The sequence below is a fragment of the Rattus rattus genome, chromosome 3 (assembly GCF_011064425.1).
Source record: "Rattus rattus isolate New Zealand chromosome 3, Rrattus_CSIRO_v1, whole genome shotgun sequence".
Lineage (NCBI taxonomy): Eukaryota > Metazoa > Chordata > Mammalia > Rodentia > Muridae > Rattus > Rattus rattus.
The window spans coordinates 174885874-175030052 of NC_046156.1; the positions used below are offsets into that span (position 1 = coordinate 174885874).

At 41.4% G+C, this 144179-nt stretch overlaps 2 protein-coding genes across 2 annotated transcripts in view; both read left to right on the forward strand.

Moving 5' to 3' along the window:
* Positions 1–42751: 42751 nt before the first annotated feature.
* On the forward strand, positions 42752–95698 carry Dab2 (DAB adaptor protein 2). Its single transcript, XM_032898817.1, has 15 exons — positions 42752–42917; positions 72734–72922; positions 73859–73998; positions 75277–75375; positions 77537–77668; positions 78177–78257; positions 79015–79041; positions 79287–79340; positions 79733–79795; positions 84320–84973; positions 85976–86135; positions 90247–90882; positions 91373–91479; positions 91969–92040; positions 93765–95698. Exons 2-14 carry the CDS (start codon positions 72832–72834, stop codon positions 92029–92031), a joined length of 2307 nt encoding a protein of 768 aa, XP_032754708.1. The 5' UTR covers positions 42752–42917; positions 72734–72831; the 3' UTR covers positions 92032–92040; positions 93765–95698.
* Positions 95699–101482: 5784 nt separating this feature from the next.
* C9 (complement C9) overlaps positions 101483–144179 on the forward strand; it is a 48029-nt gene continuing 5332 nt past the window's right edge. The window contains exons 1-9 of the mRNA XM_032896839.1: positions 101483–101610; positions 112465–112558; positions 113221–113365; positions 113643–113790; positions 121225–121363; positions 134036–134299; positions 137908–138148; positions 141292–141438; positions 142759–142937. Coding sequence (XP_032752730.1) covers positions 101489–101610; positions 112465–112558; positions 113221–113365; positions 113643–113790; positions 121225–121363; positions 134036–134299; positions 137908–138148; positions 141292–141438; positions 142759–142937 — 1479 coding nt within the window. The 5' untranslated portion in view covers positions 101483–101488. The remainder of the gene's footprint in view (positions 101611–112464; positions 112559–113220; positions 113366–113642; positions 113791–121224; positions 121364–134035; positions 134300–137907; positions 138149–141291; positions 141439–142758; positions 142938–144179) is intronic.

The window sequence follows — 144179 nt, forward strand, 5'->3', positions numbered from 1 at the left end:
GGTACAGAAAGACTTAGACTTGATGGGTCTTCATTAGTGGACACTTGAATGAATTGGTGGTAAAGGCAATACAGTTGTAGGGGATGGAAATCTCTATCTTTGAAAGTCTCTTAAGGCAAAGCACTTCAGTCCTAGAAATAGTTTTAATGTACAGATTTTGGGTTACTAAGCTGAAGCCTTAAGTAGGTCAGACTACCTGGGTTCCAGGGCGATTTCATCTTTATTGAAAATATGACTTTGACCTTGCTGGATGCAAAACAACTCAAGGTTTGATTTCTAAATGGGTTTCCCTGGCTAAATTTACAAAACAGTGAGCCTACTTTGATAAAGATATGCCTTTGATGAGACTTTGGAATTCATTGCTGGACATACTCTGTGAGTGCCTGCACCATGTCAACCTGAAGGAAAAGAGCAAAGACACTGTGCTATTTGGGGATGGGAGATGTGTATGTTTCAGACAGGGTTCTATTATGTAGCATAGGCTAGCCTCAAACTCAGGAGCCTCCTATCTCAGCCTCCTGGTTGCTATGATTATAACATGTACTGTTGTCAAGCTTAAATGATTAGACTTTCAAACTGAACTGGATTGCAAGTAAAATTCTTAAACTATACCATTATCTATTACCCCACTCTTCCCTCTCTACAGACCAATGTGTCTCAAGTTTTTCATTTGAGTCCATTAGATCACCTTTCTCCTTATGGGAGGTCCAATTCACACAGCCCATTCCGGAGTAGAGCTTGACTTCCTAATTTCCAACGGTATCTGTTTCCACTGACCAGCAGTATTTTATTCTTTGTGGTTTTGGAGGCCTCTCGATCCATCCTTCCTCTATAATAGAAAAAGTAGAAACATTCCCTCTCTGCATTTTTCTTCTCCAGTCTTTCTGAGACGAAACCCACTTCCTGTTCAGACAGGGTCTCCTCTACTGGAAGGTAATACAACTTCCCACCTGCCCCTAACTTCTGTCAGGCTGGTGGAGTTTGAACTCTGCAACTTGGGTGTAGATCTGTTGCTGCCTTGCTTCGTTCTAAGGTTACCTCAGAATGGAAATTTTGAGAGTTCCTTAGTATTTCTAAAGTCAACACTACCAGATATGCCTGTCCCAGGGCAGAGGAGATAAAGGTGTTTTTCAAATTGCACTTCAATAAATACCTTAACGTGTCCTTGGACTTATCCATCAGTCAAGATGGACCTTTGAATCAACAGTTGCTAGTCACTGGGCATGGCAACACACACCGGCTGTTCTAGCATTTGGGAGACTAAAACTGGAGGATGGTACTCCACAAAAGGAAAAAGGGAAAGAAAAAGGTTTTTTTTCCTCTTAACTCAGTGGATCATATGTTTCATCTATCCCAGCTAAATATTCAGCTTTTCTAGTGTGATCAAATCTGCATCCATCAACCAAAACTACCTAAAGCGACACTGCTCTGAAGGTCGATCAAACGCTGAGCAAGGTTGCAACTGGAAAAGAAGTGGTAGCAATTGAAATGCTTCTGAGAAAATGTTGGTCAGAACCAAATACATGTCAAAGAGAAAAAGACGGACACTGAAACTTTGTCAGTCTCCTGGAAGCTGAGTTTGTACTCCAGAGAGCAGTGGGTGAAAGCTGGGAGGAGGTTGGGGGAGGTTGGCCCTGCGTCTAAACGCACGCATTCTAAAGCACCCGGAAAAAAAAAGGACTGAAATGGAGAACAATTTCACGGAGGGACACAAAAGGACTTAAAAGTGGTACCTTAATCTGTCTCAGTTTAGTATAGTTTTTAGTTTTTATAATCAAAATTCATACTGTGCACATAACTGTGTACAATTCCTATGTAGAGGAGGATTCGTGTATGAGTTGGTGCTAGTGCTACTGTCTAACATGTCCTGGGCCCTGGGTTTGATTACAGCACTGTCAGAAACAACAATAAGCATTAGATAAATGGTTTAAAATGCAGTCTTCGGGGCTGGGGATTTAGCGCAGTGGTAGAGCGCTTGCCTAGGAAGCACAAGGCCCTGGGTTCGGTCCTCAGCTCCAAAAAAAAAAACCAAAAAAAAAAAAATGAATAAATAAATAAATAAATAAAATGCAGTCTTCCAGGAAGATAGGACAATGTTAAAATAAAAATACAGTGTGCTACTTGGTTAGATTCTAGGAAATTGGAGCTGAAAATAAGAATCAAAATAGTTCAGAAGTCCTTTTTGGTAAGTCTTTGTCAGCAGACCAAATTTCAGCTGATTCGTCCTTCAGACTTGCAGAAGATTTTTAACTTGAGTAATGATTTATAAATGAAGCATCACTAAGTGAGTGTGGCTATCCTCAGAATCTCACACTTGCTCGAGATAAGCAACAGAACAGATGCAGTGTATTCCTCTGTAGCTGTTTAGAATTATCTCCTACAACAGCCATCGCTGAGCCTAACTCTCTCGGACCTAGGCAAATCAAAGGCAAATCAATGCTCATCCAGTCGGCCAAGCGAGGCTTGCAATCTATGTGACTCTGTGCATCAAGTCACTCAACAAAACCAGTCTGTGACATCATATTAACCATAGTCACCCAGGCAGGCTGCAAACTAGATTCCAAACTATACAAGCAATTGAGTCTGCTTTCTGAAGAAAATTTAGTAGTGAGGCTATTCAGCAGGATGTATTTCCGATTATATAAATTATTTGAGAGAGAGAGAGAGAGAGAGAGAGAGAGAGAGAGAGAGAGAGAGAGATTTTGAAGGTTTATTTACCCCTGCTTTGTTTCTGTAATGTCTGACATAATTTTAGAAATGCACATTTTTTTCTTCAAAGGTATTTCCTATAATGTAGTGATTACAAGACTTGTTTGAGTTGATGTTTAGTCAAGGGTGATAACTGAATTGTTCCCGCCTACTTTTCGTGAGGATCCTACACTATAGAAACAAGGATCTGCATAGTAAAAAGAACTGAGCCTTTAGAACTAAAACGTTTGTATCCTTGGTCTCTCACCAGGAGCTGAGTTCCTTCCTTAAGTCTGAGAGTAAGCACAACACATAACACGTACTAAGAAGCCATATTGTCTGACCGATTCCCAATAAATAGGACTATTCACTTAGACATCATCATTTAATACTTACGTGTTTAATCATTTTTGATCTGAACTCTGGACAAGTAAGTCATTAACTCTGACCAGACGTCAGCTGCCCTGGCTAAGTGAAATCTTAGGACACCCTGTATACATCTTTTCAGTTCTAAGAAGCCCATGAAGAAAATCACATCTGCCACCAATTTTTTTTTTTTTAAAAAGAGCACAAGTTATGAATTCTGCTGAGCAGCAGTACTACTTCTGCATTTCACAACTTTCTTCAGGAACACAGAGAGTGAATCGCTCTCATTCTCCAAAACATGCTGTCCAAGATGGGTGCTGGCTAAAAACCCAGCCGGTGGAAGACAAAGAATCGTGCGTGTTTTTGAAATAACAAAAGAGCCCAAATGATTTGTATAAGGCTAATTTTCACTTCTGCATAAGAACATTTATGTTATTTTTAGTGAATTTCTCAAACACTGCATGTTGGTTGGGATGATTTAGCTAGTGAGTGGGGACAAATCTGGGGAGGAAGGAGCCTGGCTTGGATTTGTAGCTCCCCAACCCACGTGTGTGATCCAGGAACCCTCTTTTCTGCTTTGGGGAGGTGCAATGTGCGAGTATTGCAGAAGTCTTACAGCACAATAAGGACTTCCTTCCAAATGTCTCTCCACCACAGCTCATACATTGTAATCTTGGTGGACAGGGTGACTGAACTAAATGACCACAGAACACACATAGAATAACAATTTGCTGAACTGAATTGGACCCAGCTTGGTTCAGGTGTCAGCTGAGCCCCAGAGAAAACTGTAGCTATTCATTCTTTAAGAAGAACTTAAATAAGGACCTACAGGCTTTTTATCCTATGCCTAGAATACGGATGATTAATTTAAAAAGAGTACTGCCCCAAGTGTTTGGGCATGGACCATTGGGTAAAATAGTCCCACTTTCAAATGCGTTTGAAATAGCTAGTATTCTGAGGGTGTATATGTCCCTCCACACTTGAAGATTCACAGTGTGAGACAGCTGCTTGACGGCGGTTAAATCTGTGCTGCATTCAGGCGAGCATATTTTCTGTATTCAAGGGGAAATTGACCATAGAACCTTTGAACACAGATTGAGAGATGCTGTTGTTTGAAGAGACAAGAGAAGGTAGCAGCCAGCGTGATCAGGTCTGTGTTTGAAGTTAGAGCTAAGAGAGAGAAAGACATGATGGCTGCATTGGAAAAAAATGGGAAGCCAGACTGTGGTACAGAAAGAGGTTTTGCATTGGAGCAGCCACAGGAGGAGTGGATGGACATATGAGACTGCTAGGAGAGGGGAGAAGACATGGGACGACCCAGGGAAAGCTCAAATAGATCCAGAGTGCACCGCTTCTACAACTGGACAGATGGTGTCCTAGCCATGGAGCTAAAGAACAGGAGGCCTGGATGGTTTAGGAGCCCCCGTTTCTAGTTGCACATGTAGAAGGTAAGGTGAGAAAGGCCAATTAGTACTTAACAAAGAGCATCAGAAGCATCCCTTTGGCTTTCTTTCTTTCCATTTCAGACATGATTACTGAGCACTTATTTTGGCCAAGGTGTAATCATGGCTCCCTGGGGACACTAAGCACAGTGTATTCCTGAATGAAGGGGGAAGGGAAGCCAACACAATATTAGGCATGTAAAAACATAGTGTTAGTATTGCCAGACCATTCCTGTATCTATATGCAGACCATAATAGTGTTCTAGCACAACTTCTTAGGAAGACAACTGAAGCATTTTTTGTTGTCGTTGATGCTCAAGCACTTCTAAAGTTTCCATTAAACAAACAAACAAACAAACAAACAAACAAAAACCCTGAAAACCAAGGGAAGATCCAGAAAACCAGCAAAAATATATTTATAAATTCAATTATGATTTATAGTTTGCAGAAGTAAAATCAGAAAGAAATAAGAAGAGAAAGAGTCTAATACAATGCCACCCACACACAGTTCCAACTATTCAAGAGGCTAAGGCAAGTAACCACTTGAGTGGAGGGGTTAAAATCAGCATACAGAAACACACACAGTACCACACACGCACGCATGCATGCATGCAGCAGCAGCAGCAGCAGCAGCAGCAGCAGCAGCAGCAGCAGCAGCAGCTCCACCACCACTAACAGTCCTCCTCCAAAAATATATTAAATAAACAAACTAACTAATAAGAGTGGTGTACACTTGGCACCAACTGTTGATCTTAGAATATCTTCCTTGTATTTAAAAAAAAGAAAAAGGACCGAAATCAAACAATGCAGGCCAGGCAGGAGAAGAAGAATGGCACTGTGCTCTTGATGGTTTAGAGTGGTGCTTCCCAAACTCTGTTATTCATGGGAAATGTCAGGTATAGATTAGAGTCCAGCCAGTTCAGGCAAGGATCCAGTTCTGTATCCCCCAAGAAGCCCTGAGTAGTGCTGGTGCTGTGTAAGGTATCTAAGAACTAGATAATCCTGCCTTCACGAGTCTGAAGAGCATTGAATTCAAATGAGAACTATTAATTGAATAAGATGAATCAAGAGACACTCTATCAATTCCCTTACCTCCGCTTCTTTAGGGGGTTGTTATGAGTATTCGCTGAGAAGATTATGGTCAAGAACAGTGAAAACATAGTGTATAAACAAATAATCTTCTGCATGGTTATTAGAAATGAGTTTAAAACACTCTCGACATAACAAAATTTTATTTTGTTTAAAACAGAAAGTACTATTTCGTTTTCGTCTTTTGAGCAGGGCTTTTCTGTGTAGCCCTGGCTGTCCTGGAACTCTCTCTGTAGACCAGGCTAGCTTTAAAAGTACCTTTAAACACCAATCGCTCCTCTTATTAGTGTCGCTGAAATCCTCATTCCAAGATGTGCAAATCGAAAGCCCTAAGTTGAAGGTTTAGGAAAATTCACCCTGAGGAATCACGAAAAACAAGGTGAATCAATGATTAGGCCCGGGGCCTATCAAGAGCACTGCACAGCTATTGGATTTAACTAGTTAAGTCTTCTCAATGGCTGCCTGCTCAAACTCTGAACACAGAGCATGTGAACTCACATAACCATCAACTTCATGTGAGGCGGCCAGAAGATGTTTAAACTGTGGCTGTGTGCCACTTCTACAATAAAGGGTCTTTTCTTTCCCAACTCTTCCTAGGAAGCGGCTGGTCTCCTGGAATTAGAGATGCCTAAGTGACTTAGATTAAACAGCACCTAGAGATGAGAGGAAGTGTTGAAATGAAGTGAATTTGAGAGTAGCCATCGCTCGGGTATAATATGTATTGTGCAGGTCCATCCGGAATGCAGGAGGGGAAATGTCCCTTAATAATAATGTAGTTATTGACGTCAGCCGGTCTGAAGTGAAACAATTCCGGGCTTTCACTTCACCCTTTTGCAGACAACTGTGCATTGAGAGCTGGCTTTATGTCAGACATCATTCTAGAAGTTGAACAAGGGCAAAAAGTTTAAGAGTCGGTTACCAGACTTATGCATGACCCACGTCAACATGCAGGGTAGCATGGGCATGACAGCAAAGCGGTGTGAGCATGACCTTCGAGAGGGGACTGGGATGGGTGGGAAAAGGACATCGTGTCAGGGAACTGTGCTGGACGCCAGCCTTGAAAGGGAGCTTATTGAATTTGAACTCATTTGGTTAAGTGAGGAGGTCATTTCTGGCATCATCCACAGTAACAAGTGTGGGTTTGGTTTTGTATCTAAAAAATAATAGACAAATGGAAAGCAATACGCACCCACGGTGGCGGGACCAGATGACGTCACGGGAAGAGTTAGGCAATCATACGAGGAGGCTAGAGGTGAGGAGAGCAGTGTTCAGGAAAAGTAGGCATGTAAACGTATGCATATATCTATACTCGCTAAAATATATTTATTGGTGATCTGAGAAAAGTACCAATACTTCCATTATTAATATGAGACCAGATGTTGATATCAGCACATGTGCATATAAATTGTAGAAACACTGGAGAGGTCTAGGGTCACACTTTATATTTGTCTAGCTCTTCCACCTAAGAATTTGTGTTTAGCCATATAGGAGATTTTTCACTGGGAACTTTCCGATTGTGGAAATATCTACTAAAACTGACTACACCAGTACACTCAAGACTTAGCCTGCGGAAGTTCAGGCTATAGGAACAGGTTGGATCCCTTCTGATGCTCTTCCATGCAGATGCAGGGGTCTAATTACTGTAATGCCTGGTCTGGGGTGGACGGTCTTGCTCCTGTGTCCTTACCGTGGGTTCACATTGCTGCACAAGGCAGTGCCAACTCGAGTCATCCTCTCTCTAAAGTGACTTCCCAAAGTTCCGCAGGACGCTCAAATGCTGATGACGGCTTTCCTGCGTCTTCTCTTGAGCAGCTGTGCTTCCTTTGGGAAAGAGTGGTTTTCTGTCTGCTGTGGCAAGCAGTAGTCACTTCTTCTCGTAGTGAGAACTGAAACCTTAGCCACCATGTGCCATTTCCTGAGCACTTCCTATTCAATAGTAAAGTTCCCTTCTGTTCCCCACCAAAGCTAGATTTAGAAGCCCAGGTTCGCAGACTGAGAATCAAGATGGCAGCTCACCAACTAAGGACTCTGGGATTAAAGTGGATCTCAGCGTTCCAGCTTTCCTTTGCTTTCTAAATGTGAAAGTTTTAGCGCCAACCCCACAGGATGGCTGTAGAATTGCATTATTACATATAAATAGCCTTACAGAGGTGATTGGTGCCCACCATTAACTTAAAGCCCAGCAGCTATCACCATTAAGAGCATTACATGTTAATGTCTTTAAAGTCATGTAAATTTCATGTGCATTTCATCCGCCAAATAATTGTTTTCCCGCCCAAAATAGATTCAAATATTGCGTCTGCATTATTATCACATGACCATGTGTTGGGGATGTCTTGTGCTCTTGCAAGAATGGCAGCATGCAATGTAAGAGATGAGTACACTAATATTTAGTTATAATTTTTTTTTTGAGAAAAAAAAAAAAACTCTGAGAACCAAGGAACCATAGAATTCCTTCATTGTTTTAGGCAAAACTTCACTGCCTACCACTGAAAACAGGAAAAAAAAAAAAATATATATATATATATATATATATATATATATATATATATATATATATACAAGGATAAAATCAGGCCCTTTTTGGTGTCATAGGAAAAAGTTTCCTTTTTGTATTTGTTTAATAATAATTCACTGGACATGTTCAACATGCCAAGAACAGAATTTGATGATATCCGGCATGCCTTGGTAGATAGTTCATATATATGCACACATGTTTGTGTACGTATACATGAGAGGGGTACGCACTTGAATTCTAGTACTCTGAAGACAGAATCAGGAGGATTATGAGTTGGAGGCCAGCCTGGGCTACACGGCTAGACCTCGCTTTTGTTATTATATTGCAGAACTTCTACACTTATGAAATGGGTCTATTATCATTGAGGAAATTCTGGATGTATAAACAAAAGAGAATGGGAATTTTACAAAGCAATATGGTTCTCTCAGCATATCATAAAAACAGAATGTTGCCTATGAAAAAGTAAAGGATAAAACAAACCGAGAAGGTGGACGTCGGGAAGAAATGAGATCCATGAGTTTAAATTGTGCAGTGAAGGGGATGACACCCATACTAGGAAACATTTACAAACAGGAAATGCTACTAAAATGGATCTCTTCAAAATCTTCCCCATCAAACCGGGTGCGACTGCCCACCTAAGTTGGAGGCTAAAGCAAAATGGTCACAATGGTCACAAGTCCAAAGACATGCTGAACCACAGGATGAGTTCGAGCTAAATCAAGACAACTTCTAAGTACTAGAAGGCTAGTAAAATTCATGAGAAAGTGGAAAAGGTGTCTAGCTTGTGTGAGGAAGATTCAGTCTCCAATATGGAGGAAACACACCTAGAATACTTGGTTAGAACTCTTTTTGGTCTTTGATGCTACAATTATTAGAGGAACTTTTTGCTCTCCATAAATTCCATATATGTGAACTGAAATTCCATATATATGAACTGAAAGTAGATGAAGAACCCCAAGCTAAACTTTAATATTCTCTTACTATCTTGCTACTAGGACTATAAACAGCATAGTCTTGATAGGGATAATCTAAAAAGCTGTATTACTTGGGATCTTAATTAATTTTGTGCTTAAATTGCATAAACATTACAAATGTGCAGGAAGAAATGTTTCTCAGTCCACGAGCATGTGTGAGACCCTGGATTATAAAACACTCACATTGAAAAAAATCATAAATACTTTCAGTATGAATGCTCAGATATTTAAGTCTTTCCTAACTTTTCTAGATTTCAGAAACATCTACTCATCATTAAAACCACTCCATAAGGGGTTGGGGATTTAGCTCAGTGGTAGAGCGCTTGCCTAGGAAGCGCAAGGCCCTGGGTTTGGTCCCCAGCTCCGAAAAAAAAAAAAAAAAAAACCACTCCATAATATATTTTGATGTATTTGGGGGGCTGACTTTAAGACAAAGTCTCACTGTGTAGCCCGGGCTGACCTTTACTCTTCCCTTTCTGCCTCCAGAGTACCAAGATTTCAATTCACCATCATACCTGCCAGAAACATTCCATATATTTTTAAAACATGTGGCACTGTCTCAGTGAGGTTATTATTAAAGAAGAATAATGTTGGATATAAAAAACGCAGCTATAAGTGTGAATCAACAGGTATTCATCTACAAGTATCACAACTGCCTCTGTAGAAAACAGTGTGGCAGAAGACACATCCCCACCCCCAACACACACACCCATGACTCAGCCTTGTTTTTAAAGTGAAGAAAGTTTCCCAGTTGCTGATTCACGAAGAGCTCAGCTTTTATTTCTAGCTACAATGTGCACATATTGGAAACTTGTTAAAGGAATAACTTATGTATCTTTCATACTGAAATCTTACAGAAAAAGATTTCCTCCTCATACTCTTTCAATAATAATTTATTGGGCTTTCAAAGCTATCCAGGTATTGGACTGGACAAGATCTAGCATGCATAGATAGGCAGTTATATATGTGTACATTCACACACATACACTTACACAACACAACACACACACACAAACACACATTTGCACACTGGAATCCTAGTACTCAGAAGAATGACACAGGAGTGTTGTGAATTGAAGGGCATCCTAGGCTATATATGAAGAGCTTGAATCAACAGTTAATAGAATAAACCAAACTAAGACACATAATAAATCGCATGATGTTACTGCTGCAATGAGAACTGAATGACGAGACGAGGTGTATCTGGCCAAGGCTACTGTCTTAGATTGGATGTGATGGGCCCATGCTTGGCCAGAGGCTGTTCAAATTAACATCATTGCTTGAGAAGCAGTGCTTGTAAAAGTCCAAAGTCTAAGGGAGAAGCTTGGCCTGCTGATATCAATTTAAGAGTCACTAGTATGTAAATGGATATTTAAACTATGGGTTTGAGTAACTTTGCCTATAAGAATGAAGCTGGAAATGTTTCATGACAAGCTGTCAGTGGTGGGTCTAAACACGGGGTCTCGATAGTCATTAGCTGTAACCACATTTTTCAAAAGTAAACTTTTTAAACACCAAGCAGAAACATTTTATGCATGTGTGTGTTTAAAAAGCTAGTCTGAAGCTGTAGGCTAGCCCTACATAATTAATCTGATTAATGTAGACAGCATTTCAAATAATTTAGAATGCAAGACAGATGGCCTGGATGGTCTTTGCCATTTTGTATGGCCTAAGTGGAATTTAGTACTAACCAGAAACTATTCTCCTGGAGAGCCATGCATGTTGTCCCAAGGAAGGAGTCACAGTTGGTGAGTGGTCTGAAATGAATGTAAAGACACCAACTGACTCAGGAGTACGTTTTTGCCAGACTGTCTTCCCATTTTCTCTATACCTACTAGAGTGAAGAATGAAAATTACTCTGAGGGGAATTTCCCAGATTCTGTATGGATCATCCAATGATCACAGTATAAGTTGTTTGTGTTTGGTTGGTCAGACTTAAGTTTGTTTTCCTATACTCTAGAATGTGGCTTCTAGATTTTAACTCCATGATGCTCTTCTCTCCTGTGGACCACCTGCTCGCTCTGGAAACTCTTGCCAACATCATAGTCATCAAGCCATTTCCAAGGAAGCATCTCATCCTTTTTTGTAAAGATTCTAAAATATGTTTGTGTGTCTGTCTGTTTGTTTTTTTGTTTGTTTGGTGTGTTTTGTGTTGTTTTGTTTTGTTTGTTTTGTTTTATAGTGATACAATTAAGCCCAAGGCCTTACCCTTGCTCAGTAAACACTATACCTGGACCTATGGCCCAGTCTTCCTAGGGTTTTCGAATTTGTTCAAATCACACACACACACACACACACACACACACACACACACACACACACACACACACCATGGCTTTCATCCTCCAAAGGAGTCTTCAGTGCTGCCCTGTTTGGAACCACTGCCCTCTGGCAGCTCTACAAAACCATCAGCTGCTGATTGTGGAGGACTGTGGGCTGTGCGACAGTCCAGTGTGGTTCAAAATGGTTTCTCACACCCTATTTTTATATATTCGGGGAATAAAGTGTTTGCTCCACTAATAGAGACCAAAGTTCATTTTGAAGGTGCATTTATAAAGAACAGTTCATTGCAAATCAAAACTTGTCAAAGTGTAGAAGAAATGTAGACTCTATGGGTCCCTGTGTGCCTAACAGCTGCCTTCTCTGATTGAAAAGGCCTGTCAGGAGCGCATGGCAGCTTTGAAACAGAGAGGAGATTCTTCTTTTTACTTATTTCTTTCTGATCCTGATATATATATCAGGAGATGAGCAAGAGAAATGTTAGCTTCCCAAAAGATCATGAGGCCAACTCTATTTTTGAAAAGGAAGTATCAATTTTGAAAACTGGAAAAAGAAAAACAGGAAGAAGCCATTGAGAAAATTCAAAACAAGTTCCAACTACAAACAAGGATGCATTTATTACAGCCAGAGAAGGTAGCTGGATTCAATTCAGGAGAGAATAGATTTTGAAAACATCCTAGTTAGCTATACAAAGGGAAATTCAGTGTAGGGTAATTTTTTTCAAAGACACATTATTTTAATAATTTGTCTGCAACAGAGTTGCTCTAAAGAATACAAAGTACCTTAGGGGAAAAGATAACTTAGAAGTTTGCTTTGAGTGGGAAAAGGAGACTTATGTCCCAAAGCAGTGTAGAAAATAATCACTTTGTATTTAGTATAACTATTGGGTAAGTTCTCCTCACAAAAAGCTGACAGTCGTTGAGTGTTTAGAATAGGGAAGAGGAAAAAAATAAACAGGGAAGGAAATGGAGAAGGAAGAAAGGAGCGGCGAAACAGGTCGGGAAGCAGAGCTTTGATCTCAGGGTTCCAGGACAGCCCAGAGATGGTTACTAAACAGAGGGGTCCGGTCTTGATTTAGAGTCCTCTGCAATGCTTTGAATCTGCTCCCCTTCTTTACCACAGGGAAATGGGCTATCCAACTGTGTCAATGTTTTCAGAAAATAGTGAAGTAACTGACTTTATCCAAGCTTAGAGTGGCCAGCAACAGAAACACGCATCAATGGAAGAAGTGTAGTCCCCATGCTGCCCCCAGATCACTCCCTGAGTTTACTAGAGAAAGGGGGGGAAATGTGCCTTGAAGAATGGAGTCAAGTTTATTTAAATGTTAGAGAGATTCTACTCCTACAGACATTTGTATTATATACGCCTTCCTTAATAGTGGCTATTTTACCAGGGCATCATAGAGAGTAGGTGTGGTCCTAACTCCTGAGAAGCAGAGGTAGGAAGATCAGCAGTTTGAAACCACCCTGGGCCACATAACCAGACCTTAACCCAGGAAACCAATAAATGATTAATGTCAAGGGGAGAAATTAGTAAAGCCTCAGTGCAGTTATCTTTATGTCTGGTATTAATATCTATAGAGATGTAGGTACATGCTTATAGATTGCAAAAATCAGTGTCTATCATTATCCTTCCTGAAATCTTTATTGTTTAAGAGTTGCAATCTCTCTGGGATAAAAAAAAAAAAGCTTAAGCATTAGCTGGATCGTAAACTGCTGCACAGGTCCAGCAGTAGGCGTTTAAGAGTGTTACTGGCACACGCTTCAGCAAGGCAATGCTTTGTGTGTAAGTAGAGGTAAATAGTGACTTCCAATTCTTTATGGTTCAGGAATGTTTGTGAATTGTATTCAAAATGTGGATCTTCTATCCAATCAATACTCTCTAAATACATTTATATGAAGTTTCAAGGGCTTCAGGTCTCTTCTATACTAAGAATTCCAGTAGAATTGCATAGTCTTGAAAATAAAAAGCCATGTTTCTGGAAATGTGGTTCCCAGGCATTCCTGCATTTAAACCAAATTATGTTGTTCTTAAGAATGAGCTCCCAGAATCCTACCTAATGTGTTCCAGTGTCACAAGCTGGTTTTCTTTAAAGGAAAAATTGCTGTTTTCATGTAAATACTCTGTGGTTATGGAAGCAGTATAAGTTGAACTTGGCAACTACTTTTGGGGGTGTGTCTTCGTCCTTGCTAGGAACAGCGTAATGGCGGATAGATTCTCTAGGTTCAAAGACACTCACATCCTCCCTGTACAGCTTCACACTACTCAAGAGACCTGAAATCCATCACTTAGCCTTGCTCTGTGTCCAACGATATCATTCAATGAGAAAGTTCAAGGTTAACTTTGAACGCGTCTCCAATGCTGTGGTATAGAGTGCTATCCGGAAGTCGGCACAGCGATGCACTCTGAGCAAAGAAGGAAGAGGATGAAGAACTCCAACATTCTGAGCAACACGGTTAGAGTTTATCCTTTAAGAAATGCTGTTGCGCAAGGCCCTGGGTTCGGTCCCCAGCTCCGAAAAAAAAAGAATAGAAAAAAAAAAAAAGAAATGCTGTCATGTTATTAGAACAAGTAAATATTTCTTCTTCTAATAACAAATTTCTGTTATGCTGACTGACTCGGTAATCGATATTTTTCAGTATATGTAGAGTAAGATAAATTTAGTTACTCAAATGAAGCAAGAGAATGTATAGATCTATGTCTAAGCACTCTAGATGTTTTGAAATCACGTTGCCCTATCACGAAGTGAATAGACTGGTAGAGGAGCAGCTAATGACCAGGAAAATTCTGTTTCTATCCAAATGCATTTCTGTCTTGTACAGCAGAGTGAGTTCAGATTGTTAGATCAAGGATCATGGAAAGCCACAGCAGTCTGGCGTTGGATTTGCCAGAAGCTGAAGTGTCAGAACCCAAAAACATGTCCACTTCAGTTCTTTGAAATATGAAGTTGAACCTAAAGTTATTATCAGTTTTAATTTTTTTTTTGGAAATTTTTTTCATAGAATAGGATAGAATTCTGATTATGATTTTCCTTTCCCCAACTCTTTCCAGACCTTCCCCAGCTCTCCATCCACCCAGCTCCAAGCCCTTTCTTTCTCTCTGGAGAAAGCAACTAGACAAACCAGAAATAATAATAATAATAATAATAATAATAATAATAATAATAATAATAATAATATACAATCAACACACTCTAAAAACACAAAATTGGAAATCATAGTATAAAAACCCAGTAAGAAAAAATACCGAAACAGAGGAATAAGGAAAAGAAATCTACAAAAATACCATTGAGTTTGTTTAGCACTGGTCATCAACCTCCAGGCATGGGGATCACTTGTAAGTGGGGCAAACATACCCAGTGGGATTCCATTGGAGAAAACAAATTTTTCCTTTGCAAGCAGATGTCAATTGGAGATAGCTTCTTGGCTACAGCGCTCTGTTTACCCTTCTACCCTTCTCAACACTGGGGCCCCATATGACTTGAATCTGTGGAGGGCCTATCTGTGCTAACACAATCTCTGTAAGTTCATGTGTTTAATAATCCTGTTGCATGTCCTTGCGGGACATCTATCTCCTCTGACTCTAGCAATCTTTCGCATCCTCTTCTGCATAGCTCCCTGAGCCATGAGGACAGGAGCTGTTGAGGATAGCCCAGTTAGGACTGAGTGTTTCAAAATCTCTCACTCTCTGTACACTGTCTAGCTGTAGACCCCTGGGTTAACTCTCATCTACTGCAAGTGAAAGTTTCTCTGATAATGGCTGAGCAAGACCCTGATCTATGTGAGTATAACAGAATATTGTTAACAGTCATTTTGCTGCTCTGTTCTTTGTGCATAACAATGGTACTGAGTTTTCTCCTGGGCTCATAGCCTATCTGGTCTCAGGTCTCAAAATTCTTGGCCACCAGAGCAGAGTCAGGCATAGGTCCTAAGTTAGTCTTCTTAAACAGTGTGATTTTTTTAAACAGATGACAGAAACTGTCCTATACCGATGGGTCTTTGCATTCCAACCTTGGTTTTTATTTAGAGACACAGTCTTGCTATATAGTAAGGCTTGTTTGAACCTTTTAATCTGATGTTTTGACTGGAATTCGTGAATAAATGTCTTCATGAGTACATTTGAATATGTGCATATGATATGGGCAAGACCTTTAATTCATGACCACATGAACAAGATGCACGTTGTCTTCTAATCGATCACAGGTGATGAGCACAAAGGTATTAGGAAATACACAAATTACAACCAAGACCGAAGCCTTATTTTTGGCAGTAGAATGCCCTTTGAAGTCCTGATTATAGCAATAAAGGGATGCTAGAAGAGACTTTAGGAGAGTAGCTACTGATATTACTAGAAGACAGGGTCTCACAGCATACTCCCCGATCTCCTGGTTCTTCCAGGTTCCTTTCCCCCTTCTACAGGGTTTCCTGAGCTGTAGAAACAGGAGCGTTTTACAGATGTATCCACTGGGACTGGGCTCCATGATTATAGAGAATCTCCAAAAATATACAAGAGATGATTTTTTAAAATACAGAATAAAATAATTTTTATGAGCTTTAATAAAGAGGAGGGAAAGGAGAGGGAAAAGAGAGGGAGAGGGAGGGGGAGGGAGAGGGAGGGTGCGCAACCAGGAGAAAACATGGATGCTCTACTGATCTCCAAAGAACAGGAAAAGAAAAGTTTGAAATACCCAGAAGAAAGGTTACCACGTTTTTCATACTTTGAAGTATGATAAAATAAAATAAATCTCACAGGTGAGCAGCCCAGGTGAGATGCACAAAATCCTTCGATCAAACACTGGATGCTAGCCCCCAGTGCTAAGAGGATGAAGCAAAGCCACGTTATAGGCACTCAATGTGCAGTGTGTCCCATGGAGTTCAGTGAATGTCCAGTTGTTCTGCAAGTCGTGGAAACAGAGAAAGTTGAATAATAAAAGTTGGTTAATTGCTCTTCAGCTTCGGAAAGATTTAGAATTAGGTATCAAAATATGTAGGAAAATCCAATCAATCTTATCGACCATTTGTGACACACCCGTATTTAGTAACTACGCTTATAGTGTTTGAAAGTTTCTGGCTTATTTATTAAGATGAAAGATGAACTTGGTGATTCCAACTTTCAATGAATAATGAAAGTTCAATATAATTGTGGTTTTAACTTATAAACACTTTATAAAAACATTGGACTAGTAAAAGAGGTTTAAACCCCACTATTATTTATATTCACGCACTTTTAAAAAGTTTTTTTTTAATGATTTGTTGTGGGGGTACGGCATTCTCTGTAGTTGAATTTGTTCAAGGACTTGGATTTGAACCTTGAAAACAAGGAAGCAAAAAAAAAGTTTAATATTAAGATTCGAGGAGAGGTTTGTTTGAGCTTTTGTTGTTGTTGTAATATTGTCTTTAAGCAAGATCTTACCGTGTAGTTCAGGCTAGCCTCACGGTAATGTCCCTCAGTTTTCTGCGTGCCAGGATTAAAGATACATGCCACCACCCCAAGCTGGGGAAGTTTTAAGCTAAACAACTAACACACTTTAAAAGAAATTGGGGGATGGAGCTCCACGTCAGCCATTCGGGGCTTGTATTGCTCTTACAGAGGACCCCAGTTTAAACCCAAGCATCCACACTCAGTGACTCACAATGACCTATAATTCTAGTTCCCTGAGAGATCTGATGCCACCAGGACTCACAGGTACATAGCCACACACAGGCACACAGCCATACAAAAATTTTAAATGATCAAAATAAAGTCTTCGGTAAGTTAAACATTGAGTTTACAAAGTTAATGGCAAAACAAACTAATTACACAAATGTAATTGCACATATTTAAAATGTCCCATAACAATAGTTCGTTAAACTATTTAGGGGGGCAATGAGATGGCTCAGTGGTTAATGACTGTGGCTGCCAAGCCCGATGAACAGGGTTCTATCCCCAGGACCCACAAGACAGAAGGATAAGGCTGACTGGAGCAACTTGTTCCCTAACCTCCAGACTTATCCCATACTTGAGTCATAGCAAACATTCACACACACACACACACACACACACACACACACACACACACACCAGAAAGAGAGAGAGAAAGAGAAGACAGACAGACAGACAGACAGACAGACAGACACAGACAAAGAGGAGGAAAGAGGGAGAGAAAGAAAGAGGAATTAAAAAACATAAATATAGTTTTAAAAAAAAATGACTTAGGTTTACAAGTAGAGTGACAGCCAGGGGAATGTCTCTTATCTAGGACCCCATTAGGACTGCTGGCCCTCACAAAACGGATTATTTAAATTACTCAAGCTTACAAATATAATAGAATCAGTGGTTCTGTCAAAGAAAAAACACACAAGATGTCAGCTTCAAGCAGGGCCTGTGTCTTAGTGGCAGTGTGCTTGTCTAGCATGTGCAGGACCTGAGCTCTAACCCCAGTACTACAGAAGGGGGCAGGGAAATAGGACTTTGTAGCCTGACAGGGTGGTGCATGCCCATACGCAGCACTGGGAAGGTTAAGGCAGGAAAACAGGGAGTCCAAGGTCATCTTCTGCTACAAGACATCCTATCTCAAAACAAAACCACCTTACACATCCGAAAAAAGAAAGTTTGTTTGGGCTCATGACTCTGAGGTCTCAATTCAAGGTCACTTGGCACTCTAATCTGGATTCTTTGTAGCACAATGAATCATGGTAGGAGTGATTGGTGGAGGGTGTTTGTTCACCTCGTGATTCGATGGACTGGCAGGAGCGAGAGAGCGAGAGCGAGAGCGAGCGAGCGAGAGAGAGAGAGAGAGAGAGAGAGAGAGAGAGAGAGAGAGAGAGAAAGAGCGCTCCAGGATGCCAACCCTGATGCTTTAACTTTATTAGGCAGTACCTCCTTGATGCCCACCTCCTCTCGGTAGCCAACAGGCCATTGATGGGGGCATTTTATTCAAATCATAGCAATGGGAATGCTGTTTTAAATTTTAAAAAATCTTAACTAATAACTTTTAAAAAATGTTTGAGCTTTAGTAAATCAGTTGTTAAAGTTCTTAGCAAAAATAAATGACTGAATAATATTTTCTGTAGGAAAAGTTACTTGGGGGGCAAAAACCTTACTTAACAAAGTGCGAAATCCTTTTGGAACAAAGATCTTCACATTCAGTGACCACCACCTGTACTACCTTCACATAAACCCAATAGCACTAAGAAGTAAGTTTTTCTTTCTGAGACAGGGACTCACTGTTTATCCCTCGCTGGCCTGAAAATCACAAAATAGGTCAGGTTGGCTTTAAAGTTACATAAGTCTGACTCCTGAATGATGAGATTAAAAGAGTATATACCACACCATGCAAGAATACACTTATTTTAGTTTTTTTAATTCATTTTACATCCTAATTGTTGCCTCCCTCACACAGTCCCTTCCCCCAAATCCTCCTCCCCTTCTCTGAGAGGGTGGAGGCCCCACTGGGCACCCCCTCATACCCTGACACAGCAAGTCTCTGCAGGACTAGGCATCCCTCTCCCACGGAGGCCTGACAGGGTAGCTCAGTTAGGGGAACAGAATCCACAGGCAGGCAACAGATTCAGGGTAATCGAAGACCATACAGGAGGCCTGGGATGAGCGCTTGTATGCTCTTAGATTAGTGGCTTAGTCTCTGAGAGCCCTAAGGGTGCAGGTTAGTTGTCTCTGTTGTTCTTCCTGGAATTACCATCTCCTTCAGGGCCTCAATTCTTCCCCAACTCTTCTGTAGAGTCCCTGAGCTTCATCAATGTTTGGCTGTCATCAATGTTTCAGTCAAGCTGCTAGTAGAGCCTCTCAGAGGACAGTTATGCTAGACTCCTGGCTGCAAGCATAATAGCATACATATCACTAATAGTGTCGGGGATTGGTGCTTGCCCATAGGATGGGTTTCTAGGCCGGCATTCGCACAGTCTCCACTCCATCCCACATCCCTGCATTTCCTGTAGACAGAATAAAGTTTTGTGGGTGGATTGGTATTCCTGTTGCTCTAAACAGGAGATGGCTCCTCCACTGCTGTGAGTCTCAGCCCCAAGGACCCCACTGAGCTCCTCCCCATCCTGGGTCTCTGGCCTGTCTCAAGATGTCCCCAACCCCCCCTTCCTGCCTGTTTCCATTCATTCTCTGGCACTCTCTCCTGTCGCTCCCCACACCTGAAAGGACACTGTCCATTGGACAAAACAACAGCCTACAGATTGGGAAGAGAACTTTACCATCACTACATCTGACAGAGGGCTTATATTCAAAATTATATAAAGAACTCGAGAAGTTAAACACCAACAACCGAAATAACCCAATTAAAAAATGGGGTACACAGTTAAACAGAATTCTCAACAGAGGAATCTCAAATGGCCAAGAAGCACTTAAATATTCAGTGTCCTTAGTCATGAGGGAAAGGAAAATCAAAACAGCCTCGAGATTACATCTTACACATGTCAGAGTGGCTAATGTCACAAACCCAAGTGACGGCACGTGCTGGCGAGGATGTGGAGCAAGGGGAACTCTCCTCCACTGCTGGCGGGGGTGCAAACCTGTACAACCACTTTGGAAAGCAACTTGGTGGTTTCTTAGACAACTGGGAATAGTTCTATCTGAAGACCCAGCTATACTATTTCTGGGCATACACCCAAAAGATGTCCCACTACACCACAGGGACCCTGGCTCAGTCATGTTCACAGCACCTTTATGTGTAATAGCCAGACGTTGGAAACAACTTAGATGTCCCTCAACTGAAGAATGGATAAAGAAAATGTGCCACTTCTACACCATGGAATACTATTCAGCCATTGAAAACAAAGACATCATGAATTGTGTAGGCAAATGGATGGGACTTGAGAATGTCATCCTGAATGAAGTAACCCAGACTCAAAAGGACACGCATGGCATGTCTTCACTTAGAAGTGGCTATTAGCCGTAAAGTTCAGGATAATCATGCTATCATCAACAGACCCAAAGAAACTAAACAAACAGGAAGGCCCAAGTGAGGATGTTTGGATCTCACTTAGAAAGGGGGATAAAATAGTCATAGGAGGCAGATGGAGGGAGGAAAGTGGGTGGGAGAGGGAATGGGGTGGGGCTGGATCAAGAAATACATTTTAAAAGAGGCTACCATGATGGGGGAGGTGGCTCAGTAAAGTGTCTAACATGAGATTCTAATCCCCAATACCTATGTAAAAGCCTGGGATCCTAATGCTAGGAACACAGACAGACAGGTCCCTAGAGCTCACTGGTTACTCGGGCTAGCCAATCAGTGAGGTCTGGGTTCAGGCAGAGACTATCAAAAAAGAAGGAAAAAGGGTGGAAGGTGATAAAGGCAGATCCTTGACATTTAAACACACACACACACACACACACACACACACACACACACACACACACACACACACACACACACTGGGCAGGGGGAGAGAGAGAGAGAGAGAGAGAGAGAGAGTTTTACCTATAAATAATAACAAGCCATTAAAAACTTGGCTACTGTGTAAGAAAATGAAACATAAACAACCAAAACAGATAAGAATCTATACACTCCATTTGTAAGTTTAAGAAAAGCCAATGTCAAGTGAGCTACCAAGATCTAAGGCATGGCTTAGTAGTGCAACACCAAGTATGTGCAAAGCTCTGCTGGGTTACCTTCTGGCCACCCAATGTCACTGACTCAGCATCAGTGAAAATACTGCTGGCTATAACCACCCACATTTGTAAATCCAAAATGTCAACTTCTGTTGGGGTGGGGGGGTTGGCGCTGGGCTGAGGAGAAAACTCAGTTAGTAACTCACTTGTCTTGAAAGCATGATGACCTGGGCTCTATCCTCAACACTCAATGTAAAAAGCCAGGCATGAATACACACGAGCACATGTGAGTTCACATGACTACACCTCCCAGCACTGCAGAGGTGGACACAAGCAGACCCCTTGTCACTGGAGTCACCCTGGAGCTCAATGGCCTGTCAGTCTAGCCCCTGGATGGCAAGCTGCAAGCCAGGGAAAGAATGTGTATCAATAAAAGGATGACCATCACCTGAGAAAAGACAACTGAGATGTTCTCTGGCCTGCACACAAATGCACATACACACACACACACACAGAGAGAGAGACACACAGAGAGATAGAGAGAGAAAATTACCTTGGTGAGAGACAACACTTAAAAACTATCATGTTTTAAATGTATATATCCTTGGCCTAGGTGTCTCTATTGCAGGATTATGTGTACGTATTGGTATGTGTTCACGAAAGCCATCATCCATATTGGCCACCACGGAGATGCTCCCATTGTAAAATCTGAACATATTATATAAAAGAAAACTCTAAGGCTCATGTGGGGAAAGAAAGGCTTATTTTTAGCCAATGCAAAGAACAAAATACTTCTATCCATTGAGACAAAGAGCTTAAGTTATGTTAATTAAAGCTTAAAGAATAAAGCCAAGTGCAGAGCATTTTGTGATACAAGTCCAATGTACACCGGAAAGATGAATGAGGACTTGAGTCTGATGCCCAGCGCCCAGGGACTGCTGTCAAGTGTAGTGGTACACACTTGTAATCCCAGCACTTAGGAAAGGATCCCTGAGTTCAGTGGCCGGCCAGTCTGGCATAATTGGTGCACTCTGGCCCATGAGAGACTTCAGCCATCCTTTCAGCCCTTAGGGACCCTGTCATAAAGGAAGTTGACAGTATTTCTGGGGGTGTCACTAAGGTTGTTCTCTATCCTCCACACATGTGTCCAGAAGTTCATGCACCCCTACCTACCTAAAAATTTGTTACGTGTGTATAAAAAGTACGAGAGCATCTACATTCTCACTGATGCTGTGAGAATATGTTTGAAAATGTGTTTGTCACCAGAAAATGCAATTATGCAATTTTAGCTACCACTTTTGTAAGAAAATATTCCACGTAACTATAAATTCTGCAACCTTTCTTTAAAGGTTCAAGTCTCATTTCCAGCATGTCTAAATATATATATTTTTTTCTCCTGAGAATGTTTAAAACAAAACAAAACAATTTATTCCATGTATGAAGAAAAATGGAAATGCTTGAAAATAACAAGGGATATATTGTGAGAATGTTGTCCAAGGACTCTGGTAAGAACTTTTCCAAGACTGCCTCAAGAGAGGCATGGGTTCTGTGTGTCAAAGGGCTCCATAAAATCGTGACAATTTGTTTCACGCACAGTAACACTGCCAGATTTTGCTACACCGTTTGAGAGGCACTAATAAATATATGTCATTCTGTCATTCCTTCAGGAAACACCCCCTTCACTAAACAAATAGGTTAGTTAACAGCTACAAGGCCCATCTGTGTGCAAGCTACACTCCATTCGTAGAAGCCTGTTGTCTGCTTGAAGCATCAATTCATACAATACGCTCCAGAGCTGGTCAAAACAGCAACCCAACTGTTTGGGGATTCATTCTCGGGTGTGCTGTTCTGATGGAAAGAGCCGCTGTGACTGACCTGGGCTTAGCAGCATCCACAGCCAAAATATCAAACTGAGTGTGTGTTAACGTCCTAATTAAACCAACTGACGGACCTGGGTATCAGCAGAATTTCTGATACAAGTGGCTTAGACATAAGTAAGGACCAGATGCATTCCATCTCTTGCTCTCTGGTTATCATGGAGAGGGTTCCTATCTTTACCTCTCTAGTTTAAAGCAAACTTCTCTGATAATAAAAACTTATAAAAACAATTCACAGTGAAGCGTAAAAGAGTTCATCACTAAAACGAGAGTTTCACCAGTACAGGAGTACTATAGACAGCAGAAGCATATGATTTAAAGTAACCTGTTAGAAAATGGCTGCGGGGCAGGAGTAAAGTCGATGCCTAGCTTGTGCCAAGAAAGCCCTGGGCTTGATCCTCAACACCACAAAAGGAATAAAAATAAAAGCAGGGCATTAACAACTTGTTTATATATTAACAATCTATCTCTGGTCAGAGCAACAAGAGATTTCTTTCCTGGGTACTTAGCTGGGCTTTTCTTAGGAGGAAACACCTGATTCAGTTCCTGGGAATGGGTAGTTTAATCTCAGGGATCAGTTTACTCTGCATTAGAAGGGGTTATTGCTCAGACATTTTTAGAACCCATGTGTTGAAAGTTGCTTGTTTACTCTCCTGTTTCATGACCTTTATTTTCTTTTTTAGTAGAGTCTCTCACGGCTGTCCACTTAGAACTTAATAAGCCCAGAGAAAATTCTAGATTAAGAAAATTAAAATTCATAATCCTCAGCTCGGGAAAACAAATTAAAGTTCGGGATCTTAATAAAAGAGTTCAGAGCGGAGAGACACATGCAGCCAGAACATCAGTTAAATTCTGTTCAGGCCTTGTGCTTTCTGCTTGTGGCTGCATCTCCTGTAGACCACTGACGTGAACAGAAGTGCTTTTCTCTATAGGTACTCACTATGGGTTTTCTCACAAATTGCCAAAAGGAGTACTTTTTAAATACAGTTGATCGTGTAATGTTGCTACAACCTGCTCCCTCTAATAGCCACCTGCATTTTTTTTCCTTTAAACTAAGCATTCTGCAGTTCAAAACCAAAACAAAACAAAATGTTAAGTGTTGACCCTTATTTGACTATACCAGCCTCGGCTGGTTTGGGACTGGGTTTTGCAAAATCAGGGATTTTATCCATCAATGGCTAATTTGGGTTTTGGTTTGGACATTGTAGCCTATAAGAACATGGAGGGCTTCTACTTTCCACATTTGCTTAACTGACTGGTGACACATCCAGAAACAAGAGTCCTTGATTTTTTTCCTTTCAAAATTTTTCCTCCTTCTAGCATGGTGTTTTGTGAACCTCTGTTAAGATGTGCCATGTTAATACAACCAAACAATGGGGTCAAAGTAGCTTGAAAGTCCATTTCCACTTTATCGTAAACTGGGTCAGTCTGGTAGAATAAGGGGGCTCAGCCATCTGCAGCCTGCCTTGCTCGCTTAGAAACGAGAGTAGGAATTGCCTATGCTGTTCGCATCCTTCCTGCATGAATGTCCCCCTCCCCTTTATCTCCTAGCCAAAGGAAAAGTTGAAAACCACCATGGCTTGTAGGGTTACTGCTCTCCACACTTAGTACAATTCTCATCCAGACCTTCAGTTCCATTCTGCTCCCTTCACATAGTGAGACCTTATCTCCAATAAAAATTCTATGGTTGTCATTAAAAGTATGATATATTCTAATGTAAGCAGTCCTTTATTCACATTATAAATTTAGTGAGTGCTTGACTCATTTGAAGAAGGAGCCCAGTGTAGGCCATTGCTCCTCACTTCTCTAAAGGAGCAAGGCAGTCTGTGGATCACTGAGGACCCTTATTCTAACAGACTGACCCAGTTGATGATAAAGTTCAAAGGCAAAAGATAAAGGGCTTGGGGCTCGAGTAAAACAAGCACATGAGTTCAGTCTTCCTTCTTTCACTAAATATTATGTTTGCAAATTAAATTTCTAGTGTTTTAGTTCAAAGAATTCTCGTAGCACATACATGACTTGAACATATTTTCTGAGCTGTAAATTAACAACCACGTTGTAAAGACGACCCTCTACTGTAAGAGCCTTCCTGAAGAGTCTGAGGGGACAGCATGGGCTCTTAGGCATCATCTATTTTAGGGGTCTTTCTTTCTGTTTTTCTGATTATATGTTGGTAGTGTTCACCAAATCTTCTACTCCAAAATGGAGTGGCTACGTATAGAAAACTAGAACCCACAAAATGTCCCCTCTCTCCTTCCTCACTTCTCCCAAGTGTGTTTGACACTTCGTTTACAGAATCTCAGACTCGAACAAAGACCAGCACTTCCGCTCTGAGCTCAGGTGTATGCTGTATTACCCTTTTGTCTCTGTCACTACACACAGCAGAAGTGACAACTAAGGCTAGAGACTGTTGTACTTGCAATGGCCTGGGTAGTGAGATCCAGTGTCCTTATACTCAATTGAACTGTGCTATTCTCCCTATAAATTCCATAAGTGAACCTAAAGTGGGGCCATAACTAGCAAGACTGCCAGACAGTTGTACAAATCCTTAAGGAATTAATTTAATAACAAAAAATATATAAACAGTGGTGGTGCACCCCTATAATTCTAGCACTCGGGAGGCAGAGGCAGGCAGATCTTGTCCACAGAACAAGTTACAGAACAGCTAGATACAGCTAGATATAGCTAGAGAAGCCCTGTCTCCAAAACCAGACAGACAGACAGACAGACAAATGCTAGGTACAGTGTAATTGAGAAAAAAAAATATCAACCCCTGGTCTCTTTACAAACACACATACACATGAGGGGGGGGGGACAGAAACAGAGATGTAACAAAACAATAAAACATGTCTAAAAGTAAAATAAAAATAACAAATTATGGCTGGGGACATTAACTCGATGTAGTTGCTAGGCCTTAGTGTTCAGTGGCCAACACAGGGGAAATAAAGAGAGAAAAATATAATATTGATATATACACAGTGTTGGTGCAACATAAACAGAAACATAGTTATATATAAACATTTTCAAGTAACATATAATATATGTAACTGTATGCACTGTACTTTCATTTAATTGGCAGTGTAGTAGGTATGCTTAAGTGGGCATCACAACCATTGGGACATCAGTAACATCTCCATTATAATTCTATGGCATCACTACTGTATGTGCAGTCTATTGTTTACCACAACAGTATCATACATGTCAACCCATGTTTTTATTTTTAAGATATATTAAACGTTAAGTTTACTGGATACATGTGGATGTGGACATGTGTGTACATGCATTTATGCATGTCTGAAAAAATACTATTTTTTCCACGCTTTCGAGTAAGACTAACACTGGCACAGGGGCTTTTTCAGATGATTTTATGTAAGGGTTTAGAGTGTACCGATGAAGGAAGGAGGTTAAGCTTGGCGTGTTGTCCAACAAAGACAGAAGGCAAGGAAGGACACAGAGAAACAACACACTGACAAAAGAACCATCACAAATACGAGCCTCAAGCCAGCGATGTCAGAGCAAATTGTAAATCACCCTGAAGACTCCTCAGGGAGACTCAGGTTTCCATCCATGTTCAGAGCACAGCAACTGAGATCCAGGTTTGTTTAAGTCATTGTTTCTAAGCCTTAGCGATGCACTCAAACCCCAGAGCTGGCTAACGGAGGCTGGATTCTATGTGTCTGCTTTGGGTGAGGAGCAAAGTAAAAAGCTTCAGGAAATTCCCTTTGCGGAAAGTCTTCAGAGCTAAGGTGAAAAAAGTTCTTGTGGGAGGAAACAATATATCCTCTGAAGGACTGTGAGCCTGTGATCACGTGATGGGGCGGGGCTTAACTAGAAGAGCCTCGAGTTTTCCTTTCCTGACCTTTGTGGTGTTGTTTTATTCATTTGTTTGTTTTGTTTTTGCTTCCTGTGGTTGTAAGGATCAAATACAGTGCTTCACACACACTAGCGAGGCATTGTACCACAGGGCTATATCCCCAGTCTGACACTGCATTCTTTTAAGATTTCAAGAGAAAGCTTTTCAGAGGCCTCTCTCTCTCTCTCTCTCTCTCTCTCTCTCTCTCTCTCTCTCTCTCTCTTTTCTCTTTCTTCCTTCCTTTCTTTTTTCCTTTATTTCTGTCTTTCTGTCTTTCTTTCTTAATAAATGCCTCTATTTATACCACTTTAAAAACAAAAGTACGTAATTTATCACCCTCCACCCATTTCCACTTTCTCCAAAGGCGGTTCCAGCTGAACTGATTGGCAATCTAATGCCCCAGAGCCTTCTTAGAGGAATTCAGTAACTACATATGGTAGCCCCAATAACTGTCCCAGACAGTGATGGGGAAATGGAAATCTTACAAAACCTATTCCAGTATTTCCTGCTGGACAAACTCTGTCATCCTCTTAAACACTGAAACGGGAGGAGGGAGGTTTATGGAGTCTGATGTGGAAACACTTTTCAAGGCCAGGGCTGGTTGGGCCAGGCTAAGTGCGCAGAGCCTGTCTCTTCCACAGAATGTGGAGTTGTTTCTTTTCTGTGAAAGGGTCCGCAGGCTCAGTCACTACTTCTCTTGTCTCGTAGGCAGTCTTTGTGGACTTGTATTTTAATTCAAGAAACACTCCTCATGTGGGGGATAAATCAGTAGAATGGGTCTACAAGCTAACTTGTCATTTTTCTCCTCTATTTTGAAGCTCTGTGGGAGTTACCCCCCCCCCCCGCCCCCCTCCCCCCCCCTTTTCCCCCCCCCCCCGCCAAAAAAAAAAAAAAAAAAAAAAAAGTATTTGGAAAATTCCTGGCGAGGCCACTTGCTTGTTTTGTGAATGACGTTTGTGGTCAGCTATAACATATTTGGCATGTTTCTTCTTATTGCTGCCTTTTTCATGCATGTTTTTATAATTTGGGCATTTTTATGGAAGTGATTAAATATTACTTGGCTTAAAGCTGGTGCAGAAACTGTAGAGACAGAGAGAAAGGACTCCTCCTTGGCCAGCATGAACATACCCATGCTCTCATACACACACACACATATGCATGCAACATTCTTAATGTATATTCACACAGTTTCTATTTGATTCAGCTTTCTTGCTTGCTAAGTTCATTCTCTCTCTCTCTCTCTCTCTCTCTCTCTCTCTCTCTCTCTCTCTCTCTCTCTCGGGAAGGGAAATAAAAACAGCTACGATTTCCAGCTCATTTTAGGTTTGCTTCTAATAGAGACAGCATTGTTCATGTGCCCAAGCCTCCTGCTCTTACCCAAAGTTAATGTTGTATAAATGTTGTTCCAAGTCTTGCTCGGAACGATTGAAGTATTTTTGTAGAGTGTCACCTTCCAAACCATCCTTAACGCTTACAGTTTGAACAGCAAGTGGCGTTGCTTTGCTGACTTGTGTAGGAGCATTCTTTCCCTGCCCCAGCCTACCTCCCCCAAAGGCATAACACTGCAGGGAAAGTAAACTCTTGCACGTAGATCAAAGCTGGTGCTTAGCAGTTCCCAAACAGCATCCCCCAAAATGAACTGTCTCTTGCTTTATTAAATCAGTTTTATATAGTGTCGTGGAACAACAAAATGAACAATTTTGAGGAAAATTGTAGCTTTCTTGTTGGAAACATTCTATCAATGCTGAAAGACTTGGGATTTGTGTTAAGAGAAATGTTATAAGGAATTCCCACTGATATTAGAAAAATCAAAATATCTAGTCAGTGTTCCATGTGTGTATGTGTACTTAAAAAGAGACAATCTTTTCTGTGTAAACACTTCTCAGGTTTAATTAAGTATCCGTATTCACAGTCCTATAATCCAGTAATTTGGTCTGTATATTGCTTACAAGTAAAAGGTGGTTATATGTAAATGTGTTTTAGATACTATAATAATTATTCAATAAACCTATACTGGGAACTCTTTTTAATCTGTTCATATTATCTACTTGCTAAAATACACAAATTATCTAAACTTATTATTGAGCAGATTGCAATCTTCCTTCATTTTCACGCCAGGCGTTTTGGGGTATATCTAGTCCAACTGCACAGACATAATATATAATCAGAGCAAATAACCAGCACCTGTCTCTACCTGGCCTTTCATTCCCAATGTGAGTACCAGCTAAAAACCATGAACCTTGCCAGGGATAGCAGCTTATGCCTATAATCCTAGCACTCAGGAGGCAGAGGCAGGGAGATTTCTGTGATTTCAAGGCTAGCCTGATCTATAAAGTGATTTCCAAAACAGCAAGACCTATGTAGTGGGACCTTGTCTGGGATACCAATAATAGCAGCAGCAGTAGCAGCAACAACGACAACAGCAACAACGACAACAACAATCATGAACTGTACAAGTACTGTGGGCTGGAGAGATGACTCAGCGGTTAAGAGCACTGACTGCTCTTCTAAAGGTCCTGAGTTCAATTCCCAGCAACCACATAGTGGCTCACAACCATCTGTAACAGGATCCGATGCCCTCTTCTGGTGTGTCTGAAGACAGTGACAGTGTATTCACATACATAAAATAAACAATTTTTTAAAAAAGTAACATCTTTTCAAAGTACTATAAAATGTATAATCTTTAACTCAGAGACTGAAGGTGTGGTGCTGTGGTAAAGCACTAACCTAGCATCTAAGTGGTCCTAGGTTCAATCTCTGTCATCTTTTAAGAGTCAATTGAATAATGCACAACCCCAAGTTTCTGAATTCTCATTTGCACAGCAGAAAATGGATAACACCAGCTGCTTCAAAACAGAAGGTTTTCCATGTGCATGTGTGTGTGGTGTGCATACTTATGTGTATGTGTGGTTACATGTGTATGTGAGTACAACTGCATGCAATGCACATGTGTATGCATGTGGAAGTCAGAAGCTGTAGGCGGGTATCTTCTGACATTGTGCATCTATTTGCTGAGGCGAGGTCTCTCACTTGAACCTAAAGCTCACCAGTTTAACTCCTCCAGCTCTCCACTTTGTTCTGGTAATGCTGTCTCCACTTCCTCTCTGCCGGAATAACAAGAGGGCCACAGTGACCTCCCAGAATTTACATGGCTCCTGAGGATCCAAACTCAGGTCCTCACATTCGTAGAACATATCTTTTACCTGGGAGCCATTTCCCAGGGAAACCAGAGTTCTTTTATATAATACCCTCACCATGAGTGGCTTTAATTCTTTTTCTCTGACAAATAAAATGGGCATCTTGCTAATGTGAAGAATGCTAATGTGACATTAAATTAAAGACTGGAGGTTATAGATGTGTCTTTTGCTACAGGATAGGCTGTTCAGTACTAGACAGCAGATAAGCTACACCCCAGTTCAGTGTGGCCTCTTTAGAAAGGAGAAGTAACAGTCACAAAGTGAGGAAAGTCAAACTTCCGTCCCCTTTGCTATGCATGAATGACCTTAGGATTTTATTCCCTCCCTAGTATTTGTGTTCTTCTGAGCATCTTAGATTGTATTTTTAAAAGATCCATTCAGTTAAGTAATAAGTATTTTTCTTCCTTAATTAATGTAATATTTTTGTTTTCATATGCATGATTTTATTTTATTTTTTTTAACTGAGTTCTGATTTACATTACAATGCAGCCTGGAGAGATTTCAATAAAAATGAATTGCATAAATTCTCCAAAAAGAATACGTCAGCAGCAAAAGTTTTATAATTCAAAGGGCGAGTTTTCCGCTTGATTTATATCCGGTTTTCCTTCTTTTGTAAACAACCTTCCCTCTGTTCCCTCACGTTGTTCTCTGTGCTGGGATGGAAGGCCACGTCCCCGTGTTTCACTCAGTCATGCTGTGATTGCCGGCCATTCCTCAGCTGAGAAGAACCAGATGGCCATGGAGCACTAATGTCCCCTCCAAGTCTCTTCTAGACAAGTCTTTTACACGGAGCACAAATGTGCTGGCCTAACACCACTGTGAGCCTTACACCAAGCCAGACTTCATGCCAGCGAAGTCAGAAGGGGCCACCTTTAGATTACAAGGAACCAATTGCTTAAGCAGAGAACATTCTAGAGAAAAGAGGAACTAAGTCATATTAATACGTTGCAAAGGACACAAAATAATTTTGCTGACCCTATTAAAATATCTTAGGATACACACACACACACACACACACACACACACACACACACACACATCCTAAACATATATATATATATATATATATATATATATATTCTAATCTATATTTACATTGTAGCATAAACCAATTTATTATAATACTTACAGGTTCTTAGAGATTACACATTCAGAAAAAAGAACATAACTAACTCCCAAACATCTTAACAAATGAACACATTGCAGATAACTGGAAACTAGAAAAGGTGACACTAGTTTCTTTTCTTAAAATCGGGTTGTCCATCTGTATCTTACAGTCTGTCCACTCCCTTTTCTGCAATGGTCCCTAGCCTTGGGTACAGGTTATGTTATGGAGGCATTGGTCTGGACTGGGTTTCACAACTCTACACTTTGATCAACTGTGACTTTCTGTTCCGGAAAGATTGTTAAGAACCAGAGAAACGGGGAGTTTTCTATAAGATTGTGTGTCTCCTAAAAAAAGGTCAGAAACTATACCCATAATATCTCACCAACATGACCACCTAAATATGACCTGAACATGAAAAACACCACATGGTTAGCTAATGTGGGAAGGGGAAAGAACAGGCGGCCTCAAGCATAGACAAAGAATCACAGGTAGCCGAGCTAAGAGCTGGAGAAATAGTCTTCTCCGGGGAAGAGCACAACAATTGGTTATCCAATACCTAGTGGTTAGCCCTGAAGAGATATTGTATTGTATTGTATTATATATATAGTGGTTCATGGATAGATTTGGAGAAAAGGAAGGGAAGAAGATGTAATTACATTATAATTTCAAAAACTATTTTTAAAAATTGAATTTTCTGGATGCTTGTGGTTTTGGCTTTGTTTGATTGTTTGAGATAGGTATCTGTTATAGCTCACAGCAGCCTGGAATTCAATATATAGCCCAGCCTGGCCTCAAACTCTCAATCCCTCTGCCTTGACTTCTTAGTAGAACTGTGGGAGTGTGCTACCATGCCTAGCTCCTTCCTTTGTGAAATGTTTTGCAGGTCACATCTTATAAGCTAGAAAGATCTCAGGTTAGATGATAGGAGCCACAAAATGATATCCTAGTGTTGGCAGTCTCACTAGCAATGTGCAGACTGCTATGCAAAAGGTTCTTTAACCCCGCAATCCAACTTCATCATCGGTTGAGTAGAGACGAAACACTCTAACGTAACAAGACAGACACAAGAATCAAATTTAAGTAAGGCTAGAGTTTATTATTAAACTATAAAATTGCCCATGAATAATTCAAAACTGGTGCCTTCTTTGTCAGGCAGTGGTGGCATATGTCTTTAATCCCAGGACTGGAGAGGCAGAGGCAGGAGGATCTCTGTTAGTTTGAGGCCAGATTGGTCTACAGAGCAAGTTCCAGTATAGAGAGATCCTGTCTTGAAAAACCATTAATGGAAAGAAAGAAAGAAAGAAAGGAAGGAAGAAAGAAAGAAAGAAAGAAAGAGTCGCCAAGTTCTATCTGCTTCCTGTTCCTGTCCTTCCACACAGTGCTTTTGATATTTATGCAACAGGAGACAAAAGAAAATGTCCGCAACACAGTCAAAATGCAGAGCCCTGATTTCCAAAGATGCCTCTGAAAGGCAGTCTTCTTGGAACTTGCTTTGTATACAGGTGTCCTGACTTCCCGAAGCCTGAAAGGCGGAAAACCAGACTCTGGAATGTCTAATCAGACAGACAAGCACATGACAGCGATGCTGGCTGGCCTCTTCCTAAGGCCCAGAAACCAACAGACTTTGGACCTATTTGTTCTCCTCACTCCCAGTGGCTTAAACCAGACCGGAAAGCCTGGGTCATTTCGCAAATCACCTGACTTCAAACTGAAATCAGTAACTCAGACACAAGTACCTTGGGAGCATAGGGGCGCCCAAGGGGCTTAGCCTGCACGTTCTGATAAGATCTGATGTTGAATGATTAATACCACCTTATTCATCCCTGACCCCAGGAGGTGCGCCTGTGCACACATTCAAACTCCAGGGGTGAACAAGACACAGGAAAGAGGCAAACACAAATCTAAAGAATGAGGTTACAGATTTATCTCTAGCATCCAGCTGATAACCCAGCAGCAGCTAGCAGGTAGAAAATGACAAAGAACGAGAGAGAGAGAGAGAGAGAGAGAGAGAGAGAGAGAGAGAGAGAGAGGAAGAAGGAGGAGAAGGAGGAGGAGGGAGATGGAGGGGAAGGAGGGAGGGAGAGAGGAGGAGAGAGAGAGAGAGAGAGAGAGAGAGAGAGAGAGAGAGAGAGAGAGAGCTCCATGGGAAACAGTGTAGCACAGTCTATTTCCTATTACAGAACACTTCAGTTATAAAAGAAAACAAAATTACACCATGAGTCCAACCCGCATACACTGATCACTCTGCTTTGCCAATCTCAAGTGTGTTTTTGTTTGTTTTCCTATTTTTCCCCCTTTTCCTCTATTTCCTTTAGATTTGGGGTGGGGGTGGGGAGCTGAATTATTTTAAAGAAACTTCTAGGGTTTAAGGGTTAGGGATCAAAGCCACGGCTGGGTTCAGTCCTAGAATAGAAGTGGAATCGATGTGTCTCATTTCACCCACAAATCCACTATGTCTCTAATATATAAATATAGCATATTTATAATAAACCTTAATATCTACTTACATTTCAATTTCTCCTTCTCAAAAATGCCTTTAGCATTTAGCAATTTAGTTAGATTCTACAAGACACAAGATTGCATGGTTTTGCTTCTTCTCCATTCCGTTTGGTTGATGTCCCGAGTGGCTGGAGAAGCAGGTCGTTCGTGCTGTAGAATATGCGGCACGATGGGTTCGGCTGGATTTGGCTGGAGTAAGCTCACGTGACATGCTCCCTCGCCCTTGCGGTTCCTCTAACCTGACAGGTGAAGCTACTCTTTGATATTTTTACAGATGACTGTGAAATTCTCACTTTCTCATGGAAGCCATCTTTTAAAAAGCATGAAGCAGAAGGGACAAGTGTGGCTTGACTATGTGCCCAGGACGAACACCAGCTGAGTCATATTGGGGAAGCTCAGTGATACGTTGCACATCTCATGCATGACACCCTGGATTCCAAAAATCTCACAAACACATATACTCCAAAAAGAAAAGAACACACCAGGTCTATATTTTAAACCTACTAGAAATCAGATTTTTTTTTTTTCGGAGCTGGGGACCGAACCCAGGGCCTTGTGCTTGCTAGGCAAGCGCTCTACCACTGAGCTAAATCCCCAACCCCCAAAATCAGATTTTCAAATCGAGCAATGCTCTCTGTCTCTGTGTTTCTCCCTGTGGGTCTCCCCCTGCGTGTCTCCCCCTGTGTATCTCCCCCTACATGTTTGCCCCTGTGTGTCTCCCCCTCTGTGTCTCCCCTGCGTGTCTCTCCCTGCTCGGCATTCTACCCAGCACCACTCCCACCTCTATCTAAACTCTTTGAATCTTGTATTAATCAACTCCATTTTATGTGGCGTGTATGAATATCTGAACTGCTAAGGTATAGCTTTTTGAATTTTAAACCACATGCAAATGGAATCAGGCCTTACCTCTGCACCTTGATGTGTCCCTCTGTACCTTGATCTGCCTACATATCCATGCTAGCATAAACAGCTCAGGGATCCATCTTCACCACTGCTGCTTTAGTGAGGGGGTGAAGGTGCCGCCAGCATCGAGCAACGCAACGTACCTCAGCTCCACGGTTTATTTCCGTTTTCTGTTACTGCACCCAAGCTGTTGTCACTTTTTGCTAATTATCTTTTTCTAGTTTATTGAGACAGAGTATCAAGTAACCCAGGCTGGCCTTGACCTTGCCTCCTGGGTGAGGCTGGCCTTGGATTCCTGATCCTCATGCCTCCACCTCCCTGGTGCAGGAATTACAAGAATGTGCCATCCTGCTCCAGTAGACCTCTTAAATGCATTTCTAGGAAGATGAATGGGGATTCTCCGGAGGCTGTTTGAAAAGTGAAATTTGTGGGTTTGGGGGCAAACTTGTTTTCAAATGTACTTGTTATTTTTAAAACTTTAAATGCTGGGGAAATGTTGGGCTCTCATCGGCCCAGAACTAGGTGCTGAGAACTACTGTTAACCCTTTAGGTGCCTTAGTTTATCTAACCGGATTGCATAGTGGGAGGATGCCTCAGTATCTCTCCTTTTGAGACGTCAGTGCCATCCCACAAGATGGCTAAACTACGGAGCTGGGATTCATACCTCTGGGTACTGTGTCTAGAGCAATACTAAATCGAAAATACAATATAATAAAACGGCAAGAAATTCTAACCAAAGAGCAGTATAACAACACACAAGAAACTTCACAGAATAGACTATGAGTGAGTTCCTTCTCACAAACCATACCTGCAAAGACACTACTTCCAAAGAAGAAACACTCAAAGGCACGAAGACATTTTTAAAGAGGCATTAGTCAATTCAGTCCATGTTTCTGTCTGTGAACGAGAAGAGGGGTGGAATCCACTTCTCTAGGCAAACCGTCACAAAGTCAGCAGGAGGTTTACATGGTTCTTTCCCAACGTGCAGCACAGCGTGAGGTCAGCCTTGTCCTAGCTGTCCGTGCTCATTATGATAAGGTTATACCTCGATGGCTCTTGGCAGTTCTTACTGATGTGAGTGTCCTCTCGCTGCCCCAGTGACCCTGATGTGGACACCCTTCCACTTGGCAATGTCTAGGGAACTCTTTTCTAAGTATGGCAGACAAACCCGGGATATTGTGAACTCTAAAATCTTCTGCTGACCACTAGAATTACGGTCTGTACATGTCAGTAAGAGCAGAATAATTCTAAATTATTCAAGGATGTGGGTTATTCTCTAGCTCTGTCTTCATCTCTGTGAAAAGAAGTAAGTCAAGGTATTTGTGCTTAGGAACAAGAATATTTGGACTAACCAGTTTGACTGTGATGTGAGGATACGTATCACATGAGAACAAAAGACCCAGATAAAAATCTTCCGTTAAAAATGGGCAGAAAGAATGTGGAATGGCCGTAAACCTTCAGTGCTGCGGAATTTAACTTTATTTTATAGGATGAGGTCCTTTGATGACCTAGCAAAAGCTACAGCTTACTTTTCCTAGGAAATGCGTGCACACGCCTGTGTTTCCAAACACCGTGGGAGCTAAATGACTCTGGAGTACAAAAGGTGTCTTGTTTCCACTTTGCAATTATGATGTGACTTTGAGTCGAGTGTAACAGCACACGTGTGTGATTCCAGCAGAGAAGAGGCAGGAACAGAGAAAATGCTTCAACTCTAATGCTGGTCTCCTCCATATCACGAGTTCCAGGCCAGCCATCTAGAAATATATAGTTGAGACCCCATGTAACGGGTAGTGACACCTTTTGGCTGGGATCAGTAGTATGTCCTACAGTCTCAGCCCGGAGGCAGGAAGGCAGGAGGTCACTTGAATCCAGGAGCCTGAGCCCCATTCTGGTAGCATGATGGAAAGACCACTTCTAAGTAAAAAAATAAAAAAGTGTCTCTTGAGTCGTTGAATGAGTACATCCTGTGGCATCAGTTCTAGACTCAAAAGTGGCTGTTGTATTTCAGAGCTGAGGTGACTACAGTAGTCCAGGATGCACCTTGCTGAGATCAGTCGAAAGTGTTTGGGATCAAACTGCAGGGCAGTAGACAGCCTGGCCCATTCCTCACAGTGGCTGTCCCTCTGTGATGTGTTCTTTATTTGAATATGCCCATTTCAGCAAAATTTACATCTCTCTCTCTCTCTCTCTCTCTCTCTCTCTCTCTCTCTCTCTCTCTCTCTCCTTCTTCTCTTCCTCTCTCTCTCTCCTCTCTCTCTCTCTCTCTCTCCTTCTTCTCTCCCTCTCTCTCTCTCTCTCTCTCTCTCTCTCTCTCTCTCTCTCTCTCTCTCTCTCTCTCTCTCTCTCTTCCCCCACCCCCCGAAACTTTGGTTTAAAAGCACCCATCTCAGGAGGTCAGCCTTACAGTCAGGTCTAGTTACATAAGCACATGGCTTCAAAATGATGAGGTTATGATATTAGTGGTGAAAATATTTATTTCTTTCTTTAATTAAAAAAAAATGTCTTCTTTGAGACAGGTTTCTCTGTGTAGCAGCTCTGACTGTTCTGAAATTTGCTCTACCATACTGGCTTCAAATTCAGAGATCCACCTGCTTCCTCCTCCTGAGCGCTGGGATTAAAGGTGTCTAACACCACCACCAACACCACTACCTGGAAATAATTTCCAATGATCAACGCCTTTTAAAGGAAAAACTCTGGGTTTCACTTTTTTTTTTTTCTGTATTATTGACTTCGCTTTCAGCATTCTAAAATCCTTTCCTGAATATGGATTTACTGGGTTCTCACCAAAAGCCAAAATAGGACCAGGAGATAGAACAACTGTTTTACAATTGGATCCCTGAAAAGTAGGCTTGCCGCCTCTCAGGTATGGAACCAGGAGTTTGTCCCAGATCTGATCCAATGTCTGGCCTCCCATGTTAAATCATGGTGTATTGTGTATCTAATGCAGTTTCAATTTTCAAACAGCCACTGGACACTTTGAGGTCAAACAAAGACAGAACAACTTCAGAGAAAGCAAGACTGTCCCCCACACTAGAAGACTATTAGTTGATCTCTTTGCTGGGCAGTTTTAAGTTGGGAACAAAATAGAGTTGATAATTGCTTCCCAACTCCTCCCAGGTCTTACAAACATGACTGGGAGCCCTGAACTTTGAGCTGTGTCTGCTATTCCATAGCAAGGGCCAGAGCTGGAAACATAAATCTGTGCGTTTATGTCAACACAAATGGCTACTGTCAGCTCCTTTTCTTGAAAACAAAGTGACAGGTAAGGGGGCAGGGATAGACACCATCACCCTAGCCAGGACCCTGCCTGGGGCTTCAGAAAACCAAAGAGAAAAAGTAACCATGGGGCTTTGATTGTGTGGGAGTTTCCTTCTCCACTCCTCTGATCCCACAGAGAACAACAAAATCGATTTCTTCTTCACCTTGTGGGGGGAAATATAGTGTGAATCAATGTGTTGGCCAAACCACAGATCCAGTTGAACCACACCAAAGAGATATTAGGTTCTTCACACACCTGGGGCACCCAGAGGTCTTTCAAAGAATGTTCCCAAAGTGACCATTGTGAATACTGAAGTCTGAGCACCCTGAGGAATAGTAATGACTACTCTGAGAGTGTGTGTTGTGGTGTAAGTGTGTAGTGTGTGTGTGTATATGATGTATATATGTGTGTCTGGGACAGACGAGAACTGTAAACTCTGTTTCAGCTAGGCTTACTGGCCAAAGAGCTCTTAGTGTCTCCCTGTCTCTATTCCCCAACCCCCAAAGCTCTAAGAACGAGCATACAGGGCCATGCAAGCCTGTCTTGTTTGTTTGTTTGTTTGTTTGTTCTATGGATATCAGAGATTCAAACTCAAATCTTCATGCTTACATAACAAACACTCTTATCTACCAAGCTCCCTCTCCACCCCTCATTGAAAGACCTAGGGCTGTACCTTTATAAAGATGTTTGGGGGGAATTTCTCCCGCATCCCTTCTTTTTCTTATCATGAATCAGATCTTACAGTTTCCTGGGTTGCACATATCTCACGTCGATACACTGATGTAGCTGTGTGTGGACTTAATTCCTTCACTTTGTACCTGGCTCTCCCCCGTTTCTCTCCCCTCAGTGACTTCCCCCTCTGCCAGAGCTCTGATCATCTACATCTCAACCTAGTTTCTATTCCCTGAGAATCCTCACCAAACATCCACACAAACTACACCTATAGGTGTAGCCAATACTTATCACTAAAATAGAAATGATTAAAAATTCTCTGGTTTCTGCTTTTTTTCACTCAACCTGATAAAAAGGCTTCTAAACTCTAAGCAAACTTCAGTTTGCTCTTTTAAAAAGGTGGCGTGTGACTCAACACTGTGTGTGAATAGTAACGTAATTCCTTCCCGCTGACGTACATAATTTGTTCTCAGCCTCATATTTCTATAAAGCAATCAGCATCCTTGTATATTAGGCTTGCTTTCTGCCTGGTTCTTCTTCATAAGATAGAAATCTGGTTAAGTGGTTGCTATCAATTTTCTTGCAGGATTGTGTGCACTGTATCATTTTATTTGCAATGTTAAGTACATTTCTATTTTTAATAACTCACAGTAGCTTGCTGGCTAAATAAAACAATATTATTTGAGCGATAATTCATATTAAAGTACTCCCTGTGTTACTCATCATTATATATAAGTATATAGGTAGTGAAGTGTGATTGGTTGTATAACTATATGATAGTCAATTGTGTGTGTGTGTGTGTGTGTGTGTGTGCATGCACATGTGTATGGAACCAAGAACACAGCCTTTAGGAGTCAGTTCTTTCCTATCCTGTGACTCCAGTTGTCAGGCTTCTCACACAGCACCATCTTGCTGGTCCAATATTGAATTTTAAATGTCTTTCATTTCATGGTGTTTCCCCATGTATTCTAGGGTTCGACTCACTGTGAATCAGAATCTCACTGTGACTACATGTCACGTGCAAAAAGATTGAATCCTGTGGCATCATAAGGGGTGGAAGAAGAAAACAAATACCAGAAACCAAAAAGACAAACAAAAATAACCCATCTTCCAAGGTTCAGAAAATATCTGAGAGAGAGAGACAGACAGACACGGAGAGTCAGGGGTGGGGGAAGGAGGAGGAGAGGGGGAGAGAGAGAGAATGTGGAGGGAGGGAGGAAGAGAGAGAGCAGAGATGGCTGGAGATGAATGGATAACAAAAACAAAGATCAACTTCCAATATTTGGTTATCCCTGTCAGCAGCTGAATCTGATGGGATCTGTTTTTCTTCAGTGTGTTAAATATGTAGGATTAGTGGAGGGCAAGGGACTTTTTGGCAGAATCATCAACCTTTTTGCTTGTTTGTTTGCTTTTTGGTTTTCTTTTCTTTCTTTCCCTCCCTCCCTTGACAGCCTTTATTTAAAAAAAAAAAAAATGGAAACAAAGAAAGAGGGATCTTACCAGATGAATCTCAATCAATTCTTCTTTGATATTTTTTCCCTTCTCGGACTTAATTATCCTCCTGCCTCAGCCTGCAGAATAGGCAGGACTACAGAAGTACCCCATCCTCGCTTTGTTTGGTTTGAACATCTCCATATGTCCAACAAGCATGGAAGTGGACAGTTTCCTTAAGGTCAATACCAGAAGACGATTTGTAGTTCACGGGAAATAGCACGAATCAAAACGGGCGGTTTAAGGAAGGCCCAAGCAGCGGAAGAAGGGACAGGCGTGAGATGTAGGAGGGAAAGGACCAGACTTTTGAGCTAAGAGTCAACAGTTTAATCATGGAAGAAAAGGCATACATTGGATAGCCTGCATAGGCAGGAGCTGCTGCGAAAGCACATTCCAGGAAAATCTTAAGAGATTACTTTAATAATAAACCATGCATTCTTCAGCAAGCTGTCACGGGATTAACTACCCCTTTCTATGCTGGGAGCACAGTCCAGGCTCCACCCCACTCCACCACAGGCAGGTTTTGTGCAAAAGACTGTCGTCGTTATGTGGGGACCGTGGTTTTTAAAACACTGCATTTAATTTTTTTTCCTACCTTAATTTTCTAAACAAATTTTGGTGGTGATGAACATCGGGGTGGGCTTCTGTGTGTTTTTATTTTTTTCTTATGTGGAGGTGTTCATTTTAGACTTACTGAAAAGTCGACAACTCAGATGTGGCAGGAAACAGCACCTCCTGGGATAAAAAGAGTTAAATTTATTTTTATTTCTTTTTTTTTCCCCCTACATAATGTGAGCAGGACATTGAGCTGCTGCCAAGACCAATATCAGCACCCTAGAGGTATAAAAATACAATTCAAAACCAGAACTCTCTACTGTGGGTTCTTTAGATTTCTGTATAAAACAAGGGTGTTCGTTCTAAGCGGCCACTTTAAGCTCACTGCTCGCAAATGCGCTCTCCGGGTCCACATCTTCTCTTCGCACTGCAGTTCACAGCAGATGAAATCATTTTCTCCCTCTGGTTTCTAAGGCAAATCCCTTCCATCTACTGAGAACAAGTTAACCTTCCTTGATACTAATCTTTCAACTCTATAGATAAAGACAGAAGCCTGAGTGGGTGCTTCCGAGTTGAGAAACAATACGTGTTTGTTTTTAGACTTGTTTTTTTTTGTATTATCAAAGTCCTTGCTTGTTTGAATGAACTACCTTTTCTTTTTTTTTTCTAATTTTTGAACCTTTTGAAATGACACCATTTCTCCAGGCTTCTGGATTTGACAATCAAAGTGTGATGTTCTCAGAGCTAACAAAATTAAAGTTCGCACCTATGTCTTTTGCCTTCATAGAACTGAAAAGTAGACCTGTTGTCATTCACAGAAGATCTTTTTTTTTTTTCAATCATAGAAGATTACCTCAGAGGACTATTGGAGGCACACACACACACACACACACACACACACACACACACACACACGCACGCACCTGCCTCCACTCTGCACACCCAGATGTGGAGGAAATCCAGAGGTCAGAAGTAGCAGCATCCTGACCAGTTATGCTGTTCTGTGTCCTTTGCTCTCCCTGCATAAGCGCTGTTTCAAGCCTGACCTACTTGCAGGCAGAAATTACCACTCACATTGAGCTACCTCAAATTACAGTGGCTTTGCAGCTGAGGCTAGGCATGGACCACAAAATGCATCCTTGGTGCACCATAAGCCTGATTTTGAACCCTTGGTTCTTGGTTGTAAAATGAAAATTCATTGTGTTGCTTACTCAATAAAATCAATAACCCGTTTCTTTCCCAGTCACAATTTGTCATTTTCATAGTCAGTACATTCTGCTTCCAACGGGGGAGGGGGCCAGGAGAGAGAGGGAGGGGCAGGGAAGGAGAAGAGGAGCAGAAAGAAAGACAGACAAGAAGAGGGATAAGAAAGAAGGACTAGATAAAATAAGAAAGTGGAGGAGGAGGAAGAGGCGGAAGGGGGAGGGAAAGGAGGAAGAGAAGAGGGGGGAGGGGAAAGGAGGAAGTGGGGGAGGAGGATCTTCCCAAAGCTTAATTTCTTAAGTCTTTAAAAGGCACCACAGCTTCTGTGGATAATTAACAATTGCCCCTGACTTTAAAATATGCAGAGAAGAAATTGTGAGATTCTATACGATTTCCGAGGTCTGTTCTGCCGGGCCATCCACAGCTGAGCATCGATGGAACAGTTTCCAATACTTACTCTCATATCTCAATATTTTCATGAAGGGATAAGAAATGCTGTAGAAACTAGCAGACAAGGTCACGCTATCTACATGTGGGTGGATATACACTGAAATGATGAAATGATCACAAACGTAGATCATTTATATGAGTTACATGAATGCTAACTTAAGCCAATTTAACAGAGAGAATATGCTCATGTGTGGTATTAAATTTCAATATAAGTGCATTTTTTTACACGGACACGCGTAGATTTCCCTCCGACTTAAGCACATTCACATTTATAATTAAAGAATAGTGACTTTCTTTAAAGGTAACTATCCAGCCACATGCTCAGCTTTAGAAAGGACAGACTGGACTTAAGACCCATCTTCCCAAATCAGGAGTAAAGGCAAGTCTTTGTTCAAAAGGCCGCAGGCGGTTTAGGAAGAGTTCGCGTGCCACGCCACTCCAAGTGGCAATCCAGGGAACGGATCTGTGAAACGCAGCTCAGAGGATCCCATCCCTTTCCTCCAGAGTTTCCCTTTTCCTGTCCTTAAGTGCACCCTTTCTGGCCCGAGGCAGTGTGGGGCTCCAGGCCCGGCTGTGTGCTCGCTCCTTTCTCCCGGTCTCTGCGATCGCCCCCAGCTGGCGGGGCGCACGGAGCGCAGGAGGCGCCGGTCTCTGACTCAAGCTCGAGTTAATAAACAGTTAAGTTTTGAAGACTCCGCAGACACGTTGAGGGGGAGTTACCAAGCCCAGGCAGCAAAACATCCCGCCGCCACATTCCTGGAGAGTCCTCAGAGCCAGCATCTGATTAGAACCATATCTCTACCCGGGAGTGGCCCCGCGGCTCCGAGGCTCCCGGCCGGCAGCTATTTAAGCGGGGCTGTCCTCGTCCTCGGCGCTGCAGCCTGGAGGCTCCCGGCGCGAGGAAGTCATGCTGGCTCCGCAGAGGCACTAGCTAGTCCGTGAGTAGCTCTGCCATCCCCCTTCCCTTCGCTTCCTTTTCTTTATTCTTTCTTCTTTCCTTCCTTTCTTTCTTCCTTTCTTTTTTCTTTCCTTCCCTTTTCTTTTTTTGCGACCTACTTCTCCCCGTTGCTGGCCCCTCTTTTACCATCCCTGTCTTGGCTGCAGACCTTGGGCGCTGGGGAATCTTACAAATGAGACAGTGTACTCCGGGGAAAGCAGCGGGTTTTGTGGCCTGACATCTGTGGAATGCTTCCAAAGAATGTGTTTTACCTTTGGGGTCGGACTCAAGGGGCCCACCCTGCCATTCTGTGATTTTTAAGGAGCCCCTCCGTGTGTGTGTGTGTGTGTGTGTGTGTGTGTGTGTGTGTACGCGCGCGCGCGCGTGTGTTGTGTACACCCGCCCTAGTGCTTCAGGGCTTTGGGGACACCCCAGGGAAGACGCAGTGTGGCTGCTGACCACCTAATTAACTCCTGAAGGACGTTCAGTTTTGCTGTGCGACTAAGGCTGGGGACGTGGTCTGTGCCTCTGAGGAGCTATTTTCTGCTGACTGACAGAACAGGGCATTAAAAACGTGAACTTTGTCTTATACCAACATTCCTAGGAAAGTATCTCTGGCCAAGCGACTTAACAAACTTGTTTTAAATCCCGGACCGTTCGAATGCTGTTTTCTGGATTGTTATAAACTAGTCGGAAGGATTAAGTAAGAATTCAAGAAGAGGGACTAAAATGTGTTTAAAACCTTGGCGCCCCTGTCAGCATAGCGGCTGTCTTCTCTTTGCAGCACAGAGCTGACTGTTATTTCTCTGCCTGCTCCCCTACACTTAATCCTGAGTCTGGAATTCTGCTCTGTAGTTTCAGATGGGAGCTGCTTGAATCTGAAGGGGAATTTAGCCGGATTAAAAACAGTTAAAGAAAATGGATGTTATCACCACCCCAGGCACCCCCCCCAACTCCCACCCTTTCCCCTTTCTTCTTCGCCTGTGTTTGGAAGAAAGGGAGCCGCTCTGTAAACCGAGAAGAGCAGAAACGAGCTTCCAGACACATGGAAAGCTTTAAAAATTATGGAGGGGCAACTTCATGAATAGTAAATGTTGCCGTTGCTCCATAAAGTGACTGGATGAAAAAAAAAAAAAATCCTGGCTCTAATCAGGCAAAGCGGGAGGGTGTGTGTGTGTGTGTGTGTGTGTGTGTGTGTGTGTGTAGGGAGCTATAACTCCAACCTAAGTAACAGCAGATAATTTGCCAAAATCCCTTGGAGATAGCTGATAAGGCTCCAGGAATGGTTCTGATGGCACGAATATAATCTACCTATTTTACAGTCTCGGGGCCTGGGTTCTACGTGGCGAAGCCGTGACTGGTTGTTCAGGAAGGAGGGACTAGCCAGGACTCCAGAGCAGCTGCTATCAAATGGCTTTTCCTTGTGCTATTTTGTCCTGGATTAGGCTGCCCTAGTCTATCTAGTTAGGTACCCCACCCACCGAGGCCTCTATCTCTCTCCACTCCCTTGAACTGAGGCAGGGCACAGCAGTGCTAAAAGAAGTTTACTGGCTTGAGGATTCAAGAGGGTTGGGGATTCAAGATTTCCAGAGGGAAAACAGCTGGGTATCTAGACACAGCAAGGCTAGAACGAACACAACTCAGAAGGTGAGATTAGCGAGACCCCTTGAGAAACCACCGGAAAGGCGTGGTGGTGTCCAACCACGAGCCTAGAACCTCCCCCTACCCCCCCCACCCCCCAGGCTACTACGCTCCATCTGTGCCCTGGAGAAGGAACCCAGGACCTTGAGTATGCTTGGCAAGCCAACGAGCTGCTTCTCTAATTCCGAGTTAGACGGTCTTACTCTGTACCCGAGTCTCGACTTAAACTCATCATCCTCCTGCCTCTGCCTCAGGAGTGCTAGGATTGAAGGTGGTGGCCTGGCTAAGCTGGCCTCTTTTCTCTATGGCAGAAGAGAGAGATTGTGGAGGAATGAGAGGAACGTCTTCTTCTGCCTTTGCCCTCTATCGCTCACACATGTATTTATAGAGTTGATGATGCTGATTCTATTTTATCTCCACCTGAGGAGGTAAAGGAGGCTGGGAAGATAACCACAGCATTGCTTTTAGTTAGGCCTTGCTGACTTGGGAACACAATCCAGAGGTTAGATTTCCCTTCTTCCCTTCTCCCCTCCCCCCTCCCCCTTTTTCTCTCGGTGTTTTTTGACACTGAGTCCCTACGTATATCTCTCTTCTCAGGTGGACCTTGAACTCCCAGTCAGCCTTCAGAATCCTGGAATTCTGGGAAAGCACCACCACACCCAGCTCAGAGCTTGCATTTCTGCTAAAGACTTAAAAAATTTCAAGGTTAAACTAAGTCTAAATTCCTGTCTTTGGGCCTATTTCTTGTCTTCCTCCACAAGCTACGTGGAGTTTAGCTCGCTTTTCGATGGTGCTAGATAGAGCCTCCCAGAGTTGCGAACCAACTGGTCTGGATTGCTCAGCCATACTTCTGTTAACCTAAAAATTAAAAGAGCAGGGAAACAGGGCTTGCTGGGTGGCTTGTGGCCACCAGGAAGTTTTGTGGGAAACTGTGCTCTTAGTGAGACCATGAGGAAGTTGCTTCTTCATTTCTCTCCTGGCCTAAGCCTAGCACCACTTTGATGAAGCGGGACTTGGAAGCACTGTGTGTTCCTTCGCCTCCTCTCTCTGTTGGGGTTTCATTCCTTTTCTTGGAGACAGAGATGCTGGAATGTGCGAAGAGAGCCGAAGGGAGTTCACTAGGCATAAGTTCCCCCAGCTGAAGACTTGCAAGGGTAACTGCTCTACCCTTTAAAGCTTCCTACAGTGGGCAGAATTAGAATGGGAACCAGGTCAGCCATATAAAACACCTGAGTAGCAGGATGTGGCGGTTTGGTTTGGTTTGGTTTGGTTTGGTTTGGTTTGGTTTGGTTTTGTTCCCTCTTCATTCTCCCTGGAGTTGTAAGAAAGTTGAAGTACTGAATTGGAGAGGCTGTCCCAACCAAGTCTCATTTAGATGACACAGTATTCACATCAGATAAGTGTGTTTAAGAGAAAGCTAAATTCTGGTAAGGTAATCGTAGTGGGTTAATCCCAGACATCAGAAGGGAAACAAATGACCAGGTCTCCTGCTAGAGGCAAAGTCCAAACAAATTCCTCCTTCCGGGTACAAATGGTGCTGGATACCTTAAAGGCTTACAGTTCCTCTGTTCATATGCTAGCTGCTGTCCGTCCTTCTGCCAACACCGCCCAGCTGGGTGGTGGTCGAAACCATTGACACAAGTGTTAGTAAAATGACCTTGGGCACACAGAATAACCTCCGTAATTCTGTTTTCTTATCCGGGGAAGAATAGCACTTAGGGCTGCTGGGAAGGTAAGTTAATCTATATCCTTAGAATGCTTTATTCCTTCAGGTTGTCTATTTGTTTCTGCCCTGTGAACTATTGAATTAAGTGTCTTTGTTTTTGGCCGCTGAAAGCAAGTGGAGAGTTTCTTAATCAGAGCGGAGTACCACCCACCTATCTGAAAAAATGGTAATCTTTCAAGTATTCAATACTAAAAAAGCCTGTGTGTTTGCTTGTGTGCACGCTAGAACAGACAGTTACTCTCTGTTCTCAGTGTGGAGGACTGCTATTTGGTTTGGTCAGAATGACCTCTGGTCTCTTTTAAATCTTCCCCACACTCTCTCAGACTCCCTACAGAGAAAGAATGGCCCTTCTCCTGAAGTCAGCATTCTAGCCAAGGAAGTGGGAAAGGGAGGGACCACCCTGACTAAGCTAGTGACTAGGCCAGGACATGGGGGCCCCAATACTATCTTGGTCCACATAGCTGGGCAGGTTGCCATGGTTATTCCCCTTCCTGCATCTTTCCACCACCCTGGAAGGAAACTTGCCTTCTCCAGTGCAAGCAGAATCTGAACAAATTGCTTCCTGGTCTAAAAATGGACGTTACTAAGTGAAGTAGAGTCTTTCTCCACTCGGATGGCCCTTCCCTCACCCCTCAAACTTATTTTAATTCCAGTATAAGCTTTCTAATCTTTGCTAGCTCCCACATCATCTAAACAACAACACAAGACGGCTTATAAAATTTCAGTTATTACCTCAGCACAGAAGTTGCCTGGCAATTTCTGTCTCCTCTTATAACCCGCACAACCTAGCCGGAGGCAAGTGACCTATGGCTGATGTAAGCAGGTAGGAATTCTCAGTAATGGGACGTGCCAATTTAAGGTTTAGTTCTAGGGAACTTACCAGGAAGCAGAGAGTATGAAGAACGTCTCAGATTTTCAAGAAATAATCAGAGGAAAGGGTAAGGGAAAAATAGGAAGTAAGACTTTTAGAATGTCGGGTCTATAATAGTGTAAGAGCTAAGGGTTGTTGCAACTGTGGAGAATGTGCCTATGTGTATAAAACCCTGGGTTCAACCCCCAACACTACAGACAAGGAAAAAAAGTTAAAATGCTATTAAATCTGGAAGAAACTTGAGTGACAAGTTAATTTTAAGCCTTGATAGACAGCAAAGCTAGTCTGTTTTACCACAGTGATGGGATGTAACACATTAGGCTGAAAAAACCCTGGTCTCCGCAGAGGATATCATCTAAACTGCCCACTTGTAAGCTGATGGTTAACAAATGAAGTCACCCGTACAAGACTGAACACTTGGGGTGTGTTTCACAGCTAGAGAGAGCTCTTCTGAGGCAGACTCCAGATGGGCTGAAGTTGGCAGGAGGGCTCAGCCCGCTGCGTTCTACACACCTCTCCTTTGATCGAAGAGTAACATTTATAGCTCAGCTTCATGATATAGTCATTCAGTGGAAAGCATAACAGCGTACCTCAACTCCTACTGTCATGGACGTAGTGAAGGGAAGCTATTTAGGTATGTTTAGGTTATGCATCTTGGGTTGCAAAGAGATGACACAGCACATACCTACATTTTACCCAGTATCCCAACATTGCTCTCTTGATGCCGCACTTCTAAATCCTTTCACCTGAACTGAGGTTCTTTAAAGACTATAATTAATCTCACTTATTAGGAGACCATCTCAGCCAACATCTTTTTTTTTTTTTAAGGCTCCAGTAAACTACAGCATTACCCTTAAACCAGATGGCTTTCTCTAGCTCATTGCTTTCACATTTACTTCCTATGCCATGTCCTGGGGTAGAGACAAGAGCCTCCATGTAAATAAATCTACCGCACCTGAGTTTGAGAGAGCTGTGTGTCTTAGGAAGGATCAATCCCTTCTCCATTTAACTTCCATGGTATATAACTGGTAATAAAAGGAAAATAAAAAAAATCCTGGGCTTTGGATATAGCTCAGTTGCTAGAGTGCTTACCCAGCATGCACAAGGCCCTGGGTTCAGTCCTCACTGCTGAACAAATTGTAGCTCATACCAGTAATTCAGCATTGGGGAAGTGGAGGCAGGGACGATCCAAAGTTAAAGGGCATCGGCGTTATACACTGAGTTTGAGGCCAGCATGGGTTACCTACTGTCTCAGAAAAAGATGTCTCTATTTCTCAGCTCCAGTTTGATCAGCTTGCTCCACGTTGGCTCCTAACAATGAAGTTTTAGTGTTTCTCTAATATTTATGAAGAACCTATGCGTTGAGTGATGCTGGGTTGGAAATAAAGAAACAACCCCAGAGAGTAGCAGTTAAGGAAGAAGTCTACATCAGGTGAGGCCCTACACACAGACTCCAGAGTTCTGCCAACCTTCAGTGGAATGGCAGCTCCTGGCATTTCTCAGAAACACTACTAAAAGCCAGGCATGTGGCTCATTGATAAAGATCCTACTGAGCATGTACGAGACCCAGGATTTGATTCCCAGTTGTTTCTTTAAAAAAAAAAAAAAAAAAAAAATGGTGGTTCAGTGTCCCTAACTTTTAGCTATCACAAAACAGTCATGAGAATGATTGATGTGAGTGAAGATGCCACCCGGAACTGAAGTATGTATGCACTGGTGTCTTCCAGAAGTGGATTGGAGAACTCCGGTTGTGAGGTGGTTGAGGTTAATGGTTCAAAGCACCTACAAATGTCCATGTCCACAGCCCAGCTTTGCCATAACACAAGAGGTATCACATTTGAATTTCATTTTTCCTCTCAGTAAAATGAGTTGACTCAAAGTGACTCCTATAAGGAAACGGAAGGTGCCCGAGAGTGGCTGCTGACACAGACGAGCGACTCTTCTCAAACTGCCATTCCCAGTGCCAGAGTTGGGTTGATGTTGGGAAATGATCTTACTCTTGCTGTTGGTGAATTTTAAATGAGCTGAATCCTGACGCTGAGCACATCAAGGCTGAGGATTAGGCCAGCTTTCCTTCAGTTGTTGAATCCATTAAACATGGGGGTCAAGCAGTAGACTATGGCAATAGTCCATAAACTGGCAGAGACCTACAGATGCTAACTTTCATGGTTCCACTTTGGTCTGGTCAAGACAGTACAGTCTTTAATTTAAAGTCTAGAGTTGATCTGTGTCTTAAGATCTGGATCATGAAAAGGAACCTTTTTTCCTTGCTATGTCAGGCATAGCTACTTTCCTACATAATCTGCCTCCCTCCCTCCTTCCCTCTACTTCTCTCTCCCTCCCGTCATCCCTTCATTCCTTCCTTTTCTTCCTACTTTCCTTTATGAGACAGGGTCTCACTCAGTAGCCCAAGCTGGCATCAAACCTCTGGTCCTTCTACTCCCAAGGATTCCATAGGTGTGCACCATCACACCCAGTTTTCACATTGTAGGTTTTTGCTGTTTTGTTTAGGGCCAATCTGTTCTGATTTCTGTGATATATAATTCAGAAGTTAATAAGCCTTTACATTATCTTTTCAGTGTAGAAATAAGCCAAATGCGTTTGTTTGCAACTATGACAGAGGCATTAAACAGTTTGGCGAAGAATGCTGGACCCATTTGGCTTTGGGCTGCGATGGTAAAGTTCTCTGAGTCAGGATCAGAAATCACAGTGGGTGTCACACGAGGCCTTCCGGTATCTGTGCTTTAGGGGGGAAGTCCTAGGTGTGCTTTAGTTACATCACCACTGACTTTGTTGCTACTGATGTCTTCACATGTGTTTGTTCCCCCATCCCCTCCAAAATTAAATACTATAAACACAACCCCATTTTTGAAGTAGAAAACAAATGTAGAGCTGACAAACATGTTTCTTTCATTAATAGTTAATGATAGTCAAGCAGTACTTTCATTAATAGTTAATGATATTCAATATTGATTTCTGCCAAAGCAAAGGTTGAACTATAGATAGGATTCTTCAGAAAACATATAGATAGATGGTAGATAGATAGATAGATAGATAGATAGATAGATAGATAGATAGAGGATAGATTTGAATTGGAATGATAACTAATTTTACTTAGTATCTAAATTGTCTTTTGAAGTATAGCTTGATGCAAAGATGTTTCATTAATTGCCTGAAAACTTGTTGAGGGAATGCAATTCTGATTTATTTAGCTGTCTGGAATTATAATAATTAAACATTGGTTGAAATTCAAAATTGGATGCAGTTATTTGTGTTATGCATGATAGCAGAAATATGCTAATTATCATCCAAAAAATTTAGCTGGGTATAGAGACACACACCTTTAATCACAGCACTGGGAGGTGTAGACAGAAAGATCTATGTGAGTTTTAGGGCAGCCTTGTCCATATAGTAGTTCTAGGAGAGAGCCAGGGCTATATACAGAGATGAGAGAGAGAGAGAGAGAGAGAGAGAGAGAGGAGACAGAGAGAGAGACAGAGAGAGAGAGAGAGAGACAGAGAGACAGAGAGAGAGAGAGAGAGAGAGAGAACCTATATGGCAGCACATGCTTATAGTCCCAGCACTAAGGAAACAGAGGCAAGAAGAGCTTGAGTTCAAGGCCAACCTGGGCAACATAGTGAAATCCCTGTCTTGACAAAGTAAAAGAAATTTAGAGAAAATGAGTAGCCATTAGCAGAATTTGTTTCAGTTGAGTGGTGTAGGGAATTTGCAAGTCCAAGTGAAGACAAAAAGTCAGTGGTGGATAATGGAGTTGGCCTTTAAGAGACCAACTAGAGGAAGTCAAATATGCGAAGGTAAAATGAGAAAAGACATCGTAGGAAGAAATAAGCGAGGGAATCATGTAGGTTGGAAAGAACAGGGTATGCTCTAGTAACTCTGGCCACTCTGACCAAGAGCGTACAGGTGCAGATAGAGCTAAGAGATGATAATGTGTAGAAGGAAACAGAGTTCAGGGAAGTTAGAGTTTTGCTAAGAGTATCTCTTCATTTAAGCAGAAAAACATGTTGACTCAGAACAGTTAACCTGCCTAAGCTAGCAAGATGGAACTGGGCAAGGATTGCTTAGCAGTTGAAAGAAAATCCTACCAGCAAAGTAGGGCAAAGTTTTCCTTGATTTAATATTAAGGAACTAAGGGGAAACAGGTATTGCTATGCTATATTTAGTTTGATTTGTCTGAGATATGGTCTTGCTATGTAGCTCAGGCTAGCTAGCCACCAGTTCACTGCCCAATTTGAGCTGGATCAAACTCAACAAATCCTCCAACCATTGAGCTTCTCCACCTAGACCCTCCAGTGCTGGAATCACAAGCAAGCATCACTACCTCCCTGTGCATTAGTCTTAAAGTTTTAAAGTTCTGTGCTCTTTACCAGACTGTATAAAGCCTAGAAAAGTAGAGTAACTAATTCCCTCACCGCAAAGGCTTTATTGAGTTAAGGGAAGAATTCTCCATGAGTCAGAGAGCAGCAATAGGTCATGATCATTGTGAGGGAATGATACAGTAAGAGATGTCTCTGAGATCAGACATCGTCAACAGATTTTGAGTGACAGGTTGGGATTTAAGTGGGAAGGCCAACAGGGATTCAGGCTGGGACAGCAGCATTAGAAGCATGGAAGGCGTGACACATCCATATCTCTGTTTGGGGAAAGAGAAAAAAAATGGCTTCTCTAGAGAGCCAGTAGCCGTGAATCCATGTCTGCAGCCTGGTTAAGGACTTCGAAGCTCAGCTCAAGTACAAATGTAGGTACTGAGCACTGACACTTGATTAATACAAAAATTAGGAAGGCTAATCCAGTAAGCTCTTCTATATAATAACTTCTCCATAGAAGTTGACCTGATACAACTAGAATCCCTTAAAACTTGTGTTATTGTTGGGATTCTTTACAAGGATGGAAAGTATTCAATGATTGCATCTTTTGACTTTCAGTATTTTAAGTATGTTAAGGAATAGCATAGTATCTGTGTAGAAGAGGAAACATACATAGACCATGAGCCAGACACACATAAGAAGCAATGTGACAATGAGGAGGGGAGGAATGCTGGGACTCAGTAAAGTGTAAGAAACGTGGGAGGATGAGAAACACGACACTCAGGGACAACTGCAAACAACAGTGAGTCGCAGCTTTGCTAGGTTCAGTGGATGCCTGAACAATTTAGGATAAAATCTCAGCTTCACTCCAAGCTACAGACAATACTCTCACAGATCCTGTGGGTACAGACATGTACAGAATGTATCCTATCAAGCCTCTTCCGAGTCCATCTGCAGTGACACTAATGCTCAGCTCCTGATGTGAGAACTCTTTTGCAGAATAGCAGATGCAGTCATGTTCTGTTTGAAAGTCTGGATGCAGAGGCTTCCAGCAGCCAGCGTCTGTGGAAGCTTCTATGAGGTGCCACTGTAGACTTCTTTCTTGAGAAGTCTGTCCTAACAGGAGGCTAATGCTTTTGTAAGTAGGTAGTACACTGTAACCAAAGCTAGGTGGAGGGAAAGAGAGGGAGAAATGGTTACATTTTCCTGATAGCTGTTTCATTTAGATTTCAGGTCAGGAGTTTGCCTCATCCTGAAAATGACTTTCTTGACATTTTAGGATCAGCTAGCACATTTGGTGCTAGGATGTAGGCATTGACATGTCCTCTGTGGCATTTACACTTTTCTGTTGGTTGAAACTGATTGCCAGATGTATGTAATGTTTTCTTCCGGTGTTTACGAAGCTAGTGACAAATCATAACCTTGAATTTTAAGTTAACTTTACAGAAAATAGCATTGGTATTCTTTAATGACACTGTCTTGCACAATACTTCCTTTGTGGTCACTGCCACAAAGGTGTTCCTTGAGATTACAGTATGGCTATAGATTTTAAAAATTGTTGGACAGATAGTCTATACATTGTGATGGTCTCATACCATTGTTCATATAGAGTTCCTTGATGTAGTGCTAATTTTTTTTACTTACTAAATGTTGATCGCAAAGATGGTTTTCATGCTAACTAGAAACATCTCCTCCAAATCACTTAGCGTCAACGTTAGTCAACACTTTCTTGTCCTGTGCAACAGGTACCTTAAGGGTAAAGACCATGTCTTCTTTGTCATTGTATACATAGCCTAATACAGTGTTTGGCCCATAGTAGGTATTTAATACACAACCAATGGCCAGGTGGATAAGTAACTCAAGCCACTCTCATTTATGACTTGTAACTTTCTGTAGACTAGGTGAAAAGAGAAAACTTGAGCTTCCCTTTAGCTATTAGTAAAACATTTCTGAACCCTGTCCTAACTTTTAAGTAATTTATAATGAGCAATATCCACACGTTCCTATGGTTCACATCTGCTCAGGTCCAGAGAAATACAGACAAGGTGTTACTAAAATTCTCCAGATGATGCGGTGGTCCTAAGTCATTGGCTTAACTTCTGCTGTGGGAGTTAAACTCCAATCCATCAGCACTCAAGGTCTGCATCACCCGGTGGATGTAACCACCTGGCTAATAACAGTTCTGCTCCATGGTTTCCAGGCTGCCATTACATCCAAGGACAGCTTTTTATTCTTCCTTTGCACCCCTACATATGTCCATCGAAATTGTGCATACAGAGGACCCAACCCTCAGGGCTGATATTACTTTGATTTAACCTGATCTCTGCCCAAATGAGAAAAACTTAAATGTTTTTATTTTGTTTTGCTCTGCATTTCTGAGATAGGGTCTAACACTGTAGCCAGAGCAGCCTCTGGAGCCCAAGCTGAGCCCTTCCTGGCTTAGCTGACCCCACACCGCACCAGTGGAGAAATTGTAGCCGTGAGCCACCATACCCAGTGAGAAACTTATTTTTTTTTTTTTAAATTTGCTTGTGCAGCTGGGTTGTGATTTAAGATGTAATTGCCACTAGCCTTTCTAAAATGCTGATGGCGTTAGACTGCCAACTCATTCCTCTCTGCATTGCCCCCACTGTGTCCAAGAACATAGCTGGAAACCCAGAGTTGGCCATGGCCTAGCCAGCTTCAAAATCCCACCATCAAAGCAATTTTTCAAAGTTTAATTATTTGATTCAAAACTTACTGCTCAGTGATTAAGCTGCTTGCTTATTCAGCTGAAGTCCAGATCCTGGCAGCCATGTACCTCATAAACACCGGTAATTCTAGTTACCAGGAATCAATCCTATGTGTCTCCTGGGCTCCCCGGGCATTTGCACACACATGTTCAAACATACACGCATAAGACACACAAATAAATCATAATGAAATAGATTTAAAAACACCCTTATTATTGAATTGATTTTTTTTTTCCTTTCAGTTTTTTGATACGGAGTTTCTCTCTGTGTGTAGTCCTGGATGTCCTGGGACTCGTTCTGTAGACCATGGTGACCTCAAACCAGTCCTGGGATTAAAGGTGTGTGCCACCTCTGTGGCTTGAATTTTGAATTTATCAGGAGATTTTTTCCCAGCACTTTACATAGGCATCCATTAGATGGTGACCAATATGCTGCAGGCTGGCTATAGACGCCTTTCTAGATACCTTCAGGTGTTCTCTGGAGGTGTTACGGGGTCCTAAGAGACTGACCTAATTCCTTTTGATGGGTGCTATAGATCAAGCCCAGCCTGCATACATGCTGACACCCTAGGCACCTGCTCCATCTTTGCAAGGCTCCAAGTTCTACCTGAATTTTAAATACTGCTCTCTGATATATTAACACATCTCCAGGGAGTTTAGTTTTAGAAATCAAAGCACGCACGGCCCCGATGTCACATCCTAACTGTACTGCCTTCCATGCCGGCCTTTTCTCAGCACTGATGTTTCTGGATTTTCAATGGTTATATAAGAAACACTAAATGGGAAAACGAGCTGCTGCTTCAAGTAAGTCAGAGCAGTGCGCTTAATTTAGTCAATTGCTCCCTTTGACAAAAGACTTTCCTGTTTCCTAGGTTGACACTTTGAATTGTCATTTCACTGATAAATGGCATTAAAGGACGCTTCTTTCTAAAGATAAGACGGATCACAGAATAAACGGTTTACTATACAATGGCCTTTAGCTTTTCTGAAAAGCCATATTTAGGGCACAGTTTATTTGAAGTTTGAGGGTCACTGGCATCACTGCCTGTCTAGAAGGAAAAGCCTTGAATCTGACATTTGAGATGATTGGACCTTAACATTTTGATTAAAAGGCTTTGCTTCCAGAAGATTAGTCAAGTATTTTTAAAATAAAAGAAACGGGCAGCGTCGAATCGCTCAAAGTGGCAAGTCCACGTAGCTATCATACTACAAAGCTATCTGACTCTTTGATGCCTTCCTGCATGTACGGGGATTTGTCGCTACCCCAACCTCTACGCCATCACTCAACCTCAAAGTCTCCCCAGTACTGTCTAGACAAAATAGAGTACCGTAAACTCGCTGTAATCCAGCTTGACCCGACTCTCAACCTTTCCCCCAGCATCAGGAGCCCCAGTCCTATATCCTTGCTCAGCTGATAGAAACGCTCTTTATTCCTTGCTAGGAAGTTTTCTTTCCCAGATAGATTTTCTGGCTGTGCAAATTACATCTACCTTCAAAAACATTGTTTTTTTAAAGACTCATTTTCTTTGCCAGTGTTGCTCTATAGCAGAGGTTTAAGAAAAGCATCAGGAACAAGGATGCTTTTCTTTCAAGTCTGCTCTCCCCATCAGTTTTTTCCTGGTGGACCTAACTATTTGCAGGCTTCTACAAAAGGCTGCTTACAGAAGACATTGCTAGCTAACACAGCAACTGTAGACATTCACCAAATTTCAGATGTCCCTCAAAGTCTCCGTAGAGCTTGGAAGAGTTCCATCACAACCTTTGAGGATCTGCCTTAACTTCCCAGTCTACCACTTTGAGCCTTTTTAATAAAGATTGGATTAGGGACTTAATGATGGCTTTCAAAAAAAAAAAAAAAACTGATTTTGAATAGGGCTATAGAGTTCAGCTAAGGAAACAAATCATGGAATTGCATTCTTTGATACTAAAAGTGCCTGCAAAATATGAGTGAAATCAGTTGCTACCTTGAAGGGACTCCGCCTCTCTGCAAGCACTAGGCGGAGTGCTTTGAATTGATGAGTTTAAAACGAACCATGAAGAAACTCCAGCCTAATCCAGGATTCCACCTCACCCCATGTTTCTGGTGACTATTAAAGTGCCATTTGCTTACCAGGTACAGAATCTCAAAACAGGTCCTTAGAAATGCAAAGAGCAGAGGACAGTGCTCTGGAAGGGCATTCAGGCTAATGATGAGTGTTTATTTAAACGCTGCATTTTTCACTAACCAAGGAAATATCCATTAAAAGTGACTCACTGAGGTTGTTGTTCCTGTGTGTTCCAACCAGAAACCCTTTTAGTTTAATATCAACAGTAATATTTAGATCACCAATGGCCTGATTGCTCTCAGTTGAAGCTCAACCAAGTGGCCTTCTGATCAATTCATCTTGTGCTGGAACTGTATACTAAGTAAACATCCCATGGCTTGTCCCTGGCATCCCAAGGTAACAAACCTGGTCAGAAAAAGAAGCACCTCATCCTATCTGCTTATTGTAGAAAAGCACTTAGAGCAAAGTCTCTCTCTCTCTCTCTCTCTCTCTCTCTCTCTCTCTCTCTCTCTGGTGTGTGGTGTGTGGTGTGTGGTGTGCTTGTCCGTATTGAGACAAGGTCTCTCTCTGTAGACTGGCTGTCCTGGAACTCACTAGATTAAGGAGGCTGGCCTCACAGCCATCCCCCTTGTTAAGCTGACTTAAACAAGCCTAGCTCAGGTCAGGTTATTGACGATTCTTTTGCCATAGTTAAAGTCAAGCTTTTGTCATTTAAAACATTTGAATGCTTGAAAGTTTTAGAAATAACAGCTTAATATAAAAGGAAAAGTACACAATATAATTTAGTACACAACATAATATTTAGTACCTAGAAAATGTTATATATCTTCTAGGGCTCTGTTCTCAATCTCCATTAGATAGTAAGACTTTGAAACTCTGATTGATGGTGACTTTGAATAGCACATTTTAAAACAATAAGTTTTAAATAAGACATAAGTTTAGGAAACTACAGGAATGGATTTAATGCACACATTTAACATTTCAAGAGTGCTAAGCACTTTGGAAGTAGCAATCCCTTGATGCTACATGACCTAACAGGCCAGCGGTATAAGGTTTATAAGAAACCACATGTTTTGTGGGTATTCTTTATTTTGGCAAAGCTAAGACACCAATCACGTTGTATGTGGCAAAGTACACTTTTAATCCCAGCACTTGGGAGGCAGAAGTAAGTAGGTCTCTGGCAAGTCCCAGCCTAACCTGGTCTACACTAGTCACTTTAATTTGAAGAGTGCTGTCTAGATGAACAGGGAGGAAAAGAAAGCACATTTTAATAGGATCTTAAAGCTATTTGGTTAATATGGTCTCAAGAGTTTTTGTTTAAAAGCAATAAACAAGCACACAGCAAAATTAATATTTAAGAATTGAGCTGCTGAACTGTTGTCTCGTGAAATAACCAGGATATCATGTGTGTGTGTGTGTGTGTGTGTGTGTGTGTGTGTGTGTTCTTTTGTTGACTTGCTCATTTTATTTTGTTTAATTTAGAGAGAGACTCTCTGTGTAGCCATGACTGGCCTACATCAGGCATTTGAGGTCTGTCTTTCAAGTATTGGATTAAAGGCATTTGCTACTATGTCCAGCAAATAAACTTTTTTTTTTTTGTACAACTGGTTAAAAACATTCTCTTTCCTCTGTAACTCTGAAACAATTATATTCTAGAAGACAGACAGATGGATAGATAGATGATAGATAGACAGAGTCCTCTTAAGTCAATATATTGTCACATGTTAAGTCATATATATATGTATATGTATATGTATAAGTATATATATTTTTGTATAGTCCATTTTTTAACTCTGGAGCAAACTTTTTGAAACCATACAGAATAAAGTAATTCTTAACATTCTTAGAAATTTACAGTCAGTAAAGAAAGCCAGTAGGTTCTGTCTTTATTTCCTGGGAAGTCTTAGTTCTCTGAAACACTTTCATCCACTTCCCTCTTTCTTGTTGAGATTATGCAATCGTTTTGCTTAGGGTGACACAGAAATTGAATCCCGGAAGGCTAATTTAGTTGAAGCACATTGTTTTAATGATTAGAACCTCACAGGTATGGCTCTGTCCTGAAATCAGTCCTCATAGGTCCTTTGAATTATCTTTCCACACTTGGTATTTGTGCTTATATGCTGCCTTGTATTTGACTTGTATTCAGTTTGCAGTAGGTGTGTGTGTGTGTGTGTGTTGTTGTTGTTGTTGTTGATGTCATTGTTTTTAGATAATCATAAACACAATTTGAAGGTAAATAGATTATCTTTTTCAGGATATTTTTGGATCATACATCCTAAAATTTCAAGACTGGGGTAATACTAGGTTATTACCTCAAGAAGCAAGTTTCTATTCCAAATCCTATAACAGAACCTAAATTACCAGGCATTTCTTATCTAGTGACCTACCTAGTTTGCCCAGGAGTCAAGATATATTAAATGAGCCTACATGTTCTTATTTTTTCAGGGAAAGTTCTCCTGGCTTTTTAGATAATAGTGTGGAAGTGTTCTAACCTTCAGTATGCTAGGGCATGAGTATTGATATAGTAGGAGAAAGGATTGGTTCCAAGGTCCCTGGTTCCTCTATAAACCTAACATTCAACAAATAGACAGTCCCATGTTATTTTTGTTTTGCTTTGTTTTCTTTTGTTTTGTTGAGATGAACTCTCTTCATTGCCCAAGCTGATCTCTAACTTTTGGGCTCAAATAATCTTGTCTTGACCCCCAAAGAAGCAGGAACTGAGGATGTACACCAACACCCTCAGCTCCTAGATATTATAATGACCTCTTTATTTATATTTCATTGTATTTAAGAGCAATAGAATCTGCTCAAAACAAAATCACCTGCACCATTAAGAACAATCTTTAAAGTGATATTTAATATTCAGAACACAGGAGATGACAGTAAACAGTGGATTAATTTAAAAAAAAAAATTAGCCTTTAAAGTTAGAACAATCACCAGGATTCTTGGAGATGAAGCTCGATGCCTTGTTGGAAAAAAAAATTAATGACTGCTTTTTAAATTTACTTTTATTTAATCTTTTTTTACAGTCCAGATTTTATCCCCCTCCCCAGTTCACCCTCTGCCTGTTCTACATCCCATACTTCCCCATCCCCATCTACATGAGGATGTTTCTACCCACCTCCCCACCAAGACTCTCTGGGCCCTTAGATGAAATGTCCTAGAGTAGGGAGAGAAGACTTGTAGAATCACCTCCAGTAGAAAGACAGGAAGGACATCAAGAGGAATGACAGGGCTGCCATCCCACGGTCAAAAACTCTGACCCAGAAATGTTCCTGTTGGCAAAATAGATTGTATCAAGGAAATGTGGGCCAGTAGGGTTCTCATGGTTGTTGCCAGCCCTAAGGGTAGACTGAGCACCAAAACAAAGGGCGTATTCTACCAGAAAGGCAGCCTAGAATCTAGAGACAGCATTTCAGAATTACAGCACTCAAACCAGGCTTGGGTTGAGTCTATGAAATCTAAATGCTGCCTTCTTCCTGAAGTCTCGTCTAGACATAGAAATATAGCGGCAGACATACAAGTTAGTCGCAGTGACTATAAACAATTGTTTCACACACCCCCGGTTTGACTGTTCTGCACTGATGTGACAAGGCAGCTGGGTCCTCCTTCCTAAAACTCTTAGAAACTCAGCATGTGTCTGAAACCTGAGTGGCAGAAAGGTGGGGCCACACTGAAGCATTGGCTTTCTGGATTACGTGAGGGTGGGGCTCTGTCCGGGAAGGGAAATCTCATTGGGGTTTATATTATTCAGCCGGAAAGAAACCAAATACCAGGCAGTATTTCTTGCAGTGGTTTGTGGGAGAGGAAAAGCTTAAGATTACGTTCCCCTTTTAAGGCACCCTGGTGTGGTTATAAGATCATAACATAATTCTGCTGGGGCGTGTGGCTCTGCATTTATAGCCCAAAGTTTCAAATGCAGAACCTTATAAACAGCATGCTCTCTTTCACTTGGAACATCGTGTGAGTTTTAAGGTGGCTAATGGTGCTGGACTAGAGAGTGAAATGTGTTTACTAGGACTGTGTACACACGCCATAGGAGAACAGCCAGAGAGGTGGGTATTGACTGTGTCTTTAAATCCACACAGACGGGCAGTACTTCCTTTGGGGTTATTTCCAATGGGAACAGACAAATACAACTTGGCTAGCCTTGAAAACAAACCACCAAAATTTATAAATATGATTTTATTAAAAAAAAAAAACCTAGCTGAGCCCTAGGAAAATTAGCTTTGGTAAAGCATCTCACCTAACTTAAAGGATAGCCATTGAAGCAGGAAAATGCTTGGTATATGAGAGGTTTGGAACAAATACTCTTATTTCTTCCCAGAAATTCATGCTTATGTGGCTGAGTCTTTTTTTCCCTCATCTGACTCCAGTTTTGTTTGTTTTGTTGAATTTTTGAAATTATAATTTAATTCCCTTCCTTTCTTCCCATATACTGGTCTATTTGCTTTCCTATTCGTGGTCTCTTTCTTCAATTGTTATTGCATCCCTATAAGGATTAGTGTATGCATACATATTTATGAATACATCCCGTTGAGCCCATATAATGTTACTTAATATGACCATTTGGCACTAGAAAGCAAATTGGTGTGGGGAAGACTGCTTCTCCAGCTCTCAGCTCTACTTGGTTCCCTGTAGTTCTTTGTGTAGGATTGAGGCCTTATGGGCTCCCCCCAACACAATGCTCTGAAGTTTGATATGTTTATTGCTGTCCTTGTTCAGCTCAGGTTTGGGCTGTCATGTGGCTGACACTTTATATGTATAACTTCTGATGTTAGCGGAAGACGCAAATCTCCTAGATCTTTCAACTCTTTCTGCCCCCTCATCCCCAGTGTTTCCTGAACCTTAGATGTTGGGGTGTTTTGTAGCTGTACCTTTTGGGACTGAGCTCCACAACCCTGCATTTTGAGAGGCGGTGGCTTTTGTAGTAGTCTCTGTTGCAAAGAGAACTCTTGCAAAGTTTCTTGCAAAAAATAATATCCTTGCTACATTTAGATGCCTAATGCAATGTATGTCTTATGTGTTCCCTATGGTTCTGTATCTGATCCATGAGACTTTTATTCAAATTACTGCCCCAAAGCCCTGTGATTGATTCTAGTAACGTCAGTAGTTACATTTTTTTTTAAAGTAAGCAAACATTAAAAATCTTCTTAGTTGTTCATTCTTTAAAAACTTTGTCAGGATTTAGGATGAGGAAGACCCAGAAAGAAATATAATATCACCATCTGATAATAGAAGATGGAGTTTTTCTGCTAAAGGTTATTGTTCCTGCTACTGCTGCTGATGCTGCTGTTTTACCTTGAGATGGAGTTTCACTTTGTAGCCCAGGCTAGCTTCAAACTCAAAAACCTCTGTATCAGCCTCCCACAAAATAGATTTGTTCTAAATCAATATTTCTAGGTTTGTTTATTTAACTTACACACCCTAATTTTCTAGGATGTTTTGTTTGCTTTGTTTGACTGGTTGGTTAGTTGGTTGGGTTTTTTTGAAACAGGGTTTCTCTGTGTAGCCTTGGCTATTCCACCTCCTCAGTGCTGGGACTAACAGGTGTGAGCCAACCACATCTGGCAAATGCTTTTTAAAATCTTCTTCTCAAATCAGGTCAGTGCCCACTTCAACAGCAGTTGCTGTGGCATAGTGTTTTGATTTCTATCACAGCTACCAATTATAAGTGACATGACTAAGCTTGTATTCCCTGAAGAAAGCATTCAAGTGACAGAGGTGGCTTTGCTGTTGCTGGTTCAGCAACAGCTTCACAGGGTGGAGGAGAAGGACCTGGGACCATTCTGGCACATTCTCATGGACTTTCTGGTCAAAAATAATTCACACTGGGCTTCTTACCCACTAGCAACTATTATTAGAGGCCCAAAGTACTAAAGTCTCATTTCTCAGGGATTAGAGAGGAGGAAGCCTGACATTTGAGCCAGCTCTTCACTGGTCCCCATCCTCTGCAAAGGAACTCGTCCTTCCCTATCCCCTACCTGAGTCAAACTACTTTAATCCATTGGCTTCTTCCCAAAAATGCTTTGGTTCAAGGTACAAACTTGCTCTTCAAGTTCCCAGGCACTTTTGAGATGCAGAGTTCACAATACCCATGGAAGAGCAGTCCCCCACCTCCCCAGAAAGCCATGTTCTCCTTTCTCCCAGAATCATAGAAGTCTTTCTTATGACCCTTTCCTCAGAATTCAAAGAAATCACTCAGGGCTTGCCCCATGAGTGAGATTACATATGTCTAAATGGAAGACGAGCTCATAAGGAACTGGCGTAGCTTAGGATGGGTCTCAGTACTGTGCTCCTGTGCGAGGGAGACACAGTGGCCACCTTATTGACCTCTCTTCCTGCATAGCTCCGAAAGACAGTGCAAAGGAATACAGTGCAAAAAGCATACAGGAGAATAAACACTGCCTTGTAAAGGAAACCTGTGCCCAATAACCCTAAACACAGAGCTCTGGTACAGTTTACTATTCACTAGATGGAGCCCCAGCATGCTCTCCCTTGAAGTATGCAAGGTACATGGCCCACAGCCCGGGTGTGGGGACAACCGTGAGAGAACTGGTCCCAAACAATCAGCGTTAACAACGTGAGGCAAAGACAAAGGTAATTTCTGAAGCTCCCTGATTCCTGTAAGCCAAAATTTCAATGCCACTTCCTTCTCCTTGTAGAATTGAATTACAGGACAAGGCTGGATTCTGGTTTTCCTGTTTCACCTAAGCTACGGGAGGTCATACTTGGGAGGGTAGAATGTTGGCTCCCACAGTGAAGTCAAGACGCATGCATGTTGGGCGGTTTTGCTTTAGTTGTTGTTTTTGTTTGGTTTTCTTTTGGTTTTTTTGAGGCAAGGTCTCACTGTATAGCTCCGGTTGGCTTTAAACTCAAAGTGATCTATCTTACCTGGGCATGTGCCAGGATAATGGGCAGGTCTACAACACCTGGCTGTAGATATACTTTTTAACATTGAACTTAAAAGCCTCACGCCCATACTAAAAAGCATTGCACATGAGCCAAAAACCAGAGGAATATCCCAGCACCCCTTTCTTTCCTAGAATCTCAGCATGGGGAACATCCCTCCTTGCTTGGTTTATTCATATAGTTGTATTATCGGTATCCAGGTTTCCCCAAGGATTGTAGCCTGTAGTTAGCAAAACTACTGTTCAGGCTTTTCCCTGCTTAATGGAGACAAAAGGTTGAGTGTGTCAACACCAATCAGGGCACTGAAACAATTGACTAAAATTACAGCAGAAAGGTAACCACAAACTTGAGACTTAGGTCTAAGTTGAGAACACGTTTCAGACACTCCAAGTGACTTGGGTGGAGTGGCTAGGCTAAGAGAATGGGCCTTAATAGGGGTACACAAAGCTCCTTTAAAAGTTAACACCACCACCCCCAAACACCAATTATGTTGATTATTTCCTTTGGCTCTGAAGGGTGATATCCCTAATGCAAAACTGTTTTTAAAATGAAAAAGGCTGGGGGGGGGGTGCGGTAGGCACAAAGTCAGGAAAGGTCAAAATGAATCAAAAACATTGAAAGTTATCAGTTTAAGACTTTTTAGCATGCTGAGGGAGGGAGGGAAGGAGGGAGGGAGGGAGAGAGAGAGAAAGAGAGAAGACAAAAGGCCAAGGTACTACATAGCAGAGAGTGTACTGAACTAAGAACTAAATTTAAAGTCTTTGATCTGTGAGATGTGTCTCAGACCTAGCCAAAACAGTCAGATCCAAAGGCCAAATATGATGTCTGCTATTTGGGCGGGGGTGGAGGGTGGGGGATGGGAAAGAATTCAATTACCGTGCAGAACGAGATGGTGCAAATCCCTTAACCTTTTTCTGCTTTGGTTCGGAGAAGACTATAAAACACTTAGATAAGTTGTTTTCTTCCTTTTTCCTTGCAATGCCTACGAAGCAAATTGGTTTGGTTTGGTTTGGCTTGGCTTGGTTTGGTTTAGTGATACAGGCAGTGGCCCCAAGACTAGCAGCATTCTCTGGCTGAGATACATTACACCTCTAGTCCCAGAAGAGTTCCTTGGTAGAGCCTCCATGTAATGAGCTTTGTATAGTCTGCCTTAAAATACAGCCTTTAAAAACAGACACGTACACTCTAGGAATAGTCCAATCGTGTCTCATTCTAGATTTCTCTAGGAACTAGATTTCTCCTGGTACTAGCTGTACCCAGCCCCGGCTGGCTTTTAATGCTTATGTTTTCTTTGACCCCAGGTTCCTAATTATTAAAAAAAAGAAAAAAAGAGAAAAGAAAAGAAACCAGCTAGGTGGGAGTAACTCAGGGTAACTGCTGTCCTAGTATCCCACCATAACACCCGGAGTGAGGCAGCAGTGGCTAGCTGGCACTTTGGTATACCCTCTAACCCTTTCCCCCAACTAACACACTTCTCTCTGTGTTTTAAGTTACTGACCATTGAAATACCTGCCGTGGAAGGCTGTTGACTACCACGCAGTGTAACACGTGACATCTGGACACCAGGCTGTACCTTAACCATTCACTGCCTTTGTTAAACATTGGCTTGTTTTCTTTTTGTTTTGTTTTTAAATTTTCTTTACTAGTTTTTCTAGAGTCCTATATACCTCTGATTGTCCCGGTTTTCACCATGTAGCCCAGGATGACCCCAAACTCACAGTAATCCTTCTGCCTCAGTTTAAAACAAAAACAAAACAAACAAACAAACAAAAAAACCCACCAGATGCCTAGGTAGATGAGACTTTCAATGTTAAACACTCACCTGAAATGCCTTCTCTATGACTGTCTGGGGAACTCTAGTTTGACTTACTTCTAAATATGGGGAAAGGCTTCTTACTCTTGCACCATCAGCTCTCCCAGTGAATGCTCACTGCCAATGCATAGCCTGCATGGAAATGCCTAATGTATATTACTCAGGTATGAGATACCCCCAGTAGCCAATACTTACAAGAATGTCTTCCCAGGACTATTTTTTTTTAAAGGTTTATTTATTTTATGTGGATGCTGTAGCTGTCTTCATGCACACCAGAAGAGGGCATTGAATCTCATTACAGATGGTTGTGAGCCACCATGTGTGTTGCTGGGACTTGAACTCAGGACTTCTGGATGAACAGTCAGTATTCTTAATCACTGAGCCATCTCTCCAGCCCCCCAGGACTCTTTTTGAGTATACATTAACATAGTCTAATTACCCAAATCAACAAGATGCAAAAATCTTTTGTTATTTTGTGTGTGTGTGTGTGTGTGTGTGTGTGTGTGTGTGTGTGTGTGTGTTGTGTGTGTGCCAAACAGTGTGTGGTATCAAAGACCAACTCTATGGAGTCATTTTTCTCTTTCTACTTTTCTGTGAGTTCCAGGGATAGATTGAGGTCACCAGGTTTTTCCAAGTAACTGCCTTTGCTGAGCCATCTTTCTGATCTACAGAAGTCTTGCTGCCTGCTCAATTGGCCCTTGCAGAAAAGACTGTCACATTAGAATCATAAAGACAGAAGCAGTTAGGTGAGGAAGTGAGAGACTTAGAGCCTCATCTCAATGCGTTTCCTCAGAGGTTACTTCGTAGACAGTGGGACAGGTATTTGTTGCCACCTGTCCTGAGGTCTGGCTTATGGGTTAATATTTCACATGACCTGTTCTGTACTGGAGATGGAGCAGGCAGAGCGTGATGGCAGACGGGGAAGCATGTTCCCTGTCCAGGACAAAGTGCTGGGCACTCAGAGCAAAGATGCTTGTAGCGCTTTCTTTCTTAAGTCGCCTTAATTCGCTCCAGCATGTCTATTCCGTGGAGTTCTCTCTGAGAACTGTAACTGGTATGTTAAACTGTCCTTGGGCTTGTGAACTTTTGAAAATATAGGTTAAAGGTTGGTGAGATTTGGGTGAGCAAATGACAAAAGAAAAACACATTCGAAGGAGGAAAACAAATTCAGTTTCGACCTGAACACCTTACCATAGTTATGTTTCGTGTGGTTCGGTGCATTTATTATTCCTAAAATAAAAGCACTTTTTGTATGGTTTTCAGGATAAAGGTTTTAGGATCTTGGTGTATGAAAATTCCCCTATATCCACAATGGGTTGATACAAGTATCCTTCCTCTCCCCCACAATTCTAAACATTCTTTGATGTTCAAAAACGCTACGAGCATGGTTCACTTCAAACCATCTGCTATGTTTCTTTAGTGTATTTCAAATGATCTTTAGAGAATTAATAAGATAGCTCATGTAATGTAAATGCTAGGCAAATAGTTTTATACTATTAGGGAAAAGTTATATTAGGGAAAAGTAATTTTTTAAAATATCTGTACATATTCAGTACGGCTGATTTTCTTCGGCCTATTTTTGATCAGCCATGTTTTTGAACTCAAAGATGTAGAACATTTGAATAGGGGATGCTGACTGGATTAGGTGTTTATACCATATTACCCTAAACTTTGAAATAAGATCATCTACTATGTGTGGAAAGGGGCTACTGTCAAGTCCTTACCTTGTTATTCTAGCCCAAAGTTACTCAAGCATCTTGAGACTGACCAAATTCCTCCCTGTTCTGTATGATTGGAGTAAGAGGTAGGTTAGAGGTTCAGGTCGGAGGACCTACCAAATTGTGTCATAATGTCACTTCAGAACCTCCCAGATATTGAGAAGTACCCCTGAGACACCAGTTCCAGTTCTCCTGATGGGAAGGAAAAGCAAACGATTTTAAGGTGTCAGGGTTTTTTTTTTTTCCTCGTTATAAAGCCTAGACTAACTATTGTCCGCTGTGTTGGCTTTTCCAGGTTGCAAAATACTATGAGTCAACTTAAGGACAAAACAAACTATAGCTGACTTTTATTAGTGCAAACGACATAGTCATTCAAAGATGACTCATGCATCCTTCCGTTGTACATCTCGTTGAGCTTCTCAGAAACCAAGAAAAATGTTGCAAGCTCCAAAATCATCTGACTCCAGTGTCATGCAAGGAGGCCATTTTCATGTTACAGGGAGATTTGTCTCGAGTCCAGAAACTTAGATGTCTACACTCGAGTGGAAGCTAATCTTACTGACTCTCAAAGTTTCATTCTTACTGTTTTCTGTTTTACATGATGCCTTAAGGAGACCAGGATATAAGTTAACTTTCTATTCTTCAATTTTTATTCCTACAGATATGTGATCTTACTTCTCTTTTCAATCTTCTAATGAGGGAAACCTCCTGCTCTAGAAAACTAGGGAAAAAAACACCTCTGCTTAGAGAGAAGCCTTGTATGTATCTTGGAGAATTCATATCTAATCCTTTTCTTTTGCTATTGTGTGTAATTCCTAGATAATTTCTTCCCTCCTTAAACATAAGAACCATGGAATCATGCAGTAAATGAAAGACTATCTATAATTCAACATATAAATCCATTTTCTTTCAGAAGTTCATAACAGAGTTTTTCATTCCTATTTTTCTCTTTGTTACTGTAACTATTCAGCCCTAAACAGTAAAGGGTATATAATCAAAGGAAGCCAAGTACTTTTCGAACAGTAACAATGCCATCAAAGTTGTGCCTTATCTAAGCGTGGTGGCACAAACCACTCAACACTTGGAAAGCTGAAGCCGGATGTGACAGTTTCAAAGCCCACAGTGTGTTTGAAGCCAGCCTGGTTGACTTAGTGAGACTTGGGCCCAAAATACTACAGTCAGAAGAACAAGAAAGCAAGGACCAAGTACCAGCAGAGGACTTTCCTGGTGTATGCAGGGTAATCTTTGGTGTTTCCTCCACACAAATAGTTGTCTTAGGTGTCTGAAGCAAAGGCATTGTTTATAAAAATACATGACATGTAATTCTGCTCAGCTTCTGCCCTTTCTAATTTGACCCAGGAAGCCAACCCTTGATAGGGTCACTGGCCCTGTGTTATATCCTGGTATGTCTTGTATGTTATGACTAAACCCACATGCCAAGCCACCATCCCCTCCTTCTTAGATGTATCAGAGAGCTTTGTGTTACTTCTCAGTTTTCTTTAAAATAGTAAAACATTAGAGTCAAAATTGCTAAATTGAATAAGCTAAGTCTTGTAAAAATAATGTTAGGTTAAATAAGTCTTTCCTTGTCAGAAACAATATCCTGTGGGAAGATGTGACAATGAACTCTGATACCTGTGGTAGTTTTTCAGCCTTTGACTCTGCCTAGTTTGGATCTCTTACTTCTGCTGTCCACATGAGCACTGTTAAGTCTGTATCACACGGGCCTGAGGAAGGCAGATTGGGAAAGCCCACAGGTGCTCCAGGTGCCTCCCACAAACAGACAAACGTGCATTCTATTTTGGAGAACATTCCTAGGGCTCATATTCTTGGCCTAGGAAATTAAAAGTATATTAAATACAGACATCCATAATAAAATACAGATATAGCCCACAAACCCCAAGCAATACCATTTTTTAAAGTGTATACCTATGGGTACTAAAGCTAAACTCTGTCACTTTTGAGATCTCCTCAAATCATAGTTTTACAGCCATAGAAATCGAGAAAAAGTTGGAGTCCAGCCCACATCTGCCATGTTAAAAGGATTTAATGTTAAGGTATAAGCCAGGTATAAAGTTATTTTCTGGATAAATGAGATGATAAAGGTAGGACACACCAAATCTCATTCAGAAAGCAAATTGCAGAAAACAGACAGGACCCTAGCTGATTAAACAAACATGCACTTATGTGTTCTGGAACTCTCAGACCTCTGAGAAGAGAGGATCCTTGGCTAGTGTTGAAGTAATGTGCTCTGAGTACCTCAGACCATGAAGCTAAAGAGAGTAGAGAAGGCTGAGGCTGGCACAACCAAGAGGAGCATGATGAAGCTAGATATGCAAGTCCAAGAAGGTCAGAAAGCTAGATTTGGTCCTCACTTTCAGCTTGACAACCTCCCTCTAGCATGCTGAGGTCATGTGCCACCGGGTGAGCCACACACTGTGAAGTCCGATGAAAGAGGGAGGTTTTGAAGCTGCAACACCTTAATGACTGGTAGAGGCTACCCCTTTGCCCAGTCACCATCTGCACGGATGCTTCTACATGTTGTAACTGCTCCCTGCAATACAGCAGGCGTTTCCATCTTACGAGATGAAATCTCTTCACACAAAGGAAGAGGTTCTCACCTCACTGCACAAGGGAAAGTTACGAAGTCCCAATGGACATCAAATCTATTCCTGAAAGACAGTTTGTATCTTTGAGCTATGTTAACTCCCCTCTGGAATTTAGTCACATCACCCTACAGATCAAATTTCTCATTACATTTCTGACACCAAACCCAGGTTTACTGCAGTGACCATAGAGAGTTGTGAGAACTTAGAGGTTGGTAATACACACAAATTCACACACATGAGCAAGGAGGACAAGTTACACTACTCCAACAACCCAGGTTGCCATCCACATGAATGGTTCCCACATGCCAGATGGATCTTCTCATTCAAGGAGATTCTGGTCCTAAGGATTTGATAGACAAGCATAAAGTTGAACTGTTTGAGACTGTGTGACCACCATGAGTATTTAGAAGGGAGTGGGGAGAGCTTTAGAAAGGACAAATAGGTACCCAAGGATATAGAGCCAGAGGCACCTCAGTAAATGGGGAAATGTAAGGACCTAAACCAAAAGCCATTTGCAAAGAAACAGTGAGCTTGGAGCTTGCATCCAGATGTGAAAGAGTAGGGGATGAAGATGATCAGGAGTGAAATATTTAAGAGCATTACATAGGAAGCAAAAATAGCAAATCTTTGCGTAAATTCAAAGGGGCACTCCCACAGGAAGTTTTCCCACTTTTTTTTAATGTAGTGAAAATCTATCATTTAAAAACAATCCAGTGGCAATCAAATCCAGTAAACACAAGCTAGAATGCAAAGGTTCAAGAAAGGCATAGACATGTGATGCGTACAGTAGGACTACTCAAATGGTTGGAAAGCAAAGTAATGGGTGTGTCAGGAAACCGGCAACAAAGTGACTTCGAAAGGAGAGTTGAGACAAACAGTTCTTTGAGGGTGGTGGAAAATGGGGAAAAGACACAAAGTAGCAATCTTTTCATCACAAGAAAATAATCATGATGACTAGGTTGTACTAAAGTATTTTCTTTATTTATAACCTGGTGTCTGAGCAGGGTTGGGGACCCCCTGGAGAAAAGGGGACCATGTGGGAGAATGAGCATCGGTGTGTTTCCTTAGGGAGGAACTTAGTTCCACCCCTGCTTAGTTTGTAGTAAATCCTCTGAGATGAAGAAAAGAGCTTCGGGATTTGAACAGCATAGATATAACTAAGAGAATCATTTATCGTGTCACCAAGAAAAACAGAGACCAATGAAAGCACAAAATAATACAGGTGTCATAGGCATCGCCCGTGGCTGCTTCATCAAATTATTAAAAATGGGTGAGTGGCTTAATGCAAGAGAAAGAGTGATTGCCACAGTCCTTCTGAAGGCAAGAAGTCCCAATTCAGGACATGACATACTTGGCTGTTTATGGAAGCTTTGAGGTAGAACCCATTCTGAGTTGATGTGCTTCCAGCTTGAGGTGAGCATTAGCTGTCACTTGGCTTTCCTTGGTTGGCAGACACTTCAAATCAAGCCCCTCTTTCGGATTCATGCTCCCACCTGCTTTGTGAGTCTCTCCCTCCAACCTTTCTCTCCCTTTTAGCAAGAAGGGTGTGAATCATTGGATTTAGATCCCTTCCCAAATCCAGGACAATCTAAGACTCAGGGAACTACATTTATGGGCCACCACGTGTATACAATAAAACGCCTTTTGTAACAAGAATGTGATTTCTAAGATAAGATCCATCGATGGTATGTCAAGGGATTCCAACTCTGAGCCCTACTGTGTAGGATAGAAACTGGTTCTGCTACTTGGCAGGTAGTGGAACCTCTGTGTCTTGGGAAGATGAATTAATCCTATAATGCAGGGATGTTGAGAATTTTTAAGAGTTAAAGAAGAAAAATTCAAGCCTTTTTTTTTTTTTTTAATTTTCCATGACTGCAAAACAACAGCAGGTATTCCCATGTCGTAGGTTTGGTCAATGGTGTTGTCCCACATAGTGCAGAATGAAGAAGGCTTCTGTAGTAAGGGAGTGTCCCAGACCAAAGACAGTTTTACAGTAAGTTTCTAAACCAAATAGAGTCTCTTCTCTACCACTGACCTATAGTTTTAGAATGCTCACCCTTTCAAGGTCCTCTAGATTGTGAAGAAACAGAATACCATGTGGTAAAAGAACCTTTGAAACATTAGTTTACCCCTGTGTGCTTGGCAATGGCTGTTTTTCTCTACTGTAATAGATGGGGGAGGCCTTCTAAAGAGCCTGTGAAGCAACTGTTTGGAAGTTGCTGGTGCTGACTAATAGCATAAAGGCATTTATTAATGTAGTCAATGAATTGTATAAGAAATACCCATAAATTCTCAGATGAACAATATTGATGGAAAGAAATGGAAGTCATTTATGTTACCAATTTTTCAAATAGCATCTGAACTAATGTTTCACTGAGGCAGTTTTACAGGTATAGATCATTGCATTTTGCTCACAGTTACTCTCACTACCTTCTCCTTCCCAAATTCCTCCTATAAGCTACTCCCCTTCCTCTTCCTCTTTATGCATTCATGCTACATATGCATAGTCTACATCATATATACATATATACATGTATAACACACATGCATACACATATATGACACACACAAATATATATATATATATATATATATATATATTTAAAGCTAGACTCCACATAAGAAAGAAATATTTGATATTTTCTCTTTCTCCCCTCACATGTCCTTCTGTTGTTTCCCCCTCTCTTCCTTCCCCAAAGAAGTTCCATTCTGCTAATATGTCCTACCCACCTATGAGAGAGAACATCAATGATTACCTTTCTGAATCGGACTTACGTTGCTTAACAAGTTGATTCCCAGCACTACTGTCCCCCTCCACGCAGACAGCCATGGAGGTATTTAAATCACAGTGCTTATACAGTGCTGGAGGTCATGTGTAGAATCCTAATAACAGATTCTTCAATCTATCAGTCAAGTAATAACTCTGCTCTTTTCTACTTCGAGGAATACTGGAGATGCAAGCCAGGCGGTGAGTCCTCTATACCCCTAGAGCACAAGTGGCTATCTGAGCAATTTTGTAGATAGGGAAACTCCTAACATCCATTTCAATCAGTAACATCAGTTACCATCTTATCGAGCCCAGGAGGTATGTTTCTATTTTGCTATGAAACCTAACCAGTTTGTGATCCCTATCTTTGATTATAGATTCTTATGCCAAAGCTCTAATGCAAGTTGTTGAACTAGGTAATCATTAAATGCTACCAGAAATCAAGTGCTTGAAGAAAAATTTACCAAACAATCTTTTCCCATTTTGGGAGCTTCAAAGGGAAGTCCTTTCCGAGTCCCCATCTAATAGAGAAGGATTGGCAAACGTGTGCAGTTAAGAAGCGTACACTGACAACAGACTAGCCCCCATGGACATGGGGGGTTGGGGTTTAAGTTTGTTCTATTTTTACATCACCATCCCTTTCCTTTGCCCTCAGGTGTGCATCGTGGGTTATGTTCATTTGAGACCTGCCCATCGGGGATTGCCTGATATCTGTGAGTGTCTGCTGCTGGGATTTCTGCTTGCATTCCTGTCATGTCTAACGAAGTAGAGACAAGCACAACCAATGGTCAGCCTGACCAACAGGCTGCACCGAAAGCGCCATCAAAGAAGGAGAAGAAGAAAGGTATGGGCAAACGGCTCTTGTCTGTTGTCTGGCTACCACAGGAGTTTAGTCTCAAGTTCTTTCCTTTTGACACAAGTGATTGGTTTGCCTCATGTGGACTTGTTTCGCCATCTCTGGTTGTACCAACGTAGGTCCAAGTAGGAAATTTCCATAGCATTTTGTTTAATCAAATGTCTTTTTAATAGTGATTTTGTTTAGATATATGATTAATCGTACAATCACAACTATTGTATAACTATCTTTCAGTAATTCATTTGCAACTTTGTTTTACAAACATCACTGGTTTTGAAAAATCAAATTTTGGACTTTATTAGGTAGTTTTGGCCTTAAGTACTGATAGATAGCATTCAAGTCTTAGCCTGCCAGAGCTGGAGAAGACGCCATGACCTTTCTCTTAGCTTTGGCTGGTCCTTCAGCTCTAGGAATGAGACTGCACAGAACATTCAAGAGGAGAAAAGTAAACACAAAGGAAGGATAATTTCCAGTTGTAGCCTTGGCAATTTATTGCCAGTTCCTTTGGTTTTATTTGGTGGTTCAAAGTATCATAAAATGGTTTGGTGGCTTAATTTTTTTTTCTTTCACTAAACAGAATATAACGTTTTTCTAAACTTCCTTCAAAACAATGTTTCAGTGAAGAATCGGGAATTGTTTCTCAACTCTCAATTCCTGCATTGTCATAAATTTCTCATGACTTTTGTGTCTTGAGAAAGTGTTTTGTGTTTGCTTTTATTTTTTCCTCCTTTTAATCTTAATTCTACAGTTGACATTATGAAACATGATTTTGTTCAGAAGAATAAGGCAGTGGAAATCCCTTGTATGATCAACTGTGGTATAATCAAGATTTACAGTATTCCGTTTGGAGGGGAACACCTATGATCATACCTAAGGGTGACATTCAAATATAAGCTGTATCATGTACTTCCTTTTACTTCTTAGGTTCTGAAAAGACAGATGAGTATCTGTTGGCCAGGTTCAAAGGTGATGGTGTAAAATACAAGGCCAAGCTAATCGGTATTGATGATGTGCCTGATGCGAGGGGAGACAAAATGAGTCAGGATTCTATGATGAAACTCAAGGTAAAGGGAAGAAATCATTGTCTGCCTCAACCAAGGGTTGGAAAGAGGGGATCTATGAGTTCTCACCAACTCACATCTATGTGACTGGAAAAGATTTTCTATTTACATTGATTCTATCCACATATCGATCCTCCAGTGTTTTCTTGTCAGAGAAGCTAGGGTTAATCTGCATCTTTTGAGTCCTGTTCTAGAATCCCTCTTTCATCAAGGATAGCAAGATTCTGGGAACCTTTTCATGTGGGTAGACTCAGTACTCGGATGAGCAAATATCCATCCCTAAATTTTCTATCCTGATCTTCTGCAAGGAAGACACAGAATAGGGACTAGGACGCATTCTAGAGGCAGAGACACTATCCTCAATGACAAGCTGGATTAGACCAGAGAAATCAATGAGCTCTGTGCTCAAGTAAGAGACCGTGCCTCAGTATAGAAAGCAGAGAGCAATCAAGAAAGATGTTCATCATCATCCCCTGGCCTCCACACACGTGTATACTGTACACCTATACATATTCCAAAGTAATAAAAACTAAATAAAAATTTTAAAAGAAGTCACATGCATACACACATATGACCTATGTGTCATATGACTATTGACTGAGAAAGTATGTAGGTAAAATACAGGACTCTACTTGTGGATTTGTTTGTGTGTATATGTGCACATGAGTGTGGACAGAGGTTGACAATGAATGCCTGCCCTAATTATCCTTCACCTTACTATTCGAGGCAGTATCTCATGGAACCTGGAGCTTACCATTTGATTAAAGTGGTTGCCCAGCAAGGTCAAGGGATACTACAGTCTCTGCCTTCCCAGCACTGAGATTCCTGGTGTACCCCACAGTGTGTGTACTTTTTATGTGGGTTCTTGGAGAATCAAACATGAATGTTCTTGCTTGTATGACAAATACTTTACCAACTTAGCTATCTCTCCAGGCCCAGTGCTTCAGGATTTAAATTTCTATACTATGTTACCATAAAACATATGTTACCCAATAAAACAATACAAGATTTAGTTGAGTCAGCTTCAATGTGAGTGTGTGTTAGAGATATTAAATTCATGCTTTTGTACATATTGGGCAAGCACACTGTCACTGAGCTCCATTCCTATCCCTAGAAGAAATACGTATCTCTTCTACACCATCCAATCACCGTTGAGGAAAGGTGCTTAATCCCTCCACAGATGCCATATAAGCTAAAACAAAGCAGTTTGTCTAAGTTTTGTCATCAGAAGTATTATAGAATACTTTAAATACATTTCTTTTATTTTCCTAATCTCACCAGGGAATGGCAGCAGCTGGTCGCTCTCAGGGACAGCACAAGCAAAGGATCTGGGTCAACATTTCCCTGTCTGGCATAAAAATTATTGATGAGAAAACCGGGGTAAGAATGTGTGCTTGCTGGCAATGGGTGACCGTCTGAGTCTGATCATAGTTGATTTCCAGTGGGAAACTTCCTTTTCTTCCTCAAAGTAGGGAAAAGAAAAATACCGTGCACTACTCTTCGAAATAGACAATAAAAACAGAAGGCAAGGTATCCCATTTGGAACTTCATTTCCTATGAGAGACACAGATGAGACCCTAAACACAAGGGTGCTACCACTGTTGCATGGTATTTACTTTGACCTTGAGACTACGCTAGGTTAATCTTAATATCTAGCTTATTTTAATGTATTAATCATATGTGAATTTGGCAGCTGGTTCAAAACCTTTAGAATAATTTTTATCCCCATCCTTCCCAACCTGCAGGTGTAGCTTTCTTTCTTGACTGTTGTTTTAGGTGGGTTTTTTTTTTCTCTTTTCTACTTGTGGTAGGGATTGTTCTATTACAGAATCAGTGTTGCTTCTGTATTGTTTGTCTACTCTGATCAGCATATGACAGCTATAGTATTCCAAATCTTCTGTGGCACTTTTCCTTTATTCTATAGAACATGGTAGGAATCATTCACTTAAAGTGTCATTAGTAACTCTGCTATATTCATAGCAAGACACTATGACAAGATGCCTTTCTAACCCATTATCTAGAATGCAAAATGTCTGCAAGACTTAGGGCCAGGGCACCATGGCAACTGCCAATTCAGCTTGCTGGTCTTTATCATTATCTTTCAGCCCTTGATAACTTTTTACCTCAAGTCTTCCAGAGAATGGTGACAAGTTTCTCTCATAATGAGCACTATTCCTTTATTCTCCAAATATAACCCCTTTATAATAAGTTAGTTCTAGTATACACAGAAGATGATAAATATGGATTCATAACATCTATAGGAAACCATATAACATTATAATTTTGCTTTGCAAAAATCTTCACTTGATAGCTCCAAATGTCTTGTAGACTAAAGGGTGGTTATTAACTGGAACTCAACACTTCAGAAGTATCATGTGACTTACCTTTTCAGTGATCACAGGAAATAAAATTCAAGACACCTTTTGCTACCTACAGATATCTTTGAAGAGTTAAACCCTGATGTGTGTTGGAAAGAATCAAGAGAGAGAGGGTGGTTGGGGGAGAGAGGAAATAAACCAATAGAGTCTCTTGTCTATTTGACTTCTAAGAACATGGTCCTTCTAGGACAGGTTAAATATGCTTATGTCAGTGTTTCATACCTCTAGAATTTACTGGGTTTTGTCGTTTCAATGAAAATACACGATGGGTCTTTGGTTGTTGTCTAAGAGTCCTATGGACTATCGACCAGCTTAGACTGTTCATTTAAGTTTGTCATTTACTTAGGAAGATAGGCCTATTTAGGTTTTGTCTTATTTTGGATTTTCTTGTCAGTCTTTTATTGCGGGGAGCGGCTCTCATTTGGGCATTTGCTCAGGTGGTTGTTCGGCTGGTCAGCTGGTTTGAGATACTATCTTGTTGTATTGCCTGATTTGGTCTTGGAGTCATAAGGTAGACTAATGGCCTGCCTCAAATTCCCAGGGACTATAAAGTCCACATCACACCCAGCTCAACTCTGGTTCAAGGGTTGCCCTCTCCTCCTTAACTTCATAAACGTTTGAACCTCCCCTCCATCCTTCCTTGCAGGAGAGAGAGAGAGAGAGAGAGAGAGAGAGAGAGAGAGAGAGAGAGAGAGAGAGAGAGAGAGAGAGAGAGAGAGAGAGAATGTGTCAAGTACTTATATTGTTAAAAAGGATGTTTGGATGTTTTTCTACTTTTGTTTTCTATTTATCCTTCCTTTTGGAGCCCTTTTTTTTTTTCTTTTTAAGGTTTAATTATTTTATGTATATGGCTACACTGTCCTTGACACACCAGAAGAGGGCACCAGATCCAATTACAGCTGGTTTTGCGCCACCATGTGGTTGCTGGGAATTGAACTCATGACATTTAGAAGAGCAGCCAGTGCTCTTAACCACTGAGCCATCTCTCCAGCCCACGGAGCCTTTTCTATCAAAAATAAATCTAGATCCAGCCTTGAACCAAAGACTTAAAAAAAAATCTTCCAAAGCATTAAACTCTTTGTCTATCCCTTTACAATTGTTTCTGATGGCCAACAAGTCCCTTCTTTATTACTCAGTGTTGTTCTTCTATGTTCCCTTTTAAGGTAATAGAGCATGAACATCCAGTAAATAAGATTTCCTTCATTGCTCGTGATGTGACAGACAATAGAGCATTTGGTTATGTGTGTGGAGGAGAAGGCCAGCATCAATTTTTTGCTATAAAAACAGGGCAACAGGTAAGCTCTATACCCTTGAGGACTGGTCCTCTGTTGGGAATAGAGGTGTTTATTATTTCAACAGTATTTGCTGGAAACAATTCCTTAGGCCAACACTTGCCCTTTAGTCATCATTCAGAAAATGACTTTTGCCTAAGAATCTATTTAAAATGTTACTGATATGCATGTGTGGCAAAAGAATCATGAGAATGACTTTCTATTAATGCTCCTAATGAATTTAGAACAGTAATGAGTTCCCAGGAACCTTGAAGGAACTCCAAAAAATGCATGGTACCTCTTGTTTTGTCTGAGTACTTGAAATATTCTATTGTGGTAACTATGTTCTTAACATTAATGAAACATTTATTAACCCTGTGTTTTTTAGTTATCTGAGGGTAGCAATTCTCTGTGGATCAGGGGAGGACTGTAAGCAATCTCAAGTGGAAATAAAAAAATATTAATGGCAACTGAATATGGGCAAGGAAAGAAGATAAGAACAAAATGTTATTAATGCTTTCTATTGTCTTAGGCTGAACCATTAGTCGTCGATCTTAAAGACCTTTTTCAAGTTATCTATAATGTAAAGAAAAAGGAAGAAGAAAAGAAAAAGGCAAGTACTGTTTTGATAGGCGTTCTACTGGATGGAAAACTAACTCAGGGCCACATTTAATGTTGTGTGCCATGTCTGAAGAGTTCGGTTTCTCTCCTTCAAGTCTAGCATTGTCTGTTGTTCTTAGTAGGACAATGGTGATTGTATTAGGAATATCGGATTTGCTGTCTCTGGCTCCTTACAATATTCAGAGTAGTTTCAGGACTTCACAAAGCAAGTGTCTTAGTTAGGGTTTCTATTGCTGTGAAGTGACGTCATGAGCACTGCAACTCCTACAAAAAAGTTAATTGGGGGCTGGCTCACAGTTTCAGAGGTTTAGTCCATTATCATCGTGACAGGAAACGTAGTGCTCTACAGGCAGACACGGTGCTGAAGGAGCCCTCTTGGTTGGCAGGCAGCAGAAGGGGACTGTCACACTGGCCAGACTTGAATGTATGAGACCTCAGAACCCACCTCCAGTGACGTACTTTCTCTAAGAAGGCCACACCTACTCCAAAAGTCACATCTCCTAATAGTGCTACTCTCTATGGGCCAAGCATTCATACACATGAGTCTTTGGGGGCCATTCCTGGTCAAACCACCATAGAAACCTAGCTTAATTCTAGAAAGAGTTCAAGTCCACTATCTATGTCAAAGGGGGAGGGGAAACACAGAGTAAAATAGACAAGAGTTTTTTCCTTTTACCTATGAATCAGGACGTGTTGTTTCTTTGTCAACTCTCTTCCCAAGCTCACTGAATCTGCATCTTTCCTTTTAGGTTGAAGAAGCCAACAAAGCGGAAGAGGTAAAGCTGCCTCTTACTTCTTGTGACGAGTGTGACGTGTAGAAGCCATGTTGCTATCTACAAGCGCACATTCCCTTCCTGACTTGATCCTCTGGGCTAGGGGCCAGTCTTTTCACAGAAGATAAATAGTTACATTTTTTGGGACCACGTTGTAACAGCTTAATGGGGGGGTAATCAGGCAAGGAATTAAATTCTATGGGGCTTCGTCATTAACTAAATCCTTTAATATTTGCCTTTATTTTCAGAATGGGAGTGAGGCCCTAATGACCCTTGATGACCAAGCTAACAAACTGAAGCTGGTATGTTTGTGATGTTTTGTGATTCTTACTCATTTGAACATGAGTTTCTACCTCCTGTAGATGTGGCTAATACTGGACCTATATTGAATCCATAGGAAAATTCAATTGGGATACTGTTTTTATGTAATATCTATATTAATCTACAACATAGTATTCTCAGTAGGTCACCAGAATCTAATACAGTACTTTAAGGTGTCGAGCAGAGCAATATGCTTGGGAACAAGCCTACACTTCTTGACATAAGTAGCTTAGTATCAAATCTGTATGAAATCAACTACAATCCGATCGTGACAACTATTGTCTATATTTTAGGACACAAACAATTACAGTGATAGACAAAGTAATTGTTTTTTAGTAGACACATCTGAATCTAATCCAAATACTTTTTTAAGGGTGTTGACCAGATGGATTTGTTTGGGGACATGTCTACACCTCCTGACCTAAATAATCCAACAGTAAGTGTTTCATTTTTAAATTTGCAATATAAGTGAAATAACATCTATAATCCAAATTTATAATTAACCAGAGAGCTTGAGCATTTCATGAAAACTTTGAATGTCTTGATTTTTGCTCATGAAATGAAAGTGATTACTAGAAAAATAATTTGGATCTTAAGTGACCGTAGAACCTACTATTACTAATTCAGATACATTAGTATAGCATAGAGGTTAAATCCGTGCTACTATACCGTCAGTGTAATCCTTCTTGGTAATATCTTGGGATCAGAAAGGAGATGCTGAATTCTAATTCTTGACATAAGTCAATTTGTAGGAAGTATGTTTGTTAAATGATAAATCCTAAATTGTCTTAGCTTCTTCATTTTTTCTGCCTTTCTTTTTTTCCAATTTAGCAGCATGAGTTTGATATTAATAGTTAACTGAGTCATTTGATGGTTAACAAAAGTCTTTGTTTTAGAAAAGTGAACATCATTGTAGAGCATTATGATATAGCAAGGATTGATGAATCCTTGACTTATTCTTCAGATCTTCTATGAGACAGACCTCAGACAGAATTATTCATGTCATTTTGAATGACTTCCATCAACTTCTACTATTTATTTCCTAGTTTCCTGAGCACCTGCTATTGGCAAGACATAGCAGCAATCAAGACATACACTGGTGTTATCATCAACCATTCTGGCTAGCAAGGAGCATGCTAAGACTAGTGACAGAGCCACCTGAATGATGCTAATTTCAGTATGTTCACCTAGGGTGCAGATTCAGATGCTGCTTCTGAGGAAGGGAGCTCCTCAAGGATGACAAGGCAATAACTGGATGAGTAGAGAGTTAGTACATATACAACAATGGGTGAGATGATTAGTACATATACAACAATGGGGGAGAGGATTAGTACACATACAATGATGGGGGACATGGCTGGCTAAGACTTCCACATCAAAAGATCATCAAGTAGGTCTCCATGATGTGAAAATGATCTCAGGAACTGCAGTAAGTCAGAGAGAGACTGGGAAAGATTCTCCCCTCCCACAGTGCTGCAGAGTAGTATGGCAGGCAGAACCTAACTGCATAAACCCACAAGTCAACTGAAGTGTGGACTATTCATTTTTCTCTGTATACCGGTGTGGGAATTGCACTGTGTGGTGGCATCTCAAAGTCCTTCCAGAGCCTACAATAGAGGAGTTAGAACTACTGGATAGTCTTTCAAATAGTGAGTCCTTCCTTACTTGTCCTTTCATTTTTTTATAATGCTTCTTAACTGTTTTCAGGGTAAGATTTTTGGCATGTTGGGTTAGCTGATACTGGAAGGACCATCCTAGCTCTGGGCTATTTTAGATTTCATAAACAGTCTTGGCAATTCTTTATTAGCTCCTTGAAGAAAATCGATATCTGTGGGAGTCTACTTCCCAAATGTCACTCTGAAACAGGCACTCCAAGAGAGAGGAAGGTTCTCAAGACATGAGTGGAATTTCAGAGGAAGAAGCAAGGAGGCGCTAACCGCTTAATTGGCTTTTGTGCACTTCTGAAGCATTCCACCAGTGAAAAATAGCTTGGAGAAACCATATTTTCATATTCTATTCATTTCAAACTAAAAATGTTTTTGATTTGTAGAAATTCAAGTTTTAGTTTAAAAATAAGTTAAAATAATAAATTTAATCAGAGTACGTAATATCTGATAAGTTTTGTCGTTGTTGTTGTTGCTGCTGTTGCTGTTGTTGTCATTGTTGTTTTAAGCTAACAGGGCTAATTATGTGCTGGTTAGATTATGGCAATGTGTTCTTTCACATTGACTCCATACGTAGAGGTCACAAAATAGATGTTCCTCTAGTAAAACTAGCATGCTCCAGATTTTTTCAATTCTTACAACTGCTCTGAAAAATGTCAAGTGTAAGAAAAAAAAACTAAATTACTTAGACTCCATTAGTTATCCAAAGAGGCTGCAGTTCCTCCCAAATTAATGATGTGTTGGGCATCCCTTAGAACATAACTTTTTGTAAAGTGAGGGGAGCATTATGTTTCATGCTGTTTAAGAGACAGAGAAGACGGCACAGAGACACAAAGACAGGCAAAGAGTAAGGAGGGCGAGCAGAAAGGTAGAAGGTGCTTGATCTTGAACTTTAAAAACCTGACCACTTCAAAGACTGCAAGAAATAACCCATCATCACAGAGATTAAACGTGACATGAGGGATTCGATTAGGGTAAAACTGTAAATAGGATATCGAAATACATGTTGTATACCCCCATAACATGGCATGGAGGTAGACACAGCTATACCAGGAATAGAAGTATCAATAAGAAAAGCATAAAGAAAAATGTGAATTTGAGCTGGGTGATTTAAGTATACAGGACACGGTGTAGTATCTAGGGTAAAAGCAAGTGGGGTCCTACCATGTAGCAGTCTGAAAAAACCATCTTGAGAGGCTGGTTTAAATTTGCATAAGGACTACAGAAAGCCAACAGTGGGGTTGAGGCCTGGGTTAATAACCATTTCTGGGAAGCTAGCTAGCCCCTTCAGACCCCCTTGCAGAGGTGACTTGATTCACTTTCACAGCTGTCCGAAGGTACTCCATGGTAGCCAAGCGTGCCAAAGGTCCAGACAGTCCAAGGAAACCCTGATGAAGCTCTGACCTCAGGAATAGACAAAGTCTTCTGTCCATCCACTCTAGTCTTTTAATTAGACTCTTAAACTTGGATTGACAACAGCCCTAACCTGAGGAGAGCCTTATACATTTTGCTTGTAGGGTGACTATTCAGAAGTCTAACATTGTGGCTCCTGTTTGGTGTTCTAAGAACTTCTTCTGAAGTATCTGGAAAGGAGAACTCTGCCAGCTGTGAACACCCAACTGTGCTAACTGAGAGGTGGCTCAAAACAAATAAATACTGAAATCAAGCTTCCCGAATGCATCTTCTCCCACCTTTTGATTGCTTAAAAATCCCCTCATTAAGAAGTCTCCCATTCGTTTGATTAAAAGCTTTTAAATTTAAGCTCTTTCTTCTGATGAATTCTTCTAGTTAGTTGTAAAACGGAAACCAGCTTTTAAAAAAAAAAAGGAAAGAAAAACTGATTTTATATTTTCCAGTAAAGAAAGTCAAATTGATTAAAAGGAGAGACAATGATTTGGGACTGATTTTGTTGCCTCTTCTATGGTCACAAAAAAGAAATGGAACATTTTCTTTGTTTAAAAGACAGAGACTTTTGAACCCTTTTTTGTCCTTATTAGTTTAAAAGGTTCTGATTTCTTTTAAGTTGTTCTTGTCCCAGTGATCAAAATAGTGCTCCACCCAGGTTAATGCTAGATGTCTTCCTTGAGCTTCCTTTCCAGCTGGACATGGTTTATTGTTTATAATCTATGGCTGACATGGTTAAGTATTTAATGGATCAAAGTCAGTCGAAAAGGTCTTTCCCAGGCTAAGTGGTAATTAGTTATGAATTGGAATAAAAACATGTCAAATTGATTAAATTGGTAGCTTTGATGCTAACAATTTTCATAGGACAAATGGAGAAACCAAATAATTAACATCGATATTCTTCTCGTGTAATAGAGAAGAAATGGAATTAGTCCAGTTATGCATTTTGCATGCTTTGAAGATTCCACCCTAACCCCATTATTTTTTCTTAGTTATTAGCTGGCTTTAATGCTAACCAGGTGAGACCATTGCCACAACTGAGGAGACAGGAGCTATGTATTAAAAATATGCACAACAGTGTGAGGTTCGTGTGTGATTGATTGGATGTGATCCCTATTTTGACTGTCATGTTCAGACGAACAGGTATGTCCAAGACCAAATGAGGATAGTAAACATGTGAGGTCCAACTTGGCTAGTACCTTTAGTAAGGTATTTGTCTATTCAGAGAGTCAGACCTACAGACCAAGATAAAAATGGAGAATCTTGTTTTCTCGCAGAGGAAGGAAAGACCCCTGACTTTAAATTTCATCCCAACCATAACTCTGAACTCTAGAACTCTGAAATATAATTCAGTGGTAGAATGCTTACCTAGCATATTCAAAGCCCTGGGTTCAATTCCCAGCACCATACACATACAAACATGATGCACATGTGAGTATTAACCAGTTAGAGACTTCTGGAAGTGCAACCCAAAGAACTGTGTACTGTGTGTCTCAGGTAGGAAGCTGGACTAGGATTCTGATGTCAGTTCATATCTCCAAACAGTGTATTCATACCATTTAGCGCAAATCTTAATTAATTCAAAGATATCAGGTGGACCAATGTGGATAATGAGCCCAACCCATTTGAACGTATGAACTAAAAAGAACATGAATTTAACACGATTTCATCAAGGAAGGGCAGGCCCATGGAAACTTACATCTCGCAAGCTGACTGAGACATTAACTCAGCTAGTAAATACGTAGGGAGTTGATGGGAGATGGTAATAGTTCCAAATTCTAATAGGAAACCCGGTAATCCTTGTCATTTTGATGTAGTTTTCTCATTTGAATTATAACATGGACTAACGCTTTCTCTCTCTTTCTCTCTTTTTTTCCTCCCGAATGTGCTAGGAAAGCAGAGATATCCTGTTAGTGGATCTAAACTCTGAAATCGACACCAATCAGAACTCTTTAAGAGAAAATCCATTCTTAACAAATGGAGTCACCTCCTGTTCTCTCCCTCGACCAAAGCCTCAGGCATCCTTCTTGCCTGAAAGTGCCTTTTCTGCCAATCTCAACTTCTTTCCCACCCCTAATCCTGATCCTTTCCGTGATGATCCTTTTGCACAGCCAGACCAATCGGCACCCTCTTCGTTTGATTCTCTCACATCTCCAGATCAGAAGAAAGCGAATATGGGTAGCTTGTCTACTCCACAGAGTAAAGGGCCCTTGAACGGTGATACTGATTACTTTGGTCAGCAATTTGACCAGATCTCTAACCGGACTGGCAAACAGGAAGCTCAGGGAGGCCCATGGCCCTATCCAAGTTCGCAAACCCAGCAAGCAGTGAGAACTCAAAATGGGGTATCTGAAAAAGAACAGAACGGCTTCCATATCAAATCTTCCCCGAACCCTTTTGTGGGAAGCCCTCCCAAAGGACTATCGGTACCGAATGGCGTAAAGCAGGACTTGGAAAGCTCTGTCCAGTCCTCAGCGCATGACTCCATAGCCATTATCCCACCTCCACAAAGTACCAAACCAGGAAGAGGCAGGAGGACCGCTAAGGTGAAGTGTCTTTTCCACATATCCACTAGCAGAGTGCATGCTCGGTACCAAAGGGCGGTGTGACGCGAGCGCTCTTCCTTGCTGCTTTTTTAGTTTCCTGTGTGGCTGTGAAGTAGAAGGTGGGATGAGGCACAACGATCCTTCAGAGCTATGCCCCTCTAGCCAACATTCTTCCTAAGCTTCCCAGCAGCGTTTGCCACACCTGCTTTCCGTTTGCATGTCTTGTCACTTAATACTAAACTAAACACAAGTTGTTGTTTTGTTTTTTTTTTTCCATTGTTAATGCTGCTATGCTTCTGTTCCTCTGGTAAGTTTAATTGTCACGTCTCGGGATGGGAGGGTAAGAGTTCTCGTGATTCCCTTAGTCCTGTCCCCACACTAACACACGTCCTACACACCCCTCATCACTGAGGTCCATGGTGGTGGTGTAAAATTCTCCAGTCTGTCTCCTCTTTTAAACGTAAATGTCGACCGAATAACCAACCCATTGACGTAGAAACTTACACGACCACTATTACCAACTTCATTCAAAAAAGTGACTCCAAGCGCAGCATCTGTCGGAGGTTTTTAAAAGCTCTCATAGGAATGTGCAGATTTCCCTGATGATGAAGGGAGTGTCCTCTCTATTGAAACTGACCGAATGGAACGATTGAAATTATTTAGGAAGTTTACGATGCCCTTTCTTTCCTAGCTTCAAGTTTTAGCCCATACGGAGACCAGACTGACACAAAAGGATAAAATGGGAAAAATAGATTTCATTCTGCAAGTCCAAGGTGGTATCCACTAGGCTACCCACTGCGGCCATGTGTCTTGATCCCTCTCACCCCCAACCCCCACCTCACCTTTGGTCTGCTATTTACTTTGATAGAAGTAATCACCTGCCAGTGAGAGCAGAAGGTTTTCCTTTCCATGGCTGTTAGCTTTGGGTTGTTAGTAGGAGTGAGACAGAAGCTGTGTTTTCCCTCTTGCTGAATAACTCTTCTCCCTCCTTCGTTTTGTCAGTCTTCAGCAAACGACCTGCTTGCTTCAGACATCTTTGCCTCAGAACCTCCAGGCCAGATGTCCCCCACAGGACAACCTGCAGTCCCACAGGCGAACTTTATGGATCTCTTCAAAACCAGCGCTCCTGCCCCAATGGGGTCGGGGCCCCTTGTAGGTCTAGGTATGTTCCTAGGGTTGGAATTAAACGGGATGCTCCTACCGTCACCCATAGTGATGATGCAGGGGAGGAAGGCACTTCCTATGTTGGTGGGCAAACATGGGAGAGGTCGAGCAATACCCCTCACTTTGATACCTGCACAGCCCACACGCCCTGTGACATTCCTGCCTTGTAACTGAAATCCAGCTCTCCGAGCTGCCATGTGCCAACAAGTCCATTCTCAGTATTGCGTGTCCCCGAACAGTTGGCAGTGGCTTTCAGAGGACAGTTTGTAAAGAATTCTGAAGTTTGTCTGGCTTCAGTGGTGAAAAGGAGATAAACTGAGAGAGCCTTGGGGACTGTCTGAATAGCAAACGTAGGAATATCTATACTTTCTATGCCATTTGTCACGATAGATAAAGGTTTGTCTCCTCTCAGACCCTCTTATGAGCCCCAGAGTGGGTGTCGGCTAAGCTTAAAGCAAGGCTAAGTCATAAAGGAAAAAGTCCATCTGACTTCTGGGCTCTGCTCCCTGCCTAGGTCTGAGTAAGCCTATCTGGCTTTGAATACTTGTATCTTAGCAATAACCAATAATTTTTCTAGAAGAGCATCTACGTAGAGATAGAAGGTAAAATACTAGAAAAAGAAACTAAATCTAGAAGGAGCCTAGGTAGAGTTTTATTAGACAATGGGATGTGCTGGGTTTGACGTGTATTTCCGGCTTGCCAGAGCCACTGAGCCTATGCCTCAGGATACTGAGGGAGGAACATTGATTGAAGGCTGGTCCTGTTACTCTTTCTCCACAGACTCTGGCTCTTTTCAGGCCCCATAGTTCAGTTTTCAGAAACCCTAACAACAGTCTCTGCCATCCTGCTGGGGATTCCCTTTGTTTGCTGGCTTCTTGGCACCTGTGCAACCTCAAACAGAATCCGACTTGGGAGGTGGGGGACCATAGATTAAGACGGACTCTCTGGCTCTTTGGTAAAATTGGAATGGAGATCGCAGCTTTCCATGGGCTCTACACAATCAGTCGCCATGATCTTTTTTTCTGCCTTTATTTCTTCTGTTCTCTCCTCTGCTATTTTTCCGCAAAGGAGGGCAGTTTGTATTTGCCAGAATAAGTCTGTCTAATCATGTCAGGAGTAGGGATAAGGAGATGTTACAACTGCTGAGTGACTGAAATCCAGGTGAGAAGCCAGTAGACTACAGGCTTCTTCTGGATGCTACAGCACCAGGAGACTCTTCTTTAAATGCTTTGAACCTTTTGGAGGTCTCTTTTTGGTCATTGTTCTTTTCCCCATACCCACAGTGAAACAGCTAGTATCTTTCCTTCATAGAAAGGCAGAGGACTTGCATGCAGGGCCTGTGACTAGACCGCATCCCAGAGCTTTATAGTCTAACAGCAATGCCTTGAAAAATTCTTACAGCCAATATTTAACAAGTCAGCCTGAAGATACAGCTGGACCTTATAACTGTTAATTTATTCAGACGAAGTGAAGCTTTTTGGCGAGGTGCCCCTGTTGAGGCCTTGGGGTATACAACTGCAGAATACTGATGATTCTTCCAAGTTTGGACATGGAACTCAAACTGAGCCCCACAGTGTAGCCCCTGTCCATTGGCAGTGATCCTCAGCCAAACCATGGAAGGTTGTAGGTCTGGCTTCCGCTGGACCCAGCTGGGGAACTGTCTCCTCTGGAGATCGTGGGGGCGGGTAAAAGGCTTACAGGAAGCTGAGCCCTCGGCTTTGACTTGTACCCTGTGTTTTGATCCAGCGTCAGAAGGTAGTAAAATCAATGCTGTATGCCCATACTCCCCTTTCCCTCAGTCTTTGCCCGTACTTTCTCTAGCTGGGCCATAAATGTCTTAGTAGCATAATGGGTTGAGTCTGGGAGATGGGAATGAAGGCTGGCACAAATGCAGATTGGCCAAACACTTACTTCCTGGCAAATGTAACATTTTTCTTTAGTCAGAGTGGCACTCCCGTTGACATGATCTATGGCTAAACTTAAGCAAGGTTTCACAAGAAAAGGCGAGCAGTTCAGGGTGAAGGATGATGAATGAGTGTTTCCTCTTATTTATTATAGTATTTTATCTTATTATTTTTGAGACAAGGTTTCTGTGTGTAGTCCTGGCTGTCCTGGAACTCACTCTGTAGCCCAGGCTGGCCTCAAACTCCCAGAGAACTTCCTGCCTCTGCCTCATAAGCACTGAGACTAAAGGCGTAAGCCACTACTGCCCAGCTTGTGTATTTATTTACATCTAAATGGCTGAAATTATTCGTGAACGACCCTTCCTTCCAGTCACAATATTAATTTATTTTTGAAACAAATGAAACCCACTTTTAAGGCTTCTCTTAGAAAATGAAGCCATGTCTTGGTCTTTATGACTGTACTCTGTATTGCAAACAAGTCCTAGCTCCTGTGTCTGTGTAGTTAGGATGTGGATTAACTTATCCTCACAGAGGAGCGCTTCTTGAGCCTTGCTATGAAGAAGTCAAAATGGGAGAATAAGGTGCCAGAGTCAGGGCCAAGGTGCATGAGTTTGCCCCTCTAGGCATGGACTGGGGGCTTCCCGATTTGATTATGTTCTTGATTCAGTTCCCTCACTGAGAAACAGACATGTTGAGCAAGGGAGGCAGCCCTTCCGTGTGAATGGAGCAAATGTGTTTCTAGCTAGTTGCCAGCAATTCATGACAGTAAAAGAATCAATTGCAGAGAGAGAGAGAGAGAGAGAGAGAGAGAGAGAGAGAGAGAGAGAGAGAGAGAGATCCCCTAAATCCCACTTTAAAGTTCTCCTCATTCTGGAAAATAAAAAGTGAACCCACAGCAACCAATCTCTCCTATCCCCAGTTTGAAGCCTTTTCTCATTGAAGGAGTTGAAATGGATGTTGAATGAATGCAGTGCTTTAACCCTCGGAACAAGGAGGTTTCAAGAGCACAACAGCAGCCTCCATGACTGAGGACGGGGCTGGACTGCGGTTCGGTTCGAGGGATGCTTTGTGCTTTGGTCTTGCTCCATGGTGATGTTTCACTGATTGGTTAATGCACTTGGGTAGAGAGAGCAGGGAGAATGTCCTGTGCAGAACAAGATGCGCGCTGTGAATTTGTCTAAAGACCAGAGCTGGGAGAGGCCTGGTTCTCACGAGGTATCTACGTCCTGGAGATCATGACAGGGAGGCAAGCCCTGGAGATAATGTTCCCTGACTTGGGTCACCATTCCCCAGGAAAGGGCTCTGCTTTCTGCTGCTTTTCTCCTCCACATTTCTTATAACTGCTCTTCCCTAATTTCTGGCAAAGCATAGTGAGCGACACACGGCAGGAAGCACTTTTATTTGAAACAGTGCTCCCAGGATAATAGCCTTTCCTCCATTTTTATATGTAAAAGGCTAAAACCGCTAGCCTCAACTAAATTTCATCTTTCCTTTATATAGCTGTGTCAGCTCTGGTAGTGTTAAAAAGCGGGAAGTTTTGGAAACAGGAGAGATGCTTTTTTGGAGGCCCCCATGTCCATCCATGACAGCTGGTTTCCATAAGTCCTCAGCAGGAACCAGCTGCTAAATGTAAATACAAAATAAAGACTGGGCATAGGGGATTATCTTAATTGACTACTTAATAGTCATTGTTACTTGCATATTTAAATCTGTCCGCTTAACAAATCAGTTCTTGCTCTGGGCAGATCCTAGTCCACTTTGCAAATTCTATTCAGGGCACATCAATACATGTTTGATAAATATTTTTGTCTTTCATGATTGGGACTTTATGGGGGGTGTTACTCTTCTTAAGAAGGAAAGTAAAAAGGACTGGAAGAAAGAATATGCACCAGGCATTTGAAAGCTAGCTAGACACTGCTGAGGAGTTCAGCTTCTGAGGGATTTAATGTTTCTTAGCCAGCTCTAGACCTTCATAAAGTATTTTGCCTTTGGAGTGCTCTACAAATATGCCTAGAAAATCATGCTTTTTTGAGAATTTAAGAATCCTTGTCAAAGGGGTGAATACAGCCCAAGTATGTTATACGGATCTTTGAAAATGCCACAATCAAACCCATTATTTTATACAATGAGCTCGTTGTCATAAAAATAAAAAAGAATCCTCTTCCAACTTGTCTCCTGATAACTTCTTTCTCCCCCTTCCTTCAGGTACTGTCCCAGTAACACCCCCCCAAGCAGGACCTTGGACACCTGTTGTCTTCACTCCTTCTACAACTGTGGTCCCAGGAGCTATAATAAGTGGCCAGCCTTCCGGTTTTGGTCAGCCACTCGTCTTTGGTACAACCCCAGCAGTGCAAGTTTGGAATCAGCCTTCATCATTTGCAACTGCAGCTTCCCCTCCACCCCCGGCAGTTTGGTGTCCTACCACATCTGTGGCACCCAACACTTGGTCATCCACGAGCCCCCTGGGGAATCCTTTTCAGAGTAGTAATATCTTTCCACCTTCCACCATATCCACTCAGTCCTTTCCTCAGCCTATGATGTCCTCTGTTCTGGCCACACCTCCCCAACCACCTCCCCGAAATGGCCCACTAAAGGACACTCTTAGTGATGCCTTCACTGGCTTAGACCCACTTGGGGATAAAGAGGTCAAGGAAGTGAAAGAAATGTTTAAAGACTTCCAGCTGCGGCAGCCACCTCTTGTACCCTCGAGGAAGGGGGAGACACCTCCCTCTGGGACCTCAAGCGCCTTCTCCAGTTACTTCAACAATAAAGTTGGCATTCCTCAGGAGCATGTAGACCATGATGATTTTGATGCCAATCAACTGTTGAACAAGATTAATGGTAAGTTTGCTCAATTACCTGCCAGTTAACATTTCAGCCTTAATACAGTCACTTGGGGAGCTGAGGAACCTTCTATGTTTATCAATAGTCTTATCTCCTGCTGCTTCTGGCATTCAGGACCAGGGAGGTAATTTAACCATTCACCTTAGAGCCCTTAGCCAATCCCAGGGACTGGCCCAATACTGCCCTCTAGTGGCTATTCTCAAAAGGGCCTCCAAGAGCTACAGAAGCATGCATTGTGACTTCTGGGAAGTTGAATGATAATCTAACCCATATACCATGGCTACAAGGAAAGACTTGTGAGCATCTTCCATTTCAGATAAAGCTTTCTGTTCTGTAATGAATAGACAGAGTCCGGGTATATGTGGTGAGTGCTAGCTCACTGATGTAAAAAAAAAAAAACTAGGTTTCAAAGCTAAGCCTGCCAGGGAACATGTGCTACATGTGAGCGAAGCTTGTCTACTAACTACTTGGGATCTTTGCCTTCCAGAACCACCAAAGCCAGCCCCCAGACAAGGTGTCCTCTCGGGTACCAAATCTGCTGACAATTCACTCGAGAATCCTTTCTCTAAAGGGTTCAGCTCAACAAACCCCTCCGTAAGTATCAAATCCTAGAAGCACATGCCACATCCACTTACAGCTTCCTGAATCTACCTTTGCTATACATTAATTCTTTGATGAGAGTGCCTGTTTGGGTATGATGTGTTCTTAGGAAACTTCACAGAGTAGACATCCCATCAAGCTGGGGTGAGATTATGTTTCACAGGCACTGTCACCCCCTGAACTTGAGGAATAATACCATCAAAACCATTCCTTTGTGCTCCACTTAATCTGTCTTATGGAAACACGATGGGAGAAGCTGAATCAAAATAGTCTCCTAAAAACTGTCTTAATCTCCCATTGATCGTTCATTGAAAACAATTCTTCCAAGTTGAGGGCGACAAATGCAGTTCTCCCAAGCCTTGACTTTGAACAAACAGTGTTTGTCTGATTGACTCACCATCTAATGCTTAAAGGAAACTGAAGTTCCATTATGTGTACTGTTATGGCTGTAATAGTGTTTGTTCTATTGGCTTCATCTCTTAGGTGGTCTCTCAGCCTGCATCATCTGATGCCCACAGGAGCCCTTTTGGAAATCCTTTTGCCTAGCTTCTTTCTGTAAGTGGAAGAGTGGGTGGATGGTGAGAGATGGTGATGGAGAAGGGAAAGTGTGAGATTTTATGTTTAGGATTTTTGAAGATGCTAAGTATGTGTAATTTAAGAGCAATAGACATGGAAATTAATACTCTGATAATTTAATAATAAATTATTTAAAAACTAATTTTTACAAACAATAGTCTAGCTAGAATATATAAATTTTTAGCTTGTGTTGTTGATACTTCAGTTCTATATGGAAACAAATTCAATAGAACATATATTTTTAACCTTTTAGGGTTTTTGTCTGTTTGTTTGTTTTCATTTTTGTGACAAGGTTTCACTTATCTGTAATTGGCCTCAAGTTCTCTCTGTAATGGGGAACGACCTTGTTCTGATCTTCCTCCCTCCACTTCCTAAGTGCTAGGATTACAGACCTGGACCACCATACCCTGTTTTCTGTAGTCCTGGAAATCAAACCATGAATGAAGCCCTCTCCCAGCTAAATTCCTCAGACCTACCTTTAAAAAGGATTTATGTTCAAGGGGGAAGCATGGATCAGATAAGTCAGCTAAACAAAGAACAATACAACTTCTCTGCCATTTCTTTCTTCAATGGTGATCTGGAGTTGGTCTCTGGGGTGGGATGCTGTCACTCTGATACCCAGTGATAGCTGGAAATGCTACCTTGAGAAGCAGTAAACGTTCAACATGAGTCAGAGACTTGGGTGTTCCATCTTAGTGGGTGTTATTCTAAAAAAGCTGAATTTCTCTCTACCAGGGTGTCACATAATCTGTTCTTTTCAACAATAAATGACACCAGTTATGTTCTGATATTATAACATTGAAGTGAAGAGAACATACAACACTATAGAAGGCATAGCTGAAAGGGGAAAACAAAAAACAAAAAAAAGAATCCAAATCCATTTTATTCCAATATTTCCTTATCCAAGTAAGACTGTCTTCTATCTTGATTCATCTATAGTAGATAAATTCCTCACATATATCAATACTAAGATGCATTTCCCATTATCCATGAAAAATGCATTTCAAATTTCCCTGAGGATTTCTGAAACCATGAATCACAACTTAGTGCCAAGCAGCTTTTTTTTTCTTATACATAAACGCCTAAAATTTAATCGATAAATCGAACACAGAGATTCACAGCCAACGTCAATAACAACCTGTAAAATTAATAGATTGGGTGAAGAATCATTCATTTGTCATGTCACAGTAATAAAATACTTGACACCCAAGAAGTGACAGGCCAGTGGTTCAAGTCTATCATGGTGGAGAAGATCACAGCAGCAGGACTTTCCTCATTGGTCAATAAACAGAGATATGAATGCTACTCAGCTTGCTTTTGCCTCTTTACTTAATTCAGGATCCCATCCCAACGACTCCTATCCCATATTTAGGGTGGTTCTTCCCAGTTCAGTTACTCTAATCCAGATAATTCCTTACAGATAACAGATGTATTTGGCCTAGAGCCACACTCCATCCTTAGACTAGCCTTGGTCTTATTATATAGCTGTGGCTAGCTCCAAACCTATTCTCCTCTTTTCCTGGCCTTCTGAATGTTGAGGTCATCAATATGTGCTATCATAGCTGGTGTATATTACTGCCTCGTTCAATCTTCAGATCAGCTCTGGGATATAGTATCACTAAGGTCTGAGAATAATAGTTTAATGTGTCAAAGATTGATAGTCAACCCCAAAATTCTAATCATTCTTTTCCATGTTTCTCTAGGAAGTTGTAATGCTGACTGACTATCCAAATGAGCAAAAGGCTGGCTTTGGTCAAGGATTAAGCAGATAGCCAGAAACGTGCTGACCTCTGTCCTTGCTCCAGCTTTGATGTATTACCTGTTACCCTACTTGTCTTTGCCTCATGTACTTGTAAAATGCCTTTTACTCTCTCTCTAGGCTAAAGCTACACTGAAACAATGGCTTTACATAAATTAAACTCATAAGCTCTCTAGTTCCAATATAAATGAAGTAGCTTCCCTACCAAATCCTTGTTTGTCGTGCTCCTAGAACCTTCCAGAATATTCTCCGTTCTACCCTCAGTTTGGGAGGTGTGGCCACCTTTACCCTTAATATCACACTGCCTTGAGTAAATGTCCAAATCCTTGTAGCTCTCAAGGTCATTTGTGATTCCTGGTGTGCATCATAAATCTAAACATCATATTAATAGGAAAGCAAGACACCTTGCTTCCCATTCCCACTCAGACAAGTTTTTTTATGATAAAATGAAAGCAAGACTAACTTCTCAAATCCACCCAAGGACCATTTCGAGATGGTCTTTCTCAGCTAATTGCATCATTTACCAATCCTACTCCAAGTGGTGTTTACATTTGACTTGAAGAGGAGAAAGGTCTAACTCAAAACATAAGGCATTATTCAAAGCTAATAAAACAATTTCTCCCTGGGGCCCCACATTGTTTTCATTCCAGACATTTTGCAGCTGTTTGACCCTGATGATATTATGCCCTACATTTTCCTTGAAGATTCTGATTTTATTGCATGTGATTCTTTTTCTCAATAAAGATGATTATTGTGTGCATTACTAAACAAACAAACAAAAAAAAGAAAGAAAGAAAAGTATAATTTCTCTTTATTCTGGTTATTTCTCCCAGGACCTAGGCTATCCCATTTTAAATCTCTCGCTGGCTATTTTAAACGAGGGGAAAGCATTGTTTATCTCTTCCTGTCTTTCTCTTTCAGTCCATTTTGCTCCTGGGTTTATATAAACAATACGTCCCTTTTACCAGGAACAGATTTTTTCACAGTGACTCACAGATCTGAAGGGCATACACCCACTCCAAGCATTATTAGTCCAGGGGTCAGACTTCTAGAAGGTGCACCATCTTCATCCTCCCTGTGGCTTGGGGGACCATTCTCTCAGACTGAAGTTTCATAGAGCAATTTAACACAGTAGAGGAACTGGACTCCACTCAGCAATGAAGGACTATATTCTGAGAGCTAAATATGACTGCCAAACTCACTGGGTCCTTACTGGATGTCATGCTAGGCCTTTATCAAGCAACTGGAAAACTTTCTTGAAGCCACAATCATGGACAAGTATTTGGGGTTATCATTGAAAAATCTGCAATATTTTCCTCATAACCTTGGAGGCCTACGCAGTACATTTTCATTTTCAGGCCTTTTGCTGTACAGGACTGAAGGGTTTGTTCCTGACAAGTTGTGTTTTCTTTAGCTTCTATTGAGTATTTTTTTAATGTTATCTCTTGACCCAAAATGCTCAGGTTCTCATGGGTGTTAGTACAATCTTACCTTTCGCTGAAGAGAATGACTGCTCAGGTTGTAAACAAGGAGCTAGCCTTCTGAGCCTCTGTTGATTAGCCCCAAGTAATCCAAGCTGAAATAATGTGGGTTTCTGTTTAATGATAATCATTAATTATCTATGATATATGTTTCTTTTTCCTGTCTGACTTCCTACTCAGTCATTATAAACACAGACTTGAAATCAAACTTTAAAATTCCAAATGCCTAAAGATGTGCTAAACTGGAGGTAACTCTTTCTATTGAAAAAAATAGTCTAATTTTTGAAAGTGATGATCAGCCACACGACTGTTTTGTACGTACTTGTCTTCTTGTGCACTTTTCTGTATGCGAATAAAGCTAGAAATTTACTCATTCAATAAACTGGAATGACAAAAATCTCATGTCACTGTTAGCTCATTCTCTCGTATTTGACTCCTGCTTTTGAATCGATTATTGCAAGGTATAAAACACATCAGGTAGAAGGAGAGAAACTGCTAATGATACACGTCTTGGGTTGTCACAATGATAAGAGAAAGTGGAAATCTGTGGTATAAAAACACAAGTTAATGTCCAGCCTCTTTCAATGTCAGTCCCTCTCATGCCCATAGCACACATTCCCTGTCTGTGACTTTAAAGGACTTGGTAGATAGGAGTTGCTCCAGATCCTGTCAGATGATGGCCACTGGACGGTATTGGTTCATGCCTTTTGTCTTTTGCTTCTCTTATTCAGTCATGTTTTGACCCCACACAACAGGGGGGGGTCAGTCTGGGTGGGTACTAGCCACGTCAAGGACCTTCAGTGGCACGCAAGCATGTCAGTGGTCAGCTAAATACACTCTCTGTCATGGTACTCTTGTTTAAGTTTGGGGATCTCATTTCAACAAAGGCCTGGGACAAATCCTAAAACAGGTTCTAGAAAATACAAAAGACTGAATATCGAACCTAACAACTCTAAAGATAAGCTATGGGGGGCTGGGGGGGCCATCTTTCTTGGTGCACACTATCATGAGATGTTTGGTTCTCTTTCCGTGTGGCTCAATATGTAAGCACATGAGGGGGGTTACCCACTGCTCATGTATAAGAAGTCATTCATGTAGATGCAATAAGAACCGCTGTGGGACAAAGAGGGGTGTGCTTACTGAAGTAGCCCTAAAAAGTGGGAATAAATCTATCCCATACACTCTTTAGTAGACATGGTATTTCTATCTGTCCCGAAAGTTTTATATTTTGTGAGAACCCTAGAGCTTCATTTAAGCATCAAATGTGTCTAAGCAAAGAGTTGAATGTTAGCAGCCGGACAACCCTAAGGTTTCTTACACGAATGCAACAGAAAGAGAAAAGGTGCTGGGTTTTCTTAAGGTAACCTCTCTTTGGGGAAGTAGTTAGGAAACAATAGTTCTGCTCTATATAACCCAATGAGAGGACTCAGTAACCATCACCGCTCATGTGAGGTTGGTCTCCAGGTTTTAAAATGGCCGCAGTTGTGCTATCAGTTTAGAGTGTTTTCCTACTGCTGTAGTGCAGTCTCTTCTCCCTCAACTTCAGACCCTCCCATCAAGCCAAGCAGCATTGCTCTATCTTCCTGTGCTGAAAGCAGGGTGGGAAATGACAGGGCATAGCTAACTCAGGAATGCAGCTGACCCTGGAATTACCTGATGAGTGAGGACTCTGACCCCAGTGCCTGGCGTTTGCTCAAAATAAAGTCTTTGGCTGAAAGATGGGGGTTGCCCACAAGTGCCTGGTAAATATTTAAGCTATCACCATTTAATGAGATTGCTCAACAACAGATCCCCTAATGTGTTCTGGGAAATGGCATGTTTTTAACTAATTCTTTTCCACTAAAAATAACCAGAGCTCATGTCCTAAATCTGTCTGACACACATGGATATGAACAAAGCCATACACTACCAGCAGATCTGTTAACATGTTCTCATTACAGTGACACTGATGGACCCGGGCCAACCACTTGTCATCTTACTTCATGAGTACCCCAGATAGTTTGACCTTGCTTTGCTGGAGTAATATGCCCAATTACAAATTTCCACCTTATACTGAAGTCACAAGAACTCGTCTCTACAGAGAACACAATGTGGGCTTCTCAGTAACCAAGAAGCTAAAGGGGAAACAAACAAACAAAAAACAAATTATGAAAGTCTTCATGACTACATTTTCCTTATAGTGCTGTTTATATAGGTGTATATCAATCCTCCCTCGAGTCATTGGTATTTACAATGGTTGACTTCAGTTATTAGTTTAGCTTGTTGTTGTTACTGTTGTTGTTTTAAGAAGAATAGGGTAAAGGGTAACCCAAGTCCGCTGGAGTAGAGTCACAGAGATGTTTAGAGTATGTTTAAGTACCTCTGCCCCTTATATTTCCTGAGTACTATGGACATTTTCACTTATAGTCTGGGAGATGAGGGTATTAGACATAGGAGATAAAAGGGAAGGAAAGGAAGAGACTGGAGAGGTTGACCTGACAGTTGCTTCCTGCTTCCTTCACTGACCTGAGATTGGTTTGGGACACAAGTGGTAGGACATGACAAAGCTAGAAACTGGAGAAGATATCTGTTTTAATAAGAGAGTAAACACTCTGGGAGTTGGGTGGCAGTTCTCAACCTGCATCGGGGATGACAGGCTACAGGAATGGACAAGTGCACAGAAGCTACAGGAATAGCATCTTGACCTCAGGGCCAGGGTTGTCAAGGGGGAAAGTAATTTTCACACACACACCCCCCACACACATGTAAACACACACAAATGCACATACACACATGCATACACACAGGCAAACACACACACACACACACACACACACACACACCTGTGTGAATGTATGTATATAGTCAGTTGCCGCTTTGAAGAATCTATCTTTAAAATAAGAAGCAGATTCTGGGAAAGGGGGTTCAATGTGCCACACTCTGAGATGCCTTCCTCTGAAGGGATGAACATTTTTAAGAGAAAATAAAATAATAAGTGAGAACACGCCGGCTCGCTGAAGTGTGAGTGTCTGTGTGATAGTCAGGGAAGATGAACCGACAACAAAGGAACAGAATGCAGTTCTTGACGGACAGAGTTGAGGAAAGCTGACTTTAATGTACAAAATGCAGCCCTGTGGATCTCTAGTCGTTCATTCATCTGTTAATTCCTGTTGCTCACAGGTGTGTTACATTTGTTAGGCGTTGAGAGCCACAACACACAGGCGTACCTAAAACCTGAACTTTATGGTGGCCCCAGGTTCTCTGTATTCAGTGATTTGATCGCCCCCCACCCTATCCCAGGCAAGTGCTGCAAGGGAAGGAGAAGAGTTCGAGGGGTCACTGAGGGGGTCGCTGAGGAGACGCTTTAGAATGAACCAAGGATCCCCAACCTGAGATCCCTGGGAATTCAAGAGAGTCCTTTATTACCAATAAAAAGTTCTTTGAAAAGAACTGTCTTATATACCCTTAAAAGTACCAAATGGAAATGACCCTGAACCACATTTTTTTCCACATTAGGAAAAACACAACAACAAAAAAAACGAAACAAGAACAAAACCTCTTCATGCTCCTTGTCAGAGTATCCATGAGTCTCTACCATTCCAAATGGGCAAAGGAAAGGTGTTATATTATTATGTGGAAGAATAATTCAGCAACATGAGATTTAAGAAAAAGAAAAAGTAATTTTTTACTGATAGAAAACCAACAGGTGTCTTCAAGGCAGAAACCCCTAGAACTAAGAGTGGGCCAGATTGCTGCCTTCCACTGGGGTCCTGTGCGAGAGGGAGCAGATGGGGTAGGCAGTTACACAGAGCACCATGGAAACAGCATGAGCTGATTAAAATATTAACAGCAGCACTCAAAAGAGTGGTGGGAAAACCTACACACTACGCGCCTCACGCCTGGATGGGATGAGCAGATAGTAGACCTCCACATCCAGCATTTCTTCAGCTCCGTGATGGAGCGATTGAGAATTAAAGGTTTTGGCCTCTACAGAGGAGCCGGCATGTTATAAAGTTCCCATTTTTACCTCTGGGGCTTTTGTGTGTTACCCCAATAAAGATGCTGTTTTTGCTCCTCCAGCTTAATTCATCCTTACCCTCTCTTTCTCCAAGATACGCACCAAGCACAAGCCTCACTTGCAAACGTGTCGGATACATGATAGATGTCAGGAGCCTAGAAGAGTTAAAGGCAGGGTAAAAGTAAAAGCCATGTTATTCATAGAGTGCATATATTATAGAGTATACGGTATCAACTTGTAGAATTATTATATTCTATTCATACTGTTGCATTGTGTAGCCTGATGATTAAACCAAGTAGCAATTTAGAATATCCTCCCATCCCAACCAAAATGTCCTTTCCCCTCCCTCCTCTCCTCACGACAGTCTCCCAGGAGAAAGGTGATTCTGCCATGTCCAATTGTGACAACTTACCAAATGAAAGACTCACAGCCTAATCAACTATCATCATCTCAGTAACATAAAACAGTGTCCCGTGCTAACTTAGTTCATGTCCTTGGGTCCAAAGACATCCTGAGAGTGTCCACAGAGACCATAGAAGAGCCCCCCCGTACTGTGACAAAGCCGGCAGAACTGGATTGAGTCCAGATGCCACTCACATGTCACTATCTAAGGTGAATGGAAAGTGTCCCTGTGGCATGGATTCCCTCAATGACATAGCTGTGAGCACAACACTTTTAAGAATCACTCTCAGGGTTGGGGATTTAGCTCAGTGGTAGAGCTCTTGCCTAGCAAGCGCAAGGCCCTGGGTTCGGTCCCCAGCTCCGGAAAAAAAAAAAAAAAAAAAAAAAGAATCACTCTCATAACCTGACGATTCTGCATGGCTTACATGTCAAGCAAGCCCGTGGTCTCCACAACAAGCTGAGAAGTCAGTGGAATTAGTTCAACTAGTTCTCAAGCTTTGCATGGGAAAAGGAAGAGTATTAAGAAAAGGCGGAGATTAGAGACTTTAACATCAGTGGCACAGGTAATATGGTCCTAAACTAACCAAACAGCTCTGTCATCCCACCAACCAGACATCCGTTTTACCTTTGCTAACGTTTGGGATTTGCGCTGTTGTAATTAATAATTTTCTATGAATGTCTTGTAAGAACTGTGTTGTGAAGCCATGCAGTGTTGAAAGCCTGCGATCTCTGCCCTTGGGAAATGCAGACCAACCCAGAGTTCATCATCATCCTCAGCTGTGCCATGGGAAGGTCTGAGGCAAACCTGTCTCCACGAAACAAAACTGTTAGGAATGGCCTGGATGTGCATTCATACCTGTAACTGCAGCAATTGGGTTTAGGCAGAAGGGCTGCAGCAAGTTTCAGGCTATCCTGAACTGCCTTGTCAGACCCTGCCCCAGACAAACAACACAATAAATGAGAGTAGTGTCATGAGACATCATAAAGTTATAAAATATTACCCACCAAACTCCAACACATCAGATACCTCTCTGCTCTCCCTACTCCCCACCCCATTGTGTATTCTAAGTCCCAACCCTGGCCACACATGAGAAAGATTTGAGAAGCCCCGCCCGTTAAATTTGAGTGAGATAGAAAGTGAAAGACTTCCACACTTGCAACATCCGCAGGTCATTCTCTGGTGCAACCAATGTTCTCAGAAAGGCCGCGTGGTCCACATTCTTCAGTGCTTCCAGAACCTCTCCCTCTCCGAGGCCCCAGAGAATGTGGAGATGTCTGGCAAGCAGCATTCTTCATGGCAGGAAAATTCCTACCCTTTTGGTGGCTATTGCTAAAGCCTTGTGGCGCTTACTTTGTATTTTTCAGAAGAATATACATATAAAAATGATACATATGTCCCCACCTAAGCCTTGACTTTCATCCTGCTGTTTCTGTAGTTATTCTGAACCTAGGCCTCTATGAGACTATTCCAAAGGCCTCTCCCATAAATTACGCCTCTCTTAATCTGCCCTTCCAGAATCTCCCAAGAAAAGAACTGCTAGGATTTTGTTTGATCTGATTGGTTGCTTTATTTTTACACAATCCTACTCCCATTTTAGCTTGCTTTTTTTTTTTTTTTTAGTTCATTGCACAATGACACTTTGTCAATAAGGGAAACTAGCAGCCAGGAATTACAATAAATGACTCTCTATTCGTTGGACTTTGGTACTTAGGTAGCACGAACTAACACAAACAAAACCCTGAACATATATGAGCAATTATTGTTCCCTGTCCTTTGGTTGCAAAGAAATGCTTCTCGCGACTCCAGGGCTGCCTAGGAGGAGCGGCATGGCCTCAGGCGTGACCATCACCCTAACCATTGCAATCTTTGCCTTGGAGATCAATGCACAGGCCCCAGAGCCCACTCCCCGGTGAGTCTGTGACTTGTCTATCTCTGGAATTCTACTGTGGAATCTGCTGTCTCAGGGTCCAGGGCTTAATAGCAAAGTAGGGACAATAAAGGTTAAGCTAAACAGTGATGTATAAAACCCTCAGGATTTAAACTTTCTAAACAAGTGTATTCATGCTTCTGGAACTTCGTTCTAAAGAAGGAACTGAAATGTCAATACTAAGATATTCTCTTTAAATATTTACAATAGGGTGGGGAGGGGGAGATTGTCGCCAGTTTGTGACAAATCAATATTGATCAGTGTCTATAGGCTGAGCAGTTTCCAACAAAGGTAGTTAATCTTTCTGTCCTTTATCTCAAACCTAATACTTTTTAACTGTTGGCTGTGTGGCCCTTTGGCCCACATTAAGCAAAGGTTAACTACTTGTCTTGCCTTCTCTTCTGTGACATCCCATTCTGTGGCCCACGTTTTGTGTTCTGGGTCTCAGGGTCTACTTGCTCTAACCAAGAACTGTCAGGATGCAGTTTCAATGATTTCTTCCAGCACTGCCTCTCTATTTCCTTCTTATCTGATCCTACTTGGGGTTGCAAAACCCATAAGATATGGTTTGCATATGGTGTAAGGGTGTCCCCAAGGTTGCATGTACTGGAAACTCAGTCCCCTGTGTGGCAGCAGAAAGAGGTGGTGTAGCCCTTAAGGAGTAGAAGGTCTCAGGATTCCTCAGTCGTAAATGGACCGTCTCTGAGGAATGGGCCAAGCCTAGCAGGAGTGGCTCCTAGCAGGTATCTGGCTAGGCTGTCCCTCCAACCCGAGTCTCCTTACACACCTGACCCTTCTGAATGCAGAAACTTCCCATTTTGCTTCTAGTGACCATGTTATGATACAACCCTGGAAATTCTCCTCAGATACCTAGGCGATGCTGTTTGAGATTTGTAGTCACTTGTGAAGAGAGTAAAATGCTCTCCTGCACACATCACCCCCATCAGGCATTCTGTGTCAGCAACAGAAAACAGAGTGTGACGCCATGCCAAATACACCCAGCAAATAAACCCACAAGACAGTAAAAGCCCCCCGCCCCTCCCCGCCCCCCCGTACATCACTGCACCCAGGACTGCTAGAGATCACACCTGCTCGAGGCTGTCCCTTCCTACCATGTAAACATCACCGGAGAAGACGCACACCCATGTGGTCCAATTCAGCTTGTTCTCTAAGGGCCGACCAGAAAATTGCCCTGATGCCAACACAAGCCTGGACACTGTTCCTCTGTCTGCATTAATCTTATTCTGTGTCCAATTCCCCTAAGTTTAACAAAAGTCTATTTTGACTCAGCTAGTCAGCTTATGCCACCTTTGCCTGCCTTCTGGCCGAGGTAGAGGCGATTTGGTCTGGACTCCACCCACCAAACATGGGTTGTGGTTCATTTTCCAGGAGAGGACTCACAGAAGAGATCCGCTCAGACCCACAAGAGCTCTGGGATGAGTGCTCCTCCCATCTCCTCTCCTCCTCTGCGGACAATACCTAAGCATTATCTCTCTGTTCAGAAAATAGTTTCACTTTTCAGTTTCCTATCTTAACTCAGAAGGTCTGTGTGCAAAGACTGTTACTGAAGGCAGCGTTGGCATTCTTGTAATTAACCTGACCCTCTCTTAAGGTGTTTTTTAAAAAAAAAATTAAACAGCTCAAATTTCTGGACGGAGGCTCAAACCAGAAAGGCTGTGGGAAGACCGCAGTTGCTTTGACGTTCCCACCTCCTGGGTCTGGTCATACTCATGTTCCAGGCAGGGCCAGGGAGACCCCTGGCTGGCCCCAGATCCTGGCATTTGCATTCTCCAGTTTAACTGAGCTTCCTGCACTTCCACAAACATGCCCTTCAGCATGTGCCAGAACGGCCCGACTCGGAACGCTCTGTGCTGTGCCCTTTAAGACGAAGGGTTCAGAGACACAAGGCGCTACATGAGACCATTTACTTGAACAACACAGCAGCAATATTTCAAATGGTTTCTGAGCATGTATTTTCTTCAGACATCCATAGCTCACAACAAGCCACCATTGTCTACCAGCATTGAGGTCAAACCACCTTTGGAAGCTGCACAGGCTGGAATGAACGACTCAGAGTCTCTGTACGTTGGTTCCCTGATCCATAAGACACTGATCGTGGTTGGTTCCTGTGGCTGCCAATGCAAAGTTCAGAAATTAATTGTTTTAAACAAGCTATCTGTTTCCCCGGCTGGAGGCTGGAGGTCTGACATCAAGATGTTGAGAAAGCCAAAATCACTCTGTCATTTTGGGGTCAATCTCAGGTCTTCACGGTTGCACAGCAAGCGTTTTACCTACAAGTCATCTCCCCAGGCTCCACATTTCTCCTTTCTGCACGGACACCAGGTGTACTGGACTGGGGCCTACTTCCATAAACCCATTTTAACTCAATCACCTCTACCCAGATCCTATTTACAAATAAATTCACATGCTCAGGGACCAACCAGGTCTCGGAACCTCAGAGCATCGTTCTTTTTTGCAAGGGAACACAGTTCAGTCCATACACTTATGACGACAGAATTCATCTGGTAGTGTTTTCATGGGAATGTTAAGTTATCACATGTGTGACATATTTCAAGCTTCTGCCTCAGGCATGTAGAAAGAATTCAATAAGCAGCATCAGGTATTAGTTTATATATATGTGTGTGTGTGTGTATGTGTGTGTGTATATATATATATAATGATTTCACTGTTTTTTGTTGTTGTTGTTGTTTATTTGGTTGGGGGTTTTTTGTTTTTTTGTGGTTTTTTTTGTTTTTTTGTTTTTGTTTTTTTTGTTTTTTTTGGCTTTCAAACCATTCCTTGTTCAGGATTGGAGTTACAGTAGCTTTGGGGGGATATTACAAGGTTCAGTGGGACTTTGACAACAGTAAATTGTGAGTATTTCTAACTTTCACCTCAAGGTGAGTTCCCAGGAGAACAGGTCCTGGGGAAATCATCATCTCAGATATTCCTTTGGTCCTTTGGGTCCTGATGTGTAGCAGGTCCTCAGTAAATGCTCTCCTATACCAGGTCCTTGAGAAGACATAAAATAAGTGTTGTAAACTCAGAGATGTGCCTTAAGATGTTAACTCTGGGCGTTTTATTATCTTTTTTTTTATCTTCATGAACTATGTGAATTTAGCATACAGTCCCAATTAGATGAGATTTCCCCACAGCTGAAGATTCCTCCTACAGCAAGTGCCTTCCTGCTTGGACCAAGCACGCTGTTTTGAATGTGAGCAGCTACAGTGGTTTTCTTTTTTTTCTGGAAACTTCTCTCCCGGTGGGAAGACAGGACCCTCCTTTAATGCATTTCTGGCCCAGAGTTAGGTCCCCCGTGTGCTGGTGTGCACAGCTTTGATCTGGGGCTCACCCTCCCAGCTGAGACTGAGAGACTGGGACATGGGCTGTCCTTGATAGGCATACTCCATCTGAGGGCCCAGAACGTCCCAGCAAACAGAGCTCTGCTCTGCCTAATAATAGCTTAGCAGGATGACAGGCAGGCGGTGAGCCCTGTCCACAGGCAGTCCTCAAGCTACAGAAGATTATCTGCTGAGTGAGTCAGAGGGGCTGGCAAGGCAGTGTTGGGCTCGGAGGGTGGAAGAGAGGCAGAGTTATTTGAGGTCACCTGACTCCTGTCCTAATATTTATGCGGTGTGCTTATTCAATAACACTCTGTTTGCATAACCTTTTAGTCCCCCCCACTAATTCCTCAGAGTCCTGCTTTTACCATGCATTCGGGTAGCCAGACACCTGACAAAGTGAGGACAAAATAACCAGGGACTGGTGCGATGTTCAGTTTATTTTTTGTGCCATTTGGCATCATGTCCCTTTGCAAGCTGGCTGTAGATCCAGGCAAGAATTATGTTGTCCAATTGACACACCGTATAAAAAAAATAAATTGTACTCTCTACATCTCAAAGTGTCTACAAATATCTTAAGGCTATTTCATCCAGAAATCACTGAGCAAGCTCAGCTTATCTCAAAGACGATTTGTGTTGAGGGCGGAAGCAAACAGAAGCAGCAGAGCCGATCGGCTCTAAACCAAGTGCAGCTGTTCTAACTGGGTGATTCTGAAACAGTAAGTTTAACTTGGGATAAGCAATGTCCTTCTCCATTTGTATTTCCTGTCAGCAAATCATAATAAGTGACACTTATCACTCAAAGTCAAAATAAAATGCTTACATGGAAGTGACCTTAGAAAGGAGTATTATAAAGCCTACCATGGGTAAGCACTAGATGCCAAACCAAAAGACCTCGATTGGTTCACCAGGACCAAATGGTAGAAGAAAACAACTGAGCCATAGAAGCTGTCCTCTGACCGTCATGTGCACACTGTGGCAATCTTGCCCCTCTATAAATAAACAGACAGGGATCTGTCTAAAACTTGACATAAGAGAAATAAAAGTTAACAACACTAATTTGAAGTTTAAGTATAAGATTTTTTTGTTGTTGTTGTTGTTTTATTAAAACCACTTGAAGTTCATAAGCTGAATTGGACTCCTGATGCTCAGTATTTACCAATGTGACTATATTTGTTGCATTAAAAAATATATCATTACATGAACATGTGGTTAAAAGCAAGGCTCTATCTGATATGACTAGTGTCTTTAAAAAGAGTAAATTTGAACACAGACAGAAGGAAGACTACATGAACATACAGGGAGTCCAGTCCCAAAGGACACTTCAATACATTTCCCAAACCTCAGGGTCAGGAATCATTGAAGAACAGGGGCAGAGAAGATCGCAAGAGCAAAAGGAACAGGTAGTTGGCTAAGAGACTATGTCTCTTAAGAACATCAGAAGTTGCACCCATAAAGTCTCACCAACATGACTGCCTACACAAGGACACCAATAGACATGCTGGAGAGCATGAGGGAGTGCTCATGTGGCCTTAAACCTGTGCAAGGATCTGTATGCAACAAGAGAATGCTGAGAGTGGGAGAAATAGTCTTACCCCGGGAAGAATGCAGTAATTGTTTACTCAAAAACAGTCAGCCCTGAAAACAGACATACAAGTAACATTATACAGATTGAGCAGGTTACATGTATTTACATGTATGTATATATGTATGTACGTATGTATGTATGTAACAACAATTACTAAAAGAGGCCATGAGTTTAAAAGGGAGCAAGGAGGAATGCATGGGATGGTTTGGAAAGAGGAAAGGGAAGGGAGAAATTATGTAATTATAATTTCAAAAAATAAAAAAAATAATTAATCAAAAGAGATACAAGGAAGCGAATATGACAATCTACAATCCAGAAGACAATGAGTGGTACCTCAGCAGAGACCAGCCCCACTTCACCTGCTCTCAGATTTTCCTTCTCTAGAATTGTTGGGGGGGGGATTAAATTTCTATTGTTTGACTGATCCAAGCAAATTACTACACAAAGTCTAAGACCTAAAGAGGGGTTGTAAGTACTGTGCCCAGGGCTAGCATGTGGTCTTCAAACATCTTCCTTTGGGGATAGGATGTGTTCTTTTTTTTTTTTTTGGTTCTTTTTTTTGGAGCTGGGGACCGAACCCAGGGCCTTGCGCTTCCTAGGCAAGCGCTCTACCGCTGAGCTAAATCCCCAACCCCAGGATGTGTTCTTGAAGGAATGAATTCAAATCATAGTCCGGAAGGGCAAAGGTAAAGATCAGGTGCTTTGTACAAAGTCCAAACTGTGAGTTAAACCGTGAAAATGGAAGGAGTCCTTAAGTAAACTGTTGAGAAAGAGATGAGGACATGCATACACGGTCAACATGAGGTTATTAATGCAAAGAGCAATAGACAAAAGCACACAAGCGAGGCCAGGACCACTCTAGCAAGGTTTAGTCACCAGTGTATGGGCAGATGAGCAGTCCCAGTCACTGGCCAGGATCAAGTTTTACCCAATCAAAATTATAATTCCCTTTGTAGTATTTCAGTGGGCATGGCTTCCCAAGCATGATTCTCTACTATGCACCATAGCACGCGGCTGAGAGATCTCAGAGTGCCGGCCTATAGGGTGGTTTCAGAAGTCAAACCCTCAGGGAGATGCTGGAACAAAATGCTAACATGTTCACCTAAGTGAATGATTAGATAAGGAATGAGTGAATAGATAAGGAACTGATTGTCATGTTTCAGGCAACAAGATGTTGAAAGGGATCATGGAGTTGTAAAAAAAGACAAACCCTAATGTAATTTAGGAAACCAATGATAGGCCAGTTCAGTGACATATTTAAGCCAATGGTAACCTCAGGTCTGGGTGATGTGGCCAGAATGAGCACTCCCACACTATGATAATTTCACACTCTCAGTTAGCATGGATTTCCACCAGATTGTCAAGAAGTATTTTCAAACATTACTTGAACACGAGAATCATCTGACTGGCCTTTTAAAACATGGTTTTGAAAACCTAAAGCTCATTTCTGGAGAAATTGAGCTAATCTATGTGATTGATGTAAATAGATTTATTTATTCATTCATTTATTCATTTATTGTGATACTGGGAAGTTGAACTTGGAAGCTTGTTCTTGCTAGTAAAACACTATACCATTGAATCAGATCTCTACTACAACTTTGGGGGTGTTGTCCTTTTGTTTCCAGGAAGAACTGTTTTGCCTGTACATGTGTCTGTGTACCTCCTGTATGCCTGGGGACCTCTAAGACCAGAAGAGGGCATCCAATCCCCTAAAAGTGGAATCACAGATGGTTGCAAGCCATCGTTGGGTGCTGGGAATTGGACTAGGGTCATCTGAAAGGACAACTGCTCAAAACCATTAAACCATCTATCAATTCCCCCAAATTACTATCTTTAATAGCTCAAGATTATAAAGTTTAGTCAGTTACAGAACACAAAGTATATCAGCCACTGCTAGTTCGGACCCTTCTGTTCCAATGAAGCCTTAATGGAGAACTTCTAGCAGAAAATTTCTCAGCTAAGCAACTTCAAAACATACACACATACTTCAGCTTATTGGAAAAGAGATTCTGCTATGAGTTTTTGCATATGAGTTACATACTTTTAAACTGTAATTCCAGAAGGTGAGGGCTAATCCTGGATAGGATGGATTGACCAATTTAAAAAAGTGGTTGGTTACCCCCCATACCATTTGTGCCACTATCACGCCTCTGGATGTTTCTGATCAGGCAAGTCATTACTGTAGCTCACAATGTTCATTACTTGATGAGACTGGTGTTATGTACAAAATACCTTCCAGGGATATGAATGCTAATCACTAAAGGAAGCCACCAGTTGAGTACTAGCTAGATTTCTCCACATTGTCTCACATAAGTATGTTATGTTTTTTGGCAGTAGAGCCTTACTATCAAATTGTGAAGAGTGACCAAGTGCTTCAGCCACAGTCTGCAATTTTTTGAGTGGGGCTGTCTATGAAACCCCATTGGTCAATAACTCAAAACATATAACCCATTTCTAGTACTGACTGCTTTTTTTTTTTGATAGTGTATGATGTCCACTTGAGGTAGTGTCTTTCTATTATAGGGTAAGTCCACTTAAACTCCTTTGATATATGTATATATTTTAGGAATCTTCTGCAGTGGGTCCCCTTATGACTTTTTCAAAAGGATTTTTGGGTAATTATTGCTCTACTCTTCCATTTTCAGAGCCTCTTTTTAGGCCTTGGGTTTCTCTGGCATCCTTTTTCTTTATTCCTCACTGAACAATTCTCCTTCTAAGATCCCATGGCACTAGTAAAAAGCAAAGAATTGTGTCTGCAAAGTGTCCTTTGCTGGGTAAATAACAATATTCATACAGTCCAAGGATTTTAAACATCTCTGGGAGTGATTCTCCACACTGTATTAGAAGACTTAAGCCTTGTCACATATGTAGTCTTTCTAACTAGTAGAGAATTTTCAGTAGGAGCAGGATAACATTAAATTCTAAAAAAACCCTCTGGATTCCGTGTGCAAACTAAGTCAGAAAGAAATTATCAGAGTCAGCTAGAAGAGATGTTATGTTAGTGTAGACCAGAAGAACATCTGGAAGATATTAGGAAGTAAGGATGAATTGGAAAACCATTTACAAGACTGCCAACAACAGGTTTCAATGCTCGATTAGATGTAGAGATGAGGAGGGGGGATAGAGAATTAGACAAGTAACACCCAGTTTCTGGCTAGGATAACTCATAAATGAAAGAGCAGTCCTGAAAGAAAAGGAAAATAATGAATTCATTTGGGAAAACATTGAGGTCAATGGGCCATGAAGATGTCCAAGTCCAGATGTAGAATGGAGAATTAGATTCCAAAGTTTAAACTTCAGGAGAGATGTCTGGACAGCACGTTTATCTCTGTCTGGGTGTCATTAGCACACATGTGGAAACCATGGATCTGAGAGGGGAGAGGAGGGCAGAAAAGGAGAGTGGAAAGGCAGAAAGGAGAGGGGAATCTAATGACAGCACCTCAGTGAATACATAGCACTTCAAAGACTAACGAGGAGGAGGAGGATCCTACAGAGGAGAGTGGAGCAATCTAAAATAGCAGAGAAAAGATCTGAGAAAAGGGGGTCCAGGGTTGCCCAGTGCATGAAAAATTGGTGGAATGTTTGATCCTAAAAGAGACATCTATATAATGTATGTCATAGATCGTGGGATATTGGAGAAGAAGGAGGAAAGAATGTAAAAAAGCCATAGGATGAGGAGATGTCCAGCAAAAATATGGTTTTGGACATATTACATGACACGAACTCACTATAGCTGTTGACATGTGCACAAACCCTGAACAAAACTGGGTACATCTTTATGGATGGGACGCACCCTTCTCTGGAGGACTGTTGGCTGTTAATGGCTTCTGAGGGAGAGAGAGAGTTATGGTTTTTTTTTTTCAGAAGTGTAGCCAGTGATAAGTTATGTACATTCCAGAAAATAACCTTCCACCCACATTAAATTAAATTAGGTCTAATTATTAAATCAATGAATAAAATTAATTAGAAATTAATAACATTGAATAAATTAATCATGAAATTAAATGAAAGCAACTTTAATTAAACTGAGTAGATCACACCCAAAAGAAGGACTGACCGTGAGGAAGAGTTTTTGCAAGAGAAGGAGAATGAGAGAACGGAAGGAAAGGGCCAAGGAGACCTCAGATCATCATGCACAACCATGAAACTGCAAAGGAATTAAAAATAGGATAAAAGAAAATACTGAACAATTGTCTTAAAAAGCAACAGTGGTCAATTTTCATAGATGGCGAGAGCCGGTAAGATAAGGACTGAGGGGAGGAGCGTGAGTCACGTGACAGTCGTGGCAGGCGCAAGCGTAGAATGCATGGGCAAGAGTTGGGAAATGGTTGGTGGGTAAGAAGGTAGATAGGAGGAGCGCAGGCTACTTTTTCAAGGAATTTCAGGGGGAAAAATGAGTGAAGGCTCATTTTGAAATGGCTCGAGGAGCATGGAGGGCTGAAGGATGAGAGTCTTACTGGGAAGAAGAGACATAAAGATATTTATTGCGATCTTTAGAATAATGTGTTAGCATGCAGAGCGGGAGAGAGATGACGTAGCTGGCAGAAACTGAGGAGTGTGGGGAGGGGGATTTGTCTGTTCATTTATTTGCTTACTTAATATAATATGTTACAGTACAGTTGGAGGTAGATGGTTATGAGGAAGAGTTTAAAACGGAAACCACGCCCAGCCAATCAGCTACAAATTGGAGCTGAGCTCTAGAACATTCTTATGGAAGGATTGAACCTACCTGGACCTCCTCCTGGTGCAAAAAAGATGCAAAACATCTGTAGGATTCCTGTTGGATAGCTTCCGTTTGGTTTTGCTTTGTCTCTTTCTTATCATTTAATAGGTTAAGTGCCCAAGATGAGGCTTTGATGAAAAGAGACACCAAGGGAACCAAGGGAACAGCCACAGTTCAGAACTAGAATTCCTGAGAAATAAGACTAAGAAATAAGGCACTGTGCCTAGGGATGGAAGGGAAGCTGGAAGCGCTAAAACACATGATGCTAAAACTCAAAAAGATCTTGAGGAAGTCTTGATGCGGACTGTGCGGCAGGAAAACATCTATTTTTGAACAGAGGCGTGGAGGTGGGGGTGCTGATTTACAAGGCGTTTGCTACAGGAATGGCTGGACTGGCTGGCTTAAATTTGCAAGGGAACTAACTGGGCAACTCCAGGCTTTCCCAGCCTCTCAGGGGTAAGTGAGACGCACAAAGAAAGTGGAAGAACATTTCCAGTTCCAATGAGTCCATCTCGTACTTGTAAAGAGATGAGTGCATGTCAAATACCTGTCAGAATCAACCTTGGCTGTCTTCACCGCCATTCGCCATGCTTATTACTGCTGTTGTTGATAGGCCAGACTTAAACAAAAGAATGAATTGAAAACACAAAACACTATATCCCCAAGGGTCATGGAAGACACAGTAAAGAGTGTGGGTGGGCTGGGGAGATGAATCAGTTGGTAAAATGAACATATGCACGAAGACCTGGGTTCAGATCCTCAGGCCACTACTTAGAGGCAGTTATGGTAGGGTACATCTGTATGTCAACTGGGGTAGAGGAGGAGATAGAAACAGATAGAGCCCCAGAGATGGCTGGCTATCCTGTCCAGCTAAATCCAGGAGCTTGAGATCCAGTGAGAGACCATGTCTTAAAGAATAAGCAGAGAATGACTAAGACTTCTGTAAACCTCTTACCCCAACTGCATGCACACACATGTGCATATGCATGCACACAGACACATTCATAAACATGTATATACACAAATGCATATATATCATACATACTATGTACGTGTGTTGTGTGTGTGTGTGTGTGTGTGTGTGTGTGTGTGTGTGTGTGTGTGTTATGGACTTTAGAAGGCTTCTGGGAAAGAGGTGTACGTGACGGTCATTTTAAACTGATACTTTTTAATCTCCGTTATAGGGACGAGCCATCAGCAGACTCCCTCCTACCAATAGACTGCAGAATGAGCACATGGAGTCAGTGGTCACAGTGTGATCCTTGCCTCAAACAAAGGGTAAGTATTTGAATCCGTCCAACCTAGGTCCTCAATTGAAAACTGGTCCCTTCAGGGAAATGGCTGTGAGGTAGGGACCCCCAGGAGCAAATTCCAGTCCAGAAAGAGGTAACGAATGAATTGAACCTGACCAAGTGAGCTGCATGTTGCACAGGAGACTGGGTAAGTGTTGATACTTTACTCCACAATCTAGAAGGCAGAGCACTACTATTAAGCAAGGTCAAAGACAGTGCCTTCCATCTCTCTCTTAAAGCTTAAAGTCATTTGGGTGTAAGGGGTGCAGTGGTGTGTGTGTGTGTGTGTGTGTGTGTGTGTGTGTGTGTGTGTGTGTGTGTGTATGGCTTTATTCCAGTGGTTCTTCACCTGTGGGTCATGATCCCTGTGGGGTTGTATGACCCCTTCATAGGAGTCACCTGAGACCATCAGAAAACACCGATATTTACACGACAGCTCATCATAGCAGCAAAATTAGTTATGAAGTAGCAATGAAGATAATTATGCTTGGCGGTTACCACGACATGCAGAACTAGGTTAAAGGATCATAGCTTCGGGAAGATTGAGAACCACTGTTTTAGACCGCAATCCACCTTTTCATTAGGAAATAGAATATTTTCAGCTGCTTTTATTTTTGTTTGTTTGTTTGTTTGTCTCTTTGTTTACAGTTTCGCTCAAGAAGCATTGTAGCCTTCGGACAGTTTCAGGGGAAAAGCTGTACTGATGCTTTGGGAGACAGACAACATTGTGAACCCACTCAGGAGTGCGAAGAGGTACAGGAAAACTGTGGGAATGACTTTCAGTGTGAAACAGGTAAGCTGAGGCTGCAGGTGCTCTCTCTGGACCTCTGTCTACACTTGTGAGTGAAAACACACTAGCATATGTTCATAGGTAGACATATTTCCAAGTGCAATGGCTCCTCAACAAGGGCTAGCTATGTCAGTTGTATAACAAGGGCTAGCTATGTCATCTATGGAACGAAGTCAAGTCTTTCTAGCTACTCACTTCCAAAGCTAATGTGCCCATGCTGACTTCAGCAAAAGAGGAAATTTAGCATTACACACAGCATGTTCCTTGATTTTGACTGCAGGCAGGTGCATAAAGAGGAAACTTCTATGTAATGGTGACAACGACTGTGGAGATTTTTCTGATGAGAGTGACTGTGAAAGTGACCCACGCCTCCCGTGCCGTGACCGAGTGGTAGAAGAATCAGAACTGGGACGAACAGCAGGCTATGGGTTTGTATCTCGCTTGGGTCTTTCACGTGAAAAGGATGGAAAGGGTCTCCAATTCATTTGTCAAAAGGAAGCTACCACAGAAAGGCTTATACAAACCATACAGCTGATACTTTCTTCTGTATTCTTTGGTTGGCCTTGGGGTGACATTTGAGGCCCCCAGAATATTTAGTTAGTGTGTAAGGATACCCTCTGGCCTCAGTAGAGGTCTGTTGGATGAGTTTCACTGTCGGTGAATAAGAGATGGTGCACCTCATGTACAAACATCAGGAAGACCACAGTGACAGACATGACATGTCAACATTTAGAATTAAATGACTCACGGCAGGTATGCCAAGTCCACTGAAGCATCAAAATTCCCAGCATGGCTAACTTTCATTGGAATGTTTCTTGAACTGATACATAAATATAAGTTCTAGGGAAGTTCAAGCATTAAAGAGTTGGGCTAGAAGAAATGGGATCAAAGACTAAGTTATGATGCCCGTGGGTAATAGGGTTTGAGGCTCCATTGTAGAGAGTTGACAGGCAACTTGTTCTCCACACAAAATGAAGGGGCTCTGGGCTGTGAGATCTAAAATAGGTCTAGGAGTTTAGGATGTAGGACTATATAGAGCAGAGAGGATTCTGTGGACATCTGTGCTCCAGGAATTGGGAAGGTGACAGATCTGAGGTCCAGTTCTCGTCCATTCCAGTTTCAAGGCATTCTAGGGACAGTCCCACATTGACAGTGGTGCTGAGGTCAAAAAGTTCTGCACTGAGGACTGGTTCCTCCATATTGTATTTGGCTGAAAGTAAAGATGTCTTCTCTCTGAGGTCAGAGGAAACATCCATTTAATGAACGTAAGAACAAAATTCCAGGATATCAAGCATCAAGCACAAGATAAATGTTTCACACACCATTTCTTTACTTCATAAAATCTTACCCAAATGGCTTTCAAATATTACCCACAGTGCCTTTGGCCCTTAGCTTAAAAGCCGTGTTTGTGAATCAAATGGACAGTCTTAGGCCAGAAATCTTAGTAAATGGCAGATAACAGTAAAGAGTTGTCCAAAACCCTTCTAACCAGATCACCACGGGCTTAAATTATCCTAAACCCCTTCTGCATCTTTTCTCAGGGGAGAAAAAGTTTTATCTCTAATCTCAATGAAAGAACTTGAAACAGGGAATCACATATGTTATTTATTCTCACTCAATGCAAATTTATAGTTGTCTAAGGGGAAAAGAATACAGAAATGTTGGCCTGCTTAACTGAAGAAAAAAAACCAGTCATTCATAATCTATTGGTTTCCTTTGTTCAGGGAAAAGAAAAATGTGTAAGTTGGCATTTGCAGGCAAGTTTCCTAAGGAAGCATCCTAGAGAACTGGCAAAGGACCCTTAGGACCTCATACTTTAATACAGTCAGGGGTGGTGCTGGGGAAAATCATGAGACTGAGCCATCAAGGCTGAGGGAGGGGCCCAGCTATGGGAAAGATTTGCTGCAGACATGGAAAATGAGGTGGGTCCTTTCAGAATCTGTCCATCAACAGTTTTTATTGAATTCCCATAATGACAAGCAAAAACCCATAGCAAATTTAGTCTTTCTAAAAGCTACCACTGTCATTTGCATAATGCCTTGAATTTTTCATAATCCCTTTGTACATTCCAGCTCTACAGATCGTTGTAATAATCCTGTGACCTTGTCAGAGGATCATTTTATATTCATTTTGTGCATAAGAACTAAATAAAATAATTTAAGCCATTTGGGGAGTGTTTTGGAGAACTAGAGCCAAGTTTCTCTGTGTCACATAAAATGTATTTTCCTAAGCACTATGCTTTACCCTTCTCCTTCTCACCACACCCATCCCTACTATTCTCTACTCTGCTTCATAGCCCTAAAGTCAATGCCCTGTCTGCAAAGTAAAACCTATAAAAACTAAGATTGCAAAAATGATAGTTCATGGGCTGGTGAGATGGCTCAGTGGGTAAGAGCCCTCGCCACTGAGGCTGACATTCTAGGTTTGTCATTGTAGGAGCTCCACTTCTATGGGTTGTCCTCTGATCTCCACATTTGCTCCATGACAGCTGCATCCCACCTACATGTGCACACAGACTAAACAAATAAATGTAATAAGAAGTACAATTCCTTAAGTAGCTATTCATTTTTATGTCTATAAATTCAATACTTGAAAGACTGAGGCATGAGGGTCATGGGTTCAAAGGTAGCTTTGACTACACAGCAAGACCCCATTTCTCTGTCTATGTCTGTCTGTCTGTCTCTGTCTCTCTTCCATATGTGTGTGTAGCAGATAGAGTATAGATATAAACAGAAAAATACTTAGAATCAGCTAATCAGGCATTAAAATCTAAAAATTTTAAGATAATATATTTTGTTATATGATTATTAACTTCAATTCTATGAATTTTGGGTATTTATAATAAACCTTCACTAGTCTCACATGGCTTTGGACTCCATGTGGAGTGAAGGCAATGGGGATTGTATTGGTTACTTCTCTGATGCTATGACAAAATACTAAGACCAGAGCAATTTAGGAAAGGAAGAATTCATTTGTGCTTACAGTTCCTGAGAGGTAAGCGTCATGGTAAGAAGACATAGCTCCAGGCAGCCATGGTGGGAGAAGCAGGAAACTGAGAGATTATGCCATCCACCTCGTGAAAGAAACACAGAGACAGAGAACTGGAGATAGGGAAAGGCTATATAATCTCAAAGCCTGACCCTAGTAATGTACTTCCTCCCATAAGGCTGAACCCCCCTAATCCTTCCCAAACTGCACCATAACTGAGGTTCAAGTGTTCAAATCCCTGAGCCTGTATTGAGACAACCACAGGAATAAAGAAGCCTACGGGAGCAGCATGCTTAGAACTCCACATTTCTGTCTGGGAAACCTCAGTGGATCCAATCGACCATTTCCTACACTCAGACTCTCCGTATGGGCAAGTCCTAGGGACTTGATGTAATTAATTCATCGTTATCTGTTTGAAGGACTCTTTCATTTAAGTTGCTACTTTGGCAGAATCCCATTGTATTACAAATGTTTCAGACTTCTGTCTTATAGGCCTCTGAGATCCTCCACAAATGTTAAGGGAAGTCCTCCAACCCATCTTGCATTCATTGAAAAAGCACAAATTAAAACCAGCTGTAACTGATGTACAATATGTAAGGAATTACTTTCGTGTGTGTGATCTAAGTGCAACTCCACTTCTGTGAAGAGGGCTTTCTTGTCAGTTCACCTGGTGAATTGGAGCTGCCTGCGGTTCTGGGGCAGCTGTGGAAGCAGCCATCTCTAAACACTGCCAAAGGACACGTTTTCTTTTTTCTTAAAATTTCCCAGGTGATGACTTTTCTATTCATGAGCACTTTTCATGTTTCTTGGCAGAAAAAATATTGGCTCATTTTAGGCTAGACTGGCTGTCTCTGTAGGAGTGGAATCAAGTCAAAGGTTTTTGAAACATTTCTTCCTTAGTAATGCTTTCGAGTTTATTGGCTTCTGTAGCTCTTCAGCTGGATCCGGCCAACTGGTCAATGTGCCTTTCTGTGAAACAATATCCTTCAAACTAGACTATGGATAGCAAAGGGAACACAAGAACCTTCCTTCCAGGGCAGTGTCAAGCAAGCTTTAGGGTAAGGTTTCCTCAACTGTTAATTATGTAACTGAACTAACAGTAAGACTCAGCCCCCATACATAGTTGATATATATGTATGTATATAATTGGTAAGTGAAAGTCTGTAGCTGCTTTATCCTTCCTCACATCTTTCTTTTTTTAATTCAGCATTATCTTTTTTTAAGACAGGAACTTGCTATGTGGCTTAGGATCACCAGTTTGTGCCACTGTACCAGGGTGTATGTAGTGCTGGGGACTGAACGCATGGCTTCCTTTATGTAAAGCAAACACTCGACCAACTGTGATCCATGCCTCTAGGCCCCTAGCAGCTTTCCCATACCCATTATCTGGCTTCCAAAGGCCAAATAACCTCCCATCCCCCTCTCTAACACTGCATGGCAGAAAACCCAAAATCCAGTCCTAGACCTTAAGGCTCATTAGACTCGGATGCCTTAGGAATGAAGCAGCCTCCATTTCTTAATAATTCTAACCAATCATTAGTTAATGGACTATAAATAGTTTTTATAATAGACTATTATGCATGCAATCTTTTATAGGTAAGGCCAAATAGTTGCGTGGCATTCCTATAACGAAATGCCTATAGTATCTCCTTGTGCGAATAAATTTGTCATCATTTGCATCCACAGAACAGGAAGTAAAAGTAACAGTGATACTGAGCCCCGCATCTTCTGAGCTCAGGGCTCATTCATGTATCTATTCATTTGAAAAGAAGCTCAATGCATTTCACTGGGACGGTTTCTCTAACACAACTTTACTTGATTTGGCAATGACTTAAAAATCTAGCACACTCATACGCTAGATTTTGCTTCTAATGAGTTTTAATGCTTACTCTTCGTGCTCGAGAGATACCTGATGCTTGAAATATTCAAACAGCATCTTTTGGTACAGCAAAGCATGAAAAGGCAATCAACAGGATTACTCAACATAAATTGCATTGGGCTTTATATTAAGTTAAAGCTCTATGAGAGGATGATATGCACCGTCCCTGTGCCATTCATATACAATAGATTTAGTCTGCAGTGTAGAACGGTAATTATATTTTAGTAACTATCCAAAGCCTGATGGAAAATTATATCCCATGAAACTATTTAAGCTTAGGATAAAAAATAATGGGCGCCTCACTAAGAAAGGTCTAAGAAGGCAGAGCTAATGGAGTTCCTTTAGAAGGTACACAGGTAAAGATCACTACCCCTAAAGTGTGCCCCATGCTGTACCTTGCCCACATCATTCCTCCTCTGCTTCCAGCACAATCCCAGCATGGATGTCCATCAAAACACAAACCAGGGGCTGGAGAGATGGCTCAGTGGTTAAGAGCACCGACTGCTCTTCCAGAGGTCCTGAGTTCAATTCCCAGCAACCACATGGTGACTCACAATCTTCTATAATGGGATCTGGTGCCCTCTTCTGGTGAGTCTGAAGACAAAGACAGTGTACTTATGAGTAAAACAAAGTAGCTATGTAAAAACTTTAAGCCCCTCTTCCTTAAACTAAAAAAAAAAAAAAAAAAAAAAAAAAAAAAAAACTAAACCTTTCTTCTTAAACTCCTTTTTACCATCTCCCTATGATGATCTCTTCCTCGTTTAACACAGGCCTTATACACCACTCATTTGCACTACTTACTTAACACAGTACACTCTTCCCAAACTAATTTTAAATTTGTAATTATATGCCCAAGCCCCCAACTTCCAAGCAACTTTTGTGAAAGCCAGTTATGTATTAACTGTATTCATATCACCCCATGATTACTATAAACTCATAGATGTAGTAATTAGCCACCCAAACATTAATCTTTAAAACGGAAGCTTGTTTCATGGTTCACTTTAATGCAGGCGCATGGCAAGGCAGTGCTCACAATCACATAACAGGGAGCCGAGGTTCTGTTGAAGAAAGAAACCCATTATCCATTCTTTCCACCGCTGCATGACTTCAAAGTGGAAGAACGGCATCCAAGCCTTCAGTGAATGAAGACAAGAAGCTGTCACTCACAGGACAGGACTTGACAGGCGGCTCTGCTTCTGAGCGGCAGTGACAGGCTCGACACTGTTTTCCACTGTGTTTGCTAAAATGCCGGGGCTGCAGGAGTAGCCAAGCTAAAGAGGAGAAGCAGCTACCATCAGAAGAAGCCAGTCTCAAGGTGAACACATAAATGAAGGAGAGCAAGAAGACAAACACGTGAGGCTTCTTCCTGTCCAGAGATTACTTTCCACAACATGCTGGTCACCAAAGCCACTGACATGTTTGTACCTAAAGCCTCACATGAGGCCATGGAGAGGTTTACAGATGCCTGGATCGGCGAGGGGAAAAGTAGAACACAAACAAATGATACAATGTTAAGGAAAATAAAGCAGCTGTGATATCTCTGTAGCTTGTTTGAAAGTTTCAGCTCTGTATTAGAATTTCAGAACCTTAGCATTTGAAGAGAGGTCTTTTGGGCAGGTTAAACAGTGGGTTAATTTTAGCTGTAACTCAACCTTCACAAATAAGTCCCTTCACTGCCCTTCCATTACAGAGACACGATGTCGCTTTCTTCGTAGCTTCATATTGAGTTAAAATTTTGAATTTTTGGGCTGGAGAGATGGCTCAGTGGTTAAGAGCACTAACCCCTCTTCCAGAGGTCCTGAGTTCAATTCCCCAGTAACCGCATGGTGGTTCACAACCATCTGTAAAGGAATCCCATGCACACTTCTGGTGTGTGTGTCTGAAGACAGCTGCAGTGTACTCATATACATAGAATAAATAAATCTTTAAAAATTTTTTTTAATGTACCCATTGGTAATATTCCATTTTTTTTTCGTTTTGCATCAGCCGAACACTTATGGTAAGCCATCCACAAGCCGATAAATTGCTCTTGAAACCAATATACATACATACCATAATCCCATTAATTGGAGTTAGGTGTGTGATCTAGAACAATGGACAAAGTTGTGCTTCTGGAATTATAGGTGTGTGGAACAAATTTCCATGTTGGCATCTGGGGCTTAGAGTCACCTGTTGTTCTATACCGCCTACCTAGCAAAGACTGCACTCCCAAGACTGGCAACGGTGAATTTCCAAAGAGCTAAGTGCAGGAACTGTAAGCCTAGAAATCCAATGTAACTTTTGTTTTACAGCTAAAGGATATTTCTGACTGTGAATTAACGCTAGATAAAAATATTCCTGCTGGGGGCGTTGTATAGAACTTTTGAGAATACCTTCCTGTGGGCTAAGTTTGTTTTGTCTTGTTTTGTTTATGTTCATCTTGGAAAGTCCAGCAGGAATAACACAATCCTGGAGGGAGGGGTGAGATTTTTGACAACAGTGAGACAGCTTGAGGAAGGCTTAAGTATGCAGAGAATAGGGAGAGAAAGAAACAGCCCCGATGTTGATTCATAGATGAAAAATTACACACATATAATTATACTGCCCCTCCCCCCCGCCGGGATAGTTCTGCTCTCAAATAATTTAAATAGTTGGTGTTACAGCACTGGCCTTCGGTTCACTCAGGAACGTGAGGTAAGAGGTACAGCCTTAGAACTAAGACTCCGGGAGCCAAAGGGTCCCCTGTGTGCTACTTACTGCCTTTCTTTTCTGTGCTCTAACAGTGCCCTAGATGCCAAAGAGTTTACAAGACCCTCCTAAGGCAAGCTTTCTGCCAAGACACTGAGCCGAAGCAAACACCCCTTACCCCCTACACCCTGCTTCTGTTCCTGATTAAACCCCACACGTGTTCAATGACAGCGACATGAACCGAAGCTGTCTTACTCTCCCGCCCCAGGAGACTGCCCTGCATTAACAATGGTATTTACCCATATGACCCCATTCTGCTTCTTCTCAGGATCAACATCTTAGGGATGGATCCCCTGGGCACGCCTTTTGACAATGAGTTCTACAATGGACTCTGTGACCGGGTACGGGACGGAAACACTTTGACATACTATCGCAAACCTTGGAACGTAGCATTTCTGGCCTATGAAGTAAGTCACCTCAGGAGAAAACATGGCTTGTTTTAGATGAAAGATGCTTTGATATGTTTAATAGTAGATTCAGTGAAAGGTTCCATGAAACTGGGAAAGGGGATAACATTTGAAATGTAAATAAAAGAAAAAAAATCCAAGGGGGAAAATAAAAAGAATTTAAAGTGAACATGGCTTAAAGGAGAGATACTATCTTAGACCTCTTCAGAAACACGCAGCAGTCTAAACAACATACACCTGGTAAGAAAGCTTTGGAAAAATACCTATATTCTATTTAAAAAAAGAGTCACTGGGGTGCCGAAATGACTAAAAATAAATTAGGATAAAATAAAATTTTACGTGGTCAAAAATGATCAAATTCTTTCCACACCAGCTGTTCCTTGAAGAAGACCACTTTTGTCCTCTTTCCTCAGTTTCTAGAAAGTTCTCTCTGCTGATGTTACTCCCACCAAGTGACAAAAACATGCACACTTTTATACAAGTGTAACTAGCATTGTTTGGAAAACAACGTCATTGTAAATTAATCCCTACCCATCCCAGCATGATGTTGTCCTGCTTGCACGTCGACGTTGAAGACTCCTCTCTAGACTAGGTCGGCACTTTGCTCACAAGCGACCACGCCGTCATTTTTGCACCTGTAAATTTGGAGTAAAGCATCCGTTTCTCATGTTTGCTTCACTTAAGCACAAAGTTTTGTGAGTGAGAGCCAACTGTCTGTCTAAAAGCAGACTTTTCTGAGCCAGTGAGATGGTTCAGCTGGAAAACACTTGTTACCAAACCTGGAGATCTAAGTTTTATCCTTGAGACACACGTGGTAGAATAAGGAAACAGATTCACCCAAATTGTTACCCAACTTACACACACACACACACACTCAACATAAATGATTTTAGTTTTGAGTCAGTGTCTTGCTATACAGACTTGTCTGGACTAGAACTCACTACGTAGACCAGGCTTGCCTCAAACCCACAGAGATCTGTTTGCCTCTGCCTCTGAGGTGTTGTGATTAAAAGCATGAGCCACTAATGTCTGATAGCAACATTTTTTAAGTACTTTTCTAAGTGGAATATAAAAATCATGGTACCTTTAGTCATTGTTGATATGTGGAAGTTGACAGACACAGTGTCTTATTTTGCTTTCGATGCTTAAATCTTGACTTAATAGTTTCTTCACTACCGTCAGCCTCTGGGAGCAAAATATGTAAGATGGCCTCCATGGACCATCTTATGGTCATCTATGTTTGAATACTGGGTGCGCAGAATACTGGGTACTGTTTTGAGAAATTGTGTAGCCTTTATGGCTTGAAGCCTGCCTGGAGAAAGTAGGTCAGTAGGTGAGATTTATCTCAACCCTAGCTCCAGTCTAAATGTCTCTGGTTTTTGCCTCTTCAATGTGAACAAGCTGCCAGATAATGCTCCCACTGTGATGGTCAGAGCTGTTCACGTGACTTCATTGTATACTTCTCACCATTACGTACACACTGTATTCCTGATGTACCCATTGCAATGTCAGATACAGTGAGCCAAAATGAGCCGAAACTCTTATGCGTGGGTCAGATATTCTGATCACAGTGATTGCATGATAATTAACGTAGCTTTGTTGGACAGCTTTGTAGCTCCTATGTACAGGTAAAATTTATAATACAAAATGGTAAGGCTGGGTGGCCAATCAGGATTAATTATCAACCTATATTAGGAGAGTAAACACACTGGTTCCCCCTTTTCTACATCTAAAAAGACATAGGTTCAACATTTCAGTATGTTTTAGACTCTAGGAGAAAGACACAATTTCTCCCCTGTATATAACTTACACTCCTGGGATATTTGGAACAGTATCTCATAATCAAACACTTAAGCTTTCGGTCGCAAGACTAATCTATGTTCACACAATGTGGAATAAATGAAATCTATAAATCATTTTTATTAGTTCGGGTGGGATTAGTGCCTCCAAATGAGTTTTTCCATCAAGCTTATTAAAAAAGTCGGCAGGAATGTAGACTTGAGTTCTTATTTGATACCAATCGGGGAAGAGAGCTGTTTGAGTTGAGACCTTGCTAAGCACCTATGTCACCTTGGTCCAGTGGGTGCTGGTGGCCACCTTAGACAAATCTTTTACAGTCTTGGAAAATAAATAGCCAAGCTTGTCATATTACACATGAGTCCTGTGAGTAGAAATCTCTATTCTAACTTACAAAGGGCTTTTTCTTTAATTTCAAATACTGGGTAAAATAAGTCATTTGTCACATTTTGTGTGTCAGTGCAAAACCCATGTTAAATACACTTTCTTATTGCCTATTACCAACTGTCTGGGTACAATGAGTACTCACAGATTTGTGCCTGATGAATTAATTTTCATTACTATTGTGAGTGGTGGTACACACACACACACACACACACACACACACACACACACACACACACACACCATGAAGTTCATGTGGAGTCAGAGGACCCCTTGCAAGGGTCAGCTGTATCTTTCTACCATGTGGGTCCCAAGGTTGGGATCTGAGTCATCAGCCTTGGTAGCAAACACGATCACCCATTGACCCATCTTACTAACTAACACGGGCTACTTTTCAACCTTTTTGGGTTACTAATTAACAATAGGATATTGCCTTTTGTCATTCGAAAGCATTATATTGGCCTGTCGTGATATCTTACCCTTATTCATCTCCCTTACTTGATGTTTCTTGTTTCAAATTTTCTGTGGCTTAAAACCCATCCCTCATAGGTAGGATCCCTACCTCAGCCAGAAGCTATGAGATCTTTGGAAAAGTACTTATTATGTGACTCAGTTTCCTCATATGGAAAACAGAAATAACATTGCATCCCTCATGGCTAGCAAGGTATCTAGATTTGTAAATCTCTCTAAGGGTTATTGGCCCATACCAAGCACACTGGTTTGGGTTATTTTTAGAGCACAATTAGTGAATGACTTAGCCAAGGCTAGGAACTTCATTAGTGGTTACATAAGAGATTGATGGTGACTAGTGACCACTTTCATAACTCAGAAGGAATAAACAACCGAGGCATGTAAAAATGAAGACAGTGAAATATTATAGTTACGAAACAGATCCTTTTCAACCTGCTTTTCCTTGGCTCTCTCTTTGTAATTGAAATGAATACTTGGAAACCCAAATCGGGTTTTGCGGTTTTATTGTACTGCTTAAACCTGGGTCCCTTTGGACACGTAAGACTTAGGATGTAAACAAAGGTTGACGAAGTACCTTCAGGTTCTAACCACCCCTTTCATCCCTGAACCATTGGAAATCCTGGTTGAAGGTATCTGCCACCTTACTGCCGTCATCTCCAAGCCCTGCTCTAATCCAGCTCAATTTTCTTTGGAGCTGTCTTTGTTCAGGACAGTCTTTTCCTCTAGGTGTTGCCAGATTGTCTGTTTGCTTCGGCGAGCTGTTTCACACTCTCCCTGAGAGTTTGGTGCCTTTACTTCCTGGAAGCTCAGTGCCTGTGTCATTCTGATGGCTACAAATGCTGTTTCTATCTCATCTTTTCCTTTGAACTAGATAACTGGCTCCCATTGTCTGCCGTTGTCACACGGTCAACACATCAAACAGTGACACTGGGCATGGCTCTCAATTGCACAATGGAAGAAGTATCTTACCTTATCACTGAGCTTAAATCCTAACTGCATTTCCAGGACTTCCTTTAAAGGCCCATTTCAAAGTCCATGGTTGCTGGTCAATCACAGAGTTGTAAAGTTACAATGCTAGCTTAATATTGTCCATCCCCACCGTCATTGTCTCGGACTTTTATCATCTAAAATACTATCGATGTATCTAAGGAAGTATTGATAGTCTGACTAGCTCTCAGCCTCTAGTTTTTCTCAATTTGAGAGGATTGGAGAGCAGCTCCAAATAAAATATGGATAGAAAGCTGGTAAAAGTGCCAGTGAAAAGTTTCTTCATACAAATGGATAATAGAATGATGAACCACAAATCATCATGTAGTTAAAGGTATCTCTCTGAGAGAATGAGACTAACAGTAATCTGATTGACTTATAGCTCCGTGCAGCTCCATACCAAACTCAGTCATTCCATTCTGCTGCTTAACTGGTAAGTTAAGCCATCACTACGGCCATCAAAATTACAGTTACTTTCTTTGGCAGGAGTAGAAGGTCATTCTTATTTGAGTTTTGATTGCTGGTCCTCCTCCTATTTTATTAAAACACCCTGTCTTTCAGATGTCTGTCAGTGAAATAACTGCAGTATGCTTTTGTTTGCCTCTCTGTTTGGGAGTTTGTTTTTGTCATATCATATCATATCATATCATATCATATCATATCATATCATATCATAAACTCTCCTTGCTGGTTGGTATGCTAATCTTCCATTAACCACAGAATTCTGAATAGCTCACATCACATACTATATTAAATACTTGCTCCTTGAAAGAATAATTAAATATATACATGTGTATTGTTATTTTTTAAAAAGCTGACATCTTTAACTTTATTCAAATGGACACTCACTAAATGACAAATTGTTCTTATAGGTAACGGCAACATGAAAACAGGGTTGATGAACATTTCAATTAGTCTTTCTACTGTCTATGATTAGGTTACTGTACACATATCTATTTCTGTGTTTTATATTGATATTTCCCAAGAAATAAATAGGTAGACTTTCCCTATAAGAGTTGTTGTAATAAGAATCATGATTTATAAATTAACTCCCATGAGTTACAAGTTGGAGTTAGAAGCAGGGTCAAATCATGAAGGAATTCAGGCCATTTTGAGTATGTTGGGTTTAATTAGTGCCGGAGATGAAGAAGCCACAGAGAACAATAGTCAGAGTGTCACTTTAGGTGTTTGAATTTTATGAAGACGAGTTTCAGAGGGAGATGACCACCGCCTGTGACAATGGAAAGATGGAGTCCCAGGAGATAGCGACAGACACTGGATCTGCAATGCGCACAGACTGTGGACAGAGGAGATGAGACCCAGCACGTGTCAGCGTTAAGATCATTGTAATAAACTGAAGAGAGAGTAGGGATGAATGCCTAACTCTAAATTCAGACTTCCTGGCTGGAATTTGATAAATGCCTTCACTTAGCAGGCAACTCGTCTTAAATCTCATGGTATCATGTAGACTAAGGTAATCCCAGACATTTGGAGGGACTAAATGTGCTAATAATTGTAAAATACTGCAACCATGCCTAGTAAATAAAGTGTATGGAGACAGGAAATCAGAAGATCCTTCTTCAGTGAATAGTGCAAGATCAGAAGAGATTTGACAGTTGGACATATGAGAACGCTTTTAAAGTAGCGATGAGTTCTAAGAGAACAACTGACTTTTGATAATTTTGAGTTCAGGGTTTTCTATGATATGTACATAGCTGTCATACAAGGAGTAGATAGGATCAAGGTAAAGGCAAAGAGAGTGCCAGAAAGTGGTCTTTGCTTATATGATCACTGAATTCTCAAAGGGACCTGAAACCGCCCAGAAAAAATGTGTAAAAAGGGAAGAGAAATGGAGATTTCAAACCAAGCCAACATTTGCTTTCTATTTTTAGGTTCACATACACATGTGCAATTGGAGGATCTTGCTGAAGGATTAATGATTTTGTCACTCTACAGTGGCTTTTTTTTATCCCTTTGTATAGTTCATTACTTAAACTCTATTTCATCTGATACATGCTTGGCTGCCTCTGATCTGTTTTGGTTTCCATTTACATGGGGTGCGTCCTTCCTTTCAATCAGTGGGCATCAAGGTGAGTGTCGTGCTAGCAGTGGTCAGGCCTGTGGTTTTTATTTGTTCAGCTACTCTGCACCTCTCCACTGGACAATGGAATTCATTTCCTTCCAAGGTAATTATTGGTCGGTAGGACTGACCTCTGCCATGGCGTTGTTTTCTTGCTGTAATGTGCATTCCTTCTCCTTCCTCTCTTCCTTTCTTCTGGATTAGATGGATTTTTGTTTGTTTGCTTGTTTGTTCCACCTGACGTTTTGACTATTTTACATTTTATTTCTTCACTCTAGAGTCCTGCTGTGCACCTACCATGACTCACCATGGGGCTTTCTTAAATCACAGTTATAACAAGTTTTTCTTTCTTCCTTTCCTTTTACAATGTTAACAATCTAACCTCAATCTCATAAAAATGAAACATTTTGATGGTTTTTATTGATGTGTCAAACTGCAAGTCTTGATCACCAATATTTATCTTTGTGGATTGTATTGTAATTGATTTTTGTGAGACGAACCTGAAGGCTAGGTTGCAGTAGTGTATGTGCATCCTGAATCCTTGCAGACCAGACTAACTCTGGGAGGGATCAGGACCCTTGGACACAAGGTTCAACACCAGAGACAGTCTGCTAGTGCTGACTTAGTACTTGGGGCCATAGGGTCAGCTTGGATCTAAAAGCTGTGCATGCAAAAACAGTGATGGAAAGTGGATGGTTGTTTTGCCCATAGATGACGGCCCAAAGCTAAAGCTTCAGGGGCCAGCCTTTCACAGTGATAGGCATGAAATGTGAGGGTGTATAAATCAAGCTGGCATTGAAGCTACCTAAATGGGATGTGCCCAGAGCCTAAGTCTAAAGGGTTTCATTAGGAGCCTGGCCCCATCTGGCCTGGCCTATACAAAGTAGGGACCTATATTAATTGGAACCAATTGGTGTTGGGGTTGAAGGCTGCAAATGCATGTTGATGCCACATTATGTTGGACCATGTATCAGAAGTGACTTGCCTGAAACTGAGATATTCTTGTCATGCCTTTTATATAAGGAAAGCCTGGCATGTGGGTCCTCAAATTCACTCTGGAGGCTGCAACCAGAGGAACTAGCCTAGCCCTGGTTAGTCTTAGAGGCTAGGTTTACAAGGAAAGATCTGTGTCCAGAGTGGCTAGATATGATCTGGCCTACTTGGAGCTGTGAGAAGTCAGTTTAGGAGCCTTGGATTCGTCTGTCAAGGGAGCAGGTTGGAGGCTCAACCACAGTTACTGACCAAAGGTCTGGAGTGACAGGCATCTGTTCTTCCTGTGTCTTGCTGAAGTTCAAGGCAAACTCCAGGACTCACTCACTTTGCCTTTCACCTTACCATGGAGAGCCTCTCCATAGTGTGATCCCCGGAGTCGACTAAGTGGTGGCACTGCCCTCTTCCATGTATATTTTCTTACTCTTATGTTATAATTAGGTTGGGTGATCTCTCACGGGAAGTTGTTCCAATTAGTGTTTCTGCAAAGGGGCCAGTCCTGGGATGTATTTTTCAGCCATTTTTCTGAAGTCTCTCATCTGTACATGTACCTAAAACACTTCTAACCACACCTGGCACAGAATAAACAATAATGTCACTATTAGCTTTAGCTGTATTACTCTGTATATTGAATTTAATACATTTTCTTTGAGTACCTTCTGAACACAGTTTACTAAGTGAGCAGGCATGACCCTGGCTTCTTGTAGCTCTGTCTGAGGGTCCATTTACTAAGCAGTTATAGCAGAGGAGGTATCTGTCTTACTTTGTTGTAAAAGAGGACCAACAAGACCATATACTCTACAAACTTATAAGGCTAAGTGATGAAGTAAATTAATGAAAAAAGGGTGATATTTAAGTTAGTATTAGAACAAGAACAAGAAATGATAAGACCAAAAAGTATATTTTCCCTTGTGTGTATGAATTTGTGCAATGTGTGCAATGGGAAAAGAGTAAAAGAGTGTTTTTGGAAGACCAAGGCCAGTGAGATAGCTCAATGGGCAAAAACTTGCCACACAAGCCCAATGACCTGAGTCATTTCAGGATCCCCAGAATCATTTCAGGATGACTTTTGTGCTTACAGAGAGAGGTCTTGAGTTCAATCCCCAGCATCTCTGTCAAGTGGCTCACAACCTATAATTCCAGCCCCAAGGAATCTGGCATCCTCTTCTGGCATTACATTGATGTTCACAAACCACACGCAGATTCATATACACATGATTTAAAATAAAAATAAATTCTTTTTTTCAATATTTTCTCAACCTAAAAATAACCATCTTCCTATCCTTATTGCAGTAAATTTCCCTTTGGACTGTGTTCCGATAAAATAATGAGGATTTTTAAGACAAAGAAACTTGAGTTTTGGGAAAGGGGAAAATGGTTTGATGGTAGCAGTTAGGAAAAGAAAGACTCAGGTTGAGTGCGGTGAATTTTATCCTGAAATCAGTTGGATAACATAATGATCTTTGTGTGGAACATTTAACCAGAAAGCTTTGTTTCAAATATAACTAATACATTTTACTCTTCCCATTAGATTAGAATAACTTTATGTCCCCCGTGCAAAGTAGCTACCCAGTACAACTATTGAATCCAATTCATGCTATTGACCCAAGAAACAAGTGTCCCATCTCTCTTCCTGGATAAGAGTCACACCCATTTCAGAACCTCCCAAAAAGGAAAATGGACCACAGATGCAATCATTTCTCTCACTGCATATTATTGTATTTTCTTTCTGGTTTCTTTGGAAACTCAGTTGTGTGATGTGGTGTTTTTCTGGAAGCTGTCTTATGAGAGGATGTTTTGCTACAGCAGACACGTGAGAGGATGTTTTACTGAGAATAAACACGTAGTGTTTCTCCTGGAAACTGTCCTGTGAAAGAGCATGTGACGTTTTGATGGGGCAGGCACTTGACAAGGCATTTGATGTTTAGAAAGAATATAAATTTAACCCCACAGATAGTAAGAGGACACTCTTGCATTTGTTCACCTTGCAATACTTTGCTGGTCTTCTCTGATGATGTTCTTGCATTAGTATACCTTGGAACACTTTATTGGCTTTCTTTGATCTTCACTCCTCATGACTTCGTACAGAGAAAAGTGTCAAAGAACTTCTCTCCACATTCTGGCTGCTTCTTGCCACTTGTGTAATACTCCACTGCTCATCAATACAGGATTTCTCTGTATAGTTCTAGGATTCACTCTGTAGATTGGGATGGCCTCAAACTCAGAGATCCACCTGCCTCTGTCCCCCACCTCCACCCCGGAATACAGAGGATAAAGGCATGTGCCACCATGCCCGATATTATTCCATTCTCATTCTTTTAAAACAATACATCAGACTCAGTGAGTTATAAAGAAGGATGTTTATTTGACTCATTATTCTTGATCTCTAAGGTAGAAGGTCCACATTATAGACTTCACAAAGATGACTTCAACCTCTAAACATCAGGAATTAAGTTCTATGATTTTAATACCTCATATTACAAATTAAAGTTCAATTTAATTTGAGAAACATAATCAAAACATATTCAAACCACAACATAGCAATAGCTGACTGCAGCCAAGTGGACAAAAAATGTCCTCGTTAAAAAGTTTATATTTTTAATTAGGTTGGTTTAGGGATCTTTGGTGAGGAATTTCTTGGGTTTTAATTGTTATTATGTGTTTGTTCAGGTTGCTTTTAGACTTTTTTTTAAAAATGAGGTCATGATATATGTCCCAGTATGCTAGATAATTTTATGTCAACTTGACACAAGCTAGCACCATCTGAAAAGAAGAGAACCTTGAAAAAAAATGCCTCAATAAGACTAATGGAGAGGGCCAGCCCATTGTGGGTGGTTCTATCTTTGGGATATTAGTCCTGGGTCCTAGAAGCATGCTGATCAAGCCATGATTAGAAAACCAGGAAGCAGAACTCTTCCATGACCTCTGCATCTGCTCCTGCCTCCAGGTTTCTTCTCTGTATTTCTGTCCTGACTTCTTTCAGAGATGAACAATGATTTGTGTGCATAAGCCAAACAGGCCCTTCCTCCCTCAAGTTTCCCTTGTCATGGTGCTTCATCAGAAGAATAGAAACCCTAACTAGAATAGAAATTGGTACTAGAAATATAGTATTGCTGCGACAGACCTGACTATATTGTTTTGGAAGGATTATGGAAGGATTTTGGAACTTTGGGTTAGAAAAGCCATTGAGTGTTGAGTTAGTTCAGTGGGCTGTTCTGTTGGAGCTTGGGAAATAGAAGGTTGAGAGTAATGCAGACCATGGAGAATTGTACGTGGATTCTACCTCCTGACCTCCATTGGATTGTTTAGCTTTGTTTGCCTTTATGGCAAAAAGAAAGTGCATGTGGTCTGGTTTGTTTGTTTGTTTTTTTAATCAGAAATAGTAAATAGTAAAGCTTTGCAAAGGAAAGCAAACCTACTGTCCCTGCAGATTCCCATTTCGTCTTCCTCTTGCATGTATACTCTTTGGGTTGGCCAGTAATTTTAAAGGAGCAAAAAATGTTGTTTTCTCATGATATGTAATAGTGTAGAAATGTAAAAGAACAATTTTAGGAAGGGAAAGTCTTTTTATTGAAATTTACTAATATGTATAAAATACCTCAAAAGGTATTTGCTTTATTCTTTCATTTGTATGCCAACCATGGCATACTATCTATAGGAATCTGTCATTCAATGTCTTTAATTATTAGCGTATTAATTATTGAAATCTTGCTGTATCTTGTTTGATATGAATTATTGCCTTGAATCTCATAACAACCTTCAGGCCAGGTATGATAAGTGTCTCTTTTTTCCAGTCTAGAAATCAGACCATGCACAGTCTATTTAGCGATGCCCTAAAGGCCCTAAAGGTCACAGACTATAAGATGGTCCGTTTTAATAATTAACTTCACACAGTCTAGAATCATCTGAGAAAGAGTCCCAATGAGGGTTTGTCTAGATCAAGCTGGTCTATGAATATGTCTGTGGGAGATTGTCATTATATGTTGTTGTAGGATGACCCAACCTAAAAGTGAGTGGTACCACTTCCTAGGTTTGGACCCTGAACTGTACAAGAGTATTGAAAATAGACCGAGCAGTAAGCATACATCCATTCATATCCAGTCTCTCTCTGCCCTTGACTGTGGATGTGACTAGCTGCTTCATATGCCTGCCTTAGCCTCCTCTCAATGATGAACTATAACCTCAAAGATTATTCTGTATTTATTTATAATATATAAAATTAATCACAATATCTTTAATTGCATTAATATTAATTATTAATATATTTGTAATTATATTATAAAGACATCAATGCTAATTAATATATTTAAATATATAATTTACTTACAATGTATTTATTCTATATTATTATTCTAATAAGAATAACACTGGTTCTGAGGAGGTGGGATCATTGTTGTGATGAACATATGCACTTCTTATGTTACCTGATCTATATTATGACTGGGGTTACATGGAAAAGTTTGGAACTCTGGGCTAGAAAAGCTGGTAGTGTGGGTTAATGCGCCATTCTAGTGGGAGCTTGAAAGACAGTAATGTTATGCAGAATGTGGGGAGTAGAGACCTGTCATGGTGTTTCAGAGAACAAAGACTGTCAGGAAGTGAGTTAGAAGCCATTTGTCCTGTGACTTGAAATTCTGAGTGGATCATTGGACAGAGGAGCCATCAAGGCACTGTGGTTTTCAGGTTGGTGCTGCCACCCTGGAAAAGCTTCGAGTGCTGCACTGGAGCATCAGAAGAGTGTTTTCCCAGGGTCAGGACTCAGAAGTGGCTAGAGCTTTGGTCCATGGTCCAAGAGGAGCCAGGATAGACCTTAAGGGGCTGGTTCCAAACTCGGCACTGTCGTAAACACTGTTCACGTGGCACTGGTTTTGAAGCAGGAAGCATGCAAGACTGAGAGAGTCCTGAAGAGCAGCTGAGCTTAGGCACTCATAACAGAGTTGGGGTCCCTGCAGAGAGGCCCTGATGAACCACTGAATGAAGCTATAAAGGCAACCCCTCAATTGCAATAGAGACCCCGAGATATTTGAAATCTGGTGTCATGGGGCATCCAGGCGAAACTGCAGGTGTGGCATGGTTCTGACCTAAGCCAAGAAGAGAAGCTGTGGTGTACAATAGCAAGACTGGAGGAGAAAGACTTCTTTGGGACCCAGATAGTATTACAAACCCCAGATGTTGGATATAGGGGTATGAGAATGGCTGCTTTTTCCTGTTGAATTTTGGGGGAAGAGATTTGAATGGGTCTGTTTGATGTCCCAGTTCATTTATTCTGCGCCACTGTATGTCGGAAGAATATGGCTTGAATTTTTAAAAAAAAAAATTTGCAGGCATTTAGAGGTAAGAGACTTTGAACTCTTAAGGTGTCTTAATTTTTGAAGGCTGAGGATTTTTAAAGTTGGACTCTATTTTATGCTATTGTATAAACAAGAGTTTTGCAGACATGGGATAAGAGGTTATACCTTAAAGGTGATGTGTCCATGTGTTGAGTTAAAAGGGAGGGGTGGTGGTGGCTAGTTATAATTGCTCCCTTGACACATCTATAGACACGTCTATGTGGGATTGTCCTGAGTGTATTAATTGATGTGAGGAGAAACAACCCTGGGTTTAGGTCCAAAGTTATGTTACAGGAGAGAAAGAAACCGGAGCAGAAGTATACATCTGCTCATCTATTCACTCTTTCTGCTCTTAACTGTGATGTAATGTGACCAGCTGCTTCAGACTCCTGCCTTGACTTCCCCACAGTATGGAATCCTGAGCTGAATAAATCCTTTCTCCCCCAAAGTGGCTGTTGTTGAAGTATTTTATCACAGCGACAGAAATGAAATCAAAACACAGGCTCTGAACTCGAACCACAGAAATCTTACTCCGGCATCTACACCTGAAACCCTTTCCCTCTGCTGCTTTTCCAATCGCTGCCTGCTTTGGGTTTGTTTGTCTGACAGCTCTTTTTTATTATACACTTTTAGACCAAGGCTGACAAAAATTTCAGAACTGAGAATTACGAAGAACAGTTTGAAATGTTCAAAACCATCGTCCGAGACAGGACCACGAGTTTTGATGCAAATTTAGCTCTAAAATTCACAATCACTGAAGCACCTATAAAAGAAGTTGAAGTTGAAGTCAGCCCAGAAAAAAACTCTTCAAAGCCTAAAGACTCTTCTGCTAATTTTCAATTTTCGTATTTCAAGAAAGAAAATTTTCAACGATTGTCATCCTACTTGTCACAGACGGTAAGAACTGTTCATATAGACAGTGTGATATACATATTTCAAACTAGCCCAGCTTCTTTTCTAAGGTAACAGGAAATGCATGTAAAACACACCAAATGTTCACTGAGATATTTAGAATAGGAGGCAAACTGCCAAGGGCAGAGAGCTCTCAGATGCTGGGCGGTAGTCAGTGCCGTTGACATTGAGTGTTAGTGACTAGAACGTGTCCCAAAGGTTCCCAGCATGCTGTTGGACGAAGACCTAAGTGTCAGAGCATTCTACTTAGCAATCAGCATGTGTAGTAACGCAATGAAGAATTAACCTGGAGGATTTCGCTTATTTGTCCCATGCCCGCCCCTCCCCGAAAAGTGATGCCTATGTGTTTACTGTAAAGCCTGTCTCTGAAGCAACTGTGCTCACTGAGAGACCAGATCTTTTGGGTTCAGACTCCATCTTAGAGAACCTGACCTGATGTTGAACTGAGTTAACCAATAAGTCAAGCCGGGGTCTAGCACTATTTTCCAGGTTACTCCCAAACAGGCCTGTGCCTCCAGGTTACTCTTACATGCCTGCTCCTGGCACTTCTCTTCCTGACAACTACCAATCAGGAGGAAAGCAGAAGTGACGTTTATGGTTTGGCTCCTGGCACCAGCCAATTACGTTAAAGGGCAACAGAATTCCATAATAGACCCGCCCCCCCCCGCCCCCCAGTTAAATGTGTTCCAGGCTGGAAACACCCTTGCTGGTTTGATTACCCCTATAAATGCTTGTTTGAAACTGGGCTCCGGGCTCCACCTTCAGGCCCTGGTGTGTCAGGGTCAGCAGGGAGCCCAAGCTCGAGCTTAAAGAAAAGGACCCTAATGCAGTCGCACTGGAATCTGTTCCGTGGTGGTCCTTGGGAGCTCACACTTATAAATACTGGACACAAAATCGATCCTCTTACTTTGGAACTGCAAGTCTAGACTGAGGCTTTAAAAATATTTTTTATTTTTATATTTACGGCAGATTTCAAAGTTCATTTCACCACCTTTAGAATAAAGATGAGGTATCCCTTCAGCGTTGGTGTGATACTGACCAAATGCTTCCTCTCCCTTTCCTGATGCTGTCACCACCTGCTTGGACACATCATCTGCCTTGGAATTCACTCTCGCTATTTATATTGCGCTTAATTGTACAATTAGTTTGTGTGAGTCTGCACTTTGCTGAAATATGCACATTCCCCTCAGAGTTGGAAATCTCTTAGTTCATTCCGTTCTTTCTTAATTGTAGACTCGATGTGTAGCCAGGCATTTTTCTAGATACCTAGAATCCATTTTTTAATCATGCCAGCAGAGAATCTTACCTTTGTGCATCTGAAAGCTCGACTGAGGGCGTTAGGCAAAAACAACGAATAGAACAGCAAAGGGAGTCGGCTATCCAGTCTTTAGAAATTGAGTAGTGCTATGGAGAAAAGAGAAAGATAGAGGACCTTGAGGGAAATGGAGATTGGGTAGCAAGAAAAAGTGCCACAAAGAAGGCTCACGAGGGAGCTTCACTGAGAAGAAGAAATCAGAGCAAAGACTTAAGGGAGATGTCACCAAACGGGCAAATTAAAGATGATGTTTCTGGAAGAAGAACTATTAAAGTCTGGGTTCCAAGGTAGAAAGAGTGTGTGAAATGATTCTGTCACACTGAACCAGAAAGAGACTTGGAAGCCTCAAAGCTCACTGTAAAGGGTGACTTTTCTCTCTGTAACAAGGGTGTTGGCTCAACTGGACATTCATTACTCAACCTAAAATGGTCACCTTGGGTACGCTGTTGGGAAAAGATTGGTTGGGCGTGCAAAGAACAAGCGTAAGAATGGGGGTTTTAAAAGACAATGCAGGAATCCAGATGGGACGCAGTTGAAGATTAGGGGGAAAAATTAGTTTCCATCAAATCTGATTGCAGTGTTGGGAGCCTAAGTCATTTGAAGGATGGAGTTGCTGATGGGAACTGAAAGACTGAAAGGAAGATCGGGGTTACGCTCAGTTAGATTAAGTCTGAGCAGTCGGTTAGATGTTCAACTGGAGACGCCAGGTAGGAAGTAGGTAGTCTAGAGTTTGGGAAAATATCCAAGTTTAAGTTCTAGTTTTAAGAGGCTTTGACAGACAGATGATGACTAAACTCCTGGGGTTTTGTGAGACATGGTTGGAAGAAATAATCAAGTAGCTTTATAAGTAGAAGAATACGTGCTAAATTTCAGAAACTTCATGAGAAAAAATTTGTCAGAGGAAAAAACCTGGAAGCAAGGGGTGGAATGCCCTTGAGTCGTGCTGATCAGTGTGGCCTTTGGATCAGCACCGCCTCTGTCAATGAAAAGCTAGGCCCTCTGATTCCACCTAGACGGGCTAGGTCAGCACTAACTATATGATTGGAAGATACCAAGGGTAATCTGTTCGTATTTTTCAGCCTCATAAGCTCTGAAAAACATAAACATAGCGTGCTTAAGGCTCTGAGTCATTTTCAACACACTCCTTCCCCTCTTAAAAAATAGATTAAAGAGAAAATAGGAAAAGAGGAGTTGGGGATAGAATGTATAAAAAAGCTTTTCAGGCAATGTTGTGTCTAATGAGGGCTAGGGAATGAGTAGCAGCTGGTGAGGCTCAAAGAACGACCCCCCACCCCCCACAAAAAAAGCCCTTTTTATTGTTTTAAGATGAAAGAAAGCACAACCGATTTGGGTGTGAAATGATCTAAGACCTACTTTTGAAATCAGTTGAGCCAAAGAATATCACATCTATTTTACTCCAAATCCCATGATGCAGTTCTCATTTTGACAGTAATAATAATTTTAAAAAGGACCCCTGATTCATTTTGCTCATCTTTGAGACTCCATGAGAAGCTCAGAAAACAGAGAGCTCATGACAGCCTCTGCTGCATGAAGCGAGATACTGGAAGTTTCTCCTTAGGTGTATTTATCCATGAGGGGTTAGAAGCCACACCGTAGTAGAGAGCATGTCTTCAAACACAGAACATAGGTCTTCAAACAAGAAGTAGAACATCCTACTATCCAGAGGAAATCCACTGTGTCCTTCACAGAGAGAAGCACCCGTTGACCAGATTTCTCCTGTGACAACTTGTTTTTTTCTGTTACTATGAGGAGGATCATGCACGAGGCATTCCTTTGTATGGAACGTCTTTAAATCACGGGATACTTGAGATTACTTGTTATGTGTGTCAAGTAGTTTGTTTCTTTGGACTGAATACTCAAAATCCCTTTGTATAAATAATACACAATGAACTTAGGAACTCTTCCGTTGATGGGTATTTGGGCTCTTTCCCGTGTGAAGTTATTTTGAGTAACACTGCTGTGAAATTCTGAAATAGACCCTTTGATATGCATTTAAAAGTGGCATTATTGATCATGGGGACCAATGAGTGTTTAACTTTATGAGAAACTCCCAGGCAGGTCAATCAAAGAGTCTGACCGACCACGTCTGAGTTTCGTAGGCTGTTTCAACACCAGCAATGGTTTACTCATTCTGATAGAGTCTTCTGTAGTAGTCACTGCTAAAATATTATTCCCCTGGCTAGTCAAGATATTATGACTGGTTCGCACAATAGTGATAAAAGCCATATCTCTCTTCTTCAACTGTTTCTCAAAATAGAAAAAGATGTTTCTGCATGTGAGAGGAATGATTCAACTGGGGAGATTTGTCATGAGGAATCGGGGCGTTATGCTGACGACAACTTTCCTGGATGATGTAAAGGCTTTACCAGTTTCCTATGAAAAGGGAGAATATTTTGGATTTTTGGAAACCTATGGGACTCACTACAGTAGCTCTGGGTCCCTGGGAGGGCTCTACGAACTGATCTATGTCTTGGATAAAGCTTCCATGAAAGAGAAAGGTATGCTGGGAAATAGAATCCAAGCTACAAATGTGGTTCTGATTGAGTATCGTTGCCTTCATTACCTCCTTTCAGTAAACTCTTAGAATGAAATAACCTGATAATCTGCTCCTTTGAAAGAATTCTTTTCTGCCCTTTGGCATCTAATAGTCTATCAAATGGCTCATTGATTTCCACTTTGAATAAGCTCGCTCGCTAGTATTACTGCGAAATGCACCAAATCATATTATAATGGAATGACTCTTGATGGGAATAGAGTTTCTAAGGAAATATTATTTAAGACGTGGAAGAAGGTTTACATAACTTTTCTCTTAAGCCTCAGACCAGCTCAATTTGTGTATGATAATTGTCTTCCAAAGCACTCTTCAACGTTGGTGGGAGCAAAGTGTTCTAAATGTTGCCTTTGAGAGGAAGGAAGAATCAATATTCTAGTACACATATAATGTATTAAAGCAAAGTGGAAAATTGGTTTTGCCTCATATGGTGGCCATTCTAATCTTATGGAGGGAGTTCAGTTGAGGCCATATTGAGTAAGAGTTTGTTACACTCAAAACCATGGGGCAAAGGTAACATAGTGCTTCACCCATGTGTCCTCCAGAGTTGGGAGATATCTTTGGGCTAAAGATTTATATAATTCTTTCAAGAATAAAGTAGATGGGCTGGAGAGATGGTTCAGAGTTTAAGAGCACTGGCTGTTCTTCCAGAAGTCCTGAGTTCAATTCCCAGCAACTCATAACAAGGTATAATGAGATCTGGTGCCCTCTTGTGGCATGCGGGCATACATGCAGGCAGAACATTGTATACATAACAAATAAATAAATCTTTAAAAAAAAGAATAAAGTAGAGCAGTCAGGTACAGTAATATATGACTGTAATTTCAGCTACTTAAAGAGCAAAGGTAAAAAGGCTTGCTTAAGACCAGAAATTTGAGGCCAGCTAGGTATCACCGAAAGACTCTGTTTCATAAAAATAAAAATAACCAAGTAAACTCAAAATAATAGTATTCATAAATCATAGCCATAGCCAGATGTACTGGAGCATGCCTTTAGTCTCAACATTCAGGAGGTAGGGAGGCAGGAGGATTTCTATGATTATTAGGTCAGACTGGTCTCCAAAGAGAGTTTCAGAACAAGAGAGACCCATCTCAAAGGAAAAAATAAACATTTTCTTCTGTGAGTGATTATAACTAGTTACACTATTTCTTAGATGCCAGCATATCTCCTTTCCATCCTCACAATAATTGGGTCTCTCTGTTGGGCAGAGATGTGTTGCTAAGAAATACTTTTGTGGCTTCTGCGTGTGTATCAAGGCCACAGTGGAGAGTGGGAAATGATGGTGATCCTAAGCTCACCATTCTCCCTGGATCAATAAACATCTCACACGAGACAGATAGCAGGATCAGAGCAAACCACTCTTGCTACCTCAGTCTGGCCTTGAGAGTATAGATGCCTCCCCAGGGGCACACAAAACGAAGGTGATTGGCTCACTGGGCTGCCCATGGCTGTATCCATGGTATAGGGAGGTCTCTGTGAGTTCCGTGAGTCAAAATGGATTAACAGAATGAGGAGCATAATAGGAACTGAACAACTGGAGCACAAAGGCTCTGTCAGGGTGATCAGAACACAGAGAACCCCCTAGCCCAGATGTATCTTCAAATCCATGTTTTACAAATGAGATCCTTACTCCTGAGAAACTCGGAGCTACCTACTTAAATCTGTGTACCTCTGGCCTTAGAAAATGGTCAGAGGGCTAGTCCAGTGCTTTTGAGGAGAAAACTGCATCTCTGCAGCTCATTTTATGTCATTTGCATATGGAAGGGTCCGCTGCTTGAGGTAGAAAATAAGCTCTCAGGGGTCACCTATTCTCCAGCCTCATTTTCAGAATGTGGGGCCTCATACTTCTTAAGGGTAGGTGTAAAATGTCTAGAATTCTTTTTCTGGCATTGTCTTTTCCTTTTCTTTCTTTTTTTAATTCCTTAAATCCTCCCTTTCCCCTTCTCACTGGAAATAACACCAGACAATTCTTCACTTGTCTCTACAAGCACACAAGAAATGCATTAAAATCTAGATTAAACTTAGTTTCCCTAAATGAAACATTGTGGCTTTCATAACAAATAATAGCATGTGTGTATGTGTGTATGTGTTTATGTGTGTATGTGTTTATGTGTGTATGTGTGTATGTGTGTATATGTTTATGTGTGTATGTGTGTATGTGTGTATGTGTGTGTATATGTGTGCATGTGTGCATGTGTGCATGTGTGCATGTGTGTATGTGTGCATGTGTGTGTGCATGTGTGCATGTGTGCATGTGTGTATGTGTGTATATGTGCATGTGTGTGTATGTGTGTGTATGTGTGCATGTGTGCATGTGTGTATGTGTGTGTGTATGTGTGTATGTGTGCGTGTATGTGTGTATGTGTGTGTGTGTGTGTGTATGTGTGTAGGAGCATCAAAAAGAGAAATATGAACGAAAGCTGAAGGACCCATTACCCTTAAAGGTATGGGTGTTGAGGAAGGTCTATTTACCCTTAAAACAAAGGATCTGTTGAAATATATAATATATTATAATAAATTACAGACTTCAAGGAATCTAAGAATATAACTGCTTAGACAGGCATAGGCCACAGTGAGTTAACTTCCAAGATTCTTATTTGTGAGCATTCATAGTATCAGCCAAGATGAAGTTGCCATATATGCAAATCATCTGTCCTAAGCAAATGGGGACTGTTCTGTGATTCTGGAAATGAGTGATAGTTCATAAGGTTAATATGAGAATTAAGGTAGCTAACTCATACAAGATGCTTAGAATGAGGTCAGGTGTGTACTAACCACTCGATGCATGTTAGACGTTGCTTTTTCCTTTGGGTGTCACAAAGGATTCTACTATAAACATGTTAGCTGACATATATGCTTTTCAAGCAGGTGCTAAATGTAATATAGTGTCCTTCACTACTAAGCTGACAAGCCAAGTAAAATCATGCCACTAGATTCCAATAAAAAGACCGTGGAAGTCATGATATTACCTTTCAGCCGATAATGGTGTCTAGGGATGTACATATATTTGTTATAAAATAATAAAGTTAGAATTTATGTGTGATGTTAATGAAAAATATCAAATAACCTTCATGTAAATCTGTAACACAGGTGTTGAACTGAGCGACGTAAAGCGGTGTCTTGGGTTTAACCTGGATGTTTCTCTACATACTCCTCTACAAACCGCCTTAGAAGGACCATCATTGACAGCCAATGTTAATCACAGTGATTGCTTAAAGACAGGGGATGGCAAAGTAGGTAAGTAAGGGCTGGTTGGAGAGAGTGAGGCAGGCAGAGCCAAAAGCTAAGAGTACTGCTCTCCTGACATAACCGTCACTCTTTACCATCTTCAGTTAGAAATTTCAAAATCACTCATGCATTCACATATCTGTCAGCGTCATTGTTGTGCAAGCGAGGCATACAGTTCTAGGAGCTGCTACTCACGTATTGATTTGTATATCTTTTGTGGCAATGACAGAAAACTAGGGGTGGAAAAGTGTGTTGAGGACCAGTTTCTTTTTCACTTTAATTTTTACACAAAGATTGAAATGGGCTGATGTAGAATCTTATGTCAAGTACTGAGAACAAGGCCTATGTCATCTTCCCGGATTTACTTTCCACTTGCCTTCATTAGCTAACCTTTCCTCAGCACCCCAACCAGGCCTTTTTTTTGGAACTCTGGATGTCTTTGTTAAAGTATAACCTTCTCTTGTTAATGGTTAGCAAATTTACAAGCATGAAGGTGTGTTGGAGACACCACATCTTCCCCTAATTAGAAATAAAATTATTTTAAATTTTGTATTAAACTTTTTATTTTAAATAGAAATGGTTCTGATTCATCTCTACAGAGACAAGTGATGGTGAAGGAGCTATAGAGAAGGAAACCATTGTTTAAACATATCTACTTGTGGATATAATTGACACTAACAAAGGGAATCACCTTCTTACACCATTGGGTTGTTTGCATTATCACCTTAAGCTAGTCTTTCACCACGTCATCTCAGATTTCTTATTTGTACCAAGGACGAAAGAGAAACGAAAATATCTTGTGATTCCTCTTCAGTTCTAAAACTACATGACTCTAAAAGTTTCAAAAGTGTTTAGAGTGTTTTAGTTCAGAGAGAAACAAAGAGGAATAGGATTTAGGAGTAGGAACAAATTTACTTTTATATACTATTTAGACACTAATATTTCTATGATATCAAGAAAATTTAGGTGTACTATACACAAATAAAATTATGAAGAAAATTTTTCAAAAATATAGATAATACACCCAAAGTCATGCTAACTTGCATATATCTGCTTTTATTTATATGAGATATAAATTACCAATCTATCTAGATCAATTGTACCACTGTTATTTTTCAAAGAAAGATGATAGAAATCTACAATTGACTGTTGAGGGGAAAATGCCCTCATAGATTATGGAGGGGAGATTTATGTGAGTAATGTTCACAATTCAATATTTACAATAAGCTATTCTAAAAAGCCATCAATACACATTTATGAAGCTCTATCTGGATAACAGACCACATAGTTGCAAATGCTCCTTTCTTCAAGTTCTTCTTGTTCTTCTAGTAAACATCAGCCGCGATCACATCATAGATGATGTTATTTCATTCATAAGAGGAGGGACCAGGAAGCAAGCAGTTCTCCTGAAAGAGAAGCTTCTCAGAGAAGCCAAGACGATTGATGTGAACGACTTCATCAATTGGGCCTCATCCTTGGATGACGCTCCAGCTCTCATTAGTCAAAAAGTAAGGAATGTTTCTTTTAAGACAGAAGATCCTGTCCTTTTCTTATTTCACGTCCCAGTAGCTTCACATAACAGTTGCCTTTATAAGACAGAGGTATCCCTATTCAGATGCCCTCGTGTGGCTTCTGTGGAAAGAACGGCAGAAAAGAAAGGCATAGGGTAGAGTCAGACAACCAGATGAATTCCTGCTGCTATCTGTCACTCCCTGGGTGAGAGCCACTTCTGATTTCTACAACACTAAATTCTTCAGCTCTCCAGGCATTCTTGAAGATGTATTCATAGTCTATAACAAGGGTTGGCACAAAACAGTTATCAAGAATAGATAGTTCTCTTTGGTCTGCTTTGACTCTCCTTGTCTTCTCTGGGTATCATGTATCACCTCCCACTCAGGTATCAGGACTCATCTGTGAGTCATAAAGTGGATGTTCATAATGCTCTGACAAACGTAAAACCAAAGATGAATAATTCTTGTGTTCCGAGACTCAATCCCCTCCCTCTCTCTTTCTTATTGTCCAGTTGAGCTCAAACTCCTGAACTTCAGTGAGCCTCCTGCCTCTGCCTTTTGAGTAGCTGAAATTACAAACATGCTCCTTTCCTGACTTTTTTTTATTTTGATTCTGTTTATGAAGCTGGATCTACCTCTCTAGCCTGGCTTGTCTTGAACTCTCAGAAATCCTGCCTTAGCCCCCCAAGTACTAGGGATACAGATGTGAATTCCCAGACCTACCTCTTTTTTTCTATAATTGTAATAGTGTTCAATCTAGGAAATCCTGAGAGTCTGCAACCTTCTTCCTCTTGAAGGGAGGGGGACGACATGTTACCTTTGTAAAGATGACGTAAATACTGTTGCTATTTGGCTGCATCTTTCCACTTCCTAAAGAATGTTTCCCCACGCCAGTATTATTAGAAAGTAGCTCTTTTACTTGCTTTTATAGCTTTCAACTTTCCATGTGTGCCTTATGGTTTTTCCTTTCCAGTTAAATTTATCTTTGTTCACAACATCAGTTTTATTACATTTTATAAATACTGACATTTTTTGATAGTACCAGTTTTTGAAGAATTTTACTTCCTCATTCTATTTTATGTTCCTTAAGAGTTAATTAGAACCACTCAAACTATCTCAGTATAGGAAGGAAAAACTCAGAAACTGAAAATTGCAACCAATTTCTGCATTTCCATTACAGAACTGAAGCCTTTAGTAGAGGTGCACACATAACTTCGCATGAGGTGTGGTAGCTCACAG

What these genes read in the sequence shown, in the direction of transcription:
- Dab2 (XM_032898817.1), top strand. Translation starts at nt 72,832, where the DNA reads ATGTCTAACGAAGTAGAGACAAGCACAACCAATGGTCAGCCTGACCAA. An exon ending in CTGACCTAAATAATCCAACA is followed by an intron (nt 79,796 to 84,319) that starts GTAAGTGTTTCA and finishes CGAATGTGCTAG; the next exon opens with GAAAGCAGAGATATCCTGTT. An exon ending in GAGGCAGGAGGACCGCTAAG is followed by an intron (nt 84,974 to 85,975) that starts GTGAAGTGTCTT and finishes TCGTTTTGTCAG; the next exon opens with TCTTCAGCAAACGACCTGCT.